Source organism: Hevea brasiliensis, chromosome 15 (assembly GCF_030052815.1).
Source record: "Hevea brasiliensis isolate MT/VB/25A 57/8 chromosome 15, ASM3005281v1, whole genome shotgun sequence".
NCBI classification, from domain to species: Eukaryota; Viridiplantae; Streptophyta; class Magnoliopsida; order Malpighiales; family Euphorbiaceae; genus Hevea; species Hevea brasiliensis.
Window position 1 is genome coordinate 67,733,656 of NC_079507.1, and position 141,981 is coordinate 67,875,636.

The 141,981-nt window shown below is 33.5% G+C and overlaps 14 protein-coding genes, 3 long non-coding RNA genes and 2 other non-coding genes across 25 annotated transcripts; 11 read left to right on the forward strand and 8 right to left on the reverse strand.

The window, feature by feature from the left end:
* Positions 1 to 3,361: 3,361 nt before the first annotated feature.
* LOC110673481 (uncharacterized) lies at positions 3,362 to 7,750 on the reverse strand. Its single transcript, XM_021836632.2, has 5 exons — positions 7,344 to 7,750; positions 6,200 to 6,356; positions 5,836 to 5,886; positions 4,996 to 5,088; positions 3,362 to 3,706 (listed from the first exon to the last, which is right to left on the reverse strand). The coding sequence occupies exons 1-5, from the start codon at positions 7,487 to 7,489 to the stop codon at positions 3,650 to 3,652; spliced, it is 504 nt and encodes a 167-aa protein (XP_021692324.1). The 5' UTR covers positions 7,490 to 7,750; the 3' UTR covers positions 3,362 to 3,649.
* Positions 7,751 to 11,475: 3,725 nt separating this feature from the next.
* LOC110673415 (GDP-L-galactose phosphorylase 2) lies at positions 11,476 to 14,611 on the forward strand. The gene is made up of 7 exons (XM_021836550.2): positions 11,476 to 12,442; positions 12,537 to 12,646; positions 12,759 to 12,818; positions 12,948 to 13,190; positions 13,295 to 13,480; positions 13,636 to 13,884; positions 13,977 to 14,611. Exons 1-7 carry the CDS (start codon positions 12,307 to 12,309, stop codon positions 14,340 to 14,342), a joined length of 1,350 nt encoding a protein of 449 aa, XP_021692242.2. The 5' UTR covers positions 11,476 to 12,306; the 3' UTR covers positions 14,343 to 14,611.
* A 143-nt stretch (positions 14,612 to 14,754) lies between these two features.
* LOC110673416 (uncharacterized) lies at positions 14,755 to 16,519 on the forward strand. The gene is made up of 2 exons (XM_021836551.2): positions 14,755 to 15,467; positions 16,104 to 16,519. The coding sequence occupies exons 1-2, from the start codon at positions 15,323 to 15,325 to the stop codon at positions 16,319 to 16,321; spliced, it is 363 nt and encodes a 120-aa protein (XP_021692243.1). The 5' UTR covers positions 14,755 to 15,322; the 3' UTR covers positions 16,322 to 16,519.
* Positions 16,520 to 17,512: 993 nt separating this feature from the next.
* Positions 17,513 to 18,070, forward strand: LOC110673471 (stigma-specific STIG1-like protein 3). Its single transcript, XM_021836617.2, has one exon. The coding sequence runs from the start codon at positions 17,513 to 17,515 to the stop codon at positions 18,068 to 18,070; it is 558 nt and encodes a 185-aa protein (XP_021692309.1).
* Positions 18,071 to 20,406: 2,336 nt separating this feature from the next.
* LOC110673401 (aspartate carbamoyltransferase 1, chloroplastic) lies at positions 20,407 to 25,553 on the forward strand. 2 transcript variants are annotated; one of them, XM_021836533.2, is made up of 6 exons: positions 20,407 to 20,537; positions 20,795 to 21,330; positions 21,407 to 21,546; positions 22,265 to 22,438; positions 24,992 to 25,228; positions 25,326 to 25,553. In XM_021836533.2, exons 2-6 carry the CDS (start codon positions 20,826 to 20,828, stop codon positions 25,431 to 25,433), a joined length of 1,164 nt encoding a protein of 387 aa, XP_021692225.2. In that variant the 5' UTR covers positions 20,407 to 20,537; positions 20,795 to 20,825; the 3' UTR covers positions 25,434 to 25,553. The 2 variants fall into 2 exon arrangements, with proteins under 2 accessions (XP_021692225.2, XP_021692224.2); XM_021836532.2 differs by having other exon boundaries at positions 20,417 to 20,566.
* Positions 25,554 to 27,891: 2,338 nt separating this feature from the next.
* LOC110673470 (adenylyltransferase and sulfurtransferase MOCS3) lies at positions 27,892 to 35,473 on the reverse strand. The gene is made up of 11 exons (XM_021836615.2): positions 35,075 to 35,473; positions 34,845 to 34,937; positions 34,371 to 34,426; positions 30,607 to 30,671; positions 30,298 to 30,372; positions 30,099 to 30,177; positions 29,636 to 29,674; positions 29,399 to 29,507; positions 28,982 to 29,100; positions 28,712 to 28,828; positions 27,892 to 28,400 (listed from the first exon to the last, which is right to left on the reverse strand). The coding sequence occupies exons 1-11, from the start codon at positions 35,403 to 35,405 to the stop codon at positions 28,008 to 28,010; spliced, it is 1,476 nt and encodes a 491-aa protein (XP_021692307.2). The 5' UTR covers positions 35,406 to 35,473; the 3' UTR covers positions 27,892 to 28,007.
* Positions 35,474 to 37,551: 2,078 nt separating this feature from the next.
* LOC110673469 (endoglucanase 11) lies at positions 37,552 to 39,899 on the reverse strand. The gene is made up of 5 exons (XM_021836614.2): positions 39,654 to 39,899; positions 39,350 to 39,562; positions 39,050 to 39,250; positions 38,598 to 38,852; positions 37,552 to 38,367 (listed from the first exon to the last, which is right to left on the reverse strand). The coding sequence occupies exons 1-5, from the start codon at positions 39,873 to 39,875 to the stop codon at positions 37,705 to 37,707; spliced, it is 1,554 nt and encodes a 517-aa protein (XP_021692306.2). The 5' UTR covers positions 39,876 to 39,899; the 3' UTR covers positions 37,552 to 37,704.
* A 5,028-nt stretch (positions 39,900 to 44,927) lies between these two features.
* LOC110673475 (small ubiquitin-related modifier 1) lies at positions 44,928 to 67,465 on the reverse strand. The gene is made up of 3 exons (XM_021836623.2): positions 67,270 to 67,465; positions 45,272 to 45,421; positions 44,928 to 45,177 (listed from the first exon to the last, which is right to left on the reverse strand). Exons 1-3 carry the CDS (start codon positions 67,348 to 67,350, stop codon positions 45,112 to 45,114), a joined length of 297 nt encoding a protein of 98 aa, XP_021692315.1. The 5' UTR covers positions 67,351 to 67,465; the 3' UTR covers positions 44,928 to 45,111.
* Positions 67,466 to 70,268: 2,803 nt separating this feature from the next.
* Positions 70,269 to 71,923, reverse strand: LOC110673479 (small ubiquitin-related modifier 1). The gene is made up of 3 exons (XM_021836627.2): positions 71,753 to 71,923; positions 70,640 to 70,789; positions 70,269 to 70,555 (listed from the first exon to the last, which is right to left on the reverse strand). The coding sequence occupies exons 1-3, from the start codon at positions 71,831 to 71,833 to the stop codon at positions 70,490 to 70,492; spliced, it is 297 nt and encodes a 98-aa protein (XP_021692319.1). The 5' UTR covers positions 71,834 to 71,923; the 3' UTR covers positions 70,269 to 70,489.
* A 1,361-nt stretch (positions 71,924 to 73,284) lies between these two features.
* LOC110673398 (uncharacterized) lies at positions 73,285 to 76,504 on the reverse strand. 3 transcript variants are annotated; one of them, XR_009144301.1, is made up of 4 exons: positions 76,223 to 76,378; positions 75,608 to 75,710; positions 73,988 to 74,365; positions 73,285 to 73,622 (listed from the first exon to the last, which is right to left on the reverse strand). It is a non-coding gene; the product is annotated as an uncharacterized LOC110673398 (long non-coding RNA). The 3 variants fall into 3 exon arrangements; XR_009144299.1 differs by lacking the exon at positions 73,285 to 73,622 and having other exon boundaries at positions 73,848 to 74,365; positions 76,223 to 76,381; XR_009144300.1 differs by lacking the exons at positions 73,285 to 73,622; positions 75,608 to 75,710 and having other exon boundaries at positions 73,887 to 74,365; positions 76,223 to 76,504.
* Positions 76,505 to 78,130: 1,626 nt separating this feature from the next.
* Positions 78,131 to 80,085, reverse strand: LOC110673477 (B-box zinc finger protein 19). 2 transcript variants are annotated; one of them, XM_021836625.2, is made up of 5 exons: positions 79,672 to 80,073; positions 79,109 to 79,205; positions 78,849 to 78,964; positions 78,535 to 78,738; positions 78,131 to 78,407 (listed from the first exon to the last, which is right to left on the reverse strand). In XM_021836625.2, exons 1-5 carry the CDS (start codon positions 79,762 to 79,764, stop codon positions 78,402 to 78,404), a joined length of 516 nt encoding a protein of 171 aa, XP_021692317.1. In that variant the 5' UTR covers positions 79,765 to 80,073; the 3' UTR covers positions 78,131 to 78,401. The 2 variants fall into 2 exon arrangements, with proteins under 2 accessions (XP_021692317.1, XP_021692316.1); XM_021836624.2 differs by lacking the exon at positions 78,131 to 78,407 and having other exon boundaries at positions 78,526 to 78,738; positions 79,672 to 80,085.
* Positions 80,086 to 83,567: 3,482 nt separating this feature from the next.
* LOC110673429 (glucan endo-1,3-beta-glucosidase 14) lies at positions 83,568 to 86,364 on the forward strand. Its single transcript, XM_021836573.2, has 3 exons — positions 83,568 to 84,153; positions 84,239 to 85,555; positions 86,053 to 86,364. Exons 1-3 carry the CDS (start codon positions 84,057 to 84,059, stop codon positions 86,085 to 86,087), a joined length of 1,449 nt encoding a protein of 482 aa, XP_021692265.1. The 5' UTR covers positions 83,568 to 84,056; the 3' UTR covers positions 86,088 to 86,364.
* Positions 86,365 to 91,134: 4,770 nt separating this feature from the next.
* Positions 91,135 to 91,218, forward strand: TRNAL-CAA (transfer RNA leucine (anticodon CAA)). Its single transcript has one exon. It is a non-coding gene; the product is annotated as a tRNA-Leu (tRNA).
* Positions 91,219 to 98,505: 7,287 nt separating this feature from the next.
* LOC110673437 (ethylene-responsive transcription factor 3) lies at positions 98,506 to 99,779 on the forward strand. The gene has a single exon (XM_021836584.2). It carries the CDS (start codon positions 98,835 to 98,837, stop codon positions 99,543 to 99,545), a length of 711 nt encoding a protein of 236 aa, XP_021692276.1. The 5' UTR covers positions 98,506 to 98,834; the 3' UTR covers positions 99,546 to 99,779.
* A 2,499-nt stretch (positions 99,780 to 102,278) lies between these two features.
* Positions 102,279 to 102,758, forward strand: LOC110673395 (uncharacterized). The gene is made up of 2 exons (XR_002498495.2): positions 102,279 to 102,434; positions 102,557 to 102,758. It is a non-coding gene; the product is annotated as an uncharacterized LOC110673395 (long non-coding RNA).
* TRNAF-GAA (transfer RNA phenylalanine (anticodon GAA)) lies at positions 102,690 to 102,762 on the forward strand. Its single transcript has one exon. It is a non-coding gene; the product is annotated as a tRNA-Phe (tRNA).
* Positions 102,763 to 105,848: 3,086 nt separating this feature from the next.
* Positions 105,849 to 108,356, forward strand: LOC110673397 (uncharacterized). Its single transcript, XM_021836524.2, has 4 exons — positions 105,849 to 106,456; positions 107,068 to 107,517; positions 107,596 to 107,887; positions 108,028 to 108,356. The coding sequence occupies exons 1-4, from the start codon at positions 106,055 to 106,057 to the stop codon at positions 108,162 to 108,164; spliced, it is 1,281 nt and encodes a 426-aa protein (XP_021692216.1). The 5' UTR covers positions 105,849 to 106,054; the 3' UTR covers positions 108,165 to 108,356.
* An 802-nt stretch (positions 108,357 to 109,158) lies between these two features.
* Positions 109,159 to 114,635, forward strand: LOC110673420 (EH domain-containing protein 1). Of its 3 annotated transcripts, none has more exons than XM_021836560.2 (16): positions 109,161 to 109,425; positions 109,514 to 109,593; positions 109,675 to 109,743; positions 109,835 to 109,892; positions 109,964 to 110,019; positions 110,105 to 110,144; positions 110,220 to 110,281; positions 111,493 to 111,606; positions 111,797 to 111,899; positions 112,025 to 112,074; positions 112,285 to 112,413; positions 112,508 to 112,759; positions 112,908 to 112,987; positions 113,280 to 113,406; positions 113,697 to 113,840; positions 114,121 to 114,635. In XM_021836560.2, exons 1-16 carry the CDS (start codon positions 109,284 to 109,286, stop codon positions 114,331 to 114,333), a joined length of 1,719 nt encoding a protein of 572 aa, XP_021692252.2. In that variant the 5' UTR covers positions 109,161 to 109,283; the 3' UTR covers positions 114,334 to 114,635. The 3 variants fall into 3 exon arrangements, with proteins under 3 accessions (XP_057992821.1, XP_021692252.2, XP_021692251.2); XM_021836559.2 differs by having other exon boundaries at positions 109,162 to 109,425; positions 110,102 to 110,144; XM_058136838.1 differs by lacking the exon at positions 113,697 to 113,840 and having other exon boundaries at positions 109,159 to 109,425; positions 110,102 to 110,144.
* Positions 114,636 to 115,746: 1,111 nt separating this feature from the next.
* On the reverse strand, positions 115,747 to 118,959 carry LOC131173947 (uncharacterized). Its single transcript, XR_009144279.1, has 2 exons — positions 116,961 to 118,959; positions 115,747 to 115,913 (listed from the first exon to the last, which is right to left on the reverse strand). It is a non-coding gene; the product is annotated as an uncharacterized LOC131173947 (long non-coding RNA).
* Between the last annotated feature and the right edge of the window lie 23,022 nt (positions 118,960 to 141,981).

The window sequence follows — 141,981 nt, forward strand, 5'->3', positions numbered from 1 at the left end:
AGGCCCATGATCAAGATCAAAATTTAGGAGGCTTTCCTCAATATCCAGTTTTACTTACTAAGGATTTAAGGATGTACACAAGTTCACGCACATATTAAATGTCAGCCTTAAAAATGGCATTATAAAAGTATGACGTATAATTTAATAAAAGTACTTAAAAAATTATTTTGTGCCACATTTTGATCTTATATCTTTATTTTATATTTTTTTATATAAAAAATAAATTATCATATTAAATATTAATTTCTTATTTAAATATTTTTAAATTTTAACTATTAAATTTTATTTTATATAAAAAAATATTATCTAAAATTATTTTTTTACATCTTTTAAAAATTTTAAAATTCTTATATTTACAATTTTCAAATTATATATAAAAATATTTTATTTTTTAATTAAATTTTTTATTATATTAAAAATGGTAAACTGTTCTTAAAAATTAAATATTCAATAAAAATTATTCATAAAATTTTAGAAAATATTTTTAAAAACATTTTTTATATTTAAAGTCTAAGAATTTTTAGAATAGCTTAATGAGAGTAATTTTTTAATTGCCATACGACATTCTAACGTTTTATCTTTATTTTTATATTTTTCATATAAAAAATAAATTATCATATTAAATATGAACCTTTTATTTAAATATTTTCAAATTTTAATTACTAAGATCTTATCTCATACAAAAATAATTATTATATAAAATTATTTTTATATGTTTTTTAAAAAAATTTAAAATTCTTAAGTTTAAATTTATTATATTATATATTTCTAAATTATTTTTAAGTAATTTTCAGTTAGATTAAAAATGGTAAACTATTTTTTAAAAAATTATATATATTTAAATAATTATTCAATAAAAATTACTCATAAAATTTTGGAAAACTTTTAAAAACATTTCTTATATTTAAAATCTAAGCATTTTAGTGATAATATTTCAAAAATCGTCACATGGGGTAGCATTTTTTTTCTACTTTATTTTTATTTTATTGATATATAGCTATGTCAATTAATTTAAAAAGTAATAAAAATATCTGTTAATAACTTGTTGATTTATCAACACAACAAAATTTTATAATATAATTATAAAAATAAAAAATATATGATAAATTATATTATAAAAAATAAAATAATAAATAATTTTTACAGTGTGTGAATAAAATGACTGGTTGTAAAATAAATTTAGATCCATAATATTAAAAAAATACATAATGTTAAAAAAATAATAAAATCATTGTTTGCATCACAATGATGTAACTTTACAGCATGAGGAAAAACCAGGAATCTGCTTTGACGGCTGCCCTCAAAAACGCCAATATCTTAATTTTTCATTTTACAAAATTCCAATTAAAATTTTGAATTTACCAATGAATTTTAACTTAATTATATTGTTAGTTTTTAAACTATGATGTCTCAAATTTAAATTAAAGAAATTTTTGTTTTAAAAAAAATTAAGTTTTAATTTATAAGTTTATAATCTTAAAAATGAGTATAATATTATTGAATTAATATTATATATATATATATATATACACGATTCTTAAATCTCATATGTGGAAGGGAAAAAATTAAGGATAAATGGAAGCAGCCTCACCACAGAGTTCAAAAGCGAGAGGAAGGAATGTCGTTTTATTATCATTTCTCAGCACCACAGATACAAAGCGAAAGAAGGAAAAAGGATTAACTTTATAACAAAAGAAGAGAAACATGTAAAAAAGGTTGACATCCCATGAACATTCCTCGAAACTTACTCACGCAGCTGCTGCGAAAAACCTTCCCTACACAAACATCATCCTGCATTGCCATGATGCCATCCCTTTAGTGTACAATAAAAACAGAGAAATAACACCATATTAGCTTACATCTAATAATATTTATGAAGTATGCAAGGCAATCTAAATATGCAAATTTATATTAGGATCGATCACTTCTTATATATAACAACAGGAATGATATAAATGATTATAGCAACAGCAACTAGCTATCTAGCAGCAGATAACTAAGATATTTGCAACCCAATACAACGATGATCCATGAATGAAAGGCTGTGCTTGTCCTCTTCCTGCCTAACCATGATTAATTACTACCCACAAAATCTATATATAGAAAAATATATAGAACAATTAATCCTTAAAAGGATTTGTCTGATAAAACCCATGAATCCTCTTCCAAGGCTTTTCCCTTTGCATTCAACTGCTTATAGAAGTTTCCGATGAATGTTTCTGCCTTAGTGAACAGCTCTTGCCCACTAAGCCCACCAACTCCCTCCTCCTCCCCCTCTTCTTCTTCTTCTGCAGCTACATCTTCCACTTCTGTCTCTCCACCTCCTATGAAGAAGAGGCTTGTCATGGATGGGCATTTCTTCACTTTCTCCACCTTGACAGAGCTAACAATCTTCTCAGATGCAGATTTTTCAACAACCTTATTCTTATTTTCACTAAAAGCAAGAAGACCTGCTTTTGCCTCAGGATAGGAGGGGGCTTCCGGGGCTGTTACCTGAGGTTTTGTTGAAACAGGATCAACATGCTTTTTGTCCTCTAAAGGCTTGGAGAAAGCTGCAGCGAGAAGGCCAGCTTCAGCCCCAAGAGCTATAATAAGAAGATTAAGGATAAAGTAGAGGTACTTAGGCCTTAATGAAGAAGATAAAAGGGGCGTTACAAAGAGAAGTGCAACCAAGAGCGAGAGCATTAGAATTTGAGACTTATTGAACTTGCTCATAGCTTTTTGTCTTGCAGGTTATTAACTAAAATTTGAAGAAATAGTGGAGTTGATATAGAAGGAAGAAGAGCAAAAGAGGAGCTTGTTTTGCAACCCTCAAGAATGTTTCTTATTTCTTCCTAACCCAAATAACCACTTCCCCTTTCACTAGTGCGAAAGTGGTCCATTTTTCAAGGGCGTCTCCCTACTTTTTAAGAGGCAGGAATAAGGATGTGCATGGTTGAATTTGAGAATCGAAAATCTTTGAAACCGAACCATATCTCAACTTTTAAAAAATTTAAGAATCAAAATTAAAGCCAAAAAAGTAAGAATCAACTAAAATTTTATTAGTCTTTTTTATTTGTACTTTATAAAAATTAAAATTCAATCGAATTAAAACCATTTTTCCTTCAGACCAACCCATTTTTAATCCTCTGCCCATACCCATTTTTATCCCAAGCATTAATTCTTGAATTTTACACCTTAATTATATAAGTACTAAAATATAAAAAATAATTTGCAAAATGAAATGAATACTTAATTTGAATGAAACAATTTGTTACCTTTACACCTCATCCACTGCAAAAACCTAAATAATCGAAAAATTTTTAAGGGGATCATGAAACCATGCCAAACAAGAGGGAAGAGAAAAAGGAGTTGGAGTACATTTCTTTCATAGTCAGCAACTGATAGTTTTATTATCATGCAGTGTCAACTTTACAACTTTCTTGCATGGATATTTGAAGACAATCGTATGCAAATAAATTTTTACATACATCACTCAGTCAAGTAATCCTACATGAGAATAGAAGACCCCAGGCAATAACAATGAGTACAGCCACACAAAGCAAAAGGTTTGATTCTTCTATGGAGGAGTAAATATATTTGCAAGAATGAGAAGAGCCTGTTCAGTGTTCACTAAATAGGTCAGAATCATCAATAGCGATATCATCCCCTAGGAACTTCTCATGAGAAATGCCACAATGCTCCCTAGAGCGGCACCAGCAGCAACCTGCAGAATTATGGCAAGTTTACGCAAGTAAAATTAAATTCAGCTAATAGCTTGACTGGGATTTCCATGCATGTAGATCTGGGACAGAATACAATCAAAGCAATGCTCTCTCTCTCTCTCTCTCTCTCTCTCTCTCTCTCTCTCTCTCTCTATATATATATATATATATATATATATATATATCTTTTGTTTATTTGACTCTGACTAAAGCTCGAACTTGAGACCTCATGGCTATGGAAATGACTGCAGGGGTAATTTTTATAGCTTGTCCCAAACTTTACCCCATGTTTCACTTTTGCTACTAATTAAAAAATCCTAAACTTCAATTTTGTTTCAAAAAAATCCTTTTAACTTGCAATAGCAAGTTTCCATATTAAAAAAGATCCTTCTAAACTACAGTGTGACAGCTATAAATACAATTTCAAAACTTTCCGGTGAGAGGTAAATCCTCCACCTTTTCAAGAAACAAATTGCTGTGATAACATTGGTATTTTTGTGATAGGTCTAAATGGTGATTGAAATGGCCGGTGTTTGTTGAGTGTCAGAGAAAAGAGGTAAAAAGGTAATTTGATTTTGTTTTTGAACCTAGAAACCTGTTATACCAGGTTAGAGGGATTTTTGTGAAATAAAATTAAAGTTCATGAATATTTTAGTAACAAATTGAAGTCAAAGGACGAAAGTGAAACACAAGCAAAGCTTAAAAATGGGCTATAAAAATTACCTGACTCAAAGCCAGCAATCCTATCTTTATATTTTCAAAAAGTTGGCCATCTCAGGAAACGCTGTTCAAGTGCTTCAATTTTCAAAACAGTGCACTCGGACTTTCCACTGAACTGTTTAGCATTGTTTCATGGATTTTTTGCTATATTTATGTATTAATAGAAGTGCAATCTCATTTGGTTAAATGTAAGACATAATAAGCTAGCCCCGTCGGATCCTACCACAATGCCAATTCTAAAAGTACCAACTGAATAGAAAAAACATCTAGAAATGCCAACTGCCAATTGAAAAGCCAAGAAGGCAAGAAGTCATTGTTGCTTGACCTAGGATTTAGGACCACTAACTAAAGTAAAATGACAACAGGCCAGGTACAATCAACATCTATAGACGCACTGCTAGAATTGCCATTTAGATCACTAAAGGTGGTCTGTCCCATTGAGGATTCATCATCCCACAGAAATAATCCTCCTTTCAGTAGAATATGACCTAATCTACTTAATTGTGGGAGAAAAGATGATTTGACTTCAGTTGTGCACATATAGAACAATGTAACTGCCACTGTCACAGACCTGGAGAGGAGTGTGACCTAGTGAATCTCGAAGAGGTCTGACATTGGAGGCCGGGTGTTCAGGAGGTAGCTCACATACAATTTGATTTAATAACTGCAATAAGCAAAGCGTACAAATATCAGTCTATAAGATTCAAAAAACTAAGCCATATGCTGTTTTTCTCCCTTTCTCAGACTATCATGGAACAATTTGCACATCCAAGTACATTTTTTTCATAACCATTTCGTAAAAACAAAAATATTATAAAAAATGTAAGCCCTTTATTTACTTGTTATGTCAAACTAGTTAGGTTGACAAAATATATATTGAACCAAGTCCAACAATTGGCAAACTACTGCAGGGTAATGCCAGCTTACTTGATGTACTTCACTTTTAGATGATTATCAATTATAAGCACCATATGAATGTTTAGCAGAAAACTGCCTCCAAAGTCTGGCTTGTTATAATACATGCTAAACATGTCAAATTCCAATAGCGTTATAATCAAGGACTACAGCTTGCCTCCACTTAAAATAGTCAGATCTATAAAGAGGTTTCCATTTAGAACACACAGGTCACGGGATTAAGTTTACAGGAAAGTTATCATTTCACACTTATTTTAGAAAATTTTGAATTTAAGAAGTGCTTCAACATTGAGCAGCCACAGATAGTAGATAAGGCAGATGCCTTCCAGCAAGCTGTTAGTTTAAATTAGATTATTTTACTTAAAAAAAAAAAGATTATTTTTCACATCATCAATGTTATATTAGAAAACTTTATCAGATTCCACAGTGAATATGATTAATAAGTGGAACACGTATGCATATAACAAAGTAAATTATCTGCAGCGAATGCTCTTACTTCAGCTTGGCGACCAGCATGAAGTCGAACACCAGTAGCATCATACATAACCTGCAAAATGTCACACATTATCCAGGAAGTCAAATTGCAAATGAAATGTGGAAACTGCTAATTATTTAAATAAGCATGGAAGTCAGTGCAAGAACTAATGCACCATAAATCATAATGTAATTTTGTAACAGCATAATTATAGCAGAAAAGAAATCTTTTTCTGCAAGAATAATTTGTTTGAGAGGACAGCACGTGAAAGTGGGAGCAGAGAAACAAATTTGTTATATTTTAAAATTTCCAGAAGACTGAACTTCAACACAATCAAGCATGTCAACGCAAAAGAATGAACAAGACCTGGTTAATAAATACATACAACACATGCCAAAACCAGCGCAATAGCAAATGTTGGTGCTCCAGTTCCTTCTTGTAGACCAATAGCTACTGCAAGAGCGGTCACAGTTGCTGTATGTGATGAGGGCATCCCACCTGATCCAAGGATCCTTCTAGAATCCCATCTCTTCTCTTTGTACCTGCACATGTAGGATGATATATTGGAAAGGAACCAAGGGACATAGGGGCATGATGAAATAATTAATAAACAAGATTTTTCTGTAACTAAACTTCATGCTACTCTAATCATACAAACTAGTGAACATGCAGGCCAGATTACTTTCAATCAATAACATCAGTTATTATTCTCAAACAAACTACTTATAATTGTCAAAAAGTTGACATGCATACAATTATGATTTACTAGTACCTGAAAGCAAGAGGACTCAAAATCAGATGTGTAGAATATTCATTATTCTACTTTCCCAATATTGCTTAACGTCTCCTGAGTGATGGAAAACTAAGCAACATCTTGCTTCTTTACTAAAACTCAATTAATCTTTAATTCCATACTAAGTGAGGTGGTGTACTAGAATTCCTTCCCTCCATCCTGCTCTCTCTAGAATCATATTCTTCGAAAGATGTTCTTGAGAAACCGAATCCTTATAACTCCAACCTCAAGCCATGTATGGTCTAGCTTTTCCCCATCTGTCCCCTCTACTTGTATGCAGTCACTCTTTATCATTGGCATATGTAGATGTCTGGTTTAATTTGACCTGTAACTAAATTTAAATAACAACAATATGTAACTACTTGGAGAAATATATTTAATAATTTAACTTGGATTTGTTATAGAAACAGATGCACAAGCTTTCAAACTTCAAATCCATTCACTTTCCTGGCGCATTAATGCTATTCAAGAAGCGTGTCTATATCCTTATGATAGATAAAACAGCGAATGGATGCAGAATTTCCTAAAGATTACTCACATGGGAACAAGGGCATACATAAACAAGAGCAACAATCATTGAAATCAACCCAAAATAAAAGACCCGATTGCATAATTTTATTAAGTATCTCAATTATAGTGTAACCCATTAAAACCCAGCAAAAGACTAAAAATAAAATAAAATAAAATAAAATTTACAGGACAACATAAATATATAGAACGACAAAAAAAAAAATACCAGGTGGTGAAGAGTTTAAGGAACTGAGCGATAGCGAAGGCAAGGAAAGCGGAGAGAAGAGGAGTGTTGGAGGGAATTATGGAGGGCTGAAATGATGCTGATCGAAAGCTTGACGATGCATCAGAGGCCATGATGACTTCGTCCATCGAAAGCAAATGCGTGGAGAGAGAAAGAGGGAGAAGAAGCTTAGTGGTTTGCCCTTCAAGAAGAAGAAGCTATTCGAATTTCGAGGAGAGTTACGTCGCGGGCAGGGAATTGAGTGCGTAACGGGGATTCGTATTCTGAATCTCTGATTCTATACAAGTTTTAGTTTTCCTCTCATTTCAGTATTCATTACTCAACAACCAACGTTCGCAACTCGCAATCATCGACGGCAATGCAAGCACAGTTCTCTTTTGGGCCTTTTTTTTTTTTAAATGGCCCTTTCTAATATTTTAAAACATATGTAAAAATATGCCAAAATTTGTCTATTTTAATATTATTTAATAGGATCCGTTATGAACACAAAAGAATAGTATTTTTAAAATAATTTTATATTTTTAATGAATATTTAAATCTTTTTTGTATATTAATATTTGCTAATATGTAAATAATATCAATTAATATTTAATAAAAATGATTTTGAATATTAAATAATATATAAGAATTTTTGCACAAGTACAAATTTAAAATATGAAGACTACGATGTTAGATTTTCAATTTCATTTTAATTTCATACCAATAATTTTTCTTATTTAAATTTAATCAATTATAAATTTATAAATATATAAAATTCATATTATTTTTATTATATATTTTTATATTAAAAGTCCATAATAATTTAAGTCTATGCAATAATTTCTCATAATATAACAATATAAAATTAACATCTAATTTAAATGTTGGGGAAATGACCCTTTTCACAATCTTGCAAAATTGCAATAAATAGGGGATGGAATCCAACTAATTTGCAGTAGAGATGAAGATTTATTGCATATGACATGCTATGCTCATGCTAAAACCAAATTAATCTTAGAATTTGGTTCCCGGAATTTAATTAGATGCAGACTTGCACATTATTTTGGGCTAAAGAGATCATAGCTTGGGTTGGGCCGCTTTCAGGACGCCAGCCCAACTTCTATATGTTAGTGCAATGACTTTATGGATTAAATATCTTATGAGGGTGATTTGGTGTAAAATCAGCCTCAAGGGTGGGATGAATCAATATGTTAAACTAAAATTTTGCAATGAATTTAACGGGTTGGTGAGCGATGAGCTGAGGCTGCATAGTCCCAGGCCAATGAACATCGTAAACTTCGGAAATAAGCATTGACAAGTGTTAGCAAAATTTCAACATGCTGACTGAAGCCTGAAAGACGTTATGCTAAGAGGTTTTCTCACGAAATTTCCTCTGTTTGTCTTAGCTCTTGTGTGCATGCTTGAAATCAGCACTTGCATTAAAAACTTTTGTCACCTTTCTCTTTTTCCAAACAAAAGAGTTAATGAAAGCAGATGGAATGGAACACTGTCTTGCACTCGCAGCTTCAAAGCTCTTAGAAGCGTGGGAGTAGTCTTCCGTCCTTGTAAAGAAAACAATGGTTATGATTGATTGATGAATCAAAAGGCGATGTTTCAAAATCAATCAGCAAAAATTGGACCAACATATAGTTGATATAAGCATATGCTGAGTTACACAGAATGATCTCTCTAAATATTCGGAATCTAATTGTTTTTGCTTCAAGCGGCCGGAATCCTTTTTTTTTTTAATTTTTTACGAACGGAATCTTGAGTTAAGTAGTTCCAATTATCAAAACGGCTCAGTTTTAATCAACCACGTGTTCTTTTGCAGGACATAAACATTTTATACTATATATACTAACTCTTTCATAATTTTTTAATTTTTAATTTTATTTTTATAAAAAAAAGACCTCAAATAAGAAAAAACTAAAATTATAATTTATATATAAAAAATAATTTTCATATAAAATATTTTTAAAATATTTTTATTATTTAATTATAAAAATATTTTCATATTTTCTGTGATCATTATTTTTTTTGCCAAAAACACTTATGTCCCTCTCCTTCTTCCTGTTATCGTTTCTCACTTTCACAAAAGCAATCATCAATTTCTTCACCACTTGGACTAAGAAAAATATTAAGGTGAAAATTGATTTAAAGATTCAAATAAACAACATAATTAAAAAAAAAAAAAACACTAAAATTGAAGCAAACACAGTCAATAACATTTCAAAATAAAGCATTCAAATACAGCTCAAATCCCATGTATTTCTTTTTTTTTAATTATAAATAATTAATTTCACAAGTAAATGAAGAAACTTAAACTAAAAATTTTCTACTCCGTACATTATCTGATTCGCTATCAGTTGTGAATGATTAGCGATTTTTAATAAATAATTAAACAACTAATCAGAACTTGTTTGAATATAAACTTTTATAACGTTATTAAAAAAAAAAATTAAAGAATGAAGACCGCTAGCCAGCCGTTGACAATTTGGAATCTGGAAAAAGAAAGAACGAGAAAAATGTGTGAAGAGAAGTGATGAAGGAGAAGGATTCGAGTCAAGGCAAACACAGTTCACGAGTATCGGGAAAGTGAAAATGTTTTGCAATTTGATGTGGATATTAGGGAGGAGTGGGTGGTGGTGGCGGTGGGCGCTTAACTACATGGCGGAAATGTCTCGTCTAGCAGTCGCAGATTTTTCTCATCCCCATCTGTTCACTTCTCCCGTGTAATTATCAACCACCAATTCATGAAATTTCCTGCGTTGGACTTTTCTCCCATTATCAAACGCCAAGGATTAGGGAAGAGGAAAGTCACGGCCTCATTTAATAAAGCCACCTACGACATGTATTTTAATACAAAGAAATTAAAATGTTTAATGATAATATTTTTATTTATTTTATCTGCGTTGTTGAAAATTTTAAATCCTTTTTTAATGATAATTTTGTTTTGGAGCAAGTCCGTCCAACTTAACGATGGGAGATTTGTTAAGGGGAAGTTTAGTTGGCCACACATCTTTAATTTATAGCGTTATATTTTCAAAAGTGTTCCATAATTACGGGAAAATTAATTCTGTCGTGGATATGTATAATTAATATTTTTTTTAAATTATTAATAAAATTTAATTCAGTGATATTGTGAAGTTTTAATTAAATTTAATTATAAAAAAATAATTTTCATAAATATTTGATTTTAATTGATAAAAAAAGTCCTTTCCACCTAAATCATTTTTCTTATGAAAAGTAGTGCTATAAAGAAAACCACTATACTTCAAAATGGAAAAAAAAAAAAATTCAATGGTCATTCTTTTCTACTTAAAAAATTGGCAAAGAATTTTATTCTTTAAAATAATTTAATCTCGTTGTTTATCAAAACCTAGACGGCATTACCATATAATTAATAAAATCATATGAATCACATCAAAGATGAATTGAGTAAGAAAAATTCTTTGATTGATCAAATAATTATTATTTTGATTGATCAAATAATAATTAATAAATTATGGAAGATAATATTTTTCTCATTAACAATTCTCACTATTATAATAATAATAATAATAAATTTTATAATTAACAAATAAAAAGATTTAAACACGAGTTTTTCCGACAATTTTTTTTAAGTAAACACTATGAAATAATTTTGAACATAAATAAATTATATTGAAGCGAGATATAATTAAATTTAAAATTAATAGAATTATAGGCAACTTGGGTGATTGTGTTAGTTTGTTAATGGGAAAATTAATATATATATAAAATAATATGTTATATATTTATAAATAAGTAAAATTTTCTTTAAAATATAAATAATAAATTTTATTTTGTTATAAAAAATAACAAATTTTATATAAACGTGAAAAATAATGCGTTTTTACTGGGACCATTGAATAATTTTGCTTAGTAGTAGTTAACCAAACACATTGCCATGGATTAGAATAATTGCGATGAAAAGAGGAGGAAGGTTTTACAGAACAAAAACGGCTTCCTGCTTGACTTGCAACACGAAGATTCCCTCCTCAGAGAGCGCGTGTCGTGAGAATGCACCTTGACATGGTGATGATCATGATTAAGCTTTACCAATCAATTGGGATTAATTAAAAAATATTTTTTATATAAATTTATTTTGTAAAAAGAAAACTTATCATCCCAACTCTGGAATTAAGAAGAGAACGGAAAGAATATTATTTAAACTCCTAATTAGCATTTTCGCTTTAGCAATTCCCTCCTCCGAACGATATAAATCCAAGCAAGGAGTGGTCCCGGTGTTTTCCCTATCCATACGCCCGCGTGGTCCCTCTCCGGCCAACCCTACAGGCGGTACGGGTGAACCAGAAGGCACGACCCACCTGTCCCCCCGCTCTGTTACAAATCATTTTCAAGTTTCACAGTTGCATCACTAACAATATACACCTCACGGCAATCATAGCCACAACTGCCTCTTTCCTTTTATCTATATAACAACTACTCCTCTCCTCCACCTGTGCCCATTCCCAGATCCCCATTTTCCTTCCTGCTTCCTGTGATCATATACCCATATCAAGTATTTGAGGAAACGGAGAATAGCGACCGGAAGTGTTTTGGTGTTAAGGGTGAAGTTTGGTTTCGTAAGAGAGGTGTTCTTGGGGGTAAAACCCAGGGTAGACAAGTTGTAGACATCACGGCTATACACGGAGTACGTCGGCCTCTGATACATGTCCGGGCTGTACGACGCAAGGGTTGTGTGATAGAGAGCAACCCTTCGCCGCACGGTGGACGTGGTGCTTTGCCTTCCGAAGGCGGTAGCCCTTCCGATCTCCTCTTCCTTGCTGGTGGTGGTTCCCTCCTTTCCTTTGTCTATTAGGTTTAGGTTATATTTATATAGATTAAGTTGTAAGCTGTAAGAGCAATAGGAGTAGTTAGAACTATTAGATCTCGATTAAGCAAGTTTATTGGGATTGGATTATTTTGGGAATTTTAAGTAAAGATGAGTGAAAGCTTCATGTTAAGGATCAAGAGGGTTCCTACTGTTGTGTCGAATTTCCAGAAGGAGGAGGCGGAAGAGGGGGCTAGCCGGAATGGGGGCTGTGGCCGCAATTGCCTTCAGAGGTGTTGCATTCAAGGTACTTGTTGAAACGCTCGCTCTTGTTGTGTTTGTGTGATTCTGCTGGATACTTCTTTGGATTTTGATTTATTGAGGCTTCTTTTGAAAAATAGGGGCAAAGCTCCCTTTATACGCTTTCAAGAAGCTGAACGAGAAGGAGGTGCTGGTACATGAGAACAACGAGCCTCCCGTTGCATTCCTTGACTCTCTTCTTCTTGGGGAGGTATAATTATTTACCAAATGGAGAATGATGAACCAAAAATTCATGTTTTCTTTCTCTGTTATTAGTTGAAGTCATAACTTCGAGTTAAAATATTGCGTTGTTGGATTTTTAGTGGGAGGACCGTATGCAGAGAGGGCTTTTTCGCTATGATGTCACTGCCTGTGAAACCAAGGTCCGTTCTCTTATTTATAATCTTTCTTTTCTAGTTTGGCTTGCAATTGGAACTCAAATACTGCAACATAGTGTTTACTGAGCTGGGGATAGGAGATTTAAGCCAAACTCTTTCATTATATTGGTTTAGGTGATTCCTGGCCAGTATGGTTTCATAGCCCAGTTGAATGAGGGCCGCCACTTGAAAAAGAGGCCAACTGAATTCCGTGTTGACAAGGTTCTCCAGCCCTTTGATGGGAACAAATTCAACTTCACTAAAGTTGGCCAAGAAGAGGTGCTCTTCCAATTTGAATCAAGTGAAGATGGGGATGTTCACTTCTTCCCAAGTGCCTCCATTGATGTTGATAACTCTACAAGCGTGGTTGCCATTAATGTACGGTTTATAGTTCTTTACCAGACAATTAATGTTCTTTGATTGAGTAGGACACTAGGATAATAGGAGGTTTATGCCTTTTTTTTTTTTTATTGACATAACAGGTTAGCCCTATTGAGTATGGGCACGTGCTGTTGATCCCACGTATTCTGGAGTGCTTGCCACAGAGGATTGATCGTGAGAGCTTCCTGCTTGCTCTTTACATGGCAGCTGAAGCTGCAAATCCATACTTCCGTTTGGGTTACAACAGCTTGGGTGCATTTGCTACCATCAACCACCTTCATTTCCAGGTTTGTACCATCCTGGCCATTGGCTTCAATAAACTCAAATGGTATCATTAACAATTAGGTAGTGCAACGATTAGGGAGGAAAAAAAAACAATATCATCATATTTAGATAGAGAGAGATACGTAGGAATACCAATTTGATCATTTCCATGGAACAGGCTTATTATTTGGCTGTGCAATTTCCCATTGAGAAGGCACCCACTAAGAAGATAAACACTTTGGACAATAGAGTGAAAATATCTGAGCTAGTGAATTACCCTGTCAGAGGTCTTCTATTTGAGGGGGGCAATACGCTGCAAGATTTATCCAACACAGTCTCGGATGCTTGCGTTTGCCTTCAAGATAACAACATTCCTTACAACGTGCTCATATCTGATTGTGGAAAGCGCATCTTTCTTTTGCCACAGGTAATGAACTTGGAAGCATGGTTAGTGGTTTTGCTTCTTGATATACTAATAAATTTGCTCATGTACTCAATTTTCATCAAATGAATTAACAGTGTTATGCTGAGAAACAAGCTCTTGGGGAAGTGAGCCCTGAACTTCTTGATACCCAAGTGAACCCAGCTGTGTGGGAAATCAGTGGCCATATGGTGTTAAAGAGGAAGAAGGACTACGAGGAAGCATCTGAGGAGAATGCTTGGAAGCTGCTTGCTGAGGTTTCTCTCTCTGAAGCAAGTTTTGAGGAAGTGAATGCTCTCATCTTTGAAGTAATTTCCTGCAGCGATAATGGCAGTGAGAATGAAGCTCAGGACATGCTTGAGGATGCAAATGTCAACAACTCTCTTGAAGAAGTGGATGCTATTAACAAGGGCTCTCACTGTGCTATGGTGAGTGGAACTCAAGAATGCCTAGTTCAGCAGTAAAGGTTGGCTTTGATGAGCAGACCAGCAATGTTTCTGTTTCTTAAAATATGTCAGGTGTGGCATGTGACGTGGTTACTATTATTAATACTTAAAATAAGCAGACTAGGTTTGCCTTCTTATGGTACCCATTCATGTTCGTGTGTTCAGCACTATTTTTCTGCTGTGTCTTCAGCAATGCTCTGTTTGGACGTACTATGTTGGGTTGTATAATATGCTATGGAATGTTTTCTGTTGTGAAACAGTTTATGTAAATAATGCCTGTTTCAACATTCTTATATGGTTTGCTGAATCCAGGTGAGACATAAGTTACAGGGCCATCAACCGTGATGATCACTGGTTTTGTTAAGTTCATGGTACTGTGTTTATGGGTTGACCAAATTTGTCCTCAACAATGCACAAATTGTTTAAACTAAGAGGAGTGATGTCTTTCAATTATCATGGCAAAAACGCGAGCAACCTTTGAAGAATCATTGGACATTTTCCCACCCAAAATGCTGGCATAAATAAAATAATAAAAATTGACGGACTTTTGATTCTCATCAATTGATCAAAAAGCGTCAATAATTTGAATGCCAATGAAACAGACAAATGATGAAGCATTCTCATTTTCTGTTAAAAAAATATCAATCATTACTTCTATATAATTATGAATACGGAGGGATCTAAATTCTAATTACTAAATTTCTGTTTGATTCTTTAGAAAATCTTGCTTGAAAGATTCCTATCTTTCTATTGCGTATAAAATTTTTTTTATATGAATGTCTTGATCATCATCACCCACCTTTTTTAGTTTGATTTGTTCCATTGGATATTTGATAAACGATATCTAGCTTTGGTCTATTAACGGACTTCTTATATTTGTAAAATAATTTATTTATTTTTCTTTTTACCAAAAAAATAAATATATATTATTTGCCATGGTTAGATAAATGGGTTAGGTTCCGAAGAAGGCTCGTTGGCGGCCTAGACTTCAGGGTCCAATGGCTAATCTATTCCGTTGTTATTTTGGATTCTCGGCCCAGAATTTGCTCTTTGGCTATTGTCAGTTCACCATCTTCTTCTCTTTGCTCACTCTTCCTAGAGGCACAAAATATCAGCTATCAAGCGCTCTCTTTTTGTTTAAGCGTAAGCTTTCTACATCCTTTAGGGAAAAACTAATATTTAGATTTTTTTCTCATTTGAAGTGGTTTTCGACTATTATGCTTGTGCAGTTGTTGTCTGACTTTTCGTTGGATGCGAAATCTATGTTTAGCTCTCATTTCTTTCTTTTCCATTCATTATTTTCGGTTTCTTACCAAGATCCTTGTTGGCTATCATCAATGTTGCTTTTTTTTTTTGGCCTAATTGAATTTCTTTATTATCCGGGCTTCAATGAATTTTTGGTTGCATTCCAGTTCTACTATCTGTACTCTGTTGCCTTTTCTTGTTTAGTAAATGTTCTACTTTTTATGGGATTTGTAACTTGTGATTTTTATTTTTTTCTAATGGTGTTTGCTTGGATTAGATGACATGATAAAGTTTGATTATGTGCTTAGTAAAATGTTATTATGTTTAAATAGTTTACTTATATTATATTTCTTTTGATTGCTGTTTCAGTATAGTTTATAAGATTTATGATTTTATTGATAGCTGTTAATTTTATCTTTTACAATATTATGTGATTATTGCATTGGCAAATAATGCATATTCTTAATGATATTGTTTTTAATATATGAAATTCCACTCATAGCTCCATCAAATTTGCTGCTGTTTGAATTGCAGTTTCTTCCAAAATGAAGAAAGGAATTCACCCTCAGATGCAGTGGATATCCTATGTGATCCAGAGTGGTAGATTGATGCACATTATGATGACAAAAATTCACCATGTTGGTAAAGTCTACCACTTCAGGACAAGACGACAAATGGCTGAAAGTTTAGGACAGATTGCCAAGTTTAGGCGTCGTTATGGGCAGGAAGATGCTGAAGACACTGCAAAATGACTTATTGTAAGAGCAAAAGTGGAGCTTGGCATTGGTGAGTTTTCTCATGTATTTTAGTTTAAAAGGTCACCCCAAACTAAGCGAGTTCTCTGAATTGCAATAAAGTTTATTGTTTATGGGTGCTTGAAGTTATAGAACAATTTGATTTTGATCAGTTTAGTTAATGGTGATTTCACTGCCGAATTAAGATTATTACAAGCTGCTTTGTTGCACTTTTATCCTGGTTGATTAAAATTTTGAGCCCTTTCAAATATTGTTGGAGTCCATTTGATGGACATCACATGAGAAGTGAAGCCGTGGCTTCTTGTGTGGATGTCTGCTACATATGCATATAGGCATAGTATAGTTAAGATTTGCATGGAATCAGGAGCGGAACTAGAAGTTGGGATTTTGGGGGGGGTGGGGGTTGGAGAGGGGAGGGGGGAGTGTAATCCAAAGTAAACTTATAAATACATGTATACAAAGTATTGTTAAATATATTAATAATTCATTAAGCTTTGGGCTGGGTTCAATAATGGGTTAAAGTCTTCACTTTTTTTAAAGTTGGGTTATAATAGACTACAAATGTTAAAATTATTTAGCCTAGGGGGAGCAAGGTAAAATTTGAGGAAGAGGGGGGGGGGGGGGGTGTTTGGGGCAACACTGTAGCACCCATGCAAACTCTTGAACAAATTTTCAAGGTTGGGGGGGCGATGGCCCCTCCACCATTGCATGTGGATCCGACCCTGCATGGAATGGGGGTGGACCTCTCCTCTCTATTCTCATCTCATGCACACCACATGGGATCATAAGCCCCAAGAAAAAGGTCTTTCCACCTCTCTTTTTCAAAGAAAAACAATGGCCTTTTCTTTCTTGAAATATCATACAAAACAGTTCGCTCACACCAGTTGCACCTAAACAATAGGATTTGTAAAAACTAAAGATCACTTGTGTGGGCACAAAGCAAAAAGAAGCATCCTCTCCCTAATCATGTAGTTGGTGATTAGCACCCCTTATAAAAATGCGTCCTCATTTGTCTTACCATGTAAGAAAAACTCGAATTCCCCAGCCTTAACCCCTTCATTCTTCTCTGGACAGCAAAAACATTATTGAATTCAACGAACTAACTTTTTTCTCTTCTTTTAGACACATAAAAATATACACATTTCATATATACATAATACATATATCTTTTGTCTTCGCAACTAAATAATGCAGCAGCTACACAATGTTTTAATTGCTATCTTGCTTTTATTGATACTCTCCCTTTTTCTAAGAGGATATTCTGCAGTGGAACAAAATTTCACCGCTGGTAGTTCATCACTGTCGCCACGGCTCAAGAAAGTAACCAAAAACCATCCACTTATAAACCACCACCACCTACATCGACCTACACACCTGCACCCCCATCCACACCCACACCTGCGACCCACAGCTGGGTGCAGGAGCAAGCCTTGGATATGCAGAGAGGGAAACCGTCGACCGAAGGCTCAAATGCGGTGCTGTAGAAATAAGTGCGTTGACGTGTCTTCTAATGTTAATCACTGTGGTTTATGTGGAGTTAAATGCCCCTTTAGTTGGCTATGTTGCCATGGATTTTGTGTGGATGTCAATATTAGCCCCTTCAATTGTGGCAAATGTGGGAGCAAATGCCCCTGGGGGATCCGCTGTGATTATGGGATGTGTGGATATTCTGAGCCTGAGTCTGAGCCTGAACCTTTGTCTCTGCCTCCATGGCGTCCACGTCCTCATCTTCGCCCTCGTTCTTGATTCATTCCCATTTCCTCCTAATCTGCCCAGGCCATGGCTTATTGTTTAATGTTTTAGGATATATTTAAAAGAAAAATGTTGGGTTGTGTCTTCTAATATAATCTTGTGACCTATGTTCTGAACTATATTATTAAAAAAAGTAATAATAATAAACCAGTGGTGTTTCAGTTTTATATTTTGAGATGAGACTGTTCAAATTTGTTGGTGATGCCTTTTTTTATATGTCTTGTTTTTCTTAATCATATCGTCAATATGAGAGAATTTATGAACACTTATTCATTGTTAATTTTTTAAGTTATATTTATTTATTCTTTAACTTTTTTAATCCTACAAAAAGCCTCTTTTCCAATATATGGAGGATTGAAAATGGAATTTTGCTAATGTAATGCCACAATACTAACAACAACTCTATGGTTAAATAGAGTTGAGATTATACAAGCTTAGTTGTTGTCAGGGAAAATATTTTTACTTCTCAAATAAGTTCGTGTCCACTTAAATCAATGATCACATTGAAGGACACTGCCATGATGAAAAAGATTTAGATTTCTACGAGTTATGTATTCAAATCCTGTAAAATTGGGTACTTTTCGCTTTAAGCGAAAATTTTATGAAACTAGTTTTTGCACGACGTGAATGTTATTATACTCGTTGCAGAAAGATTTAATTTTTTTTTATATAATTTTTTATTAATTTTTATATATAATATAATATTATCATAATATTATAAATATTATATTTAATTATTTAAATTAAAATATTAATTTTAATATTATTTTAATTAATCATGTAAATAAAATATTTATCAATTAAAGAATTATTTTTTTTATTGGACCATATTTTTATAAAAGTTATTATATATTTATAGCATTAAGTTAATTATAAACTTAAATTTAATATAATAAAAAATATAATAAATTTTAAAAATATAAAGAGTAAAGATATTTAAAAATTAAAATAAATTAATTATAAATACAAATTACTTTATTGAATCAAATTCATGATATTTTACTTTTTTTTTAAATAAGTTTAATTTGAATATATTTTATTTTAATTTTTTATAATTTAAAATAATATTAATTTACATAATAAAATTATATAACTAAATTAATATATATTAACAAATAGAATAGTTTTTGAAATATATTTTTCTTAGTTTAGTGTATCATTATTATAAAATTTTCATTTTTATTATATTGATATTTTAAAATTTTATATTATTATATTATTTAATATAAATAATTTTAAAATTTTAATTATTTAATATATGTAATAAATATTTTTATTTTTTAAAATTATAAATTACATTATATATATTATAAATATAATATTGATTAAAATATAAATTTACATGTATTTTTAATTATTTCATAATAATCATATAAGAATACTATTAAGTAATTATTTCTTTTCTTCTTTTTCTTATTTGTATTTTTTTTATTTTTATTATTTTAAAAATTTTAAAATATTTTGAGAGTATTTTCCACTATCATAACTTAATTAAATAGTATTCTAAAAGTGCTTTCTTAAAATACTTATTTGACTTCATTTTGATTTTTTTAAATTAAACTGAATATGAACTACTTTTAAAATACGCAGCTATAACGTGAGTGTAATTTTTTAAGTATTTTTTTAAAATAATGATGAATATTATATAAAATAGGATTCATTATAAAATTTTAATTTATTTTAATTAATATTTTTTAAATAATATAAATTTATAAAAAAATATTTTAATTAGTTTAAAAATTCATCCCCTTATTCATACATTATTATATATTATAGATATAAAATAATTATATTTTTTATTTTTTACTTATTATTTTTTAAACTAATTATTTTTTATAAAATTTTATATTTAATTGAAGTTAAGTATAAAGAGAATTAAAAATTTTAAATTTATATAAATATTATAATTAATTTAACTAATAAAAATATAATTATAATTAATTTAAAAATAAAGTAAATTTTTGACAAATACAGCATAAGTAGAAGGGCAGAAAATTAATATTATTTCATTGTTAGAAATTCTAAAATAAATCAATGTTTCCAGAAATATTTTTATTCTCATATCATATGTAAAAATGACATTTTTATTAGCATCCCATCAATCAATAAAATGCTTGCAACTATCAAATTACCCTTCTTAAATTAATTATCAAATAAAATAAAAATTCAAATATCACAACTAATAAACTGTAATTCAATAAAAAAATTAGTATTTTTTAAATAATAATAATAATAATTTTAATCAAATGAAAAATAAAAAAGTCAAATTTAAACCTTCTGGGGACTCTCAAGGAGTTGGACGTAATTTAACATTATTTGCGCCAAAAACATTGCTTGGTTTTGCTTTTCCCAAAGATCCCGCTTTTTCTCTTTCTTCTAAAACCCTATCGTTCTCTCCCCAGCTAAACAAACAATCAAACTAAGAATCTGCAATCGGCTCTCTCTCACTATACTCAGATTCGTATGCTCTCATCTCACCTCCCTACGTCTGTGCGTTTCTTTGCTTTCTACTATGATCATTTCTGTTTCAGTTTTTCTTATATATGTTTTTTAAGCTTTTAAACGGCCTAAGAAGAAAGAAGAGAGTTTTGAGGTTTTCATTATTCTTTGTTTTAATCAATGAAGTTTTTGCAATTAGTTCGATTTTTCTTTATGTTTTTGTTTGAATCTACATAAACATGACACTCTATAGGTTGTGATTTTCGGTTTATTTTACAGGTTGCATTGGACGGGTTGTAATCTATTGTTAATGGCTGTCTCTACTTTGTTTTCCACCGGCTTATTGAATGAGCATTCAATCTCTTTCATGCCCATGAAGTTCTGTACTGGGTTAATGTGCAATTATTCAAATCTATTTAGTAAACAAGCCTTTTGTCCAAAGCCAGTCTCTGTTTTTGCTGGATTAAGGCTTTCAATGAGGAATGGAATTCGGTGTAGTACATTGGAAATTGAAAGTAGCCCTTCATTTTCAATTGGAAAGAAATTTCAACTTGATGATGTGATTGAGGCACAGCAGTTCGACAGAGAAATTCTAAGTACTATATTTGAAGTTGCGAGAGAGATGGAGAAGATTGACAAGAATTCTCCTGGTTGTCAAATTCTTAAGGGTTATCTCATGGCTACCCTTTTTTATGAGCCGTCTACTCGTACTAGGCTTTCTTTTGAGTCTGCCATGAAACGTTTAGGAGGTGAGGTTTTGACTACTGAAAATGCAAGGGAATTTTCATCAGCTGCCAAGGGAGAGACACTTGAAGGTGATTCTTTTTTCTTTTTTCCATGAAACTGTTCTACTAGTAGTCCGGTTAATTATGTTTGGAGCTTGATTTGCAGATACCGTTAGAACTGTTGAAGGGTATTCAGACATCATTGTTATGCGTCATTTTGAAAGTGGTGCTGCAAGAAGAGCTGCAGCAACTGCTAACATTCCTATTATTAATGCAGGGGATGGTCCTGGACAGCATCCAACTCAGGTGTGTTGAACTTTCTTTCAATGGCTTCTGCCTTTTTTTTTCAGAATCAGTACAGCCAATTAAAACAATTGAAAAAGAAAGGGTTGTCATGGAAGGATGTATAAGCTAGTTTGATGTGAGAAAATGAGTAAGTAATTGGCTATCCAATAACATAATTGAATAACATAACTTTCTGGCAACATGATTAAAAATATGAGAAGCAATAGAATTTTGTGATGGATAAGTTGTTGAACAATCTGATTGTTTAATTTTTAGTCATGAATAATTTGTCATTCCTGAATCCTTCCCAAGTTGTAAGTTTTTTTTGGCGAAGCAGCTGCATGACTCACATTTTTATTCATTCCTTTTTCTTTTTCTTTTTGAGCCAAACTCCGATTGTATCACCATTAATAGTTGCACTGTGTAGTTTCCTGTTTGCATATGGAAACTGTCATCACTACTTAATTTTTGTAGTAGACCATAAACTGGTCATCAGCATTTAGTCATTGATGTGAAATGTGGTGTGAGGAAAAGGCGTCCATTGTAAAGGTATTATGAGGTATTGCTAGTGACTGAGACCTGCCTTTCAGACTTTTTTAGATACACCTGGTTGCAATGGCAATATACTTTGCGCACAAATTTGCAGTTACTATGTAAATTCTTCTGTTTGTGTTTGATGATATTGGTTATTATAGTTCTTAAGATTGAAGCTTTGACTTTGTTTCTATGAACAACGCAGGCTCTTTTAGATATATACACTATAGATCGAGAGATAGGTAAATTGGATAGCATTAAAGTTGCATTTGTGGGAGATCTTGCAAATGGGAGGACAGTCCGTTCACTTGCATACTTGCTTGCCAAATACAAAGACGTGAAGATCTATTTTGTCTCTCCTGATGTAGTGAAAATTAAGGTAATAGAAATTTCTTCTAAAAGTACAGATATTCTTTTCACTAATGGGTTGCCATTAAACAAGAATGGAGCTCTTTAATTTTGAATTTGGTTTAGAAGAACCAGTCTTGTGTTGGATGAACAACTCAACTCAATTCAACTAAGCCTTTATCCCAAAAATTTGGGGTCGGCTATATGGATTCTCTTTCTCCACTCTAAACGATTTTGGGTTAGATCCTCGAAAATGTGTAATGCTTCTAGGTCATGTTGTACTACTCTCCTCTAAGTCAGTTTAGGTCTACCCCTTCTTTTCTTTCTATCCTCTAACCTAATGTGCTCTGTTTATCTAACTGAAGTATCCGTATGTCTACGCTTCATATGATCAAATCACCTCAATCTCTTTTTCTCAACTTATCCTCAATTGACACCACTCCTACCTTTTCTTTAATACTCTCATTGCAGACTTTATCTAGTCTAGTATGGCCACTTATCCACCTTCACATTTTCATCTCCGCAACTTTTATCTTAGACACATACGACTCTTTCAGTGCCCAATACTCACTGCCATATAACATGATTGGTTGTATAGCTGTACGGTAAAATTTTCCTTTCAACTTATTGGGAATCTTGCGGTCACATAAAACTCCGTGGCACGTCTCCACTTCAACCATCCGGCTTTAATCCTATGACTAACATCCTCTTCACATCTCCCATCTACTTGAATGACTGAGCTGAGATATTTAAAGTGATTACTTTGGAATAATACCACTCCATCAAAACTAACTCCTTCCCTATCACTAGTTCGGCCTTCACTGAACTTGCAATGCGTTTATTCTGTCTTCGTTCTACTTAAAGCCCTTTAATTGTAGAGTATTTCTCCAAAGCTCTAGCTTTCTATTGACTCCTTGCGTCTTATTTATCAGAACTATATCATTCGCAAACATAATGCACCAAGGGATACTCTCTTGTATATGTTTCGTCAATTCATCTAAAACTAATATAAAAAGGTAATGGCTTACAGCTGAACTTTGGTGTAATCCAACTGAGATAGTAAAATCTCGTGTCCCCTCCCACTGTGCGCACAATAGTAGTTGCTCCTTCATACATATCTTTCAATACTTGTACGTACCTAATAAATACTCTATTTTGTTCTAACTCTCTCCATAAGACATCTCTTGGAACACTATCATAAGCCTTTTCCAAATTGATGAAACCATGTGTAGATCTTTCTTCATATCTCTATATTTCTCCATCAAGCTTCTAATGAGAAAGATCGCTTTCATAGTTGAACGACCGGGCATGAAACCAAATTGATTAGGAGAGATTGTGTTGGATGAACAAACTGGGAGAATGAAATTTAAATTTGATCATGCATAGATTTTCTTTAGTCATTTAGAGGGATGAATTTATGATAGGTTCACAAATAACTCAACTCAACTCAACTAAGCTTTTATCCCAAGAATTTTGGGTCGGCTATGTGGATTCTCTTTCTCCATTTTAAACTATTTTGGATCAAATCCTAAGAAATGTGTAATGCTTCTAGGTCATGTTGTACTATTCTTCTTCAAGTCAATTTAGGTCTACCCTTTCTTTTCTTTCTATCCTTTAACTTAATGCGCTCTACTTGTCTAACTGGAGCCTCCGTTTGTCTACGCTTCACATGACTAAACTACCTCAATCTCCCTTCTCTCAACTTATCCTCAATTGGCACCACTTCTATCTTTTCTCTAATACTCTCATTACGGATTTTATCTAATCTAATGTGATCACTCATCCACCTTAACATTCTCATCTCCGCAATTCTTATCTTAGATACATACGACTCCTTCAGTGCCCAACACTCACTACCATATAACATGACTGGTCGTATGGCTGTATGGTAAAATTTTCTTTTCAACTTATTGGGAATCTTGCGATCACATAGAACTCCTGTGGAACTTCTCCACTTCAACCATCCGGCTTTCATCCTATGACATACATCCTCCTCATATACCCTATTTACTTGAATGACTGAGCTGAGATATTTAAAGTGATTACTTTGGGATAGTACCACTCCATCCAAACTAACTCCTTCCCTATCACTAGTTCGGCCTTCTCTGAACTTGCAATGCATGTGTTATGTCTTCGTTTTATTTAAGTTAAAACCCTTTGACTCTAGAGTGCTTCTCCAAAGCTCTAGTTTTCTATTGACTCCTTCTCGCGTCTCATCTATTAGAATTATATCATCTGCAATTATCATGCACTAAGGGATACTCTCTTGTATATGTTTCGTTAATTCATCTAAAACTAATGTAAAAAGGTAAGGGTTTACAGCTGAACCTTGGATTAATAAAAAAAAAAAAAAACCTTAACAGTGTGAATTTGAATTGTCTTATACAAAATTGACAGTTGAAATTCACTTCAAATGGGTTTTTAAAACATTCGTGAATCTAAGTAGTGACCCAATTTTCATACCAGTAATTTAAATTGAAATCAAATTCAAATCTTTTATTTTAAATCATACAGTCCAAACGTAGCGCAGAAGAATTTCTGCAATTTAGATTCTAGTTCTTCACATTTAATGATTCTTTCTTAGGATGATATAAAAGACTATTTGACGGCAAGGGGTGTAAAATGGGAAGAATGTGCTGATTTAATAGAAGTGGCTTCAAAGTGTGATGTTGTTTATCAAACTCGTATTCAACGAGAAAGGTTTGGAGAGAGAATTGACCTTTATGAAGAAGCTCGAGGCAAATACATTGTCGACAGTTATGTGTTAAATGTGATGCAGAAGCATGCTGTGGTCATGCATCCTCTCCCGAGGCTTGATGAGGTAAATGCTACAAGCATTTTTTTTTAATTATTTTAGAGAAGAAAAAAGATCAATTATAGTGGTTGGCAAATTTATTTCTCCTTGTTATGCTTTGTAGATAACTGTGGATGTGGATACGGATCCAAGGGCTGCATATTTTAGACAAGCAAAGAATGGTCTCCATATCCGAATGGCGCTTTTGAAACTTCTACTAGTTGGATGGTGAGGGATGTGGTTCTGGAAGTATTGAATTTTTACATTTAATCTTTCTTTATAGTTTTCTGGCTTTTGAGTGAAAAGATTTTATAGCAAACCAAAACTTCGAGAATGGCCTAACTTCAAGAAATCAAGAGTTAGGAAAGAACTATTATATATATATATATATATATATATATATATATATATATATATATATATAATTTTCGGTTTCCCTTTTTCAAGAATCCTTTGAGCTCTTTTTTCCCTATATTAAAGCCATTTAAATGAAAAACAAAAACCAATATTCACTATGTTTAGATCTTTTAATTAATTTGGGATAGTTTTATAGTGTGGTATAGGTATTCTACATGTTTGGTAAGATTTAGTCACTCTATATATTTGAGAGGATTATTTCTAAAAAATAATGGTTTTGGGTTGTAAAATTATTATTAACTATCATCTTACCACAACTTTTCAAACTATTAAATTAGTAGTTTGGGATGGTTAAGAATTTTTATATTTCTATTTTATCTTTGCATAATTTATAAAATTTTAATTATATTATATCATGTTCTTTTATCTTCAAAAATCATTCTTTATTCCCTCATCTTTAGTCTCTCCCATATGCCAAAATACCTGAAATCCTCCATCATCTTCAGCTCGCATAACAAGTCCATGGAAAAAGAAAAAATTAAAATCAATTGAGCAGTTCTTTTACCTTTTAAAAAAGAAATAAAACACTCTCATAAAGATGTTATATATTTATAAGATTTAATTTTTTTTGCAAGTGTGCGTTATGCATTATTATTCTAGTTATCAAATTTGTGATTTAATTTTTTTATATATTATCACAATATTATAAATACTATATTTAATTATTTAAATTAAAATTTTAATTTTAATGTCATTTAAATTAATTATATAAATAAATATATTTATCAATTTAAAAATTATTTTTTTAATTTATTATATTTTTATGAAAGTTATATGTTATTAACATATAATATTAATTTAATTATAAGCTTAAATGTAATATAATAAAAAAATAAAAAAATAAGTTTAAAATATAAATAGGTAAAAACATTCAAAATTAAAATAAATTAATAATAAAAACAAATTAATTCATTAAATTTAATTCATTTAATTTTTATTATTTTATTTTTTTAAAAAAAGTTAAATATGCGTATCTTATTTTAATTTTTCATAATTTAAAATAATATTAACTTGTATAATGAAATAACATATTTAATATATGAAAGAAAATTATTTATAAAATCAGGAAATAGAATAATTTTTGAAATAAATTTTTATTAGTTAGTGTATTATCATTATAAAATTTTTATTTTTGTTATATTGATATCTTGAAATTTTGTATTTTCATATTGTTTAATACAAAAAATTTTAAAACTTATTTAATACATTAATTGTTTAATATATTTAATAAGTATTTTTATTTTTAAATTATAAATTATATTATATATGGTATAAATACATTATTGCTTAAACTATAAATATAAATTTAATCATGCATGTTTTAATTAAATTTGAATATATATATTGGTTTAAATTTTTAATTTTAAATTAAAAATTATAACAAAATTTTTGTATAATAAATTTTAAAAAATAAAATTTATAAAAGAAAAAATATAAATTTAGATTATTAATATTTATCAGAATATTTTTTATTAGTTTAAAAAGTAATAATAGTTATAGGGTTATAATTATAGAATTAATACACTAAGAATTATAATATATTTTTAGTATAAGAAGAATTATTATTATAATAATATTAAAAATTTAATTTATATTAATTATTATAATATTAAAAAAATAAAATTATTAATTATTTAATGATAAATATTTCGTCGCTAAAAATTATTATTAATAATATATAATATTATAGATTTGACATTATAAAGGATTTAGTGACAAGTTGTCTATCACTAAAAGTTTAATTATATTAGGAATCCCTAATTGTTAAATTATTTATATATTTAAAACAATAATAAAAAAATATTTTAATAATAAAAAATTATTAAATTATCATATACCATATCATTTTTTCAAACATAATAATAAAAACCATACAATACTTGCACTCAATCCGAACATGTGTAAAAGTATGGCATCTTTAATAATAAACTTGGGAAGAATAACTGAATATCAGTAAGGGTTAAATCTTAAAGAGGCTGTGGATGGTAGACCATTAACTTTTTCAGTTACCAAATGACTGTAAGAATGCGAAGATCCCATCGCTTTTATCATCTAATTTGATTCCTTTTATAACGTTGGGGATCTAAGCAGAAAACTATTTGCTTTTAATAATAACCATTTCTTCCTCCATCCTAGAAAAGCAGTAGCCTCGGTAAATTGCAGCTTAATCAATATGCCCTTGAAACTTTAACAACAATACAGATTAAAGGCAGTTCGAAACTGTTAGTGCTGTGACTCTTCAGGGGCAACAATTTCAGGCAGTCAGACAGACATTGATATGAATGCTTCTGTTCTTACTTGGTATAAAAGTAGCACAATAATAAGGTAGATCTCCATATGTAAAGGTACTTGATAATAATTTTACAGAAAATATGATTTTGTTCAACTTCTAATATGTAGGGAAATTTGGATCTATATCATGGGCCCAGGCCTCCAAGCCCCCAATGATATCCTTGGCTGAATTAAAGCCTTTCTTGTGTAATAATTGAACAGCCCTCTGTGAATCATTACCTCTTCTGCATACAACGTATAAGCTCATACCTGACTCTGATCCAATACCCCTGCGCTCTCTCTCTTCCTGCATTGCTGATGATATTTCTGGCAATCTAACCTCCAAACTTGATAGCGGGATGTTTAAGGCATTGGGAAGGGAAACAATCTTAAAGTGGTGGGCAGGGCGTACATCTACCAACACATGTGCTTCCCCTTTAACAATCTTCTCATTGAACTCTCTACTGCTTATTCTAGATTCTGCCGGAAGCAGGTTCAACTTCAACGGATCCTGCAGACCACCATAAAACCCAAAAAAGGAGAGTATGAGAGATGGAAAAATCAGAATGTACTTATCTTGAAGCTTAAACAAATAAAAAATGAAGTTAATGGAGCACAATATCTGCAAATTCTTTAGCAAGGATATTTGGATGTATAGGTTCAGATTCTTTAACAAAGCACAATGCTATGGTCAAAATACGCAAGTCAGCATAGTTTGAGTTCACCTTTCCTCTGGAAGTAAAATGAATCAATCTTAATCTATTTTGGAAAAAATAATTTGCATCTGGAATAAAAAAGGCAAAGTGAATAAAGCAATAATACCGTTGCCAAAGAAGACTGCGTGAACTTCTCATAATCAAAATCTCTAAATTGCTTTTGTGTGAATGCTGCATTTTCTCCACAAACTTCACATTGTAATGACCTCCCTCTAATCTTGACCTAAGCAATATTCAACAACTCGATCTCAGATAAATCAGGTATTTGTAAAATAAAGACAATGCAAACAATAATGTGAATCAACTGCTTAATTAAAGCATACTTGAAAGACAACCATGGCAAAGAAGTTTCAAACGTATGAAAGAAAGAGCATACAATACGAATTCGTGCTGACAATGCATCAAATAGAAGCATCCGTCCTGATAGCGGTTCACCTACGGCACTTGCAATTTTAATGGCCTCAAGTGCTTGGAGACAACCAATGATACCAGGAACTGCAATATAAATTAATCAATAAGACAGAAGTACTAGATGTTCAATTAAATCATATGGACTGGCACAGTATGGTTATCTTCAGCAGTTCAATCAGAGCATAGTATAAGCATGAGAAAGGAAGTAAATGAAAATGCAAAGTACAAATTGAAATTAAGCCTTGCAGATTACTCGTTGTAAAACTTCGGTAGCAATCAAAATTGGAACTTCCTCCAAAACTGGTGCTCATGGTTCGTACAAAGATATGATATTAAACCAGTAATCAGAAACAGGCTTAATAACAGGAATTTGTTGACTTACCAACTCCTAGAACTCCACTATCAGCACATCTTTGGCATGCTGTTGTAGGAGGTGGGGTTGGAAAAAGGCATCGATAGCATGGACCTCCTTTGTAATTATAGACAGTGAGCTAGGCAATAAATTTGATAGAGTTAGATTGAGACTCTGCACAGCATATTAAGATGCAGAAGAATATGTAAGTGGATCCTTAAAGGTTTCCTATGTGCTCCAGAAAACAGAACATGGCAAACAGCATACCTGGCCTTCCAATCCCAATGCAGCACCTGATACAAGAGGCTGCATGTACACGAGTAGTAAATGATTAATGATTGATAAAAAATGCACCAATATTAGACTCTCCTTTCAAGCTGTGTTACGCAAAAACATAGAACAGAACTGATAATAAAATCTTGTGCAACTGTATTAATTCTGTCTATATTCATATGTTCACAAAATGGCAACAAATATGCAAATGAGTCTGATATCATTAAGCCTCATTAACAGCATTAAAAAAAGCAACCCTATCACTCAGAATTGACATTAAGTTATGATTGTTTGAGTACGCAAAGGGAATTACATAGACAAAGTAACAACACTAACACGAGCTAATAATTAATGAATCAGGTCCAAATTATTCCCGGCACGTATAAGATTATCTTTAACTCGGTTCAAATGGTAATGTGCAAAGCATTTAAACAAGCACTTGAAGCTACTGATTTACCTTCCCCAACACCACACAGCAATCATTGATCATGTAACGACTTGGAGCATTATCTGTTGCATCTACTATTATGTCATATCTAGTAATAGTTGACAGTTACAGAAACCACAAAAGTTGTCTGGATACTCAAGGACAAAGAGATTAAAAAAAGAAAGCAAGGAGAAAAAAAAAAAACTTAGATTAGTCATTTTAAGGATACTGGCTAAAAATTTCCAAGGCATTGTATGTACGCAGAGCTTCTTGGTGTTCCACAATCTGAATGGAGGAGTTGATCCTGGATCCGAAATGCACATATCAGACAGATGTAAACTATAAAAGTAGAATAGAAACATTTTAGACCAAAATACACAACAAGAATAAGTGAGTTTATCCTTCACAGCATAAATATCCAATCCTCCAACTTAAAAGATATTTCACTGGTTTTTGATGCAACATGTAGCATAGGTCAAACATTTGATATGCAGCTGGAGATTAAAAAAAAATCCAGTAATCTGGAATATGCACATACAAGCGACAGGCAGCAGCGGCAGATTTCACTTTTGGCTGACCAATAAAAGCTTCAGTATGTATAACCTGAAGTGCAAAAAAATAACAATAAAAATTAATGTTTGTTGCAAGGCATGTTATGTGACAAGATGTATCTGAGAAGAACAAAGCATAAAAGGAAGATACATATAGCTACAACTCAACTCAACTCAACTAAGCCTTTATCCCAAAAATTTGGGGTCGGCTATATGGATTCGCTTTTTCCACTCTGAACGATTTTGGGTTAAATCCTCAGAAATGTGTAATGCTTCTAAGTCATGCTGTACTACTCTCCTCCAAGTCAATTTAGGTCTACCCCTTTTTTTCTTTCTATCCTCTAGCCTAATGTGCTCTACTTGTCTAACTGGAGCCTCCGTATGTCTACGCTTCACATGACCAAACCACCTCAATCTCCCTTCTCTCAACTTATCTTCAATTGGCACCACTCCTACCTTTTCTCTAATACTTTCATTACGGACTTTATCTAGTCTAGTATGGCCACTCATCCACCTTAACATTCTCATCTCTGCAACTCTTATCTTAGATGCATACGACTCTTTCAGTGCCCAACACTCACTACCATATAGCATAGCCGGTCGTATGGTGTCATCGGTAAAATTTTCCTTTTAATTTATTAGGAATCTTACGATCACATAAAACTCCCGTGGCACGTCTCCACTTCAACCATCCGGCTTTAATCCTATGACTAACATCCTCCTCACATCCCCCATCTACTTGAAGGACTGAGCCTAGATATTTAAAGTGATTACTTTGGGACAGTGCCACTCCATTCAAACTAACTCCTTCCCTATCACCAGTTTGGCCTTCACTGAACTTGCAATGCATGTATTCTGTCTTCGTTCTACTTAACTTAAAACCCTTTGACTCTAGAGTACTTCTCCAAAGTTCTAGCTTCCTATTGACTCCTTCTCGTGTCTCATCTATCAGAACAATATCATCCACAAACATCATGCACCAAGGAATACTCTCTTGTATATGTTTCGTCAGTTCATCTAAAACTAATGTAAAAAGGTAAGGGCTTATGGCTGATCCTTGGTGTAATCCAATTGAGATCGGAAAATCTCTTGTGTCCCCTCCCCCTGTGCGCACAATAGTAGTTGCTCCTTCATACATATCTTTCAATACTTGTATGTACCTAATAGATACCCTCTTTTGTTCTAACGCATTCCATAAGACCTCTCTTGGAACACTATCATAAGCCTTCTCCAAATCAATAAAAACCATGTGTAGATCTTTCTTCCCATCTCTATATTTCTCCATCAAGCTTCTAATGAGAAAGATCGCTTCCATAGTTGAACGTCCTTGAATGAAACCAAATTGATTGAGAGAGATAGAAGTATCATGACGTAGTCGATGCTCCACAACTCTCTCCCACAACTTCATAGTATGGCTCATGAGTTTAATTCCCCTATAGTTTGAGCAACTCTGTATGTCTCCCTTATTTTTAAAAATAGGTACTAAAATACTCTTCCTCCATTCATCAGGCATTTTCTTTGAGTTTAGAATCTTATTAAATAATTTAGTTAACCATGCCACTCCCATATCTCCCATATACTTCCACACTTCAATTGGTATTTCATCGGGTCCACAGTCTTTACCTACTTTCATTCTCTTAAGTGCTTCCTTTACTTCTAAAGATCTAATCCTTCTAGTATAATTTATATTCTTTTCTATTGTTCTATAATCTATATTCACGCTATTTCCATTTTGACTATTATTAAAGAGATCATTAAAATAATTTCTCCATCTTTCTTTAATGTCCTCATCTTTCACCAACACTTTTCCTTCTTTATCCTTAATGCACCTAACTTGATTGAGATCTTGACATTTCCTTTCTCTACTCCTTGCTAATCTATAAATATCTTTCTCCCCTTCTTTAGTTCCAAGTTTCTCATATAACTTTTCAAAGGCCTGTGCTCTTGCTTGGCTAATCGCCTTTTGCCTCTTTCTTTGCTATCTTGTACTGTTCATATGCCTCATTATTATCACATTTAGGTAATTTCTTATACCATTCCCTTTTTTCTTCACGCTTTTGTACTTCCTCATTCCACCACCATCTCTCTTTTGAGGGTGGTCCATGTCCTTTAGACTCCCCAAGTACTTTTCTAGCTACTTCTCTAATCTTTGATGCCATCTGTATCCACATATCATTGGCCTCCATATCTAGCTTCCATACTTCGGACTCAAGAAGCTCATTTTGAACTTCACTTGCTTTACTCCTTTGAACTCCCACCACTTTGTTCGAGCTACACTGCTTCTTCCGACCTTACTTGAATTGTTCCTAAACTTGACATCCAAGACCACCAACCTATGTTGACTTGTTAAAGCCTCTCTGGAATGACCTTGCAATCCTTGCATAGAGCTCTATTTGTCTTCTGGTTAAGAGGAAGTCGATTTGGCTTCTATGTTGCCCACTTTTGAAAGTCACTAAATGTGACTCTCTTTTTATAAAGTAGGTATTTGCTAGTATTAGGTCGTATGCCATAGCAAAATCCGGGATGCTTTTTCCCTCCTCATTTCGACTGCCAAAACCAAAACCTCCATGAACATTCTCATAACCTTGCCTATCACTTCCTACATGTCCATTCAAATCTCCACCAATGAAAACATTCTCTTCATTCGGTATGCTTTGCATTAAATCATCCATATCTTCCCAAAACCTTTGTTTACTCTCACTGTCTAGTCCTATTTGTGGGGCATAAGCACTAACTATATTTATTGTTTCTCCGTCTAGTACTAGCTTTACTAGTATAATTCTATCTCCTACTCTTTTCACAGCTACTACTGCGTCTTTCAATGTCCTGTCTATGATTATACCCACTCCGTTCTTGTTTCTCTCCTTTCCGGTAAACCACAATTTGTACCCTGAATTACCCACTTCCTTACTTTTCTCTCCTACCCATTTAGTCTCCTGAATGCAAGCAATATTCACCCTTCTCCTTTCCAAGGTATCTACAAGCTCCATTAATTTTCCTGTAAGTGATCCAACATTCCAAGTACCAACCCTGATCCTCCTCCTATCCTGCTCCTTCCTAATTGGTCTCATTCTATGATATCTTCTATTATTTTCTATGTCTATCTTGTGTTCTGTTCCACTATTTGTTCTATTATCTGTCCTATGGACTAACTTCTTTACCCACACCCGTCCATGATGTGGGAACCCTTGCTCACTTAACACCACACCCGGGCGCCGGCATGGCGCGTCGCTTTCGGTGAACGCCCTACACCCTTGCATATTTATCACTACACCCGGGCTCCGATGTAGCGCGTCGTTAGTAGAGGACGCCCCAACGTTTATATCATTTGAATCCATATCATAGGGTGTGACGAAATTTTTACGCTGGTTGTCACCTACCGCAACTCTCCTCCTTTATCCGGGCTTGGGACCGGCTAAGCGCAAACTACTTAGGCGGAGTTAAGATACATATAGCTAAAAGTACTAAAACAGGAAAGATATAAACACCAAGAAAGACGCATTTGCACGCAAAGAAATTCAAGTCAAAGTCATATAGGTGTTGTAAGCACACAAATACAATAAGTGAAGCAACATGCATAGATCAAAAAGAGTATGTTGCAGATCTTCATCCACAAAAACCAATTAGTCATGTAAATAGAAATGTAACTTCAATTTTTCTCATTACCCTCTTAACATTACTACTGCATAACGATAATAACTAAATCAACAACAAAAATGTTTTGCATAGCAAAGTGTTTCCAACTTCATACCTGCCTGTGCATATTATTTAACTCAACAACATCATGGTCAACAATACCCAACCGCCCTGCAAGGTAAAGACAAAAATTTTATAAGGAAAAGGAAAAGGTAGTCTTTTGTGGTAGGTTACCATTTTATATTCTCATGTATCATCTGTAAACAATTATCAATAACCTTTAGTGCACAAAAGATGCCTAGATGTTGCATTAGTCCTTCCACTCAATTGCTAACATGTTTTATCCATTTCTGGTGCTTTTAACCATGACTGTATGCCTAAAAAAATTAAATCATTAACACATTTAGAAGACTTGATAGTCCGTATGCTGAGAACTAAAATTAAAAGAGGGCATTTGATGATTTGAACATATATGTTTACGTGTATATTATGCTAGAATATTAACGTATATGCCTTGATGGATATTACTAAATAATTTAACTTCCAAACCAAGCACATATCTCAGGCCTCATGAAAAAGCAAGTCTTACCAACACCTGAAGCTGCCAGATATAACAGAGCAGGCGAGCCCAACCCTCCAGCTCCAACAACTAAAATAGAAGACTTTAAGAGATTCGACTGCCCTACAATTGAAAAAACAAAAGGAGTTGACACACTAGCTACCATAGTATCAAATGAAGAAATTTGATTTGAACCCTAAAATTGAATTGAATTATACAACATAAATGATAAATATATTAGCTTTAAGAAAGACGAGAACCTTGAACTCCAAAGGAAGGGAGCAAGAGATGACGACTGTAACGGTAAATCATATCAGGCGATAAATCATTGCTGAACCCAGAATGAGGGTTGGAAATTGAAAGACGAGAACCATTAGAGGAGACGGTGTCATTTTGGAGATTCAAGTGAGGAAGCTGAGCTTCGAGAGACGCAATCTGATTCTCTATGTCGGTCTTAGAAGCCTTCAAGATTTGAATTTGGGCGAGGATTCGAGCTACTTCACCTCCATTTGACTCCATTTGAATTGGTTGCTTGGTTTTGTTTTTGCAGAAAATGAGGGTTAGAGTAACGAGAAGAATAACAGTCAACATAGAAACCCTTTGGCTTTTAGATTTTTTTATGATAATATTCCTAAAATTATTATTTTTTTAAATTTAGTGTCCTTTTGAAGCTATAGTTGAAGTGCAAAAACTGTTATTTTCTAAAATTTTATTAATTTAATTTTAAATTATATTTTTAACATTATCTAATTAATACATTTTTAATATTACAATTATAGATATAATTGGGAGCTTGGCATATCAATTGATGAACATGCTTAATGATTCAGGACGCCCCAAATGGCTTGAATGTGATGGAGGCCTTTGGCGAGAGGATGAGGAAACTTTTGCCAAGGACGCTGAGAAGATTTCTGGGATATCTAAGCAGGATTATATCCTGTGACCGACTGTTGGTTCAATAAATCAACTTTCTAGGTTGTTTCTTTCTAGTTTCTAAGTTACAGTAAATTTCTACTCCATTGTTTTTTTTTTTCTTCAATTGATTTTTTTCTATTTCTGTCCTTCAACAAAATCAAAAATCAAGCGTAGAGGAGAGTTCAAATGAATCTGTGCCTTTTCTGAGACTAACGTTAGTTCATTGAATTGCTAAATATGAATCTTTTCCTATAATAGTTATATAACTTTTTGAAGCTTATCAAGAACACAAAATTAAATTTGATTAATTATTCCCCAGTTCATGTAGTTATGATGTTGCAATTGTTTACCTTCTATTAAGTCAGGCAGTTGCAAATTTAGAGAGAAATTTTTCTCATTATTTCTTGGTTTTCGAGAGACTCTTTTTTGCCCCCTGCTTTATCGTCCTGTGGCCTTTTCTTGCTTTATCAAGACAAGGGATGGCTCTTCCCTGATTCGGAAAGTGCAAATATTTTCTGCTCTATGTTGTTTTTCAAATGCAAGTTCAATGTTTCTTGGAGAGGTTCATCTTTAGACTTGATTTGTTTTTGTCAACTAGGCTGTGTTTGGCTTTAAAGAGTGTTGTGATACTTTGTGCATGATACCTCTGGAGTCTTCATGTTCATCAATTAATGGCTGACTTGTAAGAGAGTGGGACACCGTGACTTCTGTCATGCGTCACCCTCCAATGATTGTTGGCTCTAAATTAAGTGACAGGGAGAACAAGGCTACGGTGGAAAGAAAGGGTTGAGGGTTTGGTGCAAATTCTTAATTCAAGAGCGGATTTTAAAGAGCAAGAAGTCAATCTATCTTTTCTTATTAATGTTGCTCTCTTTTCACTATTGAAAAATGTTGTTGGTGTTGTGGTGCTATCAGGGAAGACACAGAAAGTTTCTTTGTTGCTATCCTCTTTCTTCTATCTCCTTCCTTAGCTGTACTAGTAGGGGTGAGCAATCGGTTCAAATCGAATCGAATCGAACCGAACCGAATTAAACTATTAAAATCGAACCGTCAATTTTAGAAATCAAATTGAACCGAAATTAGTGAAAAACCGAATCAAATCGAACCGCTTTAATTCGGTTCGGTTCGGTTTAAACCGATCAGTTTGATTTTTGATTGATTTTTTAATTTAGACTTGATTTTCAAGTTATTTGGTCTAATTTTAACTTTGGTTTGAACCTAATAACCATTAATCAATGAAATTAAATAATTAATATATATAAAATTAAATATAATTCATAAATTTTCCATAAAAATAAATTAATTCAAAAATCAATTCAGTTCGATTTAGTTCGATTTGACTATATAAATCACTATTCGGTTCGATTCGGTTTTTTCTCTTCAAAACCGAACCGAACCGAAATAATCGAAATTTTTATAAATTAAAATCGAATCGAATCGATTAACTTTTAAAATCAAACCGATTGAACCGAATTAAATCAATTCGATTCGATTTTTCGGTTTGAACCGTATTGTGCTCAGCCCTAAGCTCTAGGACTTTGATTATTTTGGGCTTTTAAGCCATTTATTTTGTGAGATTGAGCTAACTGAGCCTCAACTGCCCTTTTTTTCCTGGATCAAGGCTTAACCCTTTAGGCATTAGCAACGGGCTGGACTTAAAAAGTACGTTGACAGTCGAAATTCATGCATCCATTAATTATTATTATTTTATTTTGCACGAGCTACCTATTTAATAATCAATAACCACAAATTCAACAATCATGAAAAACGATGTACAAAAAAAAATTCATAAACAAATGTTGGGAAGGATTTTAGCTAACAATTTTACAGGAAATAAAAATTTATAAATCTTTATTTAGTAGGTGAATTTGGTTAGGTCATCTATAATCAAATGCCATAACCACTTCTTGAAAACCAAATCTTGCTATTATATTTCATATATTCTCAATGGCCAGAGAATTTTAAAAAATTTCTGTTAGCAAGAGCTTGATGCAACAAATGATGGATTGGCAGACAAATCTTCCTCTTTCAATGTATGCAATTTAGCAAAAACCCCAACAAGAGTTGCAGTATTATAAGTGCAGGCCTCAGTTTGCATGTAATTTTCTCTCTCATCCCAAAATTCATCCTTGTCATCGGGCCCACCAACTATGGCCCCCAGAATAACATTAGGGTTTGGATCTTGCCGGCTGTACCAAAGATCATACCCTTGTGTGCACCCAATAAAACCCTTGTTCCCTCTATATGATTCGATGGATGCTCCTCTGTGGTGGACCCTTAAAGGGTATTTCAAACCATACCCAACTAAGTAGCTCATGCCCATTGGATTATTACCCAATATGTAATCAACTTGTGATTTTGCGAAACTGAAAATTTCTTGTGGGGACATCGTCCCCTGATCACAATTAACCCGCTGATTTGATGCGTGAAGGTAATCAGAGTAAACTGTGAGAAGAAAAGCAGCCGTTGATACATATTGGAGGTTGTTCCACTGGCGGATGTATAGTAAACCCCCTGGGGTGCGTTCCACATTAGTGACATTGCTTTTGTTAAGGCAAGCACATAAATAATACTCTGCTTTTGAACGGTATTTCTCTAATATGAGCTTGTGTTTTCTCAGCCTCTCATCCGTTAATAACTGCAACATATTATTAAGAAATGCAAGTTAGAGAGCTCATTTTGAGTCTTGACATGATTATGAAATTGTAAGAAATTAATTAGGTTTTTTTTCTCTATAGAGAAATTTACTGAGCTATGAATCCTTTCATTCAATGATTCTATTATAGGCCTTTAGAAGCTAAAATGAACTTGCAATTTTGTGCTTAAAAAGAGCAAAATATGGAGAGAAAGAGAGAGACGTGCTAATACCATGGAAGCAATGAGCTGAACACCAGCATACTTGACATCCCAGCTAAATTCAGAGATGGCCCAAGTGATCCCACCAAATCCATGAGCATTCTTTAACGCATACATCAAATAAGCCTCATTGTCGGTGGCCTTGTATAGCCACAAGGCAGCCCATAACAACTCATCCTTGTACCCACTCACCGACGAATAGTAGCCCTTCACCACCTGCACACTCTCATCATATTTTCCTCTGTGCTTGTCTCCAAACTCGAACAACTGCATCACAACCCATCAACCCTTTTATTAAAAAATGGATTTCAACGAGCCATTTACTTACAAAGCCATTTTTTAAAAATTGTTAATCATGGATTAGTTAAACCCAATCTCTAATTTCATACCTTGAGTTCTAAGGAGAATTTTGGTTAATAGTCTACCTACCTTGTATTAACAAGTTAACAAGGTTATTAACTTACTTCTTTTGCATGATGCAATAGTAGGTAGGAATAATGTGGGTTTGTTCTCCTGAATACGATTGATGCTGCTGCCAATGCCGCCGCAGTCTCTCCGGCGACATCCGACCCAGGGTTTTTTTCATCCACTTTGTAGGCTTGCCGAGACGTCGTCATGTCTTCTGGCCGTTGCCAGCAGTAATGATCGGTGTAGCCATCACCCACCTGAAAACGTCATGTTGTAGTAGTAATGTAGTTTAAAATGTCCCACGCTCCATTAACAATGACAATGCGACTGGAAATGCTTCATGAATAATCCGTCACCTGAACCCACAAGACATTTGGGTGAGTGTGTGCCTTGATGAAGTAATCCGTCCCCCACTTGATAGCTTCAAGGGCATGCTGGTACTCGCCGGCGACGGAAATTTGTTTTCCGTATTGGATAACACCCCAGGCAAGCATTGTGACGGTGAAAGCCATGGGCAGACCAAATTTGACGTTATCACCTGCATCGTAGTATCCTCCAACCAAGTCCACCTTCACAGAAAGAAGAAGAAAACCAATAATTTCCCATCAAAATTAATATAGACGGCAACAAAGGTGGCAGAGGAGGAATGAACGCACTTACTCCTTGTTCAAGGCCATCGGTGAGGGCAGAATGGTGGCGCCAAGTGACTCTTTGATTGTAAGGTAAGCGGCCGGAGCGTTGGGATTCTAAATAGAGTAGACTCTTGGAAAGAGCTTCAGCGTAGTTGAAAGATTGGCACGTGGGTAATAAAACAGCGGTGAAGGTGAAGGAGAAGAAGAAGAGAAGAAGGAATTTTCTTTGCTTGTTCTTGTCATCCTCCATTTTTGTTCGGCTCTCTTTTCTCCTTGAAGCTTTATTTATGTATTCTCTTTGGTACCTCCAGCAGCACCTTTATATACGTTCTAGGCGCAAAGGGGGTGCTCGCTGTTTAAAGCTGATGACTGATTGTGTGATATCGTGTTTATGTAAACTTCGTGTCGTGGGACGAGTTGATTGGCTGAATTAATAATTGAAGCGCTACTTTCGTCTACCCATAAGAAAATTGATGTACGTGTGATAGAAATAAGACTGGCGTAAAGGAGAAATTTTAGAAAATAATCATTATATATATATAAATTTTATTATACTCATTAATTTTAGTGAGTATCATATAAATTTTATTAAAATTAAGAGTCAAAATCAATTCATTGTATATATATTATTATGTTGCATCGAACAAAAATTCTTCGGATAGAAGAGTTTGAGATCGACCTCAACATTTTCTATCGTTAGGAAAGTTTAGGTCCACTAATACTACTCGTTAATTAACTTGCCTGTTGTAAATGAGGAATTATTAGGTGCATCCGGTGTACATACACCTTCTCTCATAATCATGTAGGATCCACTTCCTATATAATAGGAATGACCCACTTTCTATGAGAGAGGGAGCAGTATTTTTTAGTGCTCCTGGTGCACCTAATAATTAATCGTTGTGAACCTGTTTGGATTTGTTATTCAAATCTCAACATAGAGAAATAATTTATAGCTTTTGTGATAAAAATCTCTCATTTTTATACAGTGAACCTTTTAATTAATTAGTTGCTGCAAAGTGATTGCTCTTTTTAAAAAAAAAAAAATCAATACCTAATGCATGTTTTGGTTATAATTTAAAAATGAAGTTTGTTTTACCAATAAATTTTAATTTAAGGATATTGAAATTGTACATTAGGTGGAAGAAAAAAAATATTTTCATTTAGCGTTAATAGTTTTATAAAATTAATAAATCATTTCTTCAAAAGAATTTATTAAAAAAATGGACGGATTTAATTTAAGATAGGAGATTTGCTCAAATTTTAATTATAGAATAAATACCTTATTTTAAATCAATATAGGACACCATACTTCACTTGCATCTCAATATTAACACTTTAAATATGAAATTTTCAGGCAAATATATTTACAGATGGTTCAATACTAAAATAAGATAGACTTTAATGTCATGTTAAGAAAACAAACTGAGCCTAATTCTACAAAAAATAATAATAATAATAATTTAAGAAGAGAAGGTTTACTCAAATTTTATATATAATTCAAATCCTTCATCTCAAACTAACGAAGGACGATAAAATTTTACATACCAGACTGACTTTTATCTTTTCAAAAGATAATTAAATAGGATTCTGCACTTGTAGTTAAATCTCTACACAAATTGAACACAGCATGAACCAATGCAATTTTGATGTTAATGATTCAGAGGTGCTCAGGCGTTTGGTGCTTCTGGTTTCCAATTCATATGTTCTTTCATGCCTAAAATCCAAACCCATAATCATGATTTCATTAATTCAATGGAATTATTGGTAAAGTAGAATTGCCTGTTGATGATACTGATTTGCGGCCATTACAGCCGAGAACACAGAGCTTCATTATCCAAGTTTTCCATTTTCACGTACTCTTTCCTCTACACAGTCCAATTTTTTTGCCAATCATCAGAAAATCTCCGGTTAACCATTCCACCATGGAACTTTGCCTACTTTGGCTGGAGGCTCAATCGGTATAACAATCTTTGGATTGGGACCAAGCTCGCAGCTGTATGCTTTCCCACTGATATCTGTAGTATAGAATTGGCATCTAAGCCCACGTAGAGTTTGGATCAACCAAGCCCAGGTCCGAATGCTTTTCAAATCCGAACTCAAAGATGGTCTCTAACCGGCAGAATCTCTCCTCCAAATTCGGACACCTAGGCAGAGATCGGATTGATTGTCAATCATGTCAGAGATCACAGCTGATATTAAGCACTATAATTAATATACGTTCCATTGTGCTATGAAAGAAAAAAGTGAAGAATCAGCCGAGATTCTGAGTAATCGCTCTCCATATCCTTATATAAACAAGTTTAAAGTATAGGGTAACGTATGTTAACGAATTCTATACAAAATAAATTATATTTTCTCATATTTTTAAATATTTTTTTTATTAATTTGAACATCAAAATAGTTATGTGTCAATCATCAGCCATTACTTATTTTCTTGTTCTTAAATGACTTGAGGTCATTAGTGATAATTAATATTTAAAAACATGAAACATGAATTTGAATGTCTGAATCATCATCATTATAAATCATTGTAGTTATGGCTATTGTTAAAAAAATCAAAAAATGAAAAAAAAAATTAAAAGAAAATGGTGTTTGAAAGGGGTGGAGTGCTTGATGGAATTGCGAACGTTATCGAATGAAATATCTTTTTATTTTATCAATTAAATAGTTTTTCATTCAAAATTCATTATATATAGTCTTTAGAAAATTCAAATTTAAGAAAAATCATTTCTTTCATTTTTTTAGCCTTTATCCTTATTATGTATTATATTGGTCTACATTGACATGTTATTAAGCAATGTGGAACTCATTGAATTTTTAATTTAATAGTATTAAAATATTTTCTAATATTATAATTAAATTAAAGAAAAAAAAAGAAAATATTATTGTAAAAAAAATTAGTTAGTGAAAAAGAAAAAAAATGGGCAAAGTGGTGAAATTAAAGCTACTTGAATCACTAAGATTTTTTTTTTTTTTTTCACATTGTTAAGTCTTAAATACACTTTTAGTCACTAACAAAAATGGATCACTTTCCAACCTGATTTTGATGAGGCATCTTGTCAAATTTTATATGATTTTGTTTTAATAATTTTTTATAAAAATTTTCTATGTGATGAAAAAGAATAGAAAGAAAATTTTAAGGATGCATTAAAAAATCATTTTTCATTACACATATTAAGGTTTTTATTTAGTTGTAATACATTTTAGTAATTGTCTTTTAGTTTCTTTTATCAATAATTTTTTGATATTTTATAAATATTTTTTTTTCTTATTAATAAGATAAGTAAAATATATCCTTAAAATAAGAAATATTTTTAAAAAAATTAATTTATTTAGAATTAAATTATATATAAAAAACGACTGAAACTTACTAAAGAAAAAATTATACATTTTTAGTTTTTTCAGATAAGCCCATCATCTCAAGCCCACTTAAGAAGTCTAAACCCATCTTCTCTAAAACCCATCTTCTCGATTATGTTTCATTTCATGTATTTAATGTTTGATTGTTGGATACTTTAATTGGGTTCTGTTCGATTTTCAGTCAGTATTGGATCTTATTGGAGTTTGAGCTCAGATCATGGCATGAAGATTTGGGGGTCGGGGTTGAACTTCGGGATCTCTTGTAACTTTTGAAGAACAGTGGAGACAATCATAAGGGTGATTGGCAAGTCCCATAGAGTCAAAGACCCATCATTCCATTGTCACTGTTATCAGCAGTGGAACTAAAATTTGACATTGGAAGCGAATGCCTTATAATTTTATTTTATTTTTTTAACAGTCACTTTCAATTGAAGTTGATGGAACTTTTTTTATTGCATCAATAAATTTTATTTTTGCTTGTAATATTAATTTTTAAATTTTATTAATTAGTTACCAATTCAAGTGCAGACGCAAGTAAAAAACTACATAAGTAAAATCTTAAAATTGCAAGAAAAATTTTATAAGTTCACTGGATATGATTATCAAAATAATTAAAATAAAACATAATTTATTAGAAATTAATAAAAATTTTTACTAAATTTTTCATTCATATATGCTTAATATCAAATTTTAATAAAAAAATAATAAAAAAATTAATAATAATAGAGAATAGATGAGAAAGAAAGTTAATTCTTGAACTTTTAAGTTTTTAGATATATATATATATATATATATATATATATATATATAAATAATTATGATTTATTATTTTGATGGACTAAAATTTTTTTAATTAAGGGTATAAATCATGAAATGAGATAAGTTAAAATTATGAAAACAATTGAACTTAAATATTAAAAGGGAAGAAAAAAAAAAGAGTTGAAATAAGTGTGCAGTATTAGTCTAATTCAGAGGTGGCATGAATCTACATAAGAACAATTATAATAAACTGTTTAAAAAAATTGTTTTGCCAAGGAGCGGTGACCACTGCTGGTCCCCAAGTTCCGCCGTTGACCATGTCGATCTGCGCTCCAGTTCACAATAGCTTTAATCTTCAAGGTCCCACTGTTGAAATATTGTGAAAATTTGAGAATTTTTTTGTTAAAAAATATTTTCTTCAAATCTGTATACTTGTTTGATTTTGTCATTTGATGTTGATTTGTTGACTTGTTGCTGTGGATTTTTTTTTATATAATTGTTGTAGAATTATTGAACTAATTTGTTGAATAATAAGTGGATTTTCGATTTATGCTTAATCATTAAATTTGTTTTCGTTCTTTACTTTTGTTGTGAGATTAGACAAAACGGTGGATGGAAGCTTGAATGTTGTAACAGAGGATAGAGAAACGGAGAATGGAGCAAAGTAGATGGAAGCTATCAGTTAGAAGAATATGAGCAAAAGAGTTAGAAGAATATGGAAGTAATATCTGAGGATGGGCAAAAAGGTCGCATTATCATATCTGATAAGAGCAAAATTAGAAAAAGAAAAATATTCCTGTTTCAAATTGAGACTGTTCAATGTATACGAAATGATAAACCCCTGTTGATCATATAAAGCATTCCATTGTTCATCTCCTGGTCTACAAAATACGACCAACTGAAGGATGCACTTGTAATTTACCCTATTAATTTTCCAAATCGTTTTCTTTCGATCTTCAATCTATATATTACATGTTTTTACCTAAATATAACAAATTATATTTTACAGATCACAACAAAGAAATAAATTTAAAATAGGACTTAGATTTTATAGACCACGGACTCAACCAAGGTCATATTTCTTTCCACTGGCAAAGATTGGCAAAAAATAAACTAATTTTCACCTGTTGTAACGGCGCAAGTAATAGTTTAAACTTTGCAAAAGGACAAAAGGAAAAAGCAATTGAAAGGCCTCAAGAAGCAAACAAGCTTTCATTAAAATTGTAAATTTAGAGAAAATGCTAAGCTCCACAAAATATCACAATGATATTTGGTAAATAAGGTGCAGAAACAATGGACATGGGCGACTGGTGAACAACCTACTCCACTCTTCTCACCATTAAATTAACACTCTACAAACTAATACATTAAGCAATAGAACCGCCTGTTTGGTGCAGCATTGCATCTATCTCGTCCCCATCCTCCATTTCCAACTGTAGCAACAAAATATTAGAAATAATAAACTTAAATAATAGTGTGCCCTACACAACTACTTACACAAATTGAAAGAGAGAAAGAGAGAGATACCTCATCTGGAGTCTGCTCCCCACGAAGCCGACGACCATCGAAGAGAAATGCAATAGAATTGAGCTCCACTGACTGACGATCACAATAAGCATTCATGAGCTTCTTCAGTTGAGTGCTTCTCTTAATCCTGAAGAATACTTCATTACCATCCTACAATATAAAGCCAAATTTCAGTTTAGTGCTTCTCTTAATCCCAAACATACTTCATTACCATCCTACAAAATAAAGCCAAATCAGCCTGTTCATCTCTAAAACACCATCAGATTTGCATCCATCATAAGTTAAAAAAAAAAAAATGTACATCTCATTCACAAAGAAATTCCTGTGAATAAGAATAAAGATAAACTATTTGATGTAGAACAAAGAGAAAGAACCAAGAATTAGGAAAAATCAATGACCAATCCTTGAGGAAAGAGAACTAATTCTTAACAATTTTATTAATCTCAATAATAATCATAGTCAAAGCTACTAAATAATAGAAAATTAGCTCAATGTATAGAGTTTACAACCCTAATCAAATTAGGAATAGAAATCTTAATGCAACTCTAATTAGGAATACTAAATAAGATAAATTAAGAAATAATAGACCTAATAATAATAAAAATCATAAACAATAAAAAAATCTTCAAATTTCCTAATTCTATAATAATTAAAATTCATAAATAAAATTTTAAGCTTCCTATTCTTCATTACCATTCTATGGTTAAGCTCAAAACACAACTAGGAGAGAATAGAGATCAGTGTAAATCGGTTAAAACACACCTTATTAATAGAGACATCATCACATAAACACAACTAGGCACAACAAAAAATCAATCAACTAAAAATAAGTGGACCTTCACAACTAGGAGAGACAAGAAATCGGTTAAAATCGAAAAACTAAACCATAACTGTTCTAATTCGATTTTTCGGCTTAAACAGTTCAATTCGTTTATTATTTTTAAGAATATTAGTTAATTAGGTTTGGTTCTGTTATTTTGCGAATAAACTAAAATAATCAAACCAAGCCTATATATTACACTAAAGTTACAACATTTTGTGTCTGCCTATAAAAACCCTTAGCTAGTTCTCACTGAGCAATGCCCACAAACCGATGCCCCCCTCTCACCTCTTCTCTCTTCTATCCCTCCCTCTCTATTGATGCTCAATTTCTTACTCTCCACTCTCAAGTTTCAATCTCTTTTCTGATCCTTAACTCAGCTTTCTTCAACCAATTCTAAAAGTGCCAAAATTTGCCAATATAGCCATCCTCTTGTTATGTGTCTTCGCGTAGGATCATGTCGTAGGACGGTGAGAGCTTTAACCTCTAAATTGTAATGAAGGTTGTTAGAGGGAGCTTGTAACCTCTTGAAAATATTATTACAGAAATTCTGCTTATTTTATTCATTCAACATGTTCTCCTTATATAGAGATTACATGGTCACATAAATGGAATAATATCCTAATTATAGCCAACATTCAAGGCTTAAATAAAGAGATTTACAACTCAACTCAACTCAACTAAGCCTTTATCCCAAAAATTTGGGGTCGGCTATATGGATTCGCTTTTTCCACTCTGAACGATTTTGGGTTAAATCCTCATAAATGTTTAATGCTTCTAAGTCATGTTGTACTACTCTCCTCCAAGTTAATTTAGGTCTACCCCTTTTTTTCTTTCTATCCTCTAACCTAATGTGCTCTACTTGTCTAACTGGAGCCTCCGTATGTCTACGCTTCACATGACCAAACCACCTCAATCTCCCTTCTCTCAACTTATCTTCAATTGGCACCACTCCTACCTTTTCTCTAATACTCTCATTACGGACTTTATCTAGTCTAGTATGACCACTCATCCACCTTAACATTCTCATCTCTGCAACTCTTATCTTAGATGCATACGACTCTTTCAGTGCCCAACACTCACTACCATATAACATAGCCGGTCGTATGGTCAGACGGTAAAATTTTCCTTTTAATTTATTGGGAATCTTACGATCACATAAAACTCCCGTGGCACGTCTCCACTTCAACCATCCGGCTTTAATCCTATGACTAACATCCTCCTCACATCCCCCATCTACTTGAAGAACTGAGCCTAGATATTTAAAGTGATTTCTTTGGGACAAGTCACTCCATTCAAACTAACTCCTTCCCTATCACCGCTTTGGTCTTCACTGAACTTGCAATGCATGTATTCTGTCTTTGTTCTACTTAACTTAAAACCCTTTGACTCTAGAGTACTTCTCCAAAGTTCTAGCTTCCTATTGACTCCTTCTCGTGTCTCATCTATCAGAACAATATCATCCGCAAACATCATGCACCAAGGAATACTCTCTTGTATATGTTTCGTCAGTTCATCTAAAACTAATGTAAAAAGGTAAGGGCTTATGGCTGATCCTTGGTGTAATCCAATTGAGATCGGAAAATCACTTGTGTCCCCTCCCACTGTGCGCACAATAGTAGTTGCTCCTTCATACATATCTTTCAATACTTGTATGTACCTAATAGATACCCTCTTTTGTTCTAACACATTCCATAAGACCTCTCTTGGAACACTATCATAAGCCTTCTCCAAATCAATAAAAACCATGTGTAGATCTTTCTTCACATCTCTATATTTCTCCATCAAGCTTCTAATGAGAAAGATTGCTTCCATAGTTGAACGACCGGGCATGAAACCAAATTGATTGAGAGAGATAGAAGTATCATGACGTAGTTGATGCTCCACAACTCTCTCCCACAACTTCATAGTATGGCTCATGAGTTTAATTCCCCTATAGTTTGAGCAACTCTGTATGTCTCCCTTATTTTTAAAAATAGGTACTAAAATACTCTTCCTCCATTCATTAGGCATTTTCTTTGAGTTTAGAATCTTATTAAATAATTTAGTTAACCATGCCACTCCCCTATCTCCCAAATACTTTCACACTTCAATTGGTATTTCATCGGGTCCACAGGCTTTACCCACTTTCATTCTCTTAAGTGCTTCCTTTACTTCTAAAGATCGAATCCTTCTAGTATAATTTACATTCTTTTCTATTGTTCTATAATCTATATTAACGCTATTACCATTTTGACTATTATTAAAGAGATCATTAAAATAATTTCTCCATCTTTCTTTAATGTCCTCATCTTTTACCAACACTTTTCCTTCTTTATCCTTAATGCACCTAACTTGATTGAGATCTTGACATTTCCTTTCTCTACTCCTTGCTAATCTATAAATATCTTTCTCCCCTTCTTTAGTTCCAAGTTTCTTATATAACTTTTCAAAGGCCTGTGCTCTTGCTTGACTAACTGCCTTTTTTGCTTCTTTCTTTGCTATCTTGTACTGTTCATATGCCTCATTATTATCACATTTAGGTAATTTCTTATACCATTCCCTTTTTCTCTTCACTGCCTTTTGTACTTCCTCATTCCACCACCATCTCTCTTTTGAGGGTGGTCCATGTCCTTTAGACTCTCCAAGTACTTTTCTAGCTACTTCTCTAATCTTTGATGCCATCTGTATCCACATATCATTGGCCTCCATATCTAGCTTCCATACTTCGGACTCGAGAAGCTCATTTTTGAACTTCACTTGCTTTACTCCTTTGAACTCCCACCACTTTGTTCGAGCTACACTATTTCTTCTAACCTTACTTGAATTGTTCCTAAACTTGACATCCAAGACCACCAACCTATGTTGACTTGTTAAAGCCTCTCTTGGAATGACCTTGCAATCCTTGTATAGAGCTCTATTTGTCTTCCTGGTTAAGAGGAAGTCGATTTGGCTTCTATGTTGCTCACTTTTGAAAGTCACTAAATGTGACTCTCTTTTTATAAAGTAGGTATTTGCTAGTATTAGGTCGTATGCCATAGCAAAATCCAGATGCTTTTCCCTTCTCATTTCGATCACAAAACCAAAACCTCCATGAACATTCTCATAACCTTGCCTATCACTTCCTACATGTCCATTCAAATCTCCACCAATGAAAACATTCTCTTCATTCGGTATGCTTTGCATTAAATCATCCATATCTTCCCAAAACCTTTGTTTACTCTCCTTTGTCTAGTCCTATTTGTGGGGCATAAGCACTAACTATATTTATTGTTTCTCCTTCTAGTACTAGCTTTACTAGTATAATTCTATCTCCTACTCTTTTCACATACTACTCTGCGTCTTTCAATGTTCTGTTTATGATTATACCCACTCCGTTCTTATTTCTCTCATTTCCTAGAAACCACGCTTTGTACCTGAATTACCCACTTCCTTACTTTTCTCTCCTACCCATTTAGTCTCCACGAATGCAAGCACTATTCCCCCTTCTCCTTTCCAAGGTATCCACAAGCTCCATCAATTTTCCTGTAAGTGATCCAACATTCCAAGTACCAACCCTGATCCTCCTCCTATCCTGCTCCTTCCTAATTGGTCTCCTTCTATGATATCTTCTATTGTTTTCTATATCTATCTTGTGTTCTGCTCCACTATTTGTTCTACTATCATCCTATGGACTAACTTCTTTACCCACACCCGCCCATGATGTGGGAACCCTTGCTCACTTAACACCACACCGTGGCGCGGCATGGCGTCGCTTCGTGAACGCCCTACACCCTTGCATATTTATCACTACACCCGGGCTCCGATGTAGCGCGTCGTTAGTAGAGGACGCCCCAACGTTTATATCATTTGAATCCATATCATAGGGTGTGACGAAATTTTTACGCTGGTTGTCACCTACCGCAACCCTCCTCCTTTATCCGGGCTTGGGACCGGCTAAGAGCAAACTACTTAGGCGGAGTTTAAATAAAGAGGTTACAATCAAAATAATATCTTAATAATTATAGCCAACATTGAAGGCTTAAATTAAAATATTACAATCAGAATAATATCGCAACTGGAATCCATATTTTTGCTAATAATTAGTTATTGTTGATTCCCCTTGATAATGTAATTTATTTGCTAATATTGTAATTTATTTGTTGCCATATTGTAATTTATTTGTTGCCATTTATATTGCCATTGACTTCCTTATCTTGTGGTCCACTCCTTGTATAACCCTTTCCTAAGAATGCATCCCTAATATTACTCCCCTCCTAGAGAAAGAGCAGGTTCTCAAACTCATAATTTGGATAAGCATGCAGAGATACCCCTGGTTTCTTAGGCTCGACTTGATTCTAGTATTCTACTGTATTGTAGTGATCATCTATCACCAGCCAGAATAATTTTTTGCATTGGTGCCCAAAGGAGTATGACAATTATACCACAACCCTTTAGGTAGCTTCTCTGCCATCTCTATTCGATTGAGTTTTTTTAACAAAGGAGGATACATTTCAGAACCAATTCCTAAATTCTTAGCGATGTGCCCAAAGGTGCTGAGAAGTGCAAGTCGCTGGTTCTAAGTCACGGTAGTATTCCTTTTGCTATCTCTAGAGTATTTGTAATGCCCTCACCGTAGGTAGTCCGTACATTCTACTGCTCCGACGACTAATGTCTATTCGGACAGTCAAAATGTCTGGAACTACATTTAAACCATAGTAAGGAGACCTAAATTGATGGAACAAATGTAAAGAAATTTTAATAAAAATATAGGAAATAATTTTGGGACCAAATTAAAGGTTTATTTAGGTAAAAATGACATTAGAGATGTTAAAAAAAAATTAGAGAAAATAAAATAAAATTCAGAGAATTTATTAATTGGTACAAAAAAAATAATAATAACCCGATGAGCACCACGAAGGGCATTTTGGTCATTTCACCTTCAGAGGTGAATTTTGACTAAAATATCAAATTAAAATTTCAGAGAATTAAAATAATTAAAATAAATTAAAATTATAAATTTATGAATTTGAATTAAGAAAAAGAAGAAGAGAAAAGAAAACAAAAGAAGAGAAAAAGGCTTATAAAATTTTAAAAATTAAAGTACAGCAAAAAAAAAAAAAAAAATATATATATATATATATATATATATATATATATATATATATATATATATATGACATTGTTATGGAAAGTCAATCACTATATTATTTCTCTGTATATTCTGTATTCTGTATTCCTATTTAGGATTTCTTCCTAATTAGTAGAACACAATTATAGGAATCAATTGTATATATATACCCATGTACAGATTAATTGAAATTAAGGAGAATCATCTCTTTCTACATGGTATCAGAGCAGTTCATCTATCTAGGGTGACTATTTGTTCTCACCACCCAGCTCAGGAGAGACCTTGGCCACCGACGGGCCGTTTCGACTCCGATCAATATCACCGGTGTCGCCTCAACCCCCTCATTCCACCACTATGTGTTGTTGCCTAATTCAGTACACCATTAAAGGACTTCTGAGGTTTGGCTCTCAGATCCTATTTCGTTATTTGCTTGATTTGTGATTTTGAGTTATTTTGCTGCTGTAAGCACTTTGGATTAGCGTTTCGGTCAGTTTTCTTTGTCTCAACAAATGGCAGACAATAAGAATGTTATTTCTAATGTGATTCCGGTGATGACTAAGATCACGGAACACAAACTTAATAGTTCGAATTACCTGAAGTGGAGTAAGACTGTTAGAATCTATTTGCGTAGCATTGATAAGGATGATCACCTTACTAAAGATCTACCTACGGATGATACACAACAAACTTGGCTAAGGAAGGATGCTCGGTTGTTTTTGCAGCTTCGAAACTCGATTCATAGTAAGGTAATTAGTTTAATTAATCACTGTGAATTTGTTAAGGAATTGATGGATTACTTAGATTTTCTGTATTCTGGTAAAGGAAATATCTCCCGTATTTATGATATTTGTAAGGCATTCTACCGTGCTGAGAAAGATGATAAGTCTCTCACGGCTTATTTTATGGATTTTAAACGGGTATATGAGGAACTCAATGTATTGTTGTCTTTTAGTCCTGATGTGAAAGTTCAGCAGGCCCAACGGGAGCAACTGGCTGTTATGAGTTTTCTTGCAGGCCTTCCTTCAAAGTATAAGACTGCTAAATCTCATATTCTCTCCAGTTCTGAGATTTTCTCTTTGCATGAAACGTTCACACGGGTCCTTCGTACAGAGAGTACCCAATCTTCACAGCCTGCCAGTAGTGCTCTTATTAGCCGTAATCCAAATAGACAACAGGGTAATAGAAGAGGAAGTAAAGGAGGAATTACAGGCAACATAAGTAATCAGCGTAATGGAGAGGCTAGTTCTAATAAGGACTTAAGAGGAGTCATTTGTTATTATTGCCATGAGCCTGGCCATACAAAATATAATTGTCCGCAACTTCAGAGGAAAAATTAGCGATCACAGATGGCATATATGGCAGCAGAAGATTCTACAATATCTTCCTCTGAGAAAACTATTTTGGTATCTGCAGAGGATCTTGCACAGTTTTCCCAGTATCAGGCATCTCTAAAGCCTACCAGTTCCCTTGTCACTGCGATCGCTGAGTCAGGTTAATCCACTACGTGCTTTATGTCTTCCTCATCCAAATGGGTTATTGATTCTGGTGCGACAGATCACATGATAGGTAATTCTAGTATTCTATCTGCTTTTCAGTCTAATCTCACTTCCTCTACTGTTACTTTAGCTGATGGTTCTCCTTCTTGTGTCATGGGTTCTGGAACTGTGAATCCTACTTTCTCAATTTCTTTGTCATCTGTTTTGTGTCTACCAAAATTCTCTTTTAATCTACTTTCTGTTAGTAAACTTACTCGTACCTTAAATTGTTCTGTTTCCTTTTTTCCTGATTAGTGTTTGTTTCAGGATCTTACGACGAAGCAGATTATTGGTAGAGGACGTGAGTCAAGTGGTCTCTACATTCTGGAAAATCATGTACCGCGGTCGCTTGTTTGCTCTAGTACCTTAACACCTCTTGAAGCTCATTGTAGATTAGGCCATCCTTCTTTGTCTACCATGAAGAAGTTGTGTCCTCAGTTTCAGTCTTTATTAGTACTAGAATGTGAGTCGTGTCAGTTTGCAAAACATCATTGTTTGCTTTCTGTGTCTAGAGTCAATTAACGGGCTTCATCCCCTTTTGAGTTAGTTCATTCTGATATTTAGGGTCCTTGTTCTGTTACTTCTAAAACTGGATTTCATTATTTTGTTACTTTTGTTGATGATTACTCTCGTGTTACCTGGTTATATTTAATGAAGAATCGTTCTAAATTGTTTTCTATCTTTTGTGCCTTTTGTAATGAAATCAAAACTCAATTTAATATTTCTGTCATATTAAGAAGTGACAATGCCAAAGAATACTTTTCAGCACAATTTCAGTCTTATATGACACAAAATGGCATTCTTCATCAGTCTTCCTGTGTGGATACCCCATCCCAAAATGGCGTGGCCGAAAGAAAAAATCAACATCTTCTTGAGGTAACTCGTGCTCTTCTTTTTCAGATGAAAGTTCCTAAACACTTTTGGGCGGATACAGTTTCTACGGCATATTTTTTTATCAATCGTGTGCCGTCTTCTGTCCTTAATGGGGATATTCCTTATACTGCTTTATTTCCTACAAAATCTTTATTTTCTATTGAACCCCGTATTTTTTATTATACCTGTTTTGTGCGTGATGTTCGTCCACAAGTTACTAAATTGGATTCAAAGTCTATCAAATGTGTCTTTCTTGGGCACTCCCGGCTGCAAAAAGGGTACTGCTACTTCTCTCCTACTCTTAATCGTTATCTTATTTCTGCAAATGTCACATTTTTTTAGTACACTCCATTTTTTCCTCAATCATCTGTATATGAGAGTCAGGGAGAGGAGGATGATCTCTTTATATATATATATTGTCCAACCAATGTCTAGTCCTCTCCCACAGCCTGTTCCTTCTGTCTCTAGACCTACTCGACCTCCCGTTGCTCATGTTTATTCCAGGAGATTGGAGATTCCTGACACAGATCCTCCACCAGCTACTTCGTTGGGAGATCCTGTACCTCATACTAATTCTGATCTAGACTTACCCATTGCTCTTCGTAAATGTAAACGTTCATGTATTTACCCTATCTCTTCTTTTGTTTTTTATAATCAATTATCTTCTTGTTCTCGGTATTTTGTTACTTCTTTAGACTCTGTTTCTATCCCTAATACTGTTTGTGAGGCACTATCTCATTCTGGCTGGTGTGCTGCTATGAAAGAGGATATGGAGGCTTTAGAAGCTAACGGTACATGGGAACTGTTGCCTTTGCCCACTGGCAAGAAAGCTATTGATTGCAAATGGGTATTTACAATAAAGGTAAATCCTGATGGTTCTGTGGCTAGGTTAAAAGCACGCTTTGTAGTAAAAGAATATGCTCAGACATATGGGGTTGATTACTCTAATATTTTTTCTCCTATTGCTAAACTTACTTCTGTTTGTTTGTTTATCTCTTTAACAGCTACATATGATTGGCCCTTGCACCAATTGGATATCAAGAATGCTTTCCTTCATGGTGATCTTCAGGAGGAGGTGTATATGGAGCAAACACCTGGGTTTGTTACTCAGGGGGAGTTGGATAAAGTTTGTAGACTTCGGAAGTCTCTTTACGGCTTGAAACAAAGTCCTAGGGCCTGGTTTGGGAGATTCAGTGAAGCAGTACAGGAATTTGATATGCAAAAGAGTAAGTGTGATTACTCAGTATTTTATAGGCAATCTGAGGCTGATCTAATTCTTCTGGTAGTCTATGTGGATGACATTGTCATCACTGGGAGTGACTTTGCTGGTATTTCATCTCTTAAAATCTTCCTCCAAACCCAGTTTCAAACCAAAGACCTGGGATTGTTAAGTATTTCTTGGGTATTGAAGTTATAAGAAGTAAGAAGGGTATTTTCTTGTCTCAAAGAAAATATGCCATCGACTTATTGACAGAGACAGAAAAATTAGGTGCTAAGCCTTGTAGTGCACCAATGACTCCAAATTTACAACTGTTAGCAGGGGATAGTAAGTTGTTTGAAGATCCAGAGAGATACATGAGATTGGTAGAAAAATTGAACTACCTTACAGTCACTCGTCCTGACATTGCTTATGCCGTTAGTGTGGTAAGTCAATTTAAGTCTTTCCCAACTGTTGCTCATTAGGAAGCCTTGGGACAAATCTTGTGTTATCTGAAGGGCACTCCAGGAAGAGGTTTGTTATATGGTAATCATGAGCATTTGAATGTTGAATGTTTTTCAGATGCCGACTGGGCTGGATCTAAAGTTGACAGAAGGTCAACTACTGGATATTGCGTTTTGTTGGAGAAAATTTGGTGTCTTAGAGAAGCAAGAAGCAGAGTGTAGTTTCTCGATCTAGTGCTGAATCCGAATACAAAACTATGGCACAATCAGTATGTGAGGTAATGTAGACATTTCAATTACTAGATGAGACAGATTTTAAGACCTCCCTGCCTGCAAAATTGTGGTGTGATAATCAAGCTGCTCTCCATATTGTTTCTAATCCGGTGTTTCATGAGTGGACCAAACATATTGAGATTGATTGTCACTTTGTTCGTGAAAAGATTCAACAACAGATCATCTCAACAGGACACATCAAAACTGGAGAGCAGTTAGGAGATATTTTCACAAAAGCTCTGAATAGAGCTAGGATTGGCTACATTTATAACAAGTTGGACATGATTAACATCTATGCTCCAACTTGAGGGGGAGTGTTATGGAAAGTCAATCACTATATTATTTCTCTGTATATTTTGTATTATGTATTCCTATTTAGGATTTCTTATTTAAGATTTCTTCCTAATTAGTAGAACACAATTATAGGAATCAATTGTATATATATACCCATGTACAGATTAATTGAAATTAAGGAGAATCATCTCTTTCTACAGACATAAAAGACAAATCCCACCAACCATCTTCTCCACTTCTTCTCTCTCACTCTTGGTTGGCACTCTTGGTTCCTCCATCCACCATTTTTGCTCAAGCTTTGAGCTTGATTCTTCCCTCACTCACTCATCAAAACCTTTAGCCCTCTTTATTAAAAATCATATCCACACCATAAGGAAGCTATTGGTAGCCATTAGAAGAAGGGAACTTGAAGTTTGCAACCTGGGTAACAAAGGTAAGTGCAAGATACCACTCCCTTTCTTCTTTAAATCTTGTAAGAATGATAAGATGAGTGAGTATCACATGAAAATGAAAACAAATGATAAGAAAATGAAATTCCCTAATTTCGGCAGCCATGGAACCCTTGGGGTTTGATGCTTTTAAATGATGAAAATGGGTTCCATGAGGATTGTTTGATAAGTTGATATGATTAGGAGTTGAATGTGTTGTGTTTGTGCAAATTGGATATTTGAAATTAGGGTTTGTCTACATTATTTGAGGATTTTGTGAAATTGTTAGAAATTGACTTGGTTGATTTGAGATTGTTGCTTATAGAAGTGCTATGCTTTTAAATGATGAAAATGGGTTCCATGAGGATTGTTTGATAAGTTGATATGATTAGGAGTTGAATGTGTTGTGTTTGTGCAAATTGGATATTTGAAATTAGGGTTTGTGTACATTATTTGAGGATTTTGTAAAATTGTTGGAAATTGACTTGGTTGATTTGAGATTGTTGCTTATAGGAGTGCTATGCATGCCAATTGAAGTAAGGAAGATGGAGGAAATTGAAAATTGGGAGTGCTTGTTTTCTACAGGTTTGGGATTCAATGAGTCCAGCATGAGTTTTGAACCATAACTAAAATTATGTGACTCCAATTGGTATGAGGCCAATTAGAAGTGAAACTAGATCCAAAATAGCCCATTTTTCATGAAGAAACCATGCCCAAATTATATCCAAAACTTAACCTAAACACTACCCAAATCCGGATGACCCTACACAAAACCCAGAAAATGACCAAATGAACAGTACATATTCATTTGGTCATAACTCCTTCTATATTGGTCCAAATGACCTGAATTTGATACCAATGAAAAGCTTAGATATAAGGCTACAATTTTCATGAAGACCACTGAACCCAGAAATGCCAAAAACAAATCTAAATTGCTGGCCCAAGTAGGGTCACAAAACTGCCCAGAAACTGCTGGACATAAACTTACCTGACCAGTTTTGGCAAATTGGTCATAACTTGGTCTACAAGAACTCAAATGTAATGAAACCAGTGGCAAAATGTCCACAAGACACAGACCTACAAAATTGATATTTTGACTAAAACCCAGAAATCAAGAAAACTAGGTCAAATAGTTAGAACAAGTCACTGTATCAAAACCTGGAATCTGACCAAACTTCACTTGACCCCATAACAGTCTTTTAGTCATAACTCCCACTAGAAAAATCAAATTGGGATGAGTCATACCTTTCCAGAAACCTAAGGAACAGGGGCTCCAACTTTGTTTTAGGAACCTTCCTCAAATTATGAATTTAAGAACCTCAAAAAGTGACCTGCAGTCACTGAACTGAACTAAACTCCTATTCGTACAGGGTACATGAGTCCAGGTCAGTTAATTGGCCATAAATAATTCCACAGAACTTGAAAAATTGTGATTAAAAATTCTAAGTGACCACAAGACATAGGGCAATAATTTCTATGAAGATCACTATGCCTAAAAGTGACTGCAACATGTTCCATTAATTAGGTAAAGTTTAAGTCCAAAAGCTATCTAGTTAAGGAACCAGAATATGAAAATGAATCAATTATGGTTATCCGACCATAACTTGAGTTTTAAAAATCAAATTGACATGATTCAAAAGGAAAAATAAAGACAAGACATAGAAGAACAACTTCCATAAAGGAAGTGTGGCCAAAAGTGGCTACAAACTGATCAAATGGATAGGTAAAAGTAAGATACAAAAAAAAAAAAAATTGAACCTAAAAAAAAGTTCTTGAAATAAATTATTGACTTATCCCTAATAAGTCAATATCTATCAAATCACATAAAATAGTTATGTGGGACCCATTTTTCCACAATACATGGACATATAAATTCTGTTAGATAATTATTAATAATTAATTGCCCATAGTAAATCTAGGCTTATATTTATATAGTTAGATCAATTGGTATACCAATTAGGGACTACAGATAGCAGTACTACCCACAGAGAAAATCATAAACTGACAATATATGTCTGATATGATTGTTCTACAGGCTATATGCCTACTTATTGGCCATTGTGCCTAACTTTATTTCTGGCTTTACAAGCCTGACAGCTGGCCTCGTGCCTGACAGATGTATACAGGGTAGACATATGGCTGTCTAACCTGTATGCTCTCGTGTATCCATCGTTATAGTTTGTTATAGGTTACTTGGGCACAAAGATACACCGATATGACATGAAATACACTGATATGACATAAAATACACTGATATGATTCCAAAGACTCTAATATGAGTTTAAAAAGCCAGAGAATGAAATTAATACATAGAAAAGATTCTGATAATTAATTTATTTTTAAAGTACAGAAAAGTAATAAATGACTTAGACTATATAAGAAATGAACAGAAAAAATACTATTAAATTTAATTGTTCTCAAAGTGTAGAAAATTTATAAATGTCTTAGAATTGATGACAAATTCACTGATATGAGTTTAAGGAGACTGAAAATGAAATATATGCATAGATAAGATCCTAAAAAAAATATATTGATTCCAAAGTGCTATAAAATATGCAATTGACCTAAAATTATGAAATTACATATATTATGGTCATTTTAAATCATTTAGTTATTCTGCTTTAAGATTATGCACCACTAAGAAATTTGCTTAGCGTGTTGGGTTTTCCATCGCATAGGTATTGGAGACCAGATCCACTAGACACAGCAGCAGCTATCACAGTGGTGTATCGACTACACGCTGACCAGATCTGCTACAGCTCAGTGTCCACCTCAGCAGTGTTTTATTTTGGTAGGGCTCATGTAACGAGGATTTTGCATTTTGTATCATGTACAGTCTAATGTATATTAAGTTTGAACTCTGTAATAAATTGTAATTATATTTTCAGACTGTAAATGTATGTATATAAATTCCCATATGAATGAATGAATGAAAGTATATTCACTTGAAATTGTATGAGTAAGAAAAGATCTGTTATATAACAAGATGAATAGATATGAAATTGTTTTTAACAGGTAGCCAGTGGAACCCGCCAGATATTAATAAAACAGAGGGGACTCTGTCCGAGTTTCCACAAAAATAAATTGTGATATAAAAAAAAAAAAAAATTCACAGGTTTTCTATTAAGTTAAAAAATTAACAATGTACATGACAGGATAAAATAGGGTTCTCCGGCACCGAATGTGGCACTCATCGCTCGACTACACTGTAGACGGGTGAGGGGCGTCACAGTATTCCAGTTGTTGTCGTTTCTCAGAAGCTCAAGCGAGATTCATAATTGTTGCTAAGTTGGGTGGGTTCTACAATTCAACATCCATTCGAATTGTGTTAGTCAATCCAGTAGTGAAGAGATTTACCTGTTGATCAGGGCGAACAAGCTCTGGCTAAAGTGATTGGAACTAGCACCAGTATTCCTCCACAGTAGTGGTCTGTTTTAAATTCACCAATTCGCCCAAGGAAGTGCTTTGCAACGGCAAACCAAAGCATAAATTATAGTAGTTTTTGAAGGTATTCCAATTCATCCCAAACTCTTTTTGTTCCAATCGGTAGATCCATAATTGAGCTTCCCCAATGAAGTGAAATGCCACCAATCCCACCTTATCAATTTCTATTGTCTGCTGGTTGTAGAAAATTTGTTCACATCGATTGAGCCATCCCAAAGGGTCCTCGAACCCATCAAAGGAGGGAAAATCCAATTTGGTGTAGCATGGAATTATTAGTGCTCCTTGTTGTCCTTCAGAACTTTCCTCAGTACGGTTCAAAAAATTGGCCTGACTGTTGCTACTTGATCCCCCTTCTAGTCCTGGGTTGGGTTTCTTATTGGTGCTTTTGAAGGATTCCATTAATCGGCAAGACAAATCCTCAATCCGGATTTCTATTTGTGTATTTGATTCTTGTATTTTTCTAAACTTTCATGTATGTCCTACATGAAGGTCTCAACCTTATTCTGGCAAGTTGAATCGCCCATGACACCCTGCTCCGATACCAAGTTGTTATGAGTCTTAGTGTAGGATCAAGTCACGAGTCGTTGAACATGGTAGTCTCCTTCAATGTTGGATGGGTTCCACTTGCTAGTGTTTCGAACTTTCTTTCACTATGGTGAACTGCAACAAATCTCATTGGAGGGAGCTCTAACCCTAGAATTGTAATGAAGCTCGTTAAAGGGAGCTTGTAACCTCTTGACAATGTTGTTAAAGAAAATCTGTTTATTTTATTCATTCAACATGTTCTCCTTGTATAGAAATTACATGGTCACATAGGAATAATCTCCTAATTATAAGACATAAATCAAGAGATTATAATCAAAATAATATCTTAATAATTATAGCCAGCATTGAAGGCATAAATCAAGGGATTAAAATCAGAATAATATCACAATTTGAATCTATATTTTTGCTAATAATTAGCTATTGTTGATTCCCCTTGATGTTTATTATGGAAAATCAATCACCATATTATTTCTCTGTATATTATGTATTCTGTATTCCTATTTAGGATTTTTTATTTAGGATTTTTTCCTAATTAGTAGAACATAATTATAGAAATCAATTGTATATATATACCCATGTACAAATTAATTGAAATTAAGGAGACTCATCTCTTTTTACATGGTATCAGAGCAAGTCATCTATCTAGGGTGACTATTTGTTCTCACCACCCAGCTCAGGAGAGACCTTGGCTACCCACCGGCCGTTGCGACTCCGATCAACATTGCCGGCGTCGCCTCAACCCCTTCATTCCACCACTGTGCGCTGTTGCCTGATCCAGTACACCATTAAAGGACTTATGAGGTTTGGCTCTCAGATCCCATTTCGGTATTTGCTTGATTTATGATTTTGAGTTATTTTGCTGCTGTAAGCACTTTGGATTAGCATTTCGATTAGTTTTCTTTGTCTCAACAAATGACAGACAATAAGAATGTTATTTCTTATGTGATTTCGGTGATGACTAAGATCATGGAACACAAACTTAATGGTTCGAATTACCTGGAGTGGAGGAAGACTGTTAGGGTCTATTTGTGCAGCATTGATAAAGATGATCACCTCACTAAAGATCTACCTACTGATGATACACGACAAACTTGGCTAAGGGAGAATGCTCGGTTGTTTTTGCAGTTTCGGAACTCAATTCACAGTGAGTAATTAGTTTAATTAATCACTGTGAATTTATTAAGGAATTGATGGATTAGTTAGATTTTCTATATTCTGGTAAAGGGAATATCTCATGTATTTATGATGTTTGTAAGGCATTCTGCCATGCTGAAAAAGAGGATAAGTCTCTCATGGCTTATTTTATGGATTTTAAATGGGTATATAAGGAACTTAATGTATTATTGCCTTTTAGTTCTGATGTGAAAGTTCAGCAGGCCCAACGGGAGCAACTGGCTGTTATGAGTTTTCTTGCAGGCTTTCCTTCAGAGTATGAGACTGCTAAATCTTAGATTCTCTTCAATTCTGAGATTTCCTCTTTGCATGAAACGTTCACACGGGTCCTTCGTACAGAGAGTACCCAATCTTCACAGCCTGCCAGTAGTGCTCTTATTAGCCGTAATCCAAATGGACAACAGGAATAGAAGAGGAAGTAGAGAAGTAATCACAGGCAACAGAAGTAATCAGCTTAATGAAGAGGCTAGTTCTAATCAGGACTCAAGAGGAGTCATTTGTTATTATTGCCATGAGCCTGGCCATACAAAATATAATTGTTCGCAACTTCAGAGGAAAAATCAGCGATCACATATGGCAAATATGGCAGCAGAGGATTCTACAGTATCTTCCTCTGAGATAATTGTTTTGGTATCTGCAGAGGATTTTGCACAGTTTTCTCAATCTCAGATATCTCTAAAGCCTACCAGTTCCCTTGTCACTGCGATCGCTAAGTCAGGTAAATCCACCACATGCTTTGTGTCTTCCTCATCCAAATGGGTTATTGATTCCGGTGCGATAGATCACATGACAGATAATTCTAGTCTTCTATCTGCTTTTCAGTCTAATCTCACTTCCTCTACTGTTACTTTAGCTAATGGTTCTCTTTCTTGTGTCATGAGTTCTGAAACTGCGAACCCGACTTCGTCAATTTCTTTGTCATCTGTTTTGTGTCTACCAAAATTCTCTTTTAATCTACTTTTTGTTAGTAAACTTACTCGTACCTGAAATTGTTCTGTTTCCTTTTTTCCTGACCAGTGTTTATTTCAGGATCTTACGACGAAGCAGATTATTGGTAAAGGACGTGAGTCAAGTGGTCTCTACATTCTGAAAAATCATGTACTGCGGTCGCTTGTTTGCTCCAGTACTTTAACAACTTTTGAAGCTCATTGTAGATTGGGTCATTCTTCTTTGTCTACCATGAAGAAACTGTGTCCTCAGTTTCAGTCTTTATCAGTACTAGAATGTGAGTCGTGTCAGTTTGCAAAACATCATTGTTTGCCTTCTATGCCTAGAATCAATAAACGGGCTTCATCCCCTTTAGAGTTAGTTCATTCTGATGTTTGGAGTCCTTGTTTTGTTACTTCTAAAACTGGATTTCGTTATTTTGTTACTTTTGTTGATGATTAATCTTGTGTTATCTGGTTATATTTAATGAAGAATCATTCTGAGTTATTTTCTATCTTTTGTGCTTTTTGTAATGAAATCAAAACTCAATTTAATATTTCTGTGCGCATATTAAGAAGTGACAATACCAAAGAATACTTTTCAGCATAATTTCAGTCTTATATGACACAAAATGGCATTCTTCATCAGTCTTCCTGTGTGGATACCCATCCCAAAATAGAGTGGTCGAAAGAAAAAATCGGCATCTTTTTGAAATAACTCAGTGCTCTTCTTTTTCAGATGAAAGTTCCTAAACACTTTTGGGCGGATGCAGTTTCTACAGCATGTTTTTTGATCAATCGTATACCGTCTTCTGTCCTTAATGGGAATTTTCCTTATACTGCTTTGTTTCCTACAAAATCTTTGTTCCCTGTTGAACCCTGTATTTTTTGTTGTACCTGTTTTGTGCGTGATGTTCATCCACAGGTTACTAAATTGGATCCAAAGTCTCTCAAATGTGTCTTCCTTGGGTACTCTCGGCTTCAAAAAGGGTACCGCTATTTCTCTCATACTCTTAATCGTTATCTTGTTTCTGCAGAAGTCATATTTTTTGAGTCCACTCCATTTTTTTCTCAACCATCTGTGTATGAGAGTCAAGGGGAGGAAGATGATCTCTTAATATATACTGTCCAACCAATGTCTAGTCCTCTCCCACAGCCTGTTCCTTCTGTCTCTAGACCTACTCGATCTCCCGTTGTTCATGTTTATTCCAGGAGATTGGAGATTCCTGACTCAGATCCTCCACCAACTATTTCGTTGGGAGATCCTGTACCTCATACTGATCATGATTCTGATCTAGACTTATCCATTGCTCTTCGTAATGGTAAACGTTCATGTACTTACCCTATCTCTTCTTTTGTTTCTTATAATCAATTGTCTTATTGTTCTCAGTGTTTTGTTACTTCTTTAGACTCTGTTCCTATCCCTAATACTGTTGGTGAGGCACTGTCTCATCCTGGCTGGTGTGTTGCTATGAAAGAGGAAATGGAGGCTTTAGATGGTAATGGTACATGGGAACTGTTGCCTTTACCCAATGGTAAGAAAGCTATTGGTTGCAAATGGGTATGTACAGTAAAGGTAAATCCTGATGGTTCTGTGGCTAAGTTAAAAGCACGCCTTGTAGCAAAAAGATATGCTCAGACATATGGGGTTGATTACTCTGACACTTTTTCTCCTGTAACTAAACTTACTTATGTTCGCTTGTTTATCTCTTTAACAGCTACATATGATTGGCCCCTACACCAATTGGATATCAAGAATGCTTTCCTTCATGGTGATCTTCAGGAGAAGGTGTATATGGAGCAACCACCTAGGTTTGTTGCTCAAAGAGAGTTGAGTAAAGTTTGTAGGTTTTGGAAGTCTCTTTATGGCTTGAAACAAAGTCCTAGGGCCTAGTTTGGGAGATTCAGTGAAGCAATACAGGAATTTGGTATGCAAAAGAGTAAGTGTGATCACTCAGTATTTTATAAGCAATCTAAGGTTGGTCTAATTCTCCTCGAAGTCTATGTGGATGACATTGTTATCACTGGGAGTGACTCTGTAGGTATTTCATCTCTTAAAACCTTCCTTCAAACCCAGTTTCAGACTAAAGACTTGAGATTATTAAAGTATTTCTTGAGTATTGAAGTTATGAAAAGTAAGAAGGGTATTTTCTTATCTCAAAGAAAATATGTCCTCGATCTATTGACAGGGACAGGAAAATTAGGTGCTAAGCCTTGTAGTGCACCAATAACTCCAAATTTATAACTGTTAGCAGGAGATAGTGAGTTGTTTGAAGATCCAGAGAGATACAGGAAATTGGTAAGAAAATTGAACTACCTTACAGTCACTCGTCCTGACATTGCTTATGCCGTTAGTGTAGTAAGTCAATTTATGTCTTCCTTAACTGTTGCTCATTGGGAAGCCTTAGGACAAATCTTGTGTTTTCTGAAGGGCACTCCAGAAAGAGATTTGTTATATGGTAATCATGGGCATTTGAATGTTGAATATTTTTCAAATACCGACTGGGCTGGATCTAAGGTTGACAGGAGGTCAACTACTAGATATTGCGTTTTTGTTGGAGGAATTTAGTGTCTTGGAGAAGTAAGAAGTAGAGTGTAGTTTCTCGATCTAGTGCTGAATCCGAATACAGAGCCATGGCACAATCAGTATGTGAGGTAATATGGATACTTCAATTACTAGATGAGACAGGTTTTAAGACCTCCCTGCCTGCGAAATTGTGGTGTAATAATCAAGTTGTTCTTCATATTGCTTCTAATCCGGTGTTTCATGAGTGAACCAAACATATTCAGATTGATTGTCACTTTGTTCGTGAAAAGATTCAACAACAGATCATCTCAACAGGACACATCAAAACTGGAGAGCAGTTAAGAGATATTTTTACAAAAGTTCTGAATGGAGCTAGGATTGACAACATCTGCAACAAGTTGGGCATGATTAACATCTATGCTCCAACTTGAGGGGAAGTGTTATGGAAAGTCAATCACTATATTATTTCTCTATATATTCTGTATTTTGCATTCCTATTTAGGATTTCTTCCTAATTAGTAGAACATAATTATAGAAATCAATTGTATATATATATCCATATACAAATTAATTAAAATTAAGGAGAATCATCTCTTTCTACAATGTTATAATTTATTTGCTAATATTGTAATTTATTTGTTGCCATTTTCATTTCCATTGACTTCCTTGTCTTGTAGTCCTCTCCTTGTATAACCTTTTCCTATGAATGCATCCCTAACACCTCCTCACTCTTCCTTGCAGTGCATTGGAGTTCTGCTGTTCTCAACATCCCAAAATCTAAAGGCGTCGCCATCCTTCTCCTTTATTCCATTCATAGTGATGAAAGCTATTGCCAATAACCCCTCTGGATGAGTCGCTTCAACAGCAAATGGAGGAGAGGAAGAAAGTTGCAACCCATAAATCTTCCAATTTCCCATCTTTAGCCATGCATATGAGAAAATTTGGGTATGTTTTGATTTTGAATCATATTGGTTGTTTCATGGCTGAACCCTAGAACTTGTAGTTTTAAAATTCTTTTTGTTTGTTGCAATTTTATTCTTTGTGTTTTCTCTTGTAGGTTAAACAAACTTCATGAGCATGTTCTAAACACCTAAGGATATTATCATGTTTGAATTAAATTGATAAAATAATTGCCTTTTAGTTTGGTGCAGCTTACTTATCAATTGAAAGATGTCCCTTTTGTTCTGTTGTGGAATGTCAGAGAATGCTTACAATAGATCCTTCAATCTGCTCCAAAACTTTCTTGCTTTTAGGCAAGCTCTTCTTTCACTTCTTTTTTGCGTTATTTCAAGCAATGGCTAACAATTGCTCTAGATTTTCCACTTTGATTTACCATTCATTTGCTTTAGCTTTAATGTTTAGTATAATTCTGAATCTGTGCATGTTTATCAGTTGTGAGTATGTGACCTTTCCTTTGAGCTTGTGTGAAACTGTGTTGTAAAATTGTGTTGAAAAATATTTTGCATACGGAGATTATTGATAGGCATCAAGTTCTCTGCAAAAATGGAGGCTGACAACAAGGCCAAATAAGCTCAATAAAGAATAGCTCAAATGTGGTGCATATATGCCCAAAATCGAAAAATGAAACCAAACAGAATTAATCTTTTTGGTTTATATATCTTTGCATTTTGATTATTCAGTTAGTTCAGTTCAATTTAGAATCGAGCCAACCGTTCGTGCACTCCCATTCACAACTAATACCATCACTTTAATGGAATTTAATATTAGTCATTCTAATCCCCACAAATTATTTAAACCAACAAAATCAATCTAAATCAGAAGTTAACATCAAAATCAATGTTGCTCAAATGCATTAGAAAAAAAAAATACAAAACATCACAACTGACATACAATGAACATGAGAAGAATTCAACACCTCGTACCCAGCATCCTTGAAATGGAGTAACTATGCAAAAAACTCCAATTTCCTGACTTCTATTTCACTAATATTCTATATTCTAGCCCTAGAAAACATGAAAATGATGAAACACAAAAAGGATAACCATAAGAATGGAATAGTGGCAGACTGCATAAATAAAGAGCACACAAAACAAAACACTTAAGAACCATACACCTTAATGTTATCTATAATTTTACACAGGAACCATCATGGTTCATGCCCCAAAAGCCGAGTCTTAGCCACCATCGAAGTAGCTATAGTCCGAGCTTATCCCAAAGTCAGTAAGTACGCGTCACAGCAAAGACCTTTAGGAATATATAATAAAAAAGGACATTATTGTCGGAATAAACAGGACTTCATAGACGAAATCATAAGCCCCTAGTAAAAATTTCAAGTTGAATACTCAATTTAAAATCCTAAAGAAAATGGGATTGGGTAATAAAACAGAAACCCAGAAATAATTCTTACCCAAACCTAACAAAACCTAAACATAAAAAACCATGCATACCTGGCCCTTGACCTTGAGGTTGATATGAGCTGATTGATCGGCTGGCTTCTTGTCCTCCTCCTGATTGGTCAGTCCAGACATTTTTAATTTCGTCACAGCTCTTAATTTCCAGGTGATGAGAATGCCGCCACTAGTTTACAGTGCCTCTCTCTCTCTCTCTCTTTCTCTCTCTTTCTCGCCCCGCTCTCCATTTTGAATTGAAGAGAATCAGGATATGGGTATGCACAAGGGCATTGACGGCTAGGATCGCTTATTCTAAATATCCAACGGATGGTATTGCATTACGCATCAAACATGTCACTCTTATTTAATGCGAAAAAGTCTAAATAAATCCCTAAATTTTTTCGATTAAATAAAAATAATAAATTTTGTTTTCAATTAAACCGTAACTTTTTAATTAATTTCAAATTAGTCTTATTTTAATACAGTATCATATAACAAGCGTTTATCCTCATTATTGGACTATGTGTATTTATCTACTAATAAAAAAAATTATAATATTATATTTTTAATAATAATTTTTTTAATTTTTAAAATTAAAAATTAATTAATATTTTAATTAAAATAAGATTAAAAATACAAAAACCTAAATACAACAAATCCAGAAACTAATCCAGAAAAAAAAAAAAAAAAAACAAATCCAGAAACTAATCCATGCTTTAATGCAAAAATCAAAAACATGTAAGAACATTCAAAGAACTCTTGAAAAATCGATGAACCCATCTCCATCATCGAATTCTACAATCATCTTTTGCAGCTCCTTCTTTTTGTACTGGAAGCCAAGGCTGGACACGATATAGCCACACACAATCATCTTCAATCCTGCTAGATTTGCCCAACTATGTAGTTCTTAAAATTTGGGTGAAAACATGAAAATATGAAGATGCCCAACAGTGGGTAATTCACTGATTTGCCCAACTGGTAATTATCAAACATGAAAATATGAAGATGCCCAACTTTCATCTTCGGGGACATTTGAAAGAAAAGTTGGGTTTCCAAAAAATACGGCGTAATTGAAAAAAAATTAAATCTTTTTAAAAATTCAATTTAAATGTTAAAATATTGATAAAAATAGCTAAATTTCTTAAAATGGTTAAAATTTTATTTAATTTTGATTAATAGAATTTTAAATTTTATTTTTTCAACTCATTTATAGGTACTATTAAAAATTTAATATTATCATGATTCTCTAATTGAGTAGAGAGGGAATGAATGGCTAAAATCATTCAATTTGATAAAATAATTAATCATTTTAATGTATTATAAATGTTAAAAATAAAGTTTGAAAGTAATTAATCATAATAATAATATTGAATGAGCCAGAAAAGTGAAGTAAAAAAAATATAAAAAATTTAGATAAAATGAAATAAATTTTTAAAATTTTAAAAATATTTGAATGAAATTTTTATGCATTTAAAAATGTTTACCTATTCTACTAAAATTAAAAGAACGGATTAAAATTGTTAAAATGTAATAAGATTTGACTTTTTTGATAAAAGCCAAAAATAAGAGGGAAAATGGGAATATCTATGTGATCCAAAGAGAATGGAAGATTTTATTATTATTATTATTGTTATTATTATTATTATTATTATTTGATGGAAACTGCTTTTAAGTATATTAAATTGGAGATTGGAGATGCAGAAAGTTGTGAAAAGTTTGTTCTCCTGGGTTTCGTGGATTTTTTTATATTTATATTTTTAATTTTTATCTAAAATTATATAATTATTTTTAAATTTTAAAAATATAAAACTAATATTTTATTATTAAAAAATAAAATAAATATTTTTTTTATCAAAGACAAATTTATTTGACTTCAAATTGAAAATTGAGCTTATTGAAATTAAAAATTCATTTTAGACTTATTTAGCGTTTGTAGAAAACTTTAGAGGCCTATTTAAGCTTGTTTTCATTATTTAAAATATTACCCCATTAAAGTTTAATTGAGATTTCACAATCGAAGAGGATTAATTGAGTTTGTTATTAAAAAAATGGTAGCTGATTTTTACTAATATTTTTGTGCAAAATGCACCTACTTATAATTAATATAATAAAAATACAACCTCAAATTTTAAGAGAATTTTATTATAACCACCAATAAGTATAATGCTCCTAAAAATGACCGATAAAAACAATGGCAGCGATAACAGAACATCCGAGATCAACTCTCCCTTTTTACTCAATTAATATTCTATTCTAAACTAGTTTAATATGTGATAATATTATTATGATGAGGAGCTACAAATGTTTTACATCCTATGCTCCACTTTCAATTTTCCGTTGCAAGCAACTCTCAAAGTTGAACTCACGAGTGCTAATTCATTAGAATGTAATCAAACTGAAGTTCAAACAACTTTGGGATGGTGAATAGAGCAAATGTCAGAACTAAAAGAATTCACTGTTCTAATCGGCTTCAGGCACCCTTCTTTATTTGGTGAGATCATCGCTGTTGGTGTTTAGCCCGGGTCCTTCAAAAATTTTGATATTTATGTTCATGCAGAAAATGGACCAGTAACTCCACTTCAAAATGTGACCTTTTGCCAGAGTTTTACAACACATCACCTTATTCTCAGGTATAAAATTTGCAAGCAAACATATACACAGGTGAAGATGATGAATTGGGCCAAACTCCATCCAAAACCTAACTCAAGGAGAAGAGATTTGACCAAGTCTTATATTTAGCTCAAATACCTTATTAAATACCTTATCCCAACTCAATGTGGGACAACAAGATTAATAAAAGAAATCTTAAAAGGGTTTTATGGGGGGAGAAAAGAGAGAGGAAAGCCTATGCAAGTGACCCGCCATGGTCAAGGTTCATACTATCTGCAAAGTTGTAGAGCCTAAACTAATCTTACACGCAATAGGCTAAAACAGGGTTCTCACTCCTTCTTTTCATTATCTAATTTGATAGGAAAGATTGCCAAAGAACAAACCAATTTTGTCTAATGTTGTAAGAGCACAAGCAACGATTTAACTTTGTAAATAGATAATTCGAATAGCACATTCAAAGGCCTCAGAGCAAATAAACTTTGCTAACCTTTTAAAACAATAGTGCCAAGCTCCACACAATATTACAATACTAGGCTATTTAGCAAACTATGTTTAGAAAAGATGTACTGCAAGCGAAATTGATGAAACAGTTCTAGCCATTGTTATCCAGAGCTCCTAAGTCACTTAGTACAAATATTTTGTCCCTAAAATATTAATAACTCATACATCAGGCAATAACACCACCTGTTTGGTGCAGCATCGCATCTATCTCATCCCCATCCTCCATTTCCAACTACAGCAACAAAAAATTAGACAAGTTATACAAAGAAAACTTAAACCCACACAAACTGAGAGAGACTGAGAGGGAAAGAAAGACCTCATCTGGAGTCTGTTCCCCACGAAGGCGACGACCATCAAAAAGAAATGCAATAGAATTCATCTCCACAGACTGTCGATCACAGTACGCATTCATAAGTTTTTTCAGTTGAGTGCTCCTCTTAATCCTGAAGAAAACCTCGTTACCATCCTACAAAATGAAACAAAATCATATACATTGACAAAGTATAGCATGTCCCGTAAAGCACCTACTAAATACCTAAAATTACTTGCTAGAGACCTACTTCTAACAAATGTTCTGAGCTGCCATGACAAATAATAGACAGCAAGCAAATGCATTAATGTGCAGATAAATTCTGAAAGACGTGAATATTTGGTAAGACAGGACTATGAAGCCCAAACTAGTAAAAACAAGCATCAATCTAGCTCTATCAATATCATAATAGCTGACAGGGTAACTCTTGCTAATGGTCTAAATGGACCCAGTCCATCTAGAATAAACTTTCAGCAAGGAAACAATCTGAAAAGGTTAGACAGGCAACAAAGTTATGAGAGAAGGGATTTTCTTCTTTAAAGCTACAAAGAAAACACATACCATAAAGGAAAAGAAATGAGCTGTGACCGAAGGAGCCAAGGGAGAGGAAGAATTCTATATCCTGACACCAACCCATTTTCTCTTCAAGTTCAAGCGCCTAAATACTACAGTGAATTACCAATCAAACAGTGGCAAAATCGAGTACACCAAGCTGCAGACTATAAGCACTTGAGAACCAGAAAAGAAGCCATCATGGTTCATGTTCCAAGAGCCGAGTTATAACCATCATCAAAGTAGCTAAATCCTTCACTTAGCTTATCCATCTGAAATTCACTAGGACGCCTTAAAACAAAGACCTTCAGGAATATCTAATCATTCTACGACACCCAGATCGATAATTAAGGACATAAATATCGAGAAGAAAGAAACCTGAAGAGCTAAATCAAAAACCCTAATAAAATTTCAAGTTGGGTACTCAATTAAAAACCCTAAACACAAGGGGATTGGGTAATAAACAAAAACACAGAAATAATTCTTACTGAACCCCAGGAAAAGGTCGGGCATGTGAAACCCAAGCAGTGCATTTAAGCAGAGAGGAAAAAGGGAAGGAGATCGGACCTGTCCTTTGACCTTGAGATTGATATGAGCCGATTGATCAGTGGGTTTTTTGTCCTCCTCTTGATTGGTGACTCCCGACATTCTTAATTTCTTGGCAGCTCTTTGATTTCCAGGTGACGAGAGATGATAACTGACTCTGATATTCAACTACTCTCTCTCTCTCTCTTATTTGACGCGGAGAGAACAGAATGCGGGTATGAGAAAGGGAATTCATGGCTGGGATCGTTTATTGGCAATAATCAGCGGAGGATAGAAGTCTCCTCACAAGTCAACGACGGCAAGTGAAAAGGGTATAATACGCCTAATATTAGGCAAATTTTATATTTAAATTTTTTACTTTAAAAATGAATTAAATAATCCTCTATCCTTTAATTTCACAACATTTTAACTCTTCTGTGTAAAGATTTTTAAAAAATGGCTCATTTTATTCATTAAAAAATTTAAGAGTATTTAAATTTCCATCAATAAGGCAAGGAAAATAAAAAAGAAGATAAAAATAAGTTTTATTTTTTTTAGTTATTTTTTTTATAAATTAGAGAAAAAATAAGGAATTAAAAGCAAAAAATTAAATTTGTATCCAAAAAATTATATACCTACCCTTTATTTTTAAATTTAATTTTTACTTTTCCTCTTTCATTTTCTGCTCATCCAAACATAGAAGAGAAAAAATAAAAAATATTTTACTTCTTTCATTTTCTTTTCTCTTACAAAATTTATCCATAGTTTTAACTGCTTTGCTGTGGATATATATATATATATATATATTTAAGAAAGTATGTAAAGTGGTTTACTTAATAAGATATTAATTAAGATTTCAATAGGAGGGTTTGATTTGAAAAAAAAAAAAAGAAGATGCATCAGTTTTATTTGGAAGTTTGGAGATTAAATCTACACAAATATTTTATCGTGTTTTGACTATTTTTCATTTTAAAATGATTGTTATAGACCTGACGATGGGCCAGAATGAATCGAATTGTTTGTTAGTTTTGAGACAAACAGGATTTTTTCATTTAAAAGGAAAATGGACCGTGAGATGAAATTGGGCTGAGACGCTGGTGGCGTCCGCATATAGAGAGAGGTACATTGCACCGGTCAGTTGCGCTACCAGCATCACCAGTACATCTCACTGGTCAGCCTATCTAATTAGAAGGGGGAGATTTGTATCACGCTAGTAAGGCAATGAGATAACAGGTTTAGAAATTTATAAAACACACACACACACATGTATATATATATATATATATATATATGAAGTATGATAGATATACAATCTAAACAACAATAGCAAGTTCATTATCAGAATAGCATACGTCTTTCAACAAACAGAGATATAACCCTATAAAGCCAATAAATATTCTGATATTGCAGCACCTTATAAACTGAACCAAAGCCACCCTTGCCAAGTTTGTTAGCTGGAGAGCAGTTGCTAGTGGCTGCAACTATGGTGCATACATAAATATTTCTAATATAATTAAGAACCTACCCCTTTTTGCAACTGGATCATTATAAGCATTCTATAAAATACACTAATGGGGTTGGTACTTTGCGAGCATATTATTTATAAGAATTTTAACTCTAGTCATGCTTTTCAAGGAAAAAATTTCCCCCATCTCAGCAAGCTACACGTACTAGTTCTTGATATTATTCTTTCTGCAAGAGGTGAATTATACATTCGTACTAAGGCAAATAATGAAATATGGTTCATAGAAACAGGACAATTATGTTAGAAAAGAAGGAGATGATCAATTGTGACAAATCATGTGCAGAAAAACTAATAAATAAAGATTCTGCTCCTAATCCGCTGCTGATCAAACATTTCCTGAAACTTTTTAACCTTCGTAAATGAGCAGCCACCAAAAGAATAGATGAGCTGGACAGAAATAAGTTTCATAATTTCTTCCACTTTACTTTTTTTTTTTTATTACAAAAGTTAAAAAAAAGATGTATTCTTTATGATTTATTCCAATATTTAAGCCTTAATAAGAACTTATAACGGCCCCACACGACTGGATATATATATATATATATCCTTTAGTTAGATGGACCTACCTAACAAATTCAGTTTCAGAAAATAAAATTTTCACTTGGAGCTTCATGCCTTCAATTTTTTACTTAAATTTAAAGCAAAACACAATTACAGTGACACCCACATTTCATATAGGAAATATTCAAGGTACTATTTGTTAATTAATAATACTAATTAAACTCTTCTAATAATACACATTTTGTTTGTACCTTAAAAATGTTACTCTCAATTCCTGCCTCTTCCATTAAGAGTCTCTAAGAAGCACTCTACCTGAAAATATTCTTCATGGCCGAGTTTAAAGAATATTTACAGAGGCTAAGACCTTCTCAGCCTTTCATAGAGATGGATATGAACATACACATGTTGAAGCAGCTTCCAAACCTAAATTCAAGTAACTTAGAGAATTTCAGCGCCACTGACTTCTCAGTAGACTCTTTCGTGGCCCACCACCAACCACCACTTGAATTTCTAGCAAGGTACGATCACAATGGTCTTCCAAGTGCTTTCCATCATCCTGAAATCTTGAATTCAGCAACAATTGTTCATGCTGCCACTTCAACCTCAAGTCAAAATGTTTTCCCTGACAGCTGCAAGAAGAGAAAAGCAGAGACACAATCAACCAGCAGTTCCAAGAACATTTCTCCCACAGCCTCCACTACAATACAAAGAAAAAGAATGCGTGTCTATCTGTTTCTCAAACCTTTTTCTTAATCTTTTCTTTAAGTTTTAGTTCCTAATTTCGATCTCTATTTAAATCAAGCCTTAGTCTTTAACGTTTTCAGAAGTTGGGCAGAGGTAAAAAAGGGAAGAACAAAGAGAAAGAAGTGGATAAAGCGGAAGAAACTATTCATGTTAGAGCAAAAAGAGGCCAAGCTACTGATAGTCATACTATAGCAGAAAGGGTTAATTTGCATACAATCATAAATTGGAGATGATGAAAGTCTCTACTTAAACTCATAAGAGTCAAAACGTATACAAATGAATAGTACAAATTTGTTTCAATAAGAATTAAATAGTTCAGCAAGGGTACGGAAAATTTAGTTGTTTGATAGCTTATATCTTATCCGTTATCCAGGGAATTAGCCGAAAAAGAAAAATACATCCCAGAAACTTTTATAATTATGCATTCGACAGTCAAAATATAGTTAATGAAACCATATAGAAAAATGAAAAGGAATGCAATTTCTCACCAGAACTTTCTTTTTTAAATCATTAGACCAAAGTAGACTTTAAACTCCATAATATGGTTATCTATTCATAAACAACATCATGCGAGGAAATTTAGAGTTAAAAAGAAAATATGATTAATTTCCAAAAAGAAAATGATATTGCACGTGAAAGAAATGAATTACCTAAAACTTTATTTTAGAGGTAAAACAGGTTGAGTGTGCTAACAACAAAGCTCGCAATTTTATGGAGACTCAAATAAGATATGAGGATTAGCAAAAATAATAATACATATCCAGGATGAGCATTATAAATTAGAGAAACACGTATCAAACTTACCAAAACTAAAATTCATTTCTACACTTTTTTTCACTCCAACCTTTCCTTCATACACCCCACATTCACAAAATTACCATTGAATTTGGCATTGTAGATCAACAGTGCCAATTTCCCCATGGAAATTGATGTGGTTTATATATAGATATGCTTCTACTTTCGCTCATCATAGCTATGGATTTAAAAACAAATAGAACCTAATTAGATCACTTGACATGGTAAGCTATATATATCACACATCAACATTCAATTTCCATAGAAACAACTTTAATGTGAGATACCCTATATGATGGATTTGCAACAGCAAAAATAGGACTTAAGCTCACCAAATGGTGCTTCCTTATACTGCTCCATCATATGCACATTGTAAAGATGAGGAAGCTTGGTGAATGGACTGTTCTAGCCATCAAAAATGCTTACCGTGTATGTCTATCAAAAAACAAAAAGGAGGAAAAGAAGGTTAAATATACGACATTGCAAAGCCCTTCATATTTAAGTTTTACATTCCAATATTAAGCGGGTAGAATGACAAAACAACATTGGCTTCACAGCTTTAGCAAAATCAAATAAGCAAGTAAAAATCATAAAAAAGGAATCAACAAAATATATAAATTAACAACTATAACAAAAGAATGAAACATACCGAGAATTGAAGCAAAAATGCAAAAAACCAATGACAGGAACGCAAAACAAAACACTAAGAAAAAAAGAACTAAACACACTTGAATAGCGCGATAAAATGTAGAAATACAAAACAAATAGTACAAATCAATTATATAAACATACAAAGATAGTACAAAAGCGTGCAAGATAAAATTATTACCAAGACAATGCGTAGAAGAAGAACAGTGAATTCACTATTAGGCATGGGAGAATCGGTAATCAAAACAAAGAAGTAGTAAACCAAATAAAATGAAGAAGAATAGAAAATAAACTATTACCCATCAAATCAAGAAGTAAGCAAACCCACTTGAATAAGCAACAGCGTGGAGAAGATGCTATGCCCTAACGAAAAAGCCAAAACGAGAGAAAGAAAGAAGAAATGAAGCAAGAAGGTAGAACGAAGAGGGAAACGGCACACCTCAGACTGAAACGGTGTCGTTTTCACGCATAAGGAAATGGGCAAGGCGCAAGGCGTGCAGGGAAGGAACACTCTGAAAAGAAAACGGCGTCGCTTAATGGATGGGGTGAAAAAAAAAGACAAAAAGTTAGAGGAAATAACACAATCGCCACTCAATTTCTACTACTCCTTAGCACAGGAAAATTTGCCAGGAAAATTAATGTATGTCAATGTATTGTTCTTATAATTTCAACTTCTTTCCGAGTTCAGCAAGCATGGCTTTTAGCTGGCTTTCCTTGCCTTGGGCAGGGGAAGGCTCCTTGTTTTACCGCAGCTGGGGCATAGGCTCCCTCCCCCTTTTGTTTGGCTTATTCATAGTGGTGCTTTGGTATTTTTCATTATTATTTTTTTTTTATCTCAGGTCATCTTCAATCAATGAGAGGGAGCTATGCAGGAGATCAGTTACCAAGAGAGTTGGTATGGTGAAATTCTATTGGATTTGCAAGTTTTTTAGGTTTAGAAGATACTGATATTTGGCGGGAAAGGTTTATATGTCTAAGGCATCGATATCTTCAGGACTAAAGCTTTCTTTTCTTGTTGAAAGTGTTCCCTTAAGGCTATTGAAAATTGAGAGGCTGTTGAACTCTACTACGTCACTCTCTTGGTTAAGTAAGTAGTGCTATCTTTGAAAGAGAAGGGTGATAAACCGAATTTGAAAGGTTATCATAAATTTTTTTTTTTTAAGAAAAAGGAAAGGTTAAAAAATTTCTCTTATATTCAATAATATTAGATATCTTTCATGATTTTGAATATATATATATAATTTTTTTCTATATTTTTATTTTTTATATTTTTAAAAATATTATTTTTTTACACTCATTTCTACATTTTTCTGTGTCCGCATTTCCATTTCCATGCTATAGGGATTAACAAGATCACATTCCATTATTATAAATTCAAACCACCACCACTTAAGGTTAAGGCAAACAGAAACACAAGTTGGCACAGGAGGAGAGACTAAAGATGACCATTCTCTGAGACATTCCATGCTTGGAGAAACCCAAAAATCTTTATATGCACGAGAGAAGTAGAGGAGAAAGACATTGAGATTAGTGGAAACCATGGCTATGGTCTCTCTTGCATTACCCAATTTGAAATGGACAAGAAGGAGGAAATTTAGAGGGAGACGGAGGAGAACAGAGATGGCTAAACAACAAGTTAATGGAAATGTGATGATTTGTGTCCTAAGATAGAGGCGAAGTGGGTGGAGAAGAAAAAGTAAGAATATGTCTTGGTCTCGGCCACACCATAAAAGGATTCTCTTCATGTTCAGCCACATGAAACAGATGGGAATACAGGTGGAGAGGAGGAGAAGAAGAGTTCTTTGAACAGTTCATTTCCTGTACACTTTCACATCCATCCAAGAAAACAAAAGGTCTTTGGATTAAAGAAGAATTCCCCTTGTATATATATACAATGTCTTAAAGCTTATCTGATTGTCATCGTCTAATTTTAAAATTTCTTCAAATTCACAGTACACAGTGAATGCCCAACTGTTATTAGGCATGGAGCTCCATTGACTACTGTCCAATATCGAGATCTATCATTTCCAGCTGAAGTCACTGCAAAATATTTTAATATAAAATATATAAATGACAACATAACATGCCTATTTCGGTATTTTCCAGCATAAAACTCCAATTAATATTATACAGGGATAGATTATTAAGGATTCTAAAACATAAAAATTAAAGATTCTTGAAAAATTCAAATGCTAAGAAAATAAATCTTAAAAAAAAAATAATGGCTTTATAATCAGTACTGTAATTATGACGTACTCAAAGATCTGCATCAGTAAGAGATAACAAAACTAGAATTTGCAAAAATATGTTTTCCAAACATTAAAAACCGCATTATCCATCCCCACGGAAAAAAGAAGGAAAATTATTGACACTTGACATTCTAAACTATGGGGCCACCAAAGGAAGACGTTGATAAATCCCTGCCAAAGTTCTGACCTTGAGAGTATTGCATATAAACCACCTTTTTCATTTTGATGATCAAAGCTGCAAATTAACAGAAACATCTCAGTTCCTGAAAAGAAATCTCAACAAGGCAGCAAAGTGTCAATTTGCTCCTTTTTTTTTTTTTATAATTCTTGGCAAACAATGTCTAGTTTCTTTCTTAATTAACCTGATCATTTGGAGCTTGTTCATGAACCCTAACTGCTGCAGGCTTCATATTCAGATCAATCATTTTATTCTCCATCCTGCCATGCCCATCAGAATTAGCTTCAGCTGGCATCAGATGATTTTGTTGATTTTGTCCTTTCTTCTTCTCAGCTGGACCCATCATTCCTGCTTGTGAAGTTGTTGGGTCAGCTGCATCCTTTGGAAACTACAGAGAACAAGCAAAGCAGTGGACATCACAATAAGGGATATTTCACAAGAAATGGAAGAAATTACAGAATTATGCAAGATCCGTCTACTAACAAATTAAGAACGAACCTTAACTTGTTGTCTGAATAAAAGATACCTTCCATGTGTTCTTTTACCTCCAACATGAACAGTCACATCACATTGCAAACAAAGAGAACTTCCATCTACCTCACAGTAGAAGAAAGCTACAAATTTGCATTTATTCCCAAAAAGAGATCAGAGAAACATACAAATTTGAAACCCCTTTCCAGAAACACCAAATTAAGCAATGTTTTAAGCTTCACAGTGAGAATTATGCATATGAAAAAGAAGTAAACTGCTTAAATTACCGGGTGCATTTTCACATATATCACAACGGGGAACATCACTGGGGTTTGCCAGACCAACTCTCACATGTCGGCTAGCAAGCTTATTACACATGTGGACCTGCCAACTCAATTAAAAGTTCAAAACTTCTGATTAAAAACTTAAAAAATCTCAGATGTTAGACTAGACAGTCTAGACTAATACCAGGTTTGCAATGAGTTTTTAATCAATGATGACTGATGAGCTTTCAATGGAATGCCTATTTGTGGCTTAGAAATGCTACAGTAGGTTAATGTTCTAATCTTATTGGGGATAGCGAGGCTAAGAAGAGGAAAAGATCGCTTTTAAATTCTTGTTTTTTAATTATCTTCGTTTTGGTAAAGGTTTAGAATTGCAATTCAAGATTCCACTTCTAATTTTTAGCCTATAACCTTAAGGCAAAGAGGAAAATTTATCGTTAAATTTCTATGCTTTCTTTCCACTGCATCAAAAAAAAAAAAAATCTATGCCATAAGACAGATACTCGATTACCAAGTTGTACTAAGGCAGACTACTATGGAAAAGCAAACATGTTTAATATATATACCTTCTCGTCGCAAGCATGGCAAAGAGCAGCCTCATCGGCGGCGCAGAAGACTATAGCGGCAGCACTCTCACAAGCGTCACAAAGGGTTCGCATAATTAATATTAATCTCTCCGACTGAAGATCTCATTTCTCCAATAATCCAAAAACAAGAAAAAGAAGAAGATTCATGTCGAGCATGAAAGGAGGTAGCAAGAAGAGCGAAACCTGTAAAGGATAAAAAATGCACGCACCAGAACAAGACACAGGTCACCAAATATACACAGAAATGATTAGATTTGTGATGGTATGTGTTCTCATAGATTAACGTTTCAATTCTTTGTTGTGGTCGTTGTTGATGGTGGGTAGAGGAAGCTGACGATAGATAGAGACTGCTGATTAGCTAGCGAATGAGGATAAAGGGGAAGGTGTAGGGGGCCAAATGGTACACGTCGACTTAACAAGCAATCTGCCACCACAAGCGTGGAGGGGCAGTGGGTTTTGATGGCGGCTCTCCGACGCTTCTGAGCCACCAGTTACATATCTGACATGGGGCCCAGTTTTCTTTGGTTTTATGGGTTTATCTATGCAAGCCTAGTTGTCCACGAAACAAAAGGCATCTCTTCTGTAAATCTTGCCCCTCAGTGTCCTTCCATGCTGCCCAACATTCTTTTGCTAAAACAAATTTTGCCAAGAGATTAATTTAATATAAAAAAAATTATTTGAGTGTAAATTTTAAATTTTACATTATATTATATAAAATAGTATCATTTAAAGTAAAATTCTAAGCACATTTATGAAATTAATTATGAATTTAATTAATCAATTAATTGTTTATCTCGTCATGTAGCATTGTATTAAATTTTTTTAGAAGAAACATTATATCAAATTTTAATTGGGATATGTTAAAGGACTGAGCTATTTTACAGGAATGAAATGAAAAGATAATTTTTTTTAATTTGTTATTATAAGTTAGAACAATTTTTTTTAAATAAAATTTAAATTTAAAAAATTTTTGATAATAAATTAAAGCTAAAAAAATATAAGTAAAACGTAAAGCAAGATTTTGGTTATACTAAAAATATCACTGGAAAATTTAAGCACTTGCAATAGCATTATTGACGTGATGTGATATTTATTTATTATATTCAATACAATTACGTGTCATCACTTAATTGGTGAGTTGGAGAATCAAGGATTCTTGGACTTAGATTGTGGTCCATGAAAATTCTATGGAACTGTTTTTTTTTAATATTGTTAAAAAAAATTTGAAAAAAAAAGTTATTTTTTTATTTTAATATTTTTATAATTAAAATTTATTAAATTTAATTTATAATTAATTTTAATATTTTTAATTAATATATATTTTAAAAAATATTTTTTAATAATATCTCTAATAATAAATATCCTATTTACTTTATTAATATTTAATACTTAAATTTTATAAAAATATTAATATTATACACTTAGACTTCGTAAAGTTTATCTATTAAATATTAACAAAATAAATGTAAAAATGTCAAGTAACTTTTTGTTTAAATATTATAAGATTTTGTATTAAATGATAAAAGTGTATATGTAACTTATATCAGATTTTTTATTTTGATAAAATTATTATAATTTTATTAAAATATTTATTCTGTCACTGAATTAAATATGTACATTTCTGTACCTAATGACAAAAAAAAAATTATATATAACATCAAATGCATAAAATGAAAGCTAAAATCTAGTAAATTAAAATGGATTGAGTGTGTTACAGAACCATTGTTGCAAGGAAGTTTCTTCATTTTTTTTATTACAACAATGTTTTTATTGTAATCATTTCAACACCTCAATTTAATTGATTTAAATAATTTAATTAATAAAAATAAATTATGAATTTTAAATTATTCAATTTAAAATAATTAACTGGAATTATTAATTAATATATCAAAAAGAGAAAAAGCATTGAAAATAATGTAAAATCTCTGTTATCTTGTGGTGGATAAGGGAAGGATATCCCAAAAATGAATCTCCCTTAGATAAACCATGTGGGACAATCGATATGGCAATGAATTTGTCGTGTACTACAAGTATGCAACTCCCAACAACAGCAACCTGCCGACCTCACCCGCCAAAATGCCCCAATTTTGGTGTGTGTGGCTAGCCTACCACATTCACATTATCATTGTACCTCATTATTAAAGTCCCCTAGAAATTTGTATCTCTTTGCTCATTAACCAGCCCACCTGCCCCAGTTTGCTTCATCTGCCAACTAACCCATCACATGGTTTTTCGTTTTTGTAATGGATGGGATAAGCTCTCAACTCAAGCTTTAATGAAACCCTATCTAAGTCAAAACCGATTAGGTAAACATCTAGACAAATGTCCTTGGCGTTTCAATGCACTCCTAGTTTTTCTCAACTGCAAAACGCACCCACTTTAAAATAATTATATAGGTTCTATCATCTGAATATGGCTGAATTTATAGAAACACTTGATCTAATCACCCAAATGGAAGACGACGACGTTGTGAGCAGAGAAATTAATGACAGCAACAAGCCCAACAGTGCCTTGCAATTCTTAACATGATTAACATGTATCAGTTAGTGGATTCTTTGTCTGTCTCATCAGACAAAAGCAACAAATTTAATTGATCATTGGGTACCAATTTGGTTTCACATTCAAAGTTCTGTACTTTACCACTGCAACAAATTTCAAATTATGCCTCTTATAGGATAAGCCCCCATTTTTTTAATGGGAGATTCCTGGAGAAGATAGCTACAAGCCTAGACCCTTCAACTGTGCTACTGGCATGGTCTTCAATTCCTTGGCTTCTTACAAATCAAGAAAATTATTCATTAATATAATATTCGGTAAACAAATAATTTAATTAATATAAATTATCTCATAAGTATATACGTTTCCCCGTAACCATACAACAAATATGGCTTATATAAGAAGGGTTGGAATCAATCATTATCATTCGCAAATAAAAACATCTCAAATTAAATAAAAATAATGAAAATGTTAAGGATTTTACTTTAAAATATGAATATTAATTTTTTTTCTCTCTCAATATTATACTCCATCCACACATTGATCATTTTAATGGTTGAGCATCGTTATCATACATACATAAAATTGTGAATTTTAAACATGGAAGAGGGGAGAATTTAACATTAGGTAACCTAATCCTCCCATGTAAGAGAACCCAAAATATATTTAGAAATTCATATAATTAATTCAAAATTTTCTTAATCAAGGCATGGGTCGACTGAGAAACAAGGTTTAAAGTCATGACAATATTTAAATTACTATTTTTTTCTTTTGATTAGTTAGAAATTAAATTTACAAATGGCGTAAGTGTAATGTGAAATAAGCAAAATTTTGATAATAATGAACAAAAACAATGTGAATTCAATAACAAGATTGGCCCAATTGTTTCTCTCATTGTGAACGCCAGGCAGCTTAAGTAGACAATACCCATATAATCATACTTGGGGATTAAGCATTCTACCTTGGAACGAAACTTATGATAAATAACAAAACTTACTTGTTAGTATCTAATGAAAAAATGAGATGCATTAATTAATGTATTTTTTTTTCCCCATTGGCAATGGCATGCAATCAGTGTTAGTGACAAAGACTAATGAACAAATTGAACTTGTAATCATGGGATCATGCTTGACAAATGATGTGCTAGCTCATAATAAATCAAAATGATGCTTCAACTATAAGCATTGGGCTTAAAAAAATCATTTAATTTTAAATAATGGCCCCTGTAGAAAATATTTTTATTATAATTTAATTCTAATAAAACTTAATAATAATGATAATAATAATAATCGTAATCAATTTCCCCCTATCACGAGTGACTGTGAGCCTGAACAATGACAATGAGACAAGCACAGCTGGCAATCCAACGTTCAAATTTTAGTTAAAATGAAAACACAAGAGAAACTGCAGGTAAATTCCTTAATCATAGACATAGGCTGCGACTTGCGAGGTGAGACAGGAAACACCTTATACCCTCAACTCAACTCAACAAAAGATCCGTTAGATCCAATCGAATGAAATCAGTCAGGGGCAGGCCACCTGATTTTTAGCCACGTGTACCGCTATTGTCGCATTGCAAAAAATTCAACTGTAGCAATGTGCAAGTGAAACGGTCAAGTTGGTGGGTTCCGTTAGGCAAGCAACACAAATGGGTATATTATGGAAGAAAGGAAAAACCTGTTTTGCCTCGCTCGGTGTTTGCTATCCCCAGTCTCCCACGTGGGCTCCACCATCAATTACCCCACTATCAAGTCTTAACCCCCGCCCCCATTGTCTGCTTAAGCTTTTCTTTCGGCGATCCTTAACCCTCCCTATAAAAATCTCTATATCCCACTCACTCGAGTTAACCAACCAGTTTCCTCTCTTTCATGCTCTGCTATTCAAAGAAACGGAGCATGGCAATGGCATCCTTCGCATTCTCTTTCTCTTGCTTCCTTGTGCTACTTTCTTTCTTTGTCTTTGCAGGTATTTTTCTTATTCATTTATTTTTCTCTGTTCTTTTTTTTTTGGTGCTTTTTCTTGTTAATAAGATTCTGCTATATTTTTGCAGATGCAGCAGGTACAATAGGCATAAACTACGGCCGAGTCGCCAATGACTTGCCAACACCGGACAAAGTTGTGGAGCTTCTGAAATCACAGGGAATCAAACGTGTCAAGCTCTACGACACTGACTCAGCCGTTTTGACAGCACTTGCCAATTCAGACATTAGCGTCGTCGTAGCGCTGCCTAACGAGCTCCTCGCCTCCACTGCAGCCGACCAGTCTTTTGCTGATAACTGGGTCCAATCCAACATCTCTCACTATTACCCCAAGACACAAATTGAAGCCATTGCCGTAGGTAATGAAGTTTTTGTTGACCCCAAAAACACCACCAAGTTCCTTGTACCCGCCATGAAAAACGTTTACAATTCTCTTGTCAAGCTTAACCTTTCTTCCATTAAAATCTCGTCTCCTATAGCTCTCAGTGCTTTGCAGAACTCTTACCCATCATCAGCCGGATCCTTCAAACCCGACTTAATTGAACCCGTGATGAAACCCATGATGGAATTTCTGCGTCAATCCGGGTCATATCTCATGGTCAATGCATACCCATTTTTTGCATACACTGCCAACTCTAAGGATATCTCTTTGGACTACGCCTTGTTCAAAGAAAACCAGGGAACGGTGGATTCCGGTAACGGTTTAAAGTACTACAGCCTTTTGGAGGCCCAACTCGACGCCGTTTTCGCTGCCATGTCAGCTATCCAGTACAACGACATAAAAATGGTGGTCACAGAAACCGGATGGCCTTCGCTGGGCGATGAAAACGAGATTGGCGCAAATGAGGAAAATGCGGCGTCGTATAACGGAAATTTAGTGAAGAGAGTCTTGACCGGAAATGGGACCCCTCTAAGAACGCAGGACCCACTTAACGTTTACTTATTTGCATTGTTCAATGAGAACCAAAAACCGGGTCCCACATCCGAGAGGAATTACGGATTGTTTTATCCCAACGAAGAGAAAGTATATGATATACCTCTCACGTTGAAGGATTTAGGTAACAGCCAATCAACCCCAGTCAACAGGAACAATAGTCAAGTCCCGGTGAATGGTACCAGCGGTGAAGTGTCGAAGACGTCGGTCGGACAGACGTGGTGTGTAGCCAATGGGAATGCTGGAACGGAGAAGCTCCAAGTTGCGATTGATTATGCTTGTGGTGAGGGAGGAGCTGATTGCCGTCCAATCCAACCCGGTGCGACGTGTTATAATCCAAACACAATAGAGGCCCACGCTTCTTATGCCTTTAACAGTTATTACCAGAAGAAGGCCCGTGCTGCTGGTACGTGTGATTTTGGTGGTACCGCTTATGTGGTCACGCAGCCTCCTCGTAAGTAGATGACCCTACCCTCTCTCCTAACTTCTATTTCTTTTCCTTGAGGCATTTTAATTTACTTAAAAGTTATTTTCAATATCTTATATTGCTAAATGAAACCATCAAAGCTTGTTAAGTAATTTACTAATAAACATAAGGTTGTGTTAAAATTGGCAATTTTGGGTCAGCAGTGACGCATGGGATAGGCAATGTTCCGCAGGTAATGGACAAATTTCATATAATAGAATTCAACTCGTTCACATTACCCAAATCGGCTTCATTTCATTTCTATGCAAAAGTTAATATATATGGGTTTGTTTAGTAGGCGCCTTAATAGGGCAGGCAGGTGATGATTAATGTCCGGAAAAAAAAATGTGCAACTTTTTCAACAATGTACACTTGGGTGATTGGGTCATGAATTTATAATGAAAATCATTAATTGAGTTGATTTTGTTCTCACCCTTTTGTCAATGTTGTAATGGACTTGTGTTCTTTGAAACTCTTTGTTGTAGAATTTGGAAGCTGCGAGTTCCCTACCGGTTACTGAGTCGACAAAGATGAGGGGGAATACATTGGTGAATAGCCGCAAATTTTCTTATTTCTACTAGTATATAGAGAGATTACAAGGCATTTCCTTTTGTATTTAATATTACATGTTATATTCTTATAGTGTAGTTGGTTTGACTATTTTGTCAATAGTTTTTAGTCCTTATCTACTTGTACTGTTTATTCTATATCATATGGTTCATTTTTCTATGATATAATTAGAATAGAATATGTGGTTGAGGAGGTGGCCTACTAACTACCACCCTATCTCTTTCTTATTTAGCTTTTGTATTGTTGGGTTGGTTTGGAAATTTTGGGAAATTGGCTTAATATGAAATGTTGAAACCAACAAATCATTCAAACTAGGGGCAATTAGGGTTTGTTGGAAATTCTGGGAGTCCTTGTCACACGCTTTGGATTTAACGAACGAATGATTTCTTGAAGAAATATTAGTTAGGCGTTGCAATTTTCTCAACTAAAATTGGCTAAACTCTTCTAAATTCTTTTTTACTTTTTTCCTATCATTCACATCTGTGCAAGATATTTTAGTACAAGGAAAGAGCAACAGTACCTATGTAAATGTATATAAGATTTATGTCAAAAAATAATTTTAATTTTCTTTGTTACTATTTTATAAAATTTAATATATAAAAATTTGCATTTTAATTAAAAATTTAAATTATTTAAACAATTAATGCATAAAAATATAAATATTTAATTAAAATTTAAAAATAATTCTATTAAAATTAATGGTAATAAAATATTAATAATCAAAATATTAGTTATCATTACATTTTATCATTACAATGAAATAAAATTGTCACGACTCAACCTATGGGCCGGATCGACACTAAGACCTGGGTCGGTATAAAGCCCTCGACGCCCGTAGTAAGTCTTACTGTTCTCAAACCCTATGACCAGGCCCATAATTTGGGCCTAATATGCATATAAAATAATTAAAATTAAACTATTATAATTTTATTTCGGGCCAACTTAACCCATTAATTATCAGAAACTATAATTAGGGAAGCCAGCTCAATCCTGTTACATCATTTACAAACTATTTAAAACTCATAAAAATTTTTCATTTGTTAATGCAAAACTTAAATTCATGCAGTTCCTGACAGGATTAATGCTACTAATAGTACATGCAGAGTTCTAAATTATAAATTTAGATAACAATAATACAGTTAAATAATTTTTATCATAACCTACGAGGAAAGGAACAAGTTATTCTGAAAAAGGTCTCCTCCTATAGCCTGAAAAAATATGGTGAACAGGAGTGAACGTTCGACTCAGAGAGTAAAATACCAATTTTAAGTACAATTTCTATAACTATCTAAAATTAATGCATCCTAAAGAGTTGAATACAACACTATCAAAATTTTCATACACATCATATCATAATAGTAAAAAAGCAATTTGGAGTACTCACATACTCAACACTGTTCAAACAATACATATATGGGAGCTGATCCCCTATACAGCTCTTTTAATCCAACCTCTGCCAACGAGTGTCTCTCAAGCTGGACTTTCGCTTAATAAACCAAATGCGGGGTCCCAGCGAGTGTCTCTCAAGCCGTGTCTACCTCGACTTATCCATAAAGGACTGGGTCCTAGCTACTGTCTCTCAAGCCGTGTCTACCCGTCCTGTCCATATCCAATACCATACTACACGCACGCACACTGCTCCAAATTACCACAAACAACATTCATGGCAATTCATCAATTAAGAATGCAATATAAAAATTTCCTAGTATTTAACTACATAGATACATATTTATAAGTGATGCATGGGCATACCTGAATATATAATAATATTGAAATTATAATTAAAATTAATATTTTACTCATAGACTTAATTGAGGTCACTGCGGCGGCTGGACGGAGGAGAAAGGCTGTCCCGGCTCACCTGACAAATTTTATTACAATTATTTAATATATTTGACTCGATACAAGCTTGGAAAAGACCAAAGACACCCTAAGTCGTATCGAAAATCCAACATAATATCCCTTATACCTAGGACCTACCCAACCTGTAAAAATGTTCAAAATACACTTTTATATCCACAAATCTCACATTCACAACTCAATCACATCACATGGCCCCTCCTGGGCCCATCCAACAATCAACAATCACAATGTGAAAAATTACAGTTTAGTCCTTATAATTAACCCCTTTTGCAAAAACTACCAATATGAGCTCTAAAAATTTTAAAACCTTTCCCCGCATTTCTTAGCAATATTACTAAACTAATGCAAAAGGAATTATAATTATCTAATCACTCATGAATATTTTATGAATTTTATTATAAATCGGTATTAGCTAGAAATAAACAACTTGGAGTTCGGGTTTACCTATGCCAATTCTGACACCTGGAATGTGTCCAGAACGTTTGAAAATACTAGGATTGACTATAATATCGACCACGTTCTGAGACGGGCAGCCAGGGAGCCAAATCTAGCTGAAAATGAGATTTCCGACGCCGGTGAGCTATACTCAATCCGATTGTGCCTAAATTAAGTCCAAATTGTGTTAATAATTATTATAAAATTATTTTTAAAATTTGGGAATCGAAAAAGTGTAAAAATCTCACTAAGCGATCTGGACCGTTCAATTATCGTCTTTTTCAAACGATGTCCGATCAGAGTGGGACCGGTTCTATCTCAAAGATTTCACCATCCTGAGTCCATCGGTGTTCTCGGATTTTCTATCCGACTGTCGGATCATCGAAAAAATGGCCGGAAACTGGCTGCCATCATTTTCTCTCTCCTCTTTCTCTCTCTTCCTTATCTCCCTCTCTCTCTCTGTCTTCTTCTTTGGGTGCCATTGCTGGTGAGTAGGCTGGTTTGGGGGAGAACCTCACGAGTCTCGCCAAGCCTTCTGTCATCGGAGAGAAGACGAGAGAGAGAGATGGTGAGGGAGAGAGAAGGGAGAAGGAGGGGGGAGTGTTTCTACCAACTTTTAGGATTTTTTTTTCACTGGCCACACACTGCCCAAGTTCCATCACTTTTCATCTCTCTCTTCACACACACACATATAACTTTTAAAATACATAATATTTTATTAAAAAAAACTTTATTAAACCCCAATTTAAAATAATATTTAACTATTATTAATAATATTTAGAATAACTTTTACTTAATAATTTAATTAAACATAATATCATTAATACTAATAATAGCAGTAATTATACCAAATTTAAAAATATCAAAAGCATAAAACTATAATTTAAATTCAATAATCCAAAAGATTAAATCTAACTTCATAATAATCTTATATTATTTATTAAAATAACAAAATAATGTTAGGATAATATTTAAATATCATATAAAAATATAAAATTTATATTTTTTAAAAATTTAGGTTATTACAAAAATATTCAAAAGTTTAAGAAATATTAAATAAGAAATTTATAAAAAATTAATAATTAAATAAATATTAATTAAATATATTTAAATAAATAAATTTTGAGAATGATAACTAATAATTTTTGAAAGAAATAATAAAAAAATAGTGTAAGTTAACAAAAAAATTTAAGAGTATTTAGATAAAATAAAAATATTTAGTGAAAAGAGAGTGTTTGAGTAAACAAATGAAAATCATTTAAATAAAAAATTAATTTATAATTAAATATTATTTAATTAAAAAGGTAACAAGCATTTAAATACAATTTTATAACAGTAAAATATTTCTTATTTACTTTACCGTTTTAATTAAATTATCACAAGTTAGCCATAATGATAATAATAGTAATAAGCATTAATTAATCTTAGAAAACTAAAATAAAAAAAATTAAATTATTAACATAACAAATATTACATACTAATTATAAATAAATTAAATCTCTATATTTAGTTTTTATAACTTTTTATATAGGCTACACTTTTTATCTTTCAAATTTTTTAATAAAGGTTTCATAATAAAAATAATAGAAAATATAATAATATAATAAAAATATTTATTAAAGATATAAAATATTTTAAAATTAATTAAATTATATGATAATTGATTATGAAATAATAAATTAATCGTCAATTTGTTTTAAACTAATGGTCATCAATGATATTTTTTTTTATTATTATTATTTTAAACTATTATATTATTGTTTTTGTATGGCAATATGTGACAAATAATTTTTTACATAAATGAATTTGCAAAAAAAAAATAATATAAATAATTTTTAAATATTACATTTAATCACAAAAAATCTTAATTTTTTAAAAATTAAACTTAAAAAAAATAATTTAGATCATAAATGTTAAAGAAGTATTATAAATAATAATAATAATTAAAAGAGAAATAAAAAAATAAATAATAATTAATATTTATAAAATAATATAAATAATTTTAAATATTACATTTAATCATAAAATATCTTAATTTTTAAAAATTAAATTTAAAAAAAAAATAATTTAAATCATAAATATTAAAGTGCTATTATAAATAATAATGACACTTAAAAGAAAAATAAAAAAATTAAATAATAATTAGTATTATAATTTTTTAATATTATATTTAATTAAAAAAAATCTTAATTTTTAAAAATTAAAATTAAAAAAAATAATTTAAATTATAAATGTTAATATAATATTATAAATAATAATAATAATTAAAAGAGATATAAAAAATAAATAATAATTGATATAAATAAAGGTATTTATGAAAAATAATGCATAAAAAAATTTTTAAAAAATAGTGACACGTGTCGTTTCCTTAAAAACCCTTCTTTAAATCATTAATCTTTTGTCATTAATGATTCCTCACCGGATGAGATTTGAAAACCTTAGTTATAATACAACAGATGTATTCTAAAATTTTTAGACAAGTAGCAGATAGCAATTATGATCGATATGTAGACCCAACCCAATCCGAAGATATCCCGAACCCAATCCCAGATTAATTAGGGAAGGAAAAGCCTACCCAAATGGAATGGGCTTACGACTTATGAGGGCGTATGGGTCTCCGGTCTTGCAAATCGTTGGACATTCGCAATCCAACCCATGATGAAATTCTAATAAAGAATAAGCAAACTTCAAAAAATTAAGTCAGGATGGCCGAGTGGTCTAAGGCGCCAGACTCAAGTTCTGGTCCTCGTCAGAGGGCGTGGGTTCAAATCCCACTTCTGACAATTTTTACGTCTGTTTACCTTAAAATGACTTTTTCATTAAAAAATAAAAATTTTAAATCAAACAAGATCTTAGTTTTTTTTTTTTTTCATTTTATTTAAAGTAAATTTCTTCCTAGAAAATGGTGATTTTGAACTTAACAAAGCTTTAGTATTTTTTTTAACCTCATTTGGATATATTTTAATCTAGAAATGAATTTTTTTATATACAAAAATAAAATTAGAAAAGGTAGTCATATTATTCTGTTTGGCACTAGTGTAAATCCAATGGTATTAATCTATCAGATGATGGGAACCAAACTTGGCTGGTTCATGCTCAATCGCAGCGGCCACCATCAATTGCTGCAAAAGTTAGATGGCAGGCAGCCAGGTACCCAATTATTATTTGCTCTGCTCTGTATGGTGTTCAGGTGCTATTACAATTCTAAATTTTTTTTCTTTATTCTTTATTATTATTATTTTTTTAACGCATTGTTCTTTACTTTATTACTTCATTCTTCCGCATTATTTACCTTTTTATTAATTAAAAAAATATTTATATTTTAATTACATTCATAACCATTGAAATTAAATTATCACTTCAATATAGAAAACAAACTTTAATTTTTTCAATCAGTTAATGGAAAAAATAAGAGTTAATTTCTGATTGGAGACACAAGCCCCAAGGCCAATGTTGTAAAAAGCAGAACACAAATTTTCAAGCAGGGTCCCAAGGGCTGTAGGCTATGGGTCAGAGCTTAAACACCTAATTTTGCCGCCAAACCCAACTGCTCCTGATCTTTTTTTTTTTTTCTGTTATTTTCTTTTACGATCTATTTTAATTAAAATTAAAATTTAATATATTTTTAAATCACTAAACTAAAACCTATTAATAATAATTTTTATTACACTTCTATTTTTTTATTAATTTGATAAAATAATAAGAAACATTTTTTAATTAAAAAAAGAGATAAAATAATATTTATTTTTAACTTTTTCAATTAGAGAGAAAATAATAAAAATTGAAAAATTCACAATAAATAATAAAGTTTTAAATTTTTTATAATTTTATTGCTTTTCTTTATTTTTTTCATTTAAAATAAAGAATAATTTATTTTTATTTTTAAATTTTTTTATTAAATAAAAAATTCTTTTTTTTTTTTTCATATTCATTTTGCTTCCCTTATAAAATTTCCCAAACCTCTCCTTGTCTCGCCTCGTAAGTCTGTCGACTCATTCCCATAAATAAAGAGTCATCAACAGTTTATTTTTAAAAAAATAAAAAAATAATAAAAAGAGGTTAGTGTAAACACGTAAAAAGTGTGCGAGGGGCTAACACTTTCCCGCGCATTAACCAACAAGAGAACAAGAGGAAAAAAGCCAAGCCGCTTCATTCTTTTCACCTTACCTAGCGTGCGCGTTTCGCAAACCCAGGTGGTCCGTTGCGTGCAAACCCAATGCTTCACATTACAATTTTTTCATCCACAATTTTTTTATAAATTATTATTATTACTTATTAATTACGATTCATCTATTTCTGAATTAATTTTATGAAAATTCCAATTACATTATGAATTTATAAATTATCGAGATATTTAAAAAAAAAAAGGAAAACCTAACGTGTAGCATTGTTGGAGCAATGATGTTGACATGGCACAGCATGGGTGGTCGGTCAACTTAGAAACCAATCCTGACCTGACCTCACCGGACACTAACCAGACCCATCAATTGTGTCCCCACCATGAACCCATCCACCCGCTCATTCCGGTATGCCACACGCAAACATCGAAATTTACTATTTTTTTTCTTAAATTAAAAAATTAGAAAAAAGGGAAAAAGATAAGAGGAAAGCGGTCAAAACCTGATTTTAAAATACTCGCCCGAAAACAGGATAAATTATTAAACAGATTCACACGTGTCGGTCCGCCATTCACTGACTTCGTATAAAAGAAACCACACCTGTCGGTTAGCGTGACCTCGAGTCACGAGAGACCGGCCCATAGATCTGCGGATAACTTGCCGGTGAGATATGAACGGGAAACCGCCTGGTGCCGGTGAAAAAGAGGAGAAAAACCAGAAAATCAAAAAGGAATACGCAGCTTTGATGGGGGTGGGTGAGGGGGTCCACCCAACATGTCTTGCGGTACGGCGTGTTGGGTTTCAAAAATTAATAAAAGGGCAGAGGGGAAGGAGGGAGGAGGTCCGTTCGGGATTGGAACAGTCACTGTGCTTACTTGGCTGGATGGGGTCAGCTTGGTTCTGGGTCCCACACAGCATGGTCAAGAAAATCTTCGCTTGTTTTTCCATTTGTGTCCCCATCACTGCATTGAGAAAAATTGGAAGATTTATGGAATTAGGAAATTTAAAAAATAAATAAATAAATACATATCATAAATCAATTTAAATATAAAAATATTTCAATTTTTTAAAACATTTAAAAAATAATGGTAAAAAAGGCTTAATAATGGAATTTTGGAATCTAGATTTCATTTGGAATCAAGGTTTAATGATATTTTATTTCAAGCATTGTGGTAAGATTAATGATATATATTTTCAAATATACATATAAATTTAATATTTTTGTCAATTGATATTATAAGATACTATATTAAATTAATATTGACAAATTAAATTATTTGTTTTAATAAATATATAATTATATTATTATTTGAAAATAACTTTTTATTATACTATTTATAAAAAATATTATGCAAGTTTATATTTTAAAAATGTTATTATTTTATTAATTTTAAAAATAAAATAAAGTATATAAATTTTATAAAATTTAAGTTTTTATGAAATAAAATAATATTTTAGATAAAATAATTATAAAAATTAGCTTAAGCTTATATTAAAATTTTATAATTTTTCATTTTAAAATATAAATTAAAACAATACACGTTCATCTTAGCAGAACCTAATCATATATTATTCTATTTAGGTGTCAATTAATCTCACTCAATTTTTTGAAAATATTATATATATATATATATTGTATATAAAATTATTTATATAAATCATTAAAATAATTTTTTTACTCAAAATTTTTTTAACCTTTATGTTTTCTCTTTAAATATTATATCCATAGAATGTAATTTTTTACTTCCCCTATCTCTTTATTATTATTATTATTATTATTATTATTATTATTATTATTTATTCTCTAATAATTGACTTATTAGTTTTTTTTCCTTTTCATTTATATATATATACATATAAATGAAAACTATTCTTTGCAAGTTAAATTTTTATTTTTTATTTTACAATTCATATTTTATTAAAAAAATATTTTTTGAAATGAAAATTATAAAAACTCATTAACAGGATATAAAAAGATATTAATTGTAAAATGATTGTTTAATTACATATATTAAAAAAGATATTTTTGACAGCATTAATAATGAAATAAATAGTAATCATATAACAATTATAGAAAATGAAAACTTGTCGAATGTAATCATAAATTTAATATTATATTAAAAAAGTGTTTGATTTATCTTTTTTATGCAATTGATAGTTGATTAATATTCAAACAGTTGAATTATAGTGTTTTATAAATTTAAAAATGTAGAGTTGATAATTGATGGGTAACAGTTTGTATCAACTCTATTTTTAGAATTGTTTTTAACTGATAGCTATTTTGATTTTATTTTTTGTTTAGATCATATTATCTTTCTTTATGTAACTAAAAAATTAATATTATTAATATTTTTATTTTTTTATTTATAATTTTAACATTTTAATAACTTTGTTAAAATATTTTTTATTAATAATATAAAATATAAAATATTTATTTATTATAAAAAATCTTTACATCTAAAAACTTAAAATTAACCAAAAGTTTTTCTCTTTATCAATAATAATAATTAATTTATTATTTTATAATTACATTTTTTAAAGTTATTTAATTATTTTTAAAATAATTTTATTATTATTTCTATTTTAATAATAAAATAAATAATACAATATAATCAATCAATAATTATATATTTATTCTAATAATAATTTTTTTTTCACCTCACTGAATCAATTATATAACAATATCTTGATGGGTGACATTAATATTTTTGTTTCCCTTCATCGACTAAAACAAATCTTAACGAAGTCCATTACAAATTAAAAGAAATTTAATTTTATAATACCACTTTACCACATTTAAATGAAAAATGAATAGCAAATTAACTTATAGTTTAGTGTTGAATACAGCTAAAATTAAGAGATTTTAGGTTTAAATTTTCATTAATATTAGACTAATTAAAAATTAGGTTACCGAAATTGTCTTATTTGAAAGTATTACACATTAAAATAATTCATTATCAAGCAATGGGTGATTGGTCCTTTGTAACCACAAGGAGAAAAAGAACAAAGATAAAGAGCCAAAAGGCCAAAAAAAAGAGAAGACGATTTCACGAGTTTCAGGTATAGATTTTTATTCTTTAATTGAGTTTGCGTAACATTTCAAACATTATCAAGTGAATTCATTACACATTTTACATTTGTAGAATATCTTCACAACTACGAAAACCTCCTTTCTCAACTACCTTCTCCCTCTCCTCTAAACAATATACTATTTTTTAACCTTCTTATATATATATATATATATATATATATATTATATTTAATTTATATTTTAATATAAAATAAACAGCATATATAATTATATAAACATAAAATTTAATGAATATTTATATATGTGTGTGTATGTGTAGGCATCGGTGTGGACGCTAATAACTCGTCAAGTGGCGTTGGGATACGAAGAACTAATTGGCCGACTTAAAATTTGCGCGCTTTAATTCCACCATGGCGTCCATGGAACATGGTGGTTAGGACGTAAATAATTATGTTTTTTTTGGTGATAATCCTGCTTTTGTCATCTACTTAAAGTAAGGTAAAACTTGATTATCTTTGGCCCTAATCCTTTCACCCAGTCCTCATAAGCCATGATTAAGATGCTGTTTGTGCCAGTGACTCGAGAAAAAAAAGTTCCCATTTCTTCAAAAATGGTTTAAACTCTTATGATCACTATGTCTTAATAAATTGTTATTAAAATTATAGTAATTTTAATTTATAATTTTTATGTGTGAGACTAATTAATTAATTCATATAATTATAATAATAATATAATTTTGATATAAATATTTAATTTTATTTATTAAAAAAATAATAAATTTAATACAGTGCATAATAAAAAAATAAACATAATTAAATTTACTAAGTATCTTATTATTTACTTATTAAATTAATAAATTATTTAAAGCTTAATGTTGTTAGGAATATAATGTGAAAAGAGTGGGTTCGCACTAATACTGTGTTTGGATTTGTTGAAAATGGGAGGAAAGAAAATAATTAGGGGAAAATAACTTTGAAAAACACTTTTCCTTATTGTTTGGATAAGAGAGGGAAAATAAGGTAGGGAAAGAAAATAAATTTTATTTTCCTCTAGTTATTTTCTCTCCAAATTAGAGAGAAAATGAGAAAACAAAGTAAAAAAAAGTTAAATTTGTACTATCTTCTTTTTATTTTTTGTGTTAATTTTTATTTTTATTTTTTTATTTTCTACACATCCAAACACAAAAAAAAAATTAAAAAAAAAAATAAAAAATATTTTTCTTCTTTTATTTTCATTCCTCCCCCAAAATTTACCATAGTGTAAAAGGTGTTATTTGTTTTTTTTCTATAATTATTTATTAAATTTTTTATTTAGTTATTTTCATTGAATAAATAAATAAATAAATAAAACAGGGAACTGAGATGACACAAAATAATGGGATATAGGAAGTAAATTATATTTCTTAAATATAAAAAAATAATTAAATGAAATTTTAAAAGATAAAAAATTATTAATATTAAAACAAAAAGAAATTCAATCAAGTCGCAACACTTACACTCCGTTTGGAGTAAATTTTTTGAGAGTATAAGATTTTTTTAATGTAATTACGACATATACATTTATTTGAGAGGAAAATTTTATGAATAAAATAAGGTTTTTGAAAGTTTTTTGAAATTTTTAAAATTTTTAAAATTCTCAATGTCACAGTCTATTAAATTAAAATATTTGAAAAATTTTATAAATTAAATATTAATTATTACAAATCACTTTTGATTCAAATAACACAAAATTAATAAATCATCATTTATTTTACTTTCATTTTAAATAATATAATAATAAAAATTTTATTTTATCTTTTATAATTTTACTATATCTTACTTAAAACAAAATTATATTATTTTCTTATACTTTGAAAGTGTTAATAAAAATGATATAAAATAAATTTTAAAAATAAAATAAACTTAAAAAAAAGTGACGATAAACAAAATATTTATAAAAAAGTAAATTTATTTTAAATTAAATTAATTTTTTTAATTATTCATTTATACTTCAAACATGATTATTTGAATATAATTTAAATTCATTAAAATATTATATATTTATTTAATAATTATGTAAAAACACATTTTTATTAATTGTTTATTTAAATATTTAATGTCATATAAAACATTCAAATTTATTCATAATATTGTAAAATTTATAAATAAAATAATAAAATACATATTATATATTAATTAGAAATTGATATAAAAAATTTAAGTATTAAATATATAAATTTTGAAAATATAAAATTTTAAATTAAAAAACATACAATCAAATCAAATGAAATCATCTGCCCCTGACGCCAATCAATGTTTTTGGATTCTTAATTGGAAAGAATTGCCAGCAATGGCAATGGAAATTTTGTTAGGGTATATTTTAGATAATAGGTTTTATAATTTTATAACTTAAGTCCAATGTACTTTAAAATTTATAATAATGATATTTTTTAGTATACTTAAAAATTATAAAAATATATAAAAATTAAGTATATCACATAAAAATGAAAAAAAAAACTAAATTTCTCATTTTAAAAGAATTATAACGAAACTTTTTTTTTTTAAATTCATGATCATGCTGCATGAGTCAGAATAGATCCTCATTTCGGCCTTATTTGGAGGGCTGCAGTGCAATTTTATTTATTTTCAGCAATTGAAAAATAAAAAAGCAAAATCTAATGGGTATTTATGAAAAGAAATTTAAAATATTAACAAAAATAAAATAAATTCGATTTAGAAAAAAGGGGAAATCTGAAAAATGATGAAGAAATTGCACATGGCACACAATCTAACCCAAATCCAGCATGACCCACAATGCACAAGAAATGAAAAATTACAGCTGGGCATTAAGGAAAACTAGAAAGATATTTCTGTCATTTCGTATTATCAATAATAATTAGAAAAGAAAATAAATTATTATATAAAATAAAAAGAAGAAGAAGCAATGATCCGAGTCGGTTTGTGGGGGCGAGAGAAGGTAGAGAAATCGAGAAAGAAAAGAAGGAAAAGCCATTTCAGCCATAGAAAGAGAAAAAGCTATTGCTTCTTCTACTTCCTCCTCTCTCTTCTCTCTCCTTTCAAAACCCTTGATTTATTTTCTCCTTCCTCAATTCATTTTTGCCCCCTCTGGTTCCATAGTTTCATTTCATACATGAGGAGTTGGTTTTGATCAACCGTGTTGGTGCTGATTGTGGGTTTTCTTTTTTCTTCTTCTCGCAATCCACCCCTCCTTTTGTTTTTCATTTTTAATTTTATCTCCTTTAACAACCCATATGAGGAGAGGAAAAGGAGCCGCTGCAGCCGCCGTAGCTAAGCAAGTGGTGGAGCCAAACGGATCAGCACCTCAAAATATCACAAATGGAAAAGAGCCCAGATACAGAGGAGTCCGAAAAAGACCATGGGGCAGATTTGCCGCTGAGATCAGAGATCCCTGGAAAAAAACGAGGGTTTGGCTTGGCACCTTCGACTCTGCGGAGGACGCTGCCCGTGCCTACGACGCCGCAGCCCGCTCTCTCCGTGGTCCAAAGGCGAAAACCAATTTTGTTTCGGACTCCCATTTATCTCCTTTCACCTACCAAAATCCACAGGATGCTTTCATGGATCACAGATTATATACAGCTAATGGGTTTCCCGAGCATCCCGTAAATCCACAGAGACCCACGTCTAGTAGTCAGAGCAGTACGGTGGAGTCATTCAGCGGTCCCAGGCCGCCGCCTCAGCAAACAACTACGGCAACAAAAAAGTCTGGGCTTCTGTTGTCAGCGACAGCGCCCAGGAAAAACCATCATCGGACACCACCGATGGTACCTGAGGATTGTCACAGCGATTGTGATTCATCTTCATCGGTTGTTGACGATAGAGAAATTGCATCATCCTCGTCCTTGTACGGCAGAAAGCCCTTACCTTTCGATCTGAATTTTCCACCGCTGGATCAGGTTGACTTTGTTATGGATGATCTCCAGTGTACTGCTCTTTGCCTTTGATGATGATAATGATGATAAAAGAAAAAGAAAAATCATTTTTTAACATTATTGTGCGGATTGAAGAGAAAAAAAAAAGAAAAAAAAATTTCACATTAGGTTAAGATAAACTCATCTTAATCTGTATGAGGATGCACGAATGATGTTTTGTTGATGATTATGTTTGTCAGATTATGATGGACTTTTAAATCACTGGTTACAGATCCATCTATGTAAATAAAACGCCTGATTTAGCTATTTTTTCTTCTTCCTTTATTAGAAAGACTTGCAATGCTAATATGTTTGTGTTGTTTACTACTTTTGCTGCTTAGTTATTCGCCTGGGGTAATCAAGAACATAAATCAATTTATTTGGTTTATTGTTAATTGAGTTAGTTTGATTTTGATAAAGAACGGAAAAAGCGAAACGGAACCCTCTCCTTTATTGTTTATAAACTTGCTTGTTTGGTTTCTTGCATTTCTAGGAAAGAAGGTGATATTTGATTACAGGGTTCTTGAGTCTACAGTGGATCTAGCTGAAAATACTATTTCTGGCTAGAGTAGTCAATCTTTCTGGTTGCATTTGGTTAGCATTTCTCAATCTTTATGGTTGCATTTGGTTAGCATTTCCATCTGCATTTGTTTTATTTTTTTTTTGTTCTAAGTATACTGTGTTGCTATAAATTCATGGTAGGTTTTTTTTTTTTTTTTTTGGAAAACCTGTAGCTTTAGGATTCACCTGGTCTGTTGTCATTTGGTATAGACCCAGCTTCTCATCTTCTGTTTCCTGTAATCTTCTAGCCTTGTTCTCTAGTTCTTGGAAAATTTACTTCTCAGATTAGGAAGTCTCATGGAGGAAATTGCGTAGGGTTTTTTTATTGAGCGAATGCGAATCAAACGATATAGATTTTATCACTTTTGGAGTTTTGGGAATTTGATGTTCCTAAGCAAAGTTACCCAACCAATTTTTTGAAGCACATTCTAATTTTTTCTACCCTAGGATTAGGAAAGACCTCTCGCATTTTCAAGGCTCTAGTAATTAGATATTTCTTGCTCTCATTGCCAAACATCATCAGACGACTTGGGGCTATTTGGTGGTGTTGCAGGAGCAACCTCTTTTTTTTTTTTTAAATATGTTAATTAAAAATAATTTTTAATCATAAAATATTAAAATAATAAAATTATTAGTTTTAATTGCATTCGGAATTTTTTATTTATTTTTTATAGCTCTCTAGCTTCTGTAGCTGCACTTGCAATGCGCATCATTTTCTGTGACGGTGGCTATTTGGGAAACCCTTGTTTCATGTTTGAATTTCACAAGAATTAGAGTTGGCAGGCACATTTAGACCTAATTCTAGATGGTGTTGGGAACTCGATGCTACCAAATGAATTCAGACACCCAAAAAAAAAAAAATGAAAGCATGAATTGAATTCATGTTAATATGCTTTTTCGAATTCAAAACTTCGAATATACTGGTAGTGCTTGTCGGTTTGGCCTTTCAAGGGTAGTCTTTCTTGCATGTAGCCAAGTGAATGGTGATGGTATTTTGACCCAAAAATGTTGGCTGATGCATTCGATTAGAAATGAGGACTTTTTATCTATTAGAAACAAGGAAATTCAACTATTTAAATTGAGACCTTAACATAGGCTGTAGCAATGAATACCAAACCGGAAGATGATGCTATTTTCTTCTCTACTATTTGCTGCTTATAATCTATTTTGGGATGATGTGCCTTCGCTTGGGCTGATTTAAGTGTAGCAATATTTTCTTTAAGGTTTATGTTTTCTTATCATGGGTTCTGTAGTTCTGAGCAAATCAATTTCGACTATTTATATATTTCAAAAGTTTCACTGCATGAGCCTCCCGACTGACATCAATCAGATGGCCAAGACATGGCTGAAATTCGCCAACTTGAAGAAGCCAATCACAATAACTATATTGATTCTGCTTGCAAAATCTTTTAGACGTGTGGAGTTTTACAAAGAAATCATATCTGGCTTGGCTGGTTTGGATTAACAAATTGTACATGACGCATGATCTAATCCAAATTTCCCACAATAAATGAGCTGCACTACCAATACCCATGCTCCTGTATGGCAGTCAGCAACCCAAAAAATCAAGGAGAAAGAAGAAAGAAGCAAATTTAGGCAGAGGGGGATTCAAATGGGTTGGGCGACGATAGAAAAGGTTTTTTGTCCAAATCCAGGATAAGTAATAACGTTATCACCTGATTGGGGGATTTAGTTAATGACTCTCTTAATTAATTAAATATATATTAATTAATTATTAAATCAATCAAATTAATATTAAATAAATAACATACATTTGATTTTATATGTATATATATTGGATTTACATATATCTTAATGACATTTTTAAATTTTGTATAAAATATTTAAATTTTAAATATTTTATTTTTAACATTTAGAAATAATGCATAAAAATATTTCTATAGTTAAATAATTATTTTTAATATTTATGAATATTAATCATATTATTAATAATAAAAATTTATTTTTTAAAATTTAATATATTACTATAAATAAAATAATATAATTAAACAATATATTATTATAAGTGGATCGATAATAGATATTATTTTATTTTAATATATTATTTTAAAAATTTTTTAAAAATTTTAATTTAGACCGGACTAATATTTCGATCACCAATCACAAAGTTAATAAAAAAACTTATTAAGTCACTTAATCAGTTGAATTAAAGAGCAGACTCTATTTAGTGTCTGAGTCACCGGTTATCGGATCAATTTATTAGACCGGACCGAATCCAATGCTAGTGGTTTGATTCAAGGAAAATTTCATAGCCCGTAAAAGCTACAGGTCTAGGGAGAAGAGGAGGCGAGAAATCCGAGGAAAAAAAGGAAAAAGCCATTTTAGCCTGACATGGGGAAAGTAACCAAAATCACTTTCGTGAATTAATTTCTCTCTTTTGAATCCATGTCTTGAAAGCTTTTTCATCTCTCTCTCCTTCTCCTAGCATCATTTCTACCAACGCTGGATTTCTTTATGAACAGTTAGGTTTCGATGAGCTGATCCAAGAAAACAGATACCCCACAATGGCTGTGGCAAGAAAATTTGTTTTCTTGTCATCAACAATCCAACAGATATTCTCCAACTTTTGAAAAAAACTCATTGTAAAAGAAGTATGCGGGGATAGCTCAGTTGGGAGAGCGTCAGACTGAAGATCTGAAGGTCGCGTGTTCGATCCACGCTCACCGCAATTGTTCTCGTAGTTTCTTATACTCTACTGTATTTTACGTTCAATGTAGGTTTCAATCTTTAATTGATGGGATTTAATATAAATAATTTTTTATATAAACAATTTATATTTCAAAAAATATAATATTCTAAAGTTTAAAAAATAAAATTATATATATTTTTTATATTTAAATAATAATTTATATAAATTAATTTGAGTAATTAATATTTTATACATAAAATTTGAACTTAACATCATATTATTTTTATATTTAAATCCTTTATAATTCAATAATATAATATTTAAACTCATTTTATTAAAATATAGTTGGATTGAATATTTAAAAATATATTATTTAGATTGACAATGATAATATTTAAATAAGGATACCGGCCAATAATATAATTAATAATATTAAAAAAACATATTTAATAATTTTTTTTTCCTTTCAAAGAAATATGTATAAAACTCAGGAGAACCCGCGGAATAGGTAAAGTCATTTTATTAAAATGTAATTGGGTGAAATATTTAGAAATTTATTATTTATCATTCCATTTTCATAAATAATAGTTAAATTTAAAAATTTTTTAATAATTAAAAAAATAATTCGATAATATCATTTTTATAAAAAAATTAATAATTTACTTAATTATATTTTTAAAAAAATATTAATAAATAATTAATTTAATTAAGAAGAGGTGATAATATTAATTTTAAAAATTATATAAATATTTATTATATTTATAGACATAACAAGTAAAGTTAAAAAAATATATTAACTTTTTTTAATTTTTTAAATATAATAAATAATTTTAAATAAAATAAAAAATTAACTATAATTATTATTTATGAAAGAAAAAAATATAGTTTTTCTTTAATATTCAGTGTATATATAATTTAGATCGACAATGATAATATTTAATTGAGGATTCCGCGGAATGATACAATGAATGGCTAAAAAGGAAAATTTGAAGCTCACAAGTCACAAGAACCCAGTGAATAGATAAATAAAAATTGGTGCGTTTATTGTAAATTTAAGTTCAATGAATTTAATGATTTTTAAATTAAATATTTATATTTAAATTTATATATATTTATATATATATATTAAAATAAATATTTAATTTAAAAATAATTAAATTTATTTTTATATAAAAAAGGACTTTTTAATTGTATACGTGAACCAATCACAGATTCACAACAAACAAGCCTTACACCGGTTCAGTTGACCATCCAAATCCGCTGAAATATTTGCTCTTTGTTTAAACAAACTTGTGTTTGGATTATCAACGAATCAAAACTCAACCAGGCAATAGATTTGAGACACCTAGATTATCTTTGGTAGACAAACCAAACAACCCTATTAAAATTTAACACTTTAGATTTAAAGGGTGATTATTCATTGACAAGCCATGTGATGTGGCATTGGCATGTTGGCCATTTGCGTAAATGACGGTGTGATTGTACACGTCTCATCTCATGGCCCACCGCCAACTGTATACTATTATACTTTTTAACGAGTGCATATCTTATTTTAATTAATATTTGATTATTAGCACCGATGACGTGACGAGAATTTTAGTTGCTGCCCAAAATAAATCCGCTTAAATGACAATAGAGGAGTGCCTTCAGCCACTTGACAGAGGGTGGAAGAGAGAGAGAGCTTTTGATTTCACCTATATTAATTGCATTAATTATAAAATTTCAGTTATTTTTTTTTTTAAAATTTGTATAACAAAAGTAATGTGGCGTTTATGGCTTAGTCGGAACATGTTGCAGTGGCAGGAAAGGTATCAACAGCTCGCGATATTGTCAGCTTTGCATTAAAATTTTTGGGTGAGCGGCGACAGGCACATGTCGGGGCTTCCAATGCCCCCCTGTTTCCATGCAGGTGCAGCACTCGGTTTGGAGCAAGCCTATGGTTGGCCGATTGAAATGCTATCTTGATGCTGATGTTCTGAGGGATGAGGTTAATATAAGAGTTTGATTGGATTTTGGCTTGAATGTGAAAATAAGTTAATGTAATCGTCCACTTTTAATTAAGATAGTTATTTTATATACTAATATTACTTTTTTATTATAATATTTTGAATTTTTTTATTTAATATTTTAATTTTTAGGTTGAGTTTTAATTTAGAATGAATTTGATATGTTAAATTTTTCTTAATTATTATTTAAAAAAAAATATAATATTAAATAAATTGTGTGCTATATATATATATAAAATAAAAAATTTATTAATTTTACCTTTATTTTTTAAAATATATTTTTAGCTTTCATTAAAAAATAAAACAATTATTTATAAATAATAAATTTAATTACAAAATATTAAGTTTTGATAATTAATTATTAAAAAAATTATTTAAATTATAAAAATTAAAATAATATTAGGTGCCAATTCTTTATATATGACAATATCATGAAAAATGTCATATAGTAATTTCTTGAAAAATAACGTTACATATCAACTCTTAATAATATTTGATGAATTAGATTTTGAGTCCCTGATTTATTTTTTACTTTTAAATAATTCATTGACATCGATCTCAAAACATGAATTATTGTGTATCATCAGATCATGCCAATGACGAATTTTCTCCTTTTTACTAATATAAGGATGCTATATATCTCCATGTTGCTCATGGTACTGTAATACTATGGTATGAATTACATAATACAAAGCATATGTTATATACGACATTATTTAACCACAATTATATCACCTACTTATTGCATAATTGGACTATTATAAATGTACATTTTTTGTTATGTGTAATATTCATATAAAGTTTTATGTGAAATTATTTTTTTTTGAAATATTTATTTATTAACTTAATTATCGAAATTGAATTGCTTGCTTCCTTCTCGAGTCTCATTGTGTTCACAGTTGATTATCGATCGCATAATATTAATGACTTAATTGAAATTTAAAAATGTAAATATTAAGTCAATTATTAAGTGATGGACTTATCCGATAATTTTTTTTTCTTAAATAAATTTAAAAGAACGGAAAGAAAAGAAGAAAAGAAGAAAAGAATATATGGCTGAACATTTTGGTTCAGCTTTTGAGGTGGAGGTTTTTAAATTTTTTTTAAAGGTGGAGTTGGTTTTCTAATAATCAAGCAATCAAAGCCATTATCCCTTCTCTAATTGGGCTGTGCTTGGTACTCGCAATAATTTCCCACAACTGGCGCCTTGTTATTCCGGATCCTTCCTAATTTAAACGCGCAGGCAAAGGAGAAGCGGCTGTTAAGACAGCTCCTTAGTTCTCTGCTAGTCTCACCAAAAACTCAAACCAGTACAAGCCCACACCATGGAAGACAACGGGGAGCCTTTAACCGGGGGGAATAGCAAAATCACGCGAACTGTCTCGAACGCCTATGATGAATTTCATAGCTTCAGATCATACCTTCGATGGATGTGCCTGGATCAATCCAATAAAGGGTTGATTTGCCTTTCTTGGTTCATGTTCATTCTCTTTGCCATTGTCGTCCCTGCAATCTCCCATTTCGTGTTGGCCTGTGCCTCCTGCGATAGCAAGCACACAAGGCCTTATGATAGCGTCGTGCAATTGTCGTTGAGTAGCGTCGCCACTTTGTCTTTCGTTTGTTTGTCGAAATTTATTAGGAGTTATGGGCTGAGGAGGTTCTTGTTCTTCGACAAGCTCTGCGATGAGAGCGAGACTGTGAGAAACGGGTACATGAATAAGCTCAATGTAAGTTTACTCTTGGTTTTTGTTTCCTCTTTACTTTATGCTGATTGCCATTTTTTTTTTAATTTCTGGATTCCTACAAGTTTTGGCTGCTTCCTTAATCCTTTTGTTGCTGCTGCTGCTGCCTGTTGCTAGTTGCTACTTCTTCTTTCCTACTTTTTTTTTTGGGTGTGTTAATTCTTCCAAGATTACTGCGATGATCAAGATGGAATTTTGACTCTAATAAGGCAAGCTGAGGGTTGAATTGCGCTAAAACTAACTGGAATGGAAGAAGGGGAAGTTCTCTAAGGCAAAAGTTTCTTTCCTTCCTGAATCCTGACCACAAAATAAATATATAAATTTAAGGGACATTCATACTTTGGTGGGTCACTCATAATTGGGAAAATGACAACGAACAATTCTGTAGATGAAAGTGATTGCTGAAACATGAATTCTCGAGGAAAATATAGGAAGAAGGGGGGGGGGGGGGGTGTGTGTTGGTGTTTGGGTTAAGGAAAGAATATGGCGAAACTAGCATTTCTTGTTTCCAATTTACGATTGATTGTCCATGCGTTACAAATCGTAGATGATGAAGGGCACTTAACAGGACAATCATATTTCTCATTTTGATGCAGAGGTCATTGAAGCTTCTGTCATTCTTCGTCGTCCCATGCTTCATTGCAGAATCTGCGTACAAGATATGGTGGTATGCCTCCGGTGCCTCTCAAATACCATTCTTGGGCAATGTCATCCTAAGCGACACCGTTGCTTGCATAATGGAGCTGTGCTCTTGGCTTTACCGTACCACTATCATCTTCTTAGTGTGCGTCCTCTTCCATCTTATCTGCCACCTCCAGATCCTACGCCTCCAGGACTTCGCTCAGGTTTTTCAAGTTGATTCCGATGTCGAATCTGTGTTATCGGAGCACCTTAGGATCAGGAGGCATTTGAGGATCATCAGCCATAGATATCGAGCATTCGTTTTGTGGGCCCTCATTTTGGTCACAGGGAGCCAATTTGCTTCCTTGCTCATTACCACCAGGTCTGGTGCTGCTGTTGATATTTACAGAGCTGGAGAACTTGCGGTATGAAATCTTTTGCACAATGAACTGATGATTGGATTTAATAATTTGAAAACTTTGTAAAAAATTTTCCGTTTGCAGCTATGCTCTATAACCCTTGTCACGGGGATCCTGATAATACTGCGGAGTGCTACAAAAATCACACACAAGGCTCAAGCTGTTGCTTGCTTGGCTGCTAAGTGGCATATTTGTGCGACATTAGACTCATTTGACGCAACAGAAGGTGAGACCCCAAGGACTCCACTGATGATCACCGCCGATGCAGAATCAGAAGGTGATGATGCCGGCGACGAAGAGGATGAGTTAGATAACACTAAGTTGATTCCTGCATATGCATATAGTACCATCTCATTTCAGAAGAGGCAAGCTCTAGGTAAGATTTACTACACTCGACACAAACTTTTGAGATTAACTAGGGCTCAGTTGCCTAGAATTTAATATTAATCAAACCATTGATTAGTGTTTTGGATATGATTTTAATTAATTACTAATTTTAATTAATTTATTGATTAGTGACATATTTTGAGAACAATAGAGCTGGGATTACGGTATACGGCTTCACACTGGATCGGAGTACACTGCACTCCATTTTCGGCGTTGAGTTAGCTCTAGTTCTATGGTTGCTGGGAAAGACTGTCGGCATTTCTTGAGAAATAGGGTTTACCATGTGAATGTTTAATTATCTGGCGATCCTCCGATAGGCTTGTTAGATGCAGTGCGAGAGAGATTGTATCATTGCATTTATGTTTCGGTGTTTTTTTTTTTTTTAATTTTTTTATTTTGCTCATTATGTGCGATATTTATCTTATTTTATTAATTCATTAATCGGATGTCACCTTAAAGTGCTTGAGATTATGGCTGATTTATCAATTAATAATCCAAAATACCCAAATTAATTAATCTCTCATTGTCACTGAATTATCAAAAACCATCGTTCATCTTTATTTTTTTCATGGGTAAGGCTGCATAATTATATCAAAGCTAGCAAAAAATGAAACCATAAAAAAAAAAAAATTCCATTTTAACAAAATGACAGTGTTTTCTTCCAAACTCCATTCACTTTGCCGAAATGACTCAATACCGCGTTTATTCAGTTCTATCTTCATTTTAACCCAAAAAAAAAAAACTATACAATACAATTTAAAATATAAAATTTAATTAAATTTTGTATAATTTATATTTAATATAATTTTATAATTAAAATTTATTTATCCAATTTTTTAAATTAATCTTAAAAAGTAAAATTAAAAAAATTATAATTTATACAGAATTAAAAAACTCTTATATCTAACAAATTTGTAACAACTAATAAATATATAAATTAATAAATAATATAATAATAAATATAAAATAAATCATATGTATCATAACATGAGGGATTTATATAACAATATAAATAGTTATTACTACGTGTACGATAAGTTTAGGTGTTAAAAAGTTAAGATAAATATAAAATATCAAATTTTATATATTTTTTATAAAAACATTTTAATTTAATAAATGTTGTAATATAAATTTTATGAAATTTATTTTAAATTTTATTAAATTTAATAAAAATTAATTTTAATTATAACCAAAAAAAATATAATTCTCACACCAAACGCAAAACATGAGACTCAATTACACCGAACCGTTTTTTTTCTTGGATGAATTGAAGCAAACATCCTCTCAGAGAAACAGAAGAGAGGAAAGTGTTCTTTTTAAGTTTTTAATTTTCACAAAAAAAAAAAAAATACCGAAGTTAAGATTTATCTAAACAGAAATTCAAAATGGTAAAACCAAAAAACCAAGGGATTTGCTCCTCCTTATCGCAAACCTATGCGATTATGGAAATATCTACGGGACCAATCGTCTCTTGCTCAAAGGAGAACCAGAAGATCTACCTTGAGTGGTTTAACTTCGCTGACTCAGGTACGTTCTCATCCTCCTCCATCTCTGTGCTGATTTTTAAGAAAAATTTTCTGATTAATACTGTATATGCGAGCTGTGTTTGGTTCAGATGGGGATGGTCGAATCACTGCCAGTGAAGCTATAAAAATCTTTGGCTTGTCTAATTTATCCCGACAGGATCTTCAGCAGGTTTTTTTTTTGAATTTTTTTTTATTGAGGTCTTCTTGTTTCATTGAAGATTTACTCTTCTCTTTTCTCCGTTTCCTAAAGGTGTGGGCGATTGCAGATTCTAAGCGACAGGGATATCTTGGTTTCAATGAGTTCATCAGTGCTATGCAGGTTTCAATGAGTACCTTTTACCCTTTTAATTTTTGGGTGTAGCATTAAATTAATTGTTATTTACTTATCTAGTGTTTCCTTTGAAGTGTAGTTAATTTCCTTGGGACAATCTGGACATGGAATAACAAATGATATCTTAAATAGCAAAGGTAGGCTTTTTAGTTTTATTTCTGTTTACTGATTTTATATTGTCATTGTGTAATATGTTAATATGTTGCAGTTGACTTTGAAAATTTGAAGCCTCCGTCCATGGAAGGTCTGGATACCCTGATCGCAGTACGTATTTGCTACCATTTTAGATTTTTACTAAAATTTACTTCTGGTCTAGTTCTTAATTCTATAATCTAATTCATGGCAGAAGAAAAAGAGTTCTTCAAAATCAAGTGAACCTGATATGAATGGTAAGAACTCCTGTTATTTATTTTGTTGGTGATTTTCTTTTCTACTCGTTTAAACATTGATTTTCAATAATTCAGGTAGTCTTCAAGTGCTAACATCGCCTTTAGTCAGTTGGTTTTCTTCAATATCATCAAAAAAGGTTTGTGTTGTAAATTGAAATTGGCGCTTAGGCTCTAAAAAATTAGCCTTTTTTTTTGGGTAGTTAGTAATGCAAGGAACCTTTTGCTTTCATATGCATACTAATATAAATGATCATATGTATGACCTGTATAATTATATCTAGAGCTATTTTTCGGGATATTTGCTACCAAGACAGTCTTGTCCAGTTGGTTTTTTTTGGTTTATTTTGAATTCTTTTATGTTTCATTACATGGACTATGATTGCACTGCTGTTGATAATTATAACAATACTGCGAAATCATACTTGGAGTTTATCTCCTCCTAAAGGCCTCAGATTACATAAAAAGTTCTTAATTGGAGATCATTAAGTTTTTGTACTTGTTGTTATGACTTTATTTATATTTAGAATCTTGTGTAAAATTTCAAATGGTTTTACTTATGGTAGTACTTTTCATAAATTAGATTGGGGAACAAAGAACTACACTGTTTGAGTACAAGATTTGGGTCATCATCCTTAGGAGTTGGTTGGTGGTTTGGAGTTGGAGTGGCTAGCTTCATTTTGGAATAGTCTAAGGAATGTGTAGAAAGAAGATTAAATACTTAGTTTTACAATCTTGTGTTTTGAAAGCCACCCAACTTTATTCAACCTTTTTTGTTTCATTTATTGTGCATTTCAATCACATTGGAGTTCACATTCTATAGAACTGCATGTGATTTCATTTGGGCCTAGCTGCAAATTTTGAAAGCTTGCTTCTTTGGTGCTTTGCTTTTAAGATATTCTTGGCCAATCTGTTACCATATTATTGGTTGGTTGTATCTGTCATGCATTTAATGTGTTTACATACTAAAATATAAGATTTCTAATCAGATGATCTACATGTACACCCTCTGTCGTGTAATGTTAATTGGCAATATGTTGAATATTTGTTTGCCTACTTGGTCTTATAGAAAATTCCATTATTATTCCTCTAATAAATTTCTTTTATCATTAAAATAAACAAATTTACTGTACCTGTAAGTTCGATTTATTTCCCTTTAATTTCAGAGGACAATTTTGCACACTTAATCCTTACCCCTTTTGCAAATGATTCTCAGCTCTTCATATGCACAGAATTCTTGTGTTGCATTGTTTTCTTCTGTTGGCTTTGAAGTTATAAGTGTCTTTGTTATTGGTATTAACTTACACCTTTTTACCTTTCTTAGTGCTCAAAATCTATAGTATTTTCTTAGGTGCCTCTATACACTGTTACATCCATCATTGATGGCTTGAAGAGGTTGTACATTCAGAAGCTGAAGCCATTAGAAGTTACTTATCATTTTAATGATTTTGTATCTCCGCTGTTGGTAAGTGAGCAATAGTTTCAGTTTGTGATTTTTTTACCCAGAGAAATTCATCCACCTAGTTTTTGGTTTAGTTTTATATTTCAGGATGTGTGAAAATTTATTCAATAGTATTATTCCTGCTTTAGCGTAGATTCTTTACCATGGTAGAATATGAACTTATAGGCCTCTGGGCACTTGTTTACTGCTGCAGACAAACAGTGATTTTGATGCCAAACCAATGGTTATGCTATTGGGTCAATATTCCACTGGAAAAACAACATTCATCAAACATTTACTTAAAAGAGGTTATCCAGGTGACCTCTCTCTATCTCTCTCTCCTAGTCCTCTCCCATCCCCCTCCTCCCTGCCCCCAAAAAATAAATAGACTAATATTCCATTTCCTTTTATTCATTCATTTTTCTTTTTGATTTTGCTACAGGAGCTCATATTGGACCTGAGCCAACAACTGACAGATTTGTTGTTATTATGGTATTTAGAAATCCACTTAGTATCTACTTGACTATTGACCTGAGTCAACTACTGTCCTCGTATTATCTAGTTGCCTATACTAGTTGCATGGGAACAATTAATGCATATCACATTGCTATCCTTTTTTTTTAATAATCCACTTAGTATCTCATAATCAATCTTGTTATTTTTTTAGCAATAGAGTTTACATGCGAGTTGTGCTTTGTACAGTCTGGTACTGATGAAAGGAGTATACCGGGCAACACGGTGGCAGTCCAAACAGATTTGCCCTTTAATGGACTCGCAACTTTTGGAAATGCATTTTTGTCAAAATTGGAATGTTCTCAAATGCCTCATCCTGTGAGTCTTGAAATCTACAGTCAGTAAAGACGTTCTTGATGTTTATTCTGAAGCATTTGCACATGTATGTCAATTTGTACTTCTGTGCCTGAAGTTGCTGGAGCATATTACATTTGTGGACACACCTGGAGTTTTATCAGGGGAAAAGCAACGAACACAACGTGCTTATGATTTTACCGGTGTAACTTCATGGTTTGCTGCAAAGTGTGATCTCATTCTGCTTCTGTTTGATCCTCACAAACTTGATGTCAGTGATGAGTTCAAGCGTGTGATATCATCTTTACGTGGTCATGATGATAAGATTCGTGTAGTTCTCAACAGGGCAGACCAAGTTGATACTCAACAAGTAAGAGCTTATTCAACATTTTCTTTTTGACTCATGTACAACATATATTCATATGTCTATTTGTGTATGGCTCTCTCTCTCTCTCTCATATTGTTTGTAGTTGTACTGCTTTTTAATCCACTTTTTTTTTTGGTTCCTCTTTCTGCAGTTAATGAGGGTTTATGGTGCGCTAATGTGGTCGCTTGGGAAAATTCTAAATACTCCTGAAGTTGTGCGTGTTTATCTTGGGTAGGTTTTCTGTTGATAAATTGTTCAATAGCATTGTATGATGACTGGAGAGATCCCTCTCATGCATATAAATAGAGTCACAAATGCAACCTGATCTCATTAGGTTGGGTTCAGTTGGTTTTTAAGGTTTCTTGGATTGGAAAAAAACAATTGCCTCAAAAGGTAGCTTGTGGTTCTGAACTTTTTGCTCTATTTTCTATTCCACATTAACATGAAGTAGAGATTGCATGTTTTTTGTGTCCTGTTGCATGTTGTTTATGTCATGCATAAGTAATTTCCCATTGCTTGGCAGCTCATTCAATGATAAACCAGTAAATGAAGCTGCCGTTGGTCCAACTGGGAAAGAATTTTTTGAGAAAGAACAGGATGACCTTCTGTCTGATCTAAAAGATATACCAAAGAAGGCTTGTGATCGCCGAGTGAGTTTATTGTTTTTGTTTCTGTTAGAATTTAATATTTTTCATCAATGTTTATGATTTTGAAAAGTACAAGTTTGCATTTTTTATACATTGAACAGCAAATAATCCATATATCATGTGTACACTATGTGCTAGGAATAAACATTTGTGGAATGAGGCTGAAGTTGCATTGTGTCTGAATCATTTAACTTGGTCAAACCATCTTCTTCAGAATCAATTTTCTAGGAAATAAAACTTTCTCCTTGGGGATGGCTGTTGGACATGTCTCTGATTACATTACTTCCTTACAGATCAACGAATTTGTGAAACGAGCTAGAGCTGCCAAGATACATGCTTATATTATTAGTCATCTTAAAAAGGAGATGCCAGCCATTATGGGCAAAGCAAAGGCTCAACAGCGACTTATTGATAATTTGGCAGATGAGTTTGGAAAGGTTTTACCTCTTTCTTTCAAGGTGTATCTGGACATGTGATACCAGAAATCCTAAAGATGTTAGGGCCATTAGGACTACTTATATTAGGAAAAATTATAGGAGATAGTAGTTTATTTTATTTAGAAGTTAGCAATTTTATTTGATTTGTGATTCCTAATTAGAGTTGGAATTAGGGTTCTTAAATCCTAATGTCATTCGGATTACAAAACTCTATAAATAGGGTTTAGAATCTCTTGCATCAGATATGTTTATCGTATTTTCCTTATTCTTGTTTCTGCAGGTTCAAAGGAAGTTCCATTTACCTCCAGGTGATTTCCCAAATGTTGAGCACTTCAGATCTGTTTTGAGTTGTTACAACATTGACAAATTTGAAAAGTTAAAGCCTAGAATGATACAAGCTGTTGATTACATGCTTCGTTACGACATCCCAGAGCTCTTGAAAAACTTCAGAAATCCCTACTTCTTGGTGACGACTAAGAGATCAAGGTTGTAGCAGTTTATAACGGATGAAATTTAGATCAAAACTAGATGGAATTTGAATCTCTGTTGCATCTTATAGGAGCATTGCACAGTTTAAAACTTCCCCATTACATATAGGTGTACATTGATTTGGGTTGTCCTAACGCTTAAATGCAACGATTTATGGGAAATTATATAATCGATTTGGGTGCTTGAGTCTTGATTTACTCGTGCTTTAACTATAATGTGAATTGGAGATGATAGGGTCATTTATATTGTCCTAACTTTTTGTAATTTCTCTAATTTTTATTTCATCATTTTTTTTTCCTGTTGGAAGGGTGGGATGGCTCATTTCTTGTATTTGATTTTAGAAATGGAGGAAATGGGGAGAGTGGGGTTCCTGATCATAGTTTTATCATCCGTTAATTATAAAATGAATTTTTCTTCTTAGAATGGTAGAATCAGCGACGGAGGTATTTGGAACATTGGATCTATTACTGTATTTGTGCATTTATCACGATTTTGCTGCCATGATTTCTTAAAATTTCTCCCATTTTGTGCAGTGTGAAAATTTCCTTAATTATCAAAGTTGGATCTCCATGATCAATCTTGTATGTCATAAATGGAATATTTCTGCACAGCACATAGCAGCTAGGAGCTTTATCCATTGGATGTATCAAATTAATATACAATTTTGCAAGAAATTCTTCAATGCCAACACTGAAGTCTACCAGGAACGCAACCCTAGCTACATGTGGCGTAGTGCGATGGCTGCCCTCCCTGTTCCGATCAATTGTTGTCAATGGCGTTTGGGTTCCGGGGCTGTGATATCATTATGGCGATATCCCTGGCTCCCTGACTTGCAGCATCCACTGGTTTCATCCAGTGCGCCAAATGGCTAAGAAGATCTCCTCGTCTGCGATTTGATGTTAAACTCAGGAATGCAGTGGAATTGGGACTTCATCAGGTCTTTGTTTGATCAGAGGGACGTTGCGTTAATTGAGAAATCCCGCTAAGCTCTCAGAGAAGAGTCGATTCCTGCAGTTGGGCCCTTGAGACCAATGGAGTGTACCCAGTTACGAGCGCTTATCATGGCATGTCTTGACAAATTGACGATGCCCCCGCTGTGATTCTTTTTGGAAGCAATTGTGGAGTTTGAATATCCCTCCAAAGGTACAGAATCTGGTTTGGAGATTGTGTTCAGGCTACGTGCCTACCTGAGTTAAGGTTGCTTAGCAGAGATTTTGATGTGGACAGCGTGTGGCCAGGATGTTCCAACGCAGAAGAGAGTTTTGAGCATGCTTTTATTCGGTGTCGTTTGGCTTGGGACTGTTGGTCCAATTCTGTGCCTATTGTTTTTGGTTTTTCCCTGGCTAATCTCCATATATGGATTCGTGAAGTCTTTCAGGACCGCCAGATGGTATGCATGATCTTTTGGGTTTTATGAAAAAAATAGAAATGAGGTGCTCTGAAAAGGCAGTCACAATAACGCTTCAGCTCCTTTTTTTTTTTCAGCTTCCTCCAATTTGCATCAATGGTTAGCAGCTCGGGTAAGTGGGAATCCTTCTCCCTCAGAATTCAGTTGCGAGAGCTGGGGACGTTTCTACGAAGGCTCTGTTTGGATGAGATGAGGGAAGGATAAATAAAAGCAACGAGGGATAAATAATTACTATAATTCTATTTAGAAAGAAGTGAGCTAATAAAGGGTAAGATAAGTAAGGGTAAGGTAAGTAACGGTAAGGCTTACCCTCCCTGACCCATCAAATCCTAATTTTTCTCACACCCTAAATTGAAGTGTAAGTAATGAGAAGTGAGATATAAAAATTATTTTATTTTTTTATTTTTCTATTGTGTATTTAATTTTTTATTAAAAATTAAATTATACCCATTAAAAATAAACCTAGTTTACTAATACAAACAAATGTTTTCTCTCTCAAGTAGTCGTATCAAATCTCTTAGCTCTCGTGGATTTTAAATTCTTGCAGAAAAAATATTAGTTTTATCTTTCTATTTAATTTCAGTTATTAAATCATTCGTTCTTTCAATAGTTTACTGTAATTATTATGCTCCAATTGTCAAATTTTTTTTTGCTAAATAATTCATTCTTTATTCAATCATTTTTTGTATTACTTTATAGATATCTAAGTTGAATGTTGAAATAGTACATGTCATGGTCTGACATAAAAAGACAATTGAAAATGTAAATTATAGGTCACTAAATTAAAAATAAAATACCTTAATTTTCTAAATAATTCATTCTTTATTCAATCCTTGTTTGTATTATTTTATAAATATCTAAGTTGAATATTGAAATAGTACATGCCATGGTCTGACATAAAAAGACAATAAAAAATACAAATCATAGGTCACTAAATTAAAAATAAAAGGCCTTAATTTACTTATTAAAAAAAATAAAAAATAAATTTTATCTAATAGAAATTTTTTTTTTATAATTTTAATAATTATTTATCCTACTTTCACTTCTTTTCAAACATAAAAAATATCTATTAACTCTCTTTACCTTTCCATTAATTCACCCAAACATGAGATTTTTTTTATTATAACACTTCTTACCCTTCTCTCTCCTAACCCTCCCTCACCTTCCCATTAATTACCCTCCCCTCACCCCATCCATCCAAACAGAGTGGAAATGGCACAAACCTGCTTCAGGTTTTCTGGAATGCAATACAGATGCAGCTCTTCGATTGCAGAATAGAATTGGAGCGGATTGGATCCTGCAAGACGATAGGGGCTGTTGATTAAAGCTTGTCAGACTGAGCTTCAAGGTCCTCCTGATCCTAAAATAATTGAAGCTGTGTCTTTCTGTGAAGCCCTCAGTTGGATTAAAAACCAAGTCCCGCCGAGTGTGCAATTTGAATCTGATTCCCTGCTTTGTCCAAGCTTTTCTTCTTCTTCTTCTTAATTTTTTTTTTTCAAAGAAAATGCACTTAAACAGTCAGAAATGGCATCAGAGTACAATAAAGAGGCCAAATGGTCAGGAATAACAACTAGCCAATTACAAGATAAGACTCTTGAAAGAAACAATTTTGCAAGGTGGTCTGCTGCTCTATTTGTAGTTCTTTTTACAAGAAACTTGAGAAAAATGGGATAAAAGGCCTTTAATGGATAACAAAGTAGCACTAATTTCCCACAACTTTAAATCCTCCAAATTAGAACCAACATCAAACAAAATAGCAGAATAAATCTCTAAAATGATGGCTCTGGCATTAATAGCCAAATCTAGCTTTATAGCAAGAAGCAAAGCACAAGCTTCACCTGTAAGAGGAGAGGAGGCTTGAATGAAGCTAACCATACCATCTAGCAAACGCCATTGAGAGTTTCTCACTATGATAGTTACAACTGCTCTAGAATTTGCATCCCTCGGCGCTACATCACTGTTAAACTTGATAAAGCCTTGAGGAGGGGTGGGGGTGGGGGGACCAATTCACATTTACCACCCTGCGAGCGAGGGAAGATGACATGGGGGTAGAATTCTGAAGAAGCTGAGACCGTTCATTTGACAATTTTTGCGATACGGATAGCAATTGCAATAGGATTAGGGACAAAGCTCTCATAGACAACCTAATTTCTTTGCTTCCAAATAATCCAACAAGATATAGCAATATCCGTTTGAAATTATTGAACCAAGGATGCCCACCAATTAGAGAAAGATGTGAAACCAATTGGATTCGGTTTATAGGAGCTAGGACTTGCAATCCATGTTGCCCTTGTGTGATTGCACCAAAAGAGAGTGTGCCCTATAGATTCCTCATCTGCATCGCAAATAGGACACAAAGGGCAGAGAGGAATACCTCTTTCAGCAAGATTGCTTCGAACAGGAGGGCATTTAGAAGAGCTTTCCACATGAATCCTTTCATCTTTGTTAGATGGACAATCTCCACGTTTTCCACCACACACTTCCTGAAATAACTATCGAATTGCTAGATCTGTTTGATAAGATTTGCTGCTTATTTCTAGAAAGCAACCCATACCCAGACTTGATAGAATATGGCCCAAAATCATCGAAGTGCCAAACGATAGAATCATTGTTTCCCAAAAGGGAAATCGGAATAGTTATAGTGACTTGGGCGGCTTCTATATAAAAGGGAGTGCTAATGAGCTTATATTTCCATTGAAGTGAATCATGGTCAATGAGATCCACAACCAAATTCACATTAGGCGAGCAATGAGGAGGTCTATTGACCATGAAACTTGTGATACGAGGAATCCATGGATCAAATCAAATGAGAGTTTGCCTACCATCCCTGATGTTGTGTCTAAATCCCTCTTTCAACACATTCCTACCAACCAAAGGCTCTGCCGAATCTAAGAACTCCGCTTAGAAGAAGCTAGTCAAAAGGAAGAGTGAGGAAAATAAAAGCCCTTTAGAATACGCCCAGCATTGCTTTGCTAGACAAGTAAGATTAAATAACTCAAAAACAGTTATGGAAATACCACCTAAAGCTTTTGGGGTAGAAGCACCCTTTCAACTAATCCAATGCATCTTCTTTTCTTTATCCTTTCTCTCCCGCAAAAGATTAGAGAGAGTGCCATTTAGCTCTTCACTGCCACCAGGTTGATATCTCGTATTTTTAATCTTTAGTTTCAGGTTGTAAGTCTATTTTGAATGGGTTTTATTCATTCTCAGTTGCTTTTATTAGATGAGTTTTAACAATTATTATTAGTGGTGTATTCTATGATAACTTGGTTTAGAACATAGCAAAATTATTTTATTGTGAAAAATAAGGTGATTTAATGAAATTTTATAATTTATCTCATTAAATTTTTGTAAAATGATATTTTTTTTAAATAGTCAATTATGAAAAATTTATTAATTTAACAAAAAAATTTCTTTAATATTTTAAATTATCATATTTTTCATAACATTTTAAATTCTAATTAAAACAATAGGTATTAAATGTGAAATACAAAATAAGTAAACCTTATTTAATTTTATTATAATTTTTTTAATATTATTACAAAAATATTGTAACCGACTAATTTATGAAAAAAGGCATCATTTGAAGGAGTGGAAGCGTGATTATTGGGCATTAGAACCTTGAATTTCAAAAATTATTTCTAAGGTCACATGGACCATATCAATTTTCTTATGAACCTAATCAATCTCCAATGCCCAATTGCATACCAAAATATATTTTAGCATGCATTAAAATTTTATTTGCCATTAAATATTATGAATTAACATTTAATTCAATTAAACCCTAACTAAAAGAGAATTTTTAGGTACTAACATTTTGATGCACAATTGATGCAATCTTAGGATGTTCTTAGGATACCAAATGTTATCCATCTAGTTTGTCCACTACAAGCACACACCAAAATAATAATGACAGCCCTTATATTGGCTTCTCAAGCCTTGTCAATCAATTTTGAGATGGAGTTTATGCTTTGTGAAGGTTGTATGAATATATTGGGTGTTAAAAACACTTTCTAATAATTTAATTCAAGAGAAAATCTAAGTGTTTCTCTTTGAATCAATTGAGAAATTAAAGAGGAGAAGAGAACTCCATGTTGTCATCCAACATAAAGAGAGGAAGATGTGAATGGCTGATTTTTCTTTATAACCTCTCTTTATATACTTAGGTCAAACCCTAACTTCTTTGCCACATGTCATCACAAGATCTCATCTTGTTATTATTTAATTTAATCCCATAAAGTCAAGTGTCAAGTTTCATTTAAATCATGATATGTGATCTTCCATCATGAGAAGACAAGTAGCAAGATCATATGGTGCCATGTATCACCATCTCATGGTGCCACATGTTACCATGTGAAAAGACAAATTTGCCCTTACTTTTTAATTTGAGTTCTTCACCCAATATTATAATTTCTCCTCTTTAAATCAATTTATATCAAATATAAATTAATTAATTAATTAATCTCCACTAATTAATTTCTCATAATTAAATTCATATTTAATCAAATTAAATAAAATTTAATTTATACTATATATTCAATAACCTATATTTGGTTTTAAGTCATGCTAGGAACTTTGCAATCTTATTGCAAACTAAACCTCTTTAATTAATTAATTAAACTCTTAATTAATTAATTAAATCACATTTTAAATGGTGATTAGCTTGTGTAGATGTGTGACTTACTAGGCTCATTACTTATTGGCAATGAGAAATGATATTAACTCTTAATATCATTAGAACTCTTTTTTATCGTAAATGATTTTTGTAAATCATTTCAGGTATCTTATAGATAATGGTTGATACCTAGCGTAGTATGCCATGGCCACCCAATAAGTAATAAGGAATATCTTAAATAAACCTTTAATCATATGTTACCATGCACTAGAATCTCTCCGTTATAAAATTCTAATTCAAACTGGAGTCATGATTAATATCAAACCCCATTTGCTATGAACATTATGTTCTCTTTTAATTCTAGTTATTGATTAATTAGATTTTCTTGTCAGAAACTTTTTTCTGACTAAATCTGTCTGTCCTGGCCAGGAGCTTGAAACATCAAGAACAATTAAATGAACATAGGATTTTATCCCTATTTACTTAGGGTAACGTATTTCATTTTGATCAACACCTATCTCCATATATAACTAGTAGGAGCCAATACATGCCCATATATCCATACTCAGTACAAGTATGAAAGCAGTGTCAAACTCAAACCACCTATATACAAGATAACTGTATTATCTCAGGTTTAAAGATTATATGCACTGATATGATATATGACAATGCATTGATAAGAGTAAACTCCATGTGCTTGTCACAAGCGTTACTGGTTTGGCATTATAATGCATAAATGCCTATCATGTTTGTTATGTGGCATGAGACTCACCACTCTATCTTATTTATATCTCATATAAATACCTTGAGAACAAACATGATTACAATCTTTCTGGATAAGTCATGTCCTTTGTGAAGTATCCTTGATTATGAACCAATTTATGATACTTTGTGCTAGAAATACTGTCACTCATATTCTTAACAACTTAAGAATAGAATTTTTAATAAAATATCAATGGACCTTTTCGATTACACATAAATATATTATGTAAATGGAAAAGTGAAATTGCCTTTTATTAATAAAATATGTACAAGATACATATAAAATGATATGCTCTAGGGCATACTACTGAAAATCTCCCACTAGCACTAGAGCCATTTATTACAATATTTTATACCAATCTTCTCAAGATGTCGGTCTAACTGAGTTTGTGACATAGGCTTTATGAATAGATCAGCTGGATTTTTGATTGATGATATTTTTTGCATATCTACATCGCGTCGTCCAACTATCTCTCTGATAATGTGGTAACGCCTTTCTATGTGTTTGGATTTCTGGTGAGACCGTGGTTTCTTAGCCTGTATGATCGCTCCATTTTTATCACAGTAGAGAGGAACTGGTGACTCAATGGAAGGAACTACTGCAAGTTCTGTCACAAACTTCTTTATCCAAACAGCCTCTTTTACAGCATCTGATACAGCAATGTAATCGGCCTCTGTAGTGGAATCAGCAGTCATACTCTATTTGGAACTCTTCCAACTGGCTACACCTCCATTACAAATGAACACAAACCCAAAGGTAGACTTTCTATCATCGATATTTGATTGAAAATCAGAATCAGTATAACCATCCAATTGCACATCACCACCTCCATAAATCAAGAATAAATCCTTAGTTCTTCTCAAGTACTTAAGGATATTCTTGACAGCTATCCAGTGTTCTAAACCTGGATTGGATTGAAACTTGCTAGTCAAACTAATAGCATATACTATATCCAGCCTAGTACACAACATTGCATACATTAAACTTCCAATAGCTGAAGCATATGAAATCTTGGCCATTTTATCTCTTTTTTCCGATGTCTTTGGAGACATCTCTTTAGAAAGGTGGATATCATGTCTTACTGGTAACAATCTTCTCTTGGAATCAAGCATGTTAAACCTCTTTAATACCTTTTCCAAGTATAGACTTTGGGATAAACCAATTATTCTTTTCGCTCTATCTCTATAGATGCGAATTTTAAGAATATAGGTTGCCTCCCCTAAGTCTTTCATGGAGAATGTATTTGATAATCATACCTTGACAGTTGTCAATATACTTATGTCATTACGTATCAATAAAATGTCATCTACATATAAAACAAGGAAAGTGACAGCACTCTCATTAACCTTTTTATATACACATGGCTTATCCATGTTTTTGATAAAACTAAATGATTTAATGACTTCATCAAAATGAATGTTCCAACTCCTCGAAACTTGTTTCAACCCATAAATGGATCGTTTTAGCTTGCATACTTTGGAACCATCTTAGGATTCAAAACTCCTAGATTGTTTTATGAAAATGTTTTCATTAATGTTTTTATTAAGAAAAGCTGTTTTGACAGTCATTTGCCAAATCTCATAGTATGCAGCTATTGTTAATAAAATCCTAATTGATTTAGGCATGACAACAAGCGAGAAAGTCTCCTTATAGTCGATTCCTTGCCTTTGGCAAAACCCTTTCGCAACTAGCCTTGCTTTATAGGTCTCTACCTTTCCATTAGAATCAATTTTCTTCTTGAAAACCCATTTATTCCCTATAGGTACAATACCTTCAGGTGGGTCAATAAGGTCCCAAACTTGATTCTTATGCATTGAATCAATTTCGGATTTCATTGCTTCAATCCATTTTGAAGAATCTATATCTGATATAGCTTCTTCATAGGTAAGAAGATCATCTCCATGATCTATTTCTTCATGAGTAAACAACTTTTGTTCATCTTCATGAAGAAAACCATATCTCACTGATGGGTGAGATATCTTGGTCGATCTGCGAGGAATTACTGTAGATGTTTCATCAATAGGTGTAGGTTGACTAGATGAATCTATCCATTTGATCTGTTGGTTGGTCAGAATTCTTAAATTCTAACTCTATTTGCCTTCCTTTGCCACCTTCTTGAATAAACTGTTGTTCAAGAAATATGACATCTCTGCTTACCACAACCTTTTGTGATGTAGGCAAATAAAAATAATATCCAAAACTTTCTTTTGGATATCCAATAAATTGACCTTTTTCTGATCTGGTTTCCAAATTAACAGTGTTCAGCTTTTTAATATAAGCTGGACAGCCCCAAATCTTAACATGCTTAAAACTCGGTTTTCTTCCATGCTATATCTCATAAGGTGTGAAAGAAACTGATTTTGATGGAATCCTATTCAGAATATGCAAAGCTAATTCTAATGCAAATCTCCAAAAGGAGATTGGCATATCAGTATAGCTCATCATACTGCGTACCATATCTAATAGGGTATGATTTCTCTTTTAGAAACCCCATTCAATTGTTTTGTTCCTAGAGGAGTCAGCTGGGAGATAATGCCATGCTCTTTCAAGTATTCAGTACTTAAGTATTCACCTCTATAATCTGATCGAAGAGTTTTAATACTTTTTCCTGTTTAATTTTCTACTTCACTTTTAAATTCTTTAAACTTTTCAAATGATTCATGTTTGTATTTTATCAAATACAAATATCTAAACCTTGATTTATCATCAGTAAAAGTAAATAAAATATGAAAACCACCTCTAGCCATTTCCTTAAATAGACCACAAACATCACTATGTATCAATTCCAAAATATTTTCAGCTCTTAACCTTTGTCCAACAAAAAGTGATCTAGTCATTTTGCCTTGAAGGCAGGATTCACAAATTGGCGTAGGTTCAGAACCCAATGAGGATAAAATCCTCATTTTCTCTAGCTTTGCAATCCTATCTTCTGTAACATGACCTAATCTTAAGTGCCAAATATATTTTGAACTTGAGTTGATTTTACATCATGGCATTATATTCATTTAGATTGCTTGCATTAAATTTGTATTTAACATTATTATCTAAATAATAAAGTCCATTATGCATATAACCTGAGCCAACATATTTATTTAAAAAATAAATATTGCAAATATCATTTTTGAACTAAAATTCATAGCCATTTCTAGTCAAACTAGATATAGAAATGATGTTCTTAAAAGCACCAGGTACATACAATACATTATTTAAATATAGAACATGTCCATATATGTATAAAGATTTAGATCCTACAGCTAAAGCTTCAACAGTTGAGCCATTGCCAACCCGGAGTCTAATATCTCATGACTGCAAGCTGCTACTACTTACTAGTTCTTGCATATCAAAAGTAATATAAGAACTAGCACCAGTATCTAAAACCCAAGCTATAGATGAACTATAAGTATCATCAGAATCTAAATAACAAGACACAAATATACCTTCTGAAGGTCTATCCTTCTTGTTCTTCAGAGAAGCAAGATACTCTGGACAGTTCCTTTTCCAGTGCCCATCCTTCTGGCAATGGAAACACTTTCGCTTGCCTTTGTCAGCTTCGGTCTTGCCCTTCTGTTTGGCTATCTTCTTGGAAGGTCCAAGAATTTGAGGTTTCTTATTCTTATTACCCTTCTTCTTTATGGACTTTCTAACAGAAAAAAGAAGATGCAATTAAAGCCACTTTTTTTCCTTTATTGCCCGGCATATTCTTTTGGGCAATAATCAGCATGTTAAGCAACCCAATCAAAGTACACTCTTGCTTTTTCATATGAAAATTTATCACAAAATTTCCAAATGACTCAGGCAGGGACTGAAGGATCAAATTCGTCTGTAGCTGAAAATCTATGTGAAAGTCAAGATGTTCCAGCTGCTCAATAAGCTGAATCATCTTGTGGACATGATCTCCTACATTCTGTCCTTCAAACATCTTCATGCGGAATAGCTGTCTAGATATCTCATACTTAGCATTCCTGCTATGCTCACCATATAACTCTTGCAGGTGAAGGAGGATCTCGCTTGCATTCTGCATGTTTTCATGTTGCTTTTGTAACTCATTAGTCATAGAAGTAAGCATGTAACATTTGGCTCTCATATCATGCTCCTTCCACTTGTCCAAAGTGTCTAGTTCCTCTTGAGTGGCCTCTGGAGGTAAGGGACCAGGAACCTTTAAGTCTAAACCATATCCAATACGTTCTAGATTAAGGACAAATTTTAAATTTATGAGCCAATCAGAAAGATTAGGTCCTGTCAACCTATTGTGATCAAGTATGCTTGCAAGGATATTGGATGGTAGTGGTTGTTGTGTGCTCATTATTATCAGAAAAATTAACTACAGAAAATAACTAGATTAATTAGTAAATATATCAAGTAATTAATCAAAATGATTATGGTCTTTTAATCAAATTAGTCCTCCCACTAACTTGGCGAATCTTACACTTCCAAAGTAGGAAATGGAAATCCTAGTTGGATGGATTTCTAGTGGGTGATTGAATTCTTATAGTCTTGTTAATCATCCTCAGGCACATTCATTATTGGAATTACAATAAATTATAAGTGAGCAACTCCTTGCCCATCACATCTTATGTGAGGTTCAATCATTTATTTAGCCCTTAATGCTCAAAATCTCAAGCACATCCATTATTGATTTATCTTGTATTAGTTAAGTTGATCCCATTGAGCTAGTAAACATGTAAATAATTTTAATGTCCTCAGGCATATCCATTATTGGCTACCAACTATTTATATATTTACAACATCTTATGCTTAACAATTACTCTTAAAAAAATCTCTTAAATAAATGCATCACATGCAAGTATTTAAAATTTCTTAAAATAATTATCTCAATAGAGGGCCATGATATAATTACCTTAATTATATCATTTCCAACTTAATCACTTGTTTGGAGGATTTTGTGGTCGACATAATTACTATTATAGTCTCACTTTTCATATTATCCAATTGACATGCATATATCATATACTTGCATATATACATATACATATCATGCATACATGGATAAACAAATAATATGGTATGATCATGGACTTTCTAAGGGATTCAATTCTTAGCCACTAAGAATTGAATCAGGACATTCGTAGGTGTATTTCATTCATTCATTCATTTTACAAGAGTTGCTGAAGGAGTATATAATCAATCCTTGATCTTAATTTTCTCCCACTGGTCCCACAAATGTTCTTGACCTCCTTGATCTTCTTGCAATCCAATTACATTGTAATCCTTGGCATACCAAGGTGAGTTTACAAGAATATGGACTTTAAAGTCCTCAAATAAATAAAATTATAACCCAAATTATTACAATATTTATAATACATGCTACTAAAATAAAATTAATTATTTTACATCCCAAAGAAGAATAAAAGAAATAAATTCAATCACATTGGTCTTTTATTGTCCATGATCATCCATAATGCATATTAAAATTTAACAATTAAATAAAATATACATACTAAAAATTAAATTAAATATCACATATTCAACTAAAAATCAGATTTGAATCTTATTCAAATAAATTTAAATTTAGAAACCATTTTCCAAATTTAATACTATGAAAATAATTTTCATAAATTAATTGTGTGATTAAAATTCCTAATTAAATAATTTAATTAGGCATGGGCTTAATTATGGGCCTTAAAATACACAATAATTACATAATGGGCCCAAAAACTAAGCCCAAAATTCAAACACACCCTTGAGGCGTGTTTCACATTCATGCCGCCCCCTTTAAGCACCCAACCAGCTTTGAATCAATCCAAATTTGATCCAATCACACAATTAAACCTCATATACAATCTTAATGGCAAATATAGTAGTTCTGATACCAATTGAAGGAGTGGAAGCGTGATTATTGGGCATAGGAATCTTGAATTTCAAAAATTATTTCTAAGGTTACATGCACCATATCAAGTTTCTTATGAACCTAATCAATCTCCAACGCCCAATTGCATACCAAAACATATTTTAGCATGCAATAAAATTTTATTTGTCATTAAAGATTATGAATTAACATTTAATTCAATTAAACCCTAACTAAATGAGGAATTTTTAGGTACTAGACTCTTGATGTATAATTGATGCAATCTTAGGATGTTCTTAGGACCCTAAATATTGTTCTTCTAGTTTGTCCACCACAAGCACACACCAAAGTAGCAATGGCAGCCCCCTAGATTGGCTTCTCAAGCTTTGTCAACCAATTTTGATACGAGGTTTATGCTTTGTAAAGGTTGTATGAATGTATTGGGTATTAGAAACACTTTCTAATAATTTAATTCAAAAGGAAATCTAAGTTTTTCCTTTTGAATCAATTGAGAAATTGAAGAGGAGAAGAGAACTCCATGTTGCCCTCCAACATGAAGAGAGGAAGAAGGGAGTGGCTGATTTTTCTTTATAACCTCTCTCTTTATATACTTAGGTCAAACCCTAACTCCCTTGCCACATGTCATTATAAGATTCCATCTTGTTATTATTTGATTTAATCCTATGAAGTCAAGTGTCAAGCTCCATTTAAATTGTTGTAAGGGATTTTGCGGTCGCCTAAACAAACCCTCACCGAAGTGGAAAAGAATGAGGAGTCGCCACTTTAGTTTTGAGGGAAACTAAAGAAAACCATTTGTGAAGATAAATTGAAATAAAACCACTTCAAAACAGAGATTCTAAGTTCGGGGTCCGTAAACGGGTGGGGAAGGTGTTAGGCACCCCACCTCGTCCCTTAATTAGGGTAAGTAGATTTAACTTCGCACTCTTTATAAATTAGTTAGGAGGACTTGAATGGAAATGTTAATCCTTTTGACAAAAGGAATATTTGATTTTTCACTAATTCGGATTACCCAGATACATAAGTAAATGAGACAACCTTAGTGAGTTACTGTTGTATGTTAGTTTTGTTTGAAGGGCTATTTTATTAGAATTCAATTTTTGGAATTGGATGAGAACTCTCCTCCAATCTCTTTTGAATGTTTATTTAAGTTTTAGATTGAGAACCGGATAAGAACTCTCATCCGATCTCTTTTAATATTTATTTGAATTTTAGATTGAGAACCGGATAAGAACTCTCCTCCGATCTCTTTAATATTTATTAAAATTTTAAGCTTGAGAAACGGATAAGAACTCTCCTCCGATCTCTGTTGAATATTTATTTAAATTTTAGATTGAGAACCGGATAAGAACTCTCCTCCGATCTCTTCTAATATTTATTTTAATTTTAGATTGAGGACCGGATAAGAACTCTCCTCCGATCTCTTTAAAATATTTGTTGAAATTCTGGTTGAGGATCGAATAAAGACTCCTTTCTGATCTCTTCTATTTAAACGGCAGTCAGATAAGGGTCTTTCCGATCTGTCTAAATTTTACCTATCGAGAGGACCTAAGGCTAAGGGTTCTGACGTTCAAAGTTGTCAGGGGGTCTGCGCAAGACCTCTTTAACTTATTGGTACCTTAGGACTGGGCAGGGGATGCCGAACCGAATCCTCCGACCTTCCTATATGGTCGCCTTACCAGCATTTTTGGTAGCCGATCTATTCCATTTAGTTATCCAAGGTTTGATTTTACTCTGTCTTATGACGTCTTACCTCATGACCTACTGAGTCATTCTAGTGACTCAGCTTTACCATTTTCCGGGCTTATTATTCAGACCTTTCATTATTTCAAAAGGACTCTTAAGTTGCCGTTACCCACATCTCATCCAACCACTTATGTATCGCTTGGAACTAGTTGACTTACGCTCAGAAATAATAAAGATTAACAAAGGTATCGACACGGAAATAAACTAGAGCACAACCTTTCTCTGTATCTTTCTAGCGTGATATGAACTTAAAGAAAATAACATATGTAAAGAAAGAAGAATGGAAATGCGTAAAACAAGAACTAAACTTAATAAAATGGCAACATGAATACTGACCTGTAAGGAGTCGATTCTAGTGAACTAACCGAGAATCACAAAACGCAATAAGATTGCAAGTTGATAACCGAGAGACTAAGGTTCGCCTTGGAACAAAGAGTGCTTCACTAAATGCAATCGAGTCAGAATTATACCCGAGTTTAAATGAGATTGAGCATGGGCGATAGAAGTGAAAATAAAGATAACAAGGGACTGAAAAATGTGAACGCTGCGAGATGATGAACGAGCTGAAAATGGAAAGTTTCAGTGTTCAAAATTTTTTAAGAAAATACTTCAGAAAACTGGTTCCAAAAGTTCTTCTTATGAAAGCAGAGTGACGATCTGAATTAAATTTCATAGTTCTTCCGCTATAGTAACTTCCTTTTTTTTCGTCCTCCCCTCCCTTTGAACAGTTTTCATACAGGTATTTATAGGAACCGGGTGCTCCCCATGAAGGGTCAGGATCTATTTTGAGGGAGATGGAGGGTCAGGATTTCGAAGGACATGATCTGAAGCTCAGGAATTAAAGAGGATCAGAATAGACGGCCGAGATCCACTTCAGAATATTTGTCTTTTTCCTCCTCTAATCTGACGGTCCCAAATTCTCTTGTCCGGGGCGATCCAAGGGCTAGGAGTGAAAGGCGCTGGTTTTGTCGTCTTCTTCTTTGATCCAAGGGCCCTGGGCTCGTCCTTACAAGTTGGATCAACGGTGGAGATTGGGAGGTACAGCGCTGTCATGATATATTCTGGCACTTGTCCGTAATGTGGGCGATTCTGGGACGTGCGGTTGAGATTTTATCTGCAATGCTTTAACTACCTCGGCTCTAATCATGGCGACAGCGGTAGGCGCCTTATTCTTTTTGTTTTCTGCTCTATTCTTTTCCGATCTTCTTAACATGATCCTTCTCCGATCTTTCATACCGGGTTCCTCTCTTCCGATCTCTCCTGACACGCTCTCTTCCGATCTTTCCTGACACGCTCTCTTCCGATCTTTCATGCCGGTCTCCCTTCTACCGATCTTTAAAGATTGCTCTTATGATGTAATCAGACCTTTAATGTAGTCCGATCTCTAGAGATCGCCCAAATGATATGATTAGACTTTTAATGTAATCCGATCTCTTAGGATAGCCTAAACGATGTAATCAGATCTTTTCGGAAATGAAATTTATTTTGACAACTGTTGTTTTATTATTATTGCATTGATTATTTTCCGATCCCTGAAGTATTTATCTGATCCGACTCTTAATTTGAATGACACTTATCCGATCCGTGACTCAAAACACCTTGATCTGCCGCTCTATAATTAACCGATCTCTTCATGAAATATTGGGAATATTCGTGAGACGTGTCAGAACAGCTGGCGAGTCCCGCTAACCGATGCAATGCCTGGAACATCGTGAGCATTAAATGCTCGGACGAGTATAAATAGGGGTGGGGGTAGCCAATTGCTCCCGTATGTTGAAATAACTGAAAGTGATTATTAACCTAAGTGTGAGAGATCGGAAAACACAATGAGCATGAGATCGGTAGGGAACCAACGCTAAACGGGACTTGATTAGAATTAGAAATTTGGGCTTGAACATTTAAGATCGGGATCATCATTAAACCGGAACGGAACCTTTGATTATTCTTAAACTTTTGAAAGGGAGATCGGCAACAAAAATGGTAACAAAGATCTAGTGTTAGTTCAATTTCGTTTGTCAACAGAGATCAGGAATATACTTGACTGGTCAGGAGATTCGACAATGGGTTTGAGAGATCGGTGAGTGATTTAATAGACCGGTAAGGCTTTGACTAATGTGAGGACTTAGCATTGATTCAATTCCTTGTGAGGAGAGATCGGAAATGTGGTTATCTAGCACAGAGAGATTTAGTACTGGGGATCGGTTTCAAAGTTTATTAATTCTGGGGATCGGCAAAAATATGGTATCGACAGCTGCCCCTCTTTACATAATTTCTATTAAAGGGAAAAATTTTCCCGTGTAGGAATTATGTAAAGATTCAGACCCATATTTTGGACGATTAGGTGTTCGAAGTTAGGGAACTAAGGCATACCTAAGTTAGTGACCTAGAGATCGGCAACAGAAGTTAAAACATTAGAAAATTAAAATCAACTTGGATCAAGGAACCCGAGGTTGATAACAGGAAATTTAAATTGCATGAAATTAAAATCAACTTAGATCAAGGAACCAGAGGTTGATAACAGAAAATGTAGATTGCAGGAAATTAAAATCAACTTAGATCAAGGAACCAGAGGTTGATAACAGGAAATTTAAATTGCATGAAATTAAAATCAACTTAGATCAAGGAACCAGAGGTTAATAACAGGAAATGTAGATTGCAGGAAATTAAAATCAACTTAGATCAAGGAACCAGAGGTTGATAACAGGAAATGTAAATTACAGGGAATTAAAATCAACTTAGATCAAGGAACCAGAGGTTGATAACAGGAAATTTAAATTGCATGAAATTAAAATCAACTTAGATCAAGGAACCAGAGGTTGATAACAGGAAATGTAAATTGCAGGGAATTAAAATCAACTTAGATCAAGGAACCAGAGGTTGATAACAGGAAATGTAACTTGCAGGAAATTAAAATCAACTTAGATCAAGGAACCAGAGGTTGATAACAGGAAATGTAAATTGCAGGAAATTAAAATCAACCTAGATCAAGGAACCAGAGGTTGATAACAGGAAATTTAAATTGCAGGAAATTAAAATCAACTTAGATCAAGGAACCAGAGGTTGATAACAGGAAATTTAAATTGCATGAAATTAAAATCAACTTAGATCAAGGAACCAGAGGTTGATAACAGGAAATTTAAATTGCAGGAAATTAAAATCAACTTAGATCAAGGAACCAGAGGTTGATAACAGGAAATGTAAATTGCAGGAAATTAAAATCAACTTAGATCAAGGAACCAGAGGTTGATAACAGGAAATGTAAATTGCAGGAAATGTAAATCAACTTAGATCAAGGAACCAGAGGTTGATAACAGGAAATGTAAATTGCACGAAATTAAAATCAACTTAGATCAAGGAACCAGAGGTTGGTAACAGGAAATTTAAATTGCAGGAAATTAAAATCAACTTAGATCAAGGAACCAGAGGTTGATAACAGGAAATGTAAATTGCAGGAAATGTAAATCAACTTAGATCAAGGAACCAGAGGTTGATAACAGGAAATGTAAATTGCAGGAAATTAAAATCAACTTAGATCAAGGAACCAGAGGTTGATAACAGGAAATTTAGATTGCATGAAATTAAAATCAACTTAGATCAAGGAACCAGAGGTTGATAACAGGAAATGTAAATTGCATGAAATTAAAATCAACTTAGATCAAGGAACCAGAGGTTGATAACAGGAAATGTAAAAGCAAGCCTAATCCGGACACAAGAAGTTTTTCCCCAATGAAGTGTACTTAACAGAATCCTTAAGGCCGATGATGAATGGAGGACGAGTTGCAAGACTTGACCTATGGCCTCATTTCTTCCAATGCCCCATTTCTGTTTTTTTTTTTCGACTTTCTCCCGAAAAGTGCCCTTGCAGGTTTTCACTTCCCCTTCGTCTATATGACTAGAAGCGCCCTTCCGGGTTTTCACCTCTAGTTTTTTTTTTTTTTTTTTTTTTTTTTTTAGGATGCCCTTTCGGGTTTTCACCCCTACCTCCTTTTCTCCAAGACATTCCCTGCAAATCTCATAGTAGAGTACGTGAGGTTATCAATTGTCAAATCCTAATCTTATGGCAAAAAATTTTAACAGATTAATAGCGCATTAAATAACGAGATTGCAGAGAGATAATGTTAAAGAGTGAGTATAAAGGGAAGATAAAAGCATAGGGAACGAAATATAACTTTATTATAGCTTTAACAAAGATAGAATTTCAAAGGAAAAGGGTACAAGGATAGATCTCACATATTCCTTGTGGCTGGCTTTGAAATCCCTTAACTGCCATTATTTCAAACATTTCTGAAGTTTCATGTCGTGATGATTCATTTCCTTTCTCGGTTTCGTGCTTCTCCCTTATTTCTCCATTTTCTGGTTCCAGGGGCGCCCCTTTTTTTTTTTTTTTTTTGCTCACTCTTTCAGGACGCCCTTTCGGGTTTTCATCCTTCACTCATTTTACAGAAAGCACCCCTTCGGGGTTTTCGCCTTCTTTCCCACATTTTGCTGGGAGCGCCCTTTCGGGTTTTCACTCCTACCCTTTTTCTTTTCTTCTTTTTTTTTATTTTTATTTTTATTTAGGCATAGTATCTCCTGACGGTGTCAGCATTCACAGGTCGTGGCAATTCTTCACCGTCCATGTGGGTCAAGATCAAGGCTCCTCCAGAAAATGTCTTTTTAACCACATAGGGTCCCTTGTAGGTTGGTGACCATTTGCCCCGGGGATCGCTTTGATTTGGCAGTATTTTCTTCAGAACTAAGTCCCCGAGTTGGAATTCGCGTGGGCGAACGCTTTTGTCAAATGCCCTAGCCATTCTCTTCTGGTACAATTGTCCATGACATGCTGCTGCTAACCTTTTCTCGTCGAGCAAGTTTAATTGATCCAACCTTGACTGGATCCATTCTGACTCATCAATCCCCGATTCCTTCAGAATCCTTAAGGAAGGAATTTCAACTTCAATAGGTAATACTGCTTCTGTCACACCCCGGCTTAGTGGGCCCCAGCTCAAGCCCCTCTATGGGTGGCCATCTTGCCAGCGTACCCTTCTAGAGGCCGGCGATGCGACTCAAATCGGTACTGTCCGCTTTGGTGGAGTTCAATCCCTTCGCCCTGCAGAGCTAGGATTCGAACCCATATCACCTCACGGGTTTGCTTCGCCTCTTACCAATTGAGCTGGCTCAATTGGTAAGAGGCGAAGCAAACCCGTGAGGTGATATGGGTTCGAATCCTAGCTCTGCAGGGCGAATTGGTAAGAGGCGAAGCAAACCCGTGAGGTGATATGGGTTCGAATCCTAGCTCTGCAGGGCGAAGGGATTGAACTCCACCAAAGCGGACAGTACCGATTTGAGTCGCATCGCCGGCCTCTAGAGGGGTACGCTGGCAAGATGGCCACCCATAGAGGGGCTTGAGCTGGGGCCCACTAAGCCGGGGTGTGACAGCTTCCATCCCGTAAACCAGTGAGTATGGAGTTGCCCCGGTTGAGGTTCTTACAGAAGTCCGGTATGCGTGAAGAGCATAGGGAAGCATATCATGCCAATCCCTATATGTGACTGTCATTTTCCGGATTATTCTTTTGAGATTTTTATTTGCGGCTTCCACTGCTCCATTCATCTGGGGACGGTATGGGGAGGAATTGAGATGTCGGATCTTGTATTGATCACACAATTTCTGAATTTTAGGACCATTCAGATTCTTGGCGTTATCAGTGATGATTTCATTGGGGAGACCATGCCGGCATATGATATTGTTTCTGAGGAATTTGAGAAACGTGTTCTGTGTAATATGGGCGTATGATGTGGCTTTGACCCATTTAGAAAAATAGTCGATTGCTACCAGGATAAATCTGTGCCCATTGGATGCCTTAGGGTTGATGGGACCAATCACGTCAATGCCCCACATTGCGAAAGGCCATGGCGAAACGAGGTTGAACAATTTGTGAGGTGGAACATTTATCGGATCTGCGTAGATCTGACACTTATGGCATTTTCGAAAATATTCGATGCAGTCTTTTTCCATGGTGGTCCAAAAATATTCCCGTCGCATGATTTGCTTAGCCATCATATGTCCATTAGTATGGGTGGCACAGTTTCCCTCATGAGTCTCAAAAAGGATTCTCTTCGCCTCTTTTGCATCCACACATCTCAACAATTCGCCGTTGGAGCTCCTCTTGTATAGGGTCTCTCCACTGGGGAAGTATCCCAATGCTAATCTCTGAATCATCCTCTTTTCGTTTTTGCGTGACCCCTAAGGGAATTCTCTGGTTTTGCAGTAGACCAGGATGTCATGATACCAAGGTTCATCATCAGGTTCTTCTTCAATCACGAAGCAATAAGCTGGCTCATTCCTTGTTTTAATCTTCAGCATCTGAGTCATCTGCCCTTCTTCGATTTGAGCCATAACAGCTAGAGTAGCTAAGGCATCAGCAAATTGATTCTTGTCTCTGTTAAGATGAGTGAAAGAGATTTCTTCGAATTTCTTAGTCAACTCCAGTAAGTACTTCTGATACGGGATTAGTTTAGGATCCTTAGTTTGCCATTCTCCCTTGACTTGATAAATGATCAGGGCTGAGTCTCCATATACCTTCAACTTCCTGATTTTCATTTCGATGGCAGCCTGTAGACCCAACACACAACCTTCGTATTCTGCGACATTGTTGGTGCAGTCAAATCTCAACTTGATAGCTATCGGAAAGTGTTTTCCATCCTGGGATATCAACGCAGCTCCAATTCCATTACTGGACAAATTGACAGCTCCGTCGAAATACATTTCCCATACATCAGCTGGCCCCTCTTCTTCGCAGTCTACTTCATTAATATGCTCATCAGGGAACTCAAAATCCAGGGCTTCATAATCTTGGATAGGATTTTCTGCTAGAAGGTCAGCGATCACGCTACCTTTCACCGCCTTCCGGGTCATATAGACTATGTCATATTGGGAGAGTATGACCTGCCACTTAGCTATCCTGCCTGGTACGAATGGGCTTTCGAATACATATTTGATAGGATCCATCCTGGAGATGAGCCATGTCTTGTAGGGGTGTGCAGTTTTCGGTTTAAACCGAAAAACCGAACCGAACCAAACCAATTAATTCGGTTCAATCAGTTCGATTTTAAAATTTAATCGGTTCGGTTCGGTTTATAATTTTGATAATTTCGGTTAATCGGTTTGGTTCGGTTATTTTCATAAAAAAATCAAAAAAATCGAACCGAATCGAAATTATTAATATATATAGGAAATAAAAAAAATCGAATCAAATTGAATTGAACCGAATCGAATCGAACCGAAATCAAAGAAAACCGAACCGAACCTAAAGATTTTTTAGTTTTGATTTCTTCTTTTTTTTGTTTTTATGTTTTTATTATTTAGATTTAATGTTAAAAATATGAAATTTTATAAATTTCGGTTTGATCGGTTTTAAACCGAACCGAACTGAAATTTATCGGTTCGATTCGATTCGGTTTTCTCTTATCGATCGGTTCGGTTCGGTTTTTAAAATTTTCGATTTTCGGTTTTTGGTTTTATCGGTTCGGTTCGGTTCGGAACCGAACCGACCATTTGCACACCCCTAATGTCTTGTGATTCAACATGTAGTGCTTGAGGCGGTTTGCCGTCCAGGCTAACGCGCAGCAAGTCTTCTCTAAGAAAGAGTACCTCGACTAACAATCATTAAACTTTTTACTTAGGTAATAGATAGCCCTCTCTTTTCGGCCAGTGTCATCATGCTGTCCCAAAACGCATCCCATCGAGTTCTGTTGGACTGCCATATACATGATCAGGGGCCTCCCCGACACGGGTGGAACCAATACTGGTGGGCTTGACAGATACTGCTTGATTGTCTCGAAAGCCTCTTGACCAACTGAATCCCATTGAGTGGTGTTGTTCTTTCGGAGCAATCTGAAAATAGGCTCGGCCTTAGCGGTGAAATTGGAAATAAACCTTGATATATAGTTCAATTTTCCCAGGAAGCTGCGCACCTCCCTTTCTGTTCTTGGGGATGGCATCTCTTGAATAGCTCGAACTTTATCGGGATCTACCTCTATTCCCTTCTCGCTCACTATGAATCCCAACAATTTCCCTGACCTAGCTCCGAATATGCATTTGGCGGGATTCAGTTTCAACTGATATTTCCTGAGTCTCTCCAATACTTTCCTTACCACCTGCACGTAGCTCTCTTCTCCCCTAGATTTGATGATCATATCATCCACGTATACCTCCACTTCTTTGTGCATCATATCGTGGAATAATGTGACCATAGCGCATTGATAGGTAGCACCGGCATTCTTCAACTCGAAAGGCATGACCCGATAGCAGAATACTCCCCATTGAGTGATAAAAGCGGTTTTCTCTTTGTCTTCCTCATCCATTGGGATTTGATTGTACCCAGATGCCCCATCAATTCATGAATATTTGCCTAATCCCGCAGCATTGTCTACTAACACATCAATGTGGGGGAGAGGGAAATCATCCTTTAAGCTTGCTCTATTAAGATCCCTGTAATCAATGCACACCCTAACTCTCCCGTCCTTCTTCATTACCGGGACAACGTTAGCTATCCATTGGGGATATTTGACTACTTCCAGGAACCCAGCATCATACTGTTTCTTGACTTCATCCCAAACTTTGAGCAATGTGTCAGGATTCATTCTTCTTAGTTTTTGTTTCACCGGGATTGTCCCCGGAATAAGGGAAATTTTGTGTGCCACTATCTGGGGGTCCAAGCCAACCACATCATCATAGCTCCAGGAAAATACATCCAGGAATTCTCTAAGCAAACTGATCATATCTCCCACTTCTTCACTCTCCACAACCTTAAGTTCCCTCTTTACTTCTTCCGTGCCTAGGTTTATGGTGCGTGTTTCATCGCCACAAGGCACTAGGGAAGGTTCATCCCTTTCATCGCTTTCTTCTGTGAGCTCCACCTCAGAATCACTTGAAGTAATGGCAGTTATAGGGGTTTCAAAATTAACCAGAGGAATTTCCGAGTCTATTGAATTATTAGGTGTTAATTGATGAATGGTCCTGAATGAATGAAAATAGAACATATTATAAGGAAAGAAAGAGAGAATTGGATTTAAAATGCGCTATTAATTCATTAATATTTATGCCATAAGAAAAAGGTCCATTTACAGAGTTACACTTGCCACCATGGACAAAATGATCAAGTGTAGATAACCAAAGGTACTTTACTCGAGATTGAGTACAGGGATGTCCTCTGCTGTCCAGTTGTCCAACTCTTGCCCCTCAGCTATTGGCGAGACCAAAGCTTCATACAAGGAATCCAAGTGGATGACATCAATAACTGGTTCTAGAGGATACCCTTTGCTTTCATCCCCAGGTTCTATCATATTCACGCCATTGCCTGTACCATGAGTAGGCAATGGGTTTGAGGTAACATTGGGGAGGGAACCATTTCCCTCAATCTTCAACCACCCGTTCCGGATTAGAGCGTGTACTCTCCCCCTGAGTGCTCCGCAGTTGTCAGTTGAATGCCCTTGTGCCCCTCCATGATATTCACAACGGGCAGTGGCATCATACCACCTGGGATATGGAGGCTGAATTGGGTCTAAGGGAACTGGTACAATCTGGTTTATACCGACAAGGTATCGGTATATTTCACTGAGCAGGAGGGGAAGAGGTGGATCAGGGTTTCTTGGGGGTCTTGAGTTGTTTTGTGGTGGTCTCGGTTGAGCAGGAGGAGGAGGTGGTCTAGGTTGGTAATTTGTTGGTGGGGGATACTGTGGGCGCGGGTGTGAATAATTCGGGAAAGAAGGCGGAATGTTTGCGATGGTTTGGTCATGAGGAGAAGGATATGGCCGGTAGTTATTTTGGGGAAGTGGGGAGTAATTATTCTGCCGGGTGATGGAATGCACATCACCCTCCTTTTTCTTGCCAAAATTGGCAGTCTTCTTTGCAGGGTTCTCAGCCAACTCCTGCAGTCGTCCCATTCTTAAATTGGCCTCTATCCTTTCACCGGCCTGGATGATGTCGGAGAAGCTGTTGGAAGTGTTTCCAATCATCAAGTTGAAGTAAGGAGCTTTCAAAGTCTCGATGAACAGAGAGCATAGCTCATTGTCGGTCACCGGGGGGTGTACTTCTGCCGCCTTTTCTCTCCATCTCTGGGCATACTCCTTGAAGCTTTCCCTGTCTTTCTGCACCAGGTTCTGGAGGTCCCTCCTTGTAGGGGCCACATCACAGTTAAATTTGTACTGTCTTAAGAAGGCATCAGCTAAATCCTTCCAGGAGCGCAGTTTGCTTCTGTCCAACTGAATGCACCACCTCAGGGCTGCCCCGGAGAGGCTCTCATGAAAGAAGTGGACTAGCAATCTGTCATCATCTGTCAGAGCGGACATCTTGGCGATATAGGTGGCCAAGTGAATGCGAGGGTCTGAATTCCCAGTGTATTTGTCGAAATCAGGGACCTTGAACTTGGGCGGCACCACCACATCAGGAACCAATCTAAGCGATGCCACATCGACTGAACCATACATATTCAGTCCTTCGATTGCTCTCAATCTCTCTTCTAGAGCAAATAGTTTCTCGTTTTCTCTCGTCTTATTTTCCCCTCCCACTGCATGAAATGCTCCCCCAGTTGGGAGGTGAGGGGTGGAGTGAACTGGAGGGATTAGAATTGAAGGGTATGGGTCGGTGTTTGAAACGGTTGGGTAATGAGAGTAAGGTAGGTCATTATTCATGGTAGCCGGATTGACAGTGATTGTCGGGTCCGGGATAGGCGACTGAAAGGTAAAAGAAGTTGAAGCTTGGTGAGGATCCATTGTTGTAGGAGGTGGAGGAGGTAGAGGTAAGTTAGGTTCTGAAGCAGGTTTATTCTGGGACATTTCTCTCATTAGTCTCATAAGTTCTGAGACCTGATCCTTCAACTCGGAAACCTGCCCTTGTAGGTTCTGTACTTGTTCCTGATCTTCCATTATCTTCTTTGTTCGGGATCTTGTTAAGTACACTCGCTTGGGTTGAACCGTGTGCTTGGTCAGGCTTGCCTTGTTTGAAGCAATGTTGATTTTCTGTAAGGCGTCAAAAAAAGGTTTCAACAAATTTAGAATTTTGTAAAAAAAAACTAAAAGTCCTGGTCCGGACGAAGGATACAGTGGCATTTGTGAGCCAAAATGAAATCTGCGAAAGGATGATTGCATCAACTTTATCATGGCATCGTTCGATAGCCAGAATGATGCCTATCCTTTTTACAGACTTTTGGTTTGGTGATGCCTGCGGAAAAACTCGTTAGCAGGATAAATTCAGGTAATCTTGTATTATATTGTTGGCAGAGTGGTACCTACACATTTATCAAAGTAGGAAAATGTGTAGGTTTTCTTAACAATATGATTCAAGATTACCCTTAAAAATAAGAACAAAATAAAATAAACAGAATAGGGTAAGAGTAAGTATGCCCCTTTTGTCCTAGGATAGGGAGACTCCTAATACCGGATGAGTGCTACCTAATTGGATAGTTCTATCTTATAAGGTAGCTTACTACGGCTTCCAGCTATCGTGATAGTTTAGCTCATGATCTAGTTTTCTAAGAGCCACAGGTTCCCAAATTGCCCTCATCAGAACAAGAGAGCCTCATTCTATCCCCATGATATTGTCGGGAAAATTCCACGGATATCACAGTGAATAGAACGAGTTTCAATTTGAGCAGAAGCCTTCACGGATACTAACGGGGTAGAACCCACGGGTACCGCTACATGACCCTCTCCTACTTTCCTAAAAGGGTAAGAAAGCCCGGGTATAGGGTTGAAGTGTGTGAGGACATCGTGTGAGTGCTCAATGTGTGAAGGGACATCTTTACCTCTTCCCAATTTAGGGGGATTTTATTTTCTTTTTTATTTTCTTTTTTTTTTTTTCAAACGAAGAGTACTGCAAGGAGTAAAACAAGCGAAACAAGCAAAATAGTTAGTAGGAATAAACAAAAATTAACACATAAAATATTACCGGGTAAGCCCACCTAACTATAATTTGATTAAGAAATTAGATCTACTCTTGGACCTCTGGACCTGGGTCAAGTCGAAATATCCCCAGTGGAGTCGCCAAGCTATTGCAAGGGATTTTGCGGTCGCCTGAACGAACCCCCACCGAAGTGGAAAAGAATGAGGAGTCGCCACTTTAGTTTTGAGGGAAACTAAAGAAAACCATTTGTGAAGATAAATTGAAATAAAACCACTTCAAAAGAGAGATTCTAAGTTCGGGGTCCGTAAACGGGTGGGGAAGGTGTTAGGCACCCCACCTCGTCCCTTAATTAGGGTAAGTAGATTTAACTTCGCACTCTTTATAAATTAGTTAGGAGGACTTGAATGGAAATGTTAATCCTTTTGACAAAAGGAATATTTGATTTTTCACTAATTCGGATTACCCAGATACATAAGTAAATGAGACAACCTTAGTGAGTTACTGTTGTATGTTAGTTTTGTTTGAAGGGCTATTTTATTAGAATTCAATTTTTGGAATTGGATGAGAACTCTCCTCCAATCTCTTTTGAATGTTTATTTAAGTTTTAGATTGAGAACCGGATAAGAACTCTCCTCCGATCTCTTTTAATATTTATTTGAATTTTAGATTGAGAACCGGATAAGAACTCTCCTCCGATCTCTTTAATATTTATTAAAATTTTAAGCTTGAGAAATGGATAAGAACTCTCCTCCGATCTCTGTTGAATATTTATTTAAATTTTAGATTGAGAACCGGATAAGAACTCTCCTCCGATCTCTTCTAATATTTATTTTAATTTTAGATTGAGGACCGGATAAAAACTCTCCTCCGATCTCTTTAAAATATTTGCTGAAATTCTGGTTGAGGATCGGATAAAGACTCCTTTCTGATCTCTTCTATTTAAACGGCAGTCAGATAAGGGTCTTTCCGATCTCTCTAAATTTTACCTATAGAGAGGACCTAAGGCTAAGGGTTCTGACGTTCAAAGTTGTCAGGGGGTCTGCGCAAGACCTCTTTAACTTATTGGTACCTTAGGACTGGGCAGGGGATGCCGAACCGAATCCTCCGACCTTCCTATATGGTCGCCTTACCAGCATTTTTGGTAGCCGATCTATTCCATTTAGTTATCCAAGGTTTGATTTTACTCTGTCTTATGACGTCTTACCTCATGACCTACTGAGTCATTCTAGTGACTCAGCTTTACCATTTTCCGGGCTTATTATTCAGACCTTTCATTATTTCAAAAGGACTCTTAAGTTGCCGTTACCCACATCTCATCCAACCACTTATGTATCACTTGGAACTAGATGACTTACGCTCAGAAATAATAAAGATTAACAAAGGTATCGACACGGAAATAAACTAGAGCACAACCT

Coding starts and splice junctions, on each gene's coding strand:
- LOC110673481 (XM_021836632.2), bottom strand. CDS start 7,489: ATGGACGAAGTCATCATGGCCTCTGATGCATCGTCAAGCTTTCGATCA. Junction 5,089..5,835: donor ATGCTGGTCGCCAAGCTGAA/GTAAGAGCATTC, acceptor TGCTTATTGCAG/TTATTAAATCAAATTGTATG. Junction 3,707..4,995: donor TAGGTCACACTCCTCTCCAG/GTCTGTGACAGT, acceptor ATAATTCTGCAG/GTTGCTGCTGGTGCCGCTCT.
- LOC110673415 (XM_021836550.2), top strand. CDS start 12,307: ATGAGTGAAAGCTTCATGTTAAGGATCAAGAGGGTTCCTACTGTTGTG. Junction 12,443..12,536: donor TCAGAGGTGTTGCATTCAAG/GTACTTGTTGAA, acceptor TTTGAAAAATAG/GGGCAAAGCTCCCTTTATAC. Junction 12,819..12,947: donor TCACTGCCTGTGAAACCAAG/GTCCGTTCTCTT, acceptor ATATTGGTTTAG/GTGATTCCTGGCCAGTATGG.
- LOC110673416 (XM_021836551.2), top strand. CDS start 15,323: ATGGCTAATCTATTCCGTTGTTATTTTGGATTCTCGGCCCAGAATTTG. Junction 15,468..16,103: donor CGCTCTCTTTTTGTTTAAGC/GTAAGCTTTCTA, acceptor TTTGAATTGCAG/TTTCTTCCAAAATGAAGAAA.
- LOC110673471 (XM_021836617.2), top strand. CDS start 17,513: ATGCAGCAGCTACACAATGTTTTAATTGCTATCTTGCTTTTATTGATA.
- LOC110673401 (XM_021836533.2), top strand. CDS start 20,826: ATGGCTGTCTCTACTTTGTTTTCCACCGGCTTATTGAATGAGCATTCA. Junction 21,547..22,264: donor CTGGACAGCATCCAACTCAG/GTGTGTTGAACT, acceptor TGAACAACGCAG/GCTCTTTTAGATATATACAC. Junction 25,229..25,325: donor CTCTCCCGAGGCTTGATGAG/GTAAATGCTACA, acceptor TATGCTTTGTAG/ATAACTGTGGATGTGGATAC.
- LOC110673470 (XM_021836615.2), bottom strand. CDS start 35,405: ATGTTGACTGTTATTCTTCTCGTTACTCTAACCCTCATTTTCTGCAAA. Junction 30,373..30,606: donor GCCGCTGCTGCCTGTCGCTT/GTATGTGCATAT, acceptor TTTCGGATCCAG/GATCAACTCCTCCATTCAGA. Junction 28,829..28,981: donor TGTCAGCACGAATTCGTATT/GTATGCTCTTTC, acceptor AATATTGCTTAG/GTCAAGATTAGAGGGAGGTC.
- LOC110673469 (XM_021836614.2), bottom strand. CDS start 39,875: ATGGAGGATGACAAGAACAAGCAAAGAAAATTCCTTCTTCTCTTCTTC. Junction 39,563..39,653: donor CCGATGGCCTTGAACAAGGA/GTAAGTGCGTTC, acceptor CTTTCTGTGAAG/GTGGACTTGGTTGGAGGATA. Junction 39,251..39,349: donor CAAATGTCTTGTGGGTTCAG/GTGACGGATTAT, acceptor TGACGTTTTCAG/GTGGGTGATGGCTACACCGA.
- LOC110673475 (XM_021836623.2), bottom strand. CDS start 67,350: ATGTCTGGACTGACCAATCAGGAGGAGGACAAGAAGCCAGCCGATCAA. Junction 45,422..67,269: donor ACCTCAAGGTCAAGGGCCAG/GTATGCATGGTT, acceptor TTTATATTGTAG/GATGGTAATGAAGTATTCTT. Junction 45,178..45,271: donor GGGAGCAGACTCCAGATGAG/GTATCTCTCTCT, acceptor TTGTTGCTACAG/TTGGAAATGGAGGATGGGGA.
- LOC110673479 (XM_021836627.2), bottom strand. CDS start 71,833: ATGTCGGGAGTCACCAATCAAGAGGAGGACAAAAAACCCACTGATCAA. Junction 70,790..71,752: donor ATCTCAAGGTCAAAGGACAG/GTCCGATCTCCT, acceptor TTCATTTTGTAG/GATGGTAACGAGGTTTTCTT. Junction 70,556..70,639: donor GGGAACAGACTCCAGATGAG/GTCTTTCTTTCC, acceptor TTGTTGCTGTAG/TTGGAAATGGAGGATGGGGA.
- LOC110673477 (XM_021836624.2), bottom strand. CDS start 79,764: ATGCGAACCCTTTGTGACGCTTGTGAGAGTGCTGCCGCTATAGTCTTC. Junction 78,965..79,108: donor TATATGTGAAAATGCACCCG/GTAATTTAAGCA, acceptor GCAAATTTGTAG/CTTTCTTCTACTGTGAGGTA. Junction 78,739..78,848: donor TATTCAGACAACAAGTTAAG/GTTCGTTCTTAA, acceptor TGTTCTCTGTAG/TTTCCAAAGGATGCAGCTGA.
- LOC110673429 (XM_021836573.2), top strand. CDS start 84,057: ATGCTCTGCTATTCAAAGAAACGGAGCATGGCAATGGCATCCTTCGCA. Junction 84,154..84,238: donor TTCTTTCTTTGTCTTTGCAG/GTATTTTTCTTA, acceptor ATATTTTTGCAG/ATGCAGCAGGTACAATAGGC. Junction 85,556..86,052: donor TGTGGTCACGCAGCCTCCTC/GTAAGTAGATGA, acceptor TCTTTGTTGTAG/AATTTGGAAGCTGCGAGTTC.
- LOC110673437 (XM_021836584.2), top strand. CDS start 98,835: ATGAGGAGAGGAAAAGGAGCCGCTGCAGCCGCCGTAGCTAAGCAAGTG.
- LOC110673397 (XM_021836524.2), top strand. CDS start 106,055: ATGGAAGACAACGGGGAGCCTTTAACCGGGGGGAATAGCAAAATCACG. Junction 106,457..107,067: donor GGTACATGAATAAGCTCAAT/GTAAGTTTACTC, acceptor ATTTTGATGCAG/AGGTCATTGAAGCTTCTGTC. Junction 107,518..107,595: donor ACAGAGCTGGAGAACTTGCG/GTATGAAATCTT, acceptor TTCCGTTTGCAG/CTATGCTCTATAACCCTTGT.
- LOC110673420 (XM_021836559.2), top strand. CDS start 109,284: ATGGTAAAACCAAAAAACCAAGGGATTTGCTCCTCCTTATCGCAAACC. Junction 112,075..112,284: donor ACAGATTTGTTGTTATTATG/GTATTTAGAAAT, acceptor TGCTTTGTACAG/TCTGGTACTGATGAAAGGAG. Junction 112,988..113,279: donor GTTGTGCGTGTTTATCTTGG/GTAGGTTTTCTG, acceptor ATTGCTTGGCAG/CTCATTCAATGATAAACCAG.